This window comes from Mesoplodon bidens (genome assembly GCF_964165515.1).
Source record: "Mesoplodon bidens genome assembly, chromosome: 15".
Taxonomy (NCBI): domain Eukaryota; kingdom Metazoa; phylum Chordata; class Mammalia; order Artiodactyla; family Ziphiidae; genus Mesoplodon; species Mesoplodon bidens.
The window spans coordinates 86005984-86148767 of NC_138171.1; the positions used below are offsets into that span (position 1 = coordinate 86005984).

Below are 142784 nucleotides of genomic sequence, written 5' to 3' on the forward strand. Positions count from 1 at the left end.
CATACCTGCATGTAATCCCATGGCTAAATCTGAAAAACATCATATTGAACGAAAGAAGCTAGATGCAGAAGGGAATCTATGGATGGCTCCATTTACATAAAGTTTCTGACCTTTAGAGACAAGACACCTGGCGAAACTGACCTATGCTGCTGGAGGTCAGAAAGTGGTTTATCCTTGGTGGGGGGGAGGGGCTGACAAGTAGGGGTGCGTCAGGGGGAGTTCTGGGGTGCAAAATTCTCTGTTTTGGTAACTTGGGTGTGTTCACTTCATGAACATTCATCGAGCTTTTTTGCAGAATTTCTATCAGTTTTTGTTGTTGATTTAAGGCCTGCCTGCACTTTGTACCCTGCATGAGGAAAACCAGAGTTCCCCTTCAAAACTGCATGGGCTGATTTAAAGATTCACCAAGTGCAAGAGAGATTCCACCCAGGTCCCCAGCGAGTCACTGAGGATGGAGGACCTGGTTGCTGTGGGCCTTGGCATTTATTTTAGGAACTTTCTCTCTCTCTGGTTCCTGATTGAGTTTTTGAACATGCTGTGCAGACAGCAAACTCATGTCTCCTTTAGTTCCTGGCCCATGTGCATCCATCAACTGCACTCCTCAAAACCGCCAAGATTTTAGTCTCCTGTGCTTGGACCACAGCACCATCATTTATTGATCTTCGTGCTTAGTTGCTTAATTTATTGAATGCCTTTCCCTCCAGGAGCTCAAGGAACTTTTCTCAAAGAACTTACAACACGAAACAGGAGGGAATGTTCTCTAGCTGTAATGGGGGAACCAAGAGGTGCGGGATAGACAGAAGTCAGGGGTCACTGAGGCAGAGGAGAAGGAGAGGTGCAGGGGCTGGGGAAACCGGCACATGAGCAGAACCCAGAGTTCTCTGGATGAGCCTGGTTGGCCCAGATTTTTAAGTTCATAATTCAGAAAAACCCTTGGGACCTTCCCCCCCCTTACAGCCCTGTGAGAGAGTAACACACCCAGGGGCCTGGGCCGCAGCTTTGGGGCCAAATTATTAAACCGATGACATCCAGAAGTCACAATTTCCCCTACAGGTGCTGAGTCTGAGAGCACTGGGCGGGGGAGGGTGGGTGCGGAGGGTCAGAGGCAGTGGGGTGACAGACTCTGTCGCCATCACGGGTCCAGGAGGGGTGTGTGCGGCCCTCGGAGGTGTGCTGACCGCCAGGCAAGCCCCAGGAAGCTTCCAGAACAGAGGCTGAGGGAGAGAAGAGCCCTGGGGGTGCCCAAGGCTGCAGGATCCCTTGCTTCCCACTTCTTTGTGGGAAAAGCCTCCCCCGCAGATCGCAGTGACGCCTCTGGGAGTTCTTCAAAACGGGGCCAATTCCTCCGAGAGGGCAGCTGCTCCAACCCCCCTCCCACGCAGAGCCTGGAGAGCCTTCAAGGGGGTGTCCCTTCCCACGGCCGCTCTGGGCTCTGAGCCGGGCTCGGTGGCCTTGGTATCGGAGCCGGCTGGGGCCTGCGGCCCAGGCAGGGGTCCAGCCTCACGCGACGCGGGGCGGGGCCGGGCCTGCCGGGGTCTCGCGGCCCCGGGCCCGGCTCTCCCGCCCCATCTCCTCGCCGCCCTCCCCGCGGCCGGGACCCAGGCTCCGCCCCTCCCCCTCCCCCTCTTCCTTATCTCTTTTTCTAACCTTTTGCATTTTTTTTAAGTCTCATTTCCTGTCGGGTTTTGCATTCCCCTCCCCCTTCCAGCCTGTGACACACTTTCTCTCCTTTTTTCTCTCTTTTGCCTCCTTTGGCCTCCGGACTGCTGCCCGGGTGGCGCGCGGCCCCCTACCGGCCCTGCAGCCCCTGGGTCGGCTGCGCCCCTCGGACAGTCCGGGCGGCGGGGACCGAGGGCCGGGGCCCCGGGGGGAAGACGGCGGCCTGCGCGGAGCATGAGCGGCCCAGGTAGGCGCGGCGGACGCGGGGGTGGCGACACGGGGGACGGCGGGGGCGCGCTGGGGCGGCGCGGTCGTGGGCAGGGGGCACGCGGGGGGCCCGGGGTCCTCGGCGCGCGGCGCGGAGTCGCGGCGCCGTGCGGGGGTCTGGAGGGGCTCGCTTTTCTGGTCCCCCGCTGCCGGACCGCCATCCCTGTCTCACCATCTCTTTCCCCCTTTTCCCTCTGGCTCCATCTCTATCTCCCTCTCCCCGCCTGCCTTTGGAAAACTTTATCTCCACTTTCCACCTCCCTGTATCCCGCCTCCGAGTTCCTCTCGGACCGTCTGTCTCTGGGTGGCCCCGCCTGGCAAAGTCCCCAGCCCCTCAGAGAAGAAAGGGATGAAAGGGGGGGCGGGCCCGGCAGAGCGCCCCTCGGTGCCCCTGCCCCAGAAGGAGGAAAAGAACTTTTCTAAGACCTGAAAGGACAGGAAGTTTCCAGACCACAGCCGGGCCTGACTCGGAGGCTCCCGAGAAGGTGGAGCCCCTGGGAGGGGAGGGGAGGGCAGGGCAGGGGAGGGCAGAGGGAAGGACAGCCCCTCCCACGGGGAGAGTGTGGAACCAGGAGGGGCCCAGGTTCCCCGCAAAGCCAGGATGAGGTCCTAGTGGCCTCGTGCCTGAAGTCCCCACCTCCGTGACACTGACCCCCACCCCAGGACACTGCCCAGGCTGGAAGGGCCCCCCGTGGTCTCCTGAACTCTGGGCACAGGCAAGGGAGAGGGCTTCTCTGTCCCTTCAGAGTTCAGAGCACAGTTGGAGGGGCCCCAGGGAGACAGTTAGGGTGCAGGGAGCAGGGCCTGCTTGACGGGGCGCGTGTCGGAGCTCCCAGCTTCCTGGCACCTGGTCTGCAGAGTGTCAGCAGAGGACCATCCCCACAAACCTGGTCCTGTGGACCAAACCCATCTGTGCCCAGCCTGCCCCCAAACCTTTGATTTGTGGTAGGAAAGAATTTCTCTTGACATTTACCACCTCTCCTGAAAGTGTAAGGCTACCAGCCTTCCAAGGAAGGAAAGAAATGTTGGTCCATCCCTGGGCGATTATTGGGTGCCTCCTCTGTGGTTATTGGGTGCCGGAAGTCCCGAGCCCGAGCCGTAGGTTAATGCGAGGACAGGAATTTAGCCACAGCGTTCCACTTGTGTCCTTGCCCTGAGCCTCCACTTCTCAGGCCGCTGTAAAGAAATGATGGTCCCCGCTGTGGGCCGGGGCTGATCAGAGGGCAAAGGGAGCCTGGGACTGACTCAGCCTCATCACATCCCAGCAAAATGGTTTGGATGTCTGTGCATTTTGTTAGCACCCATATCAAAAAGGAAGTCTCTTAGCCCCACCAGCCCATACAGAACTGACTCTGTGTACAAATGCTCCTTTGTGTGATTTTTTTTTAATTGTGGTAAAATACACATGACATAAAATTTACCATCTTAACCACTTTTAAGTGTATAGTTCAGGGGTATTAAGTACATTCACATTGTTGTACAACCATCACCACCATCATCTCCAGAACTTTCCATCCTCCCAAACTGAAACTCTGTCATCATTAAACAGCAACTCCCCATCCCCTTCTCCAGCCCCTGGAAACCACCCTTCTACTTTCTGTCTCTATGAATTTGACTCCTCTAGGGACCCCATAGAAGTGGAATCCTGCAGTATTTGTTCTTGTATGACTGGCCTATTTCACTGAGCATCATGTCTTCAAGGTTCATCTATGTTGTAGCAGGTGTCAGAGTTTCCTTCCTTTTTAAGGCTGAATAATATTCCATTGTGTGGATGGACCACAGTTTGTTTATCCATTATTCCTTTATGTGATCTTTTATTTTATTTTTTATTTTTTTAAAGATTTAATTTTATTTATTTTTGGCTGTGTTGGGTTTTCATTGCAGCGTGCAGGCTTCTCCTTGCGGTGGCTTCTCTTGTTGCGGAGCCTGGACTCTAAGCGCGCTGGCTTCAGTAGTTGTGGCTCATGGGCTCTAGAGCGCAGGCTCAGTAGTTGTGGCTCGCGGTTCTAGAGTGCAGGCTCAGTAGTTGTGGCGCACGGGCTTAGTTGCTCCGTGGCATGTGGGATCCTCCTGGACCAGGGATCGAACCTGTGTCCCCTGCACTGGCAGGCAGATTCTTATCCACTGCGCCACCAGGGAAGTCCCTATGTGATCTTTTAAAATGACTTGTAAACCTAACTCTTCTTCTTAAGGTGGTGGCCCTTGTTTGAATCACTCAGTGGGCACTGTCTGGGTGACACTGTACCAGGTACCGTCGGGGACACACAGAAGGAACTAGAGACCCAGACATCCTCCCCTAAATAGTTCAGGCCCTACAGTCGTGTTGCCATGACCAGAGGGTGGCAGAGACTCAAACTAGAGAAAAGGATTGAGGGAAGGAAGGATGGCAGGAGGCGAGTGTGGGCGATGGTGGGACTCAGGGAGCCCAGCAGTCGGTGGAAGGTTCCAGGCTGAGACTGTGCTGGTGGGGCAACATCCCAACTGACTTCTCCACTTTCCGACATGCGTTTCTCCACCTTTCCAATGGAAACCTTGCGGTGCCTGGTTTGCTGATTATAGCACTTCATGCGTGAAGGGCCAGATGGAGTCCCAGTGCTCAGGTGATTATGGTGAAAAGGGACACCAGATGCTGATAAACGGAGCTCCTCCCATGAGTTTAAAATTGCCTTCCGTTCTCTCTTGCTTTGTCCCCACCCTTGGCCTTGAAGGCAGGGAGTGCCTCCTGGTAATCGGGCCGATGGTGAAGTCCCTCGAGGGCCAAAAAGCTCAGATGACCACCCCGACGCAGAGCGTGACCAGATCTGTGAAGCTTGGGTTAAAAGAGGTCAGATTGAGGGGGAAAGGCCTCAGGAGGTCCACGGTCCGCCTTCTGGATCGGAGGCTGAGGCGGGGGGGTGGGAAGGAGCCTCGGGCTATGTTCCAGACGCGGCTTCCAGTCGTGACTGCCCACCTGGGCCGGCCTGTCATCCCTTCAGCTCTCTGGGAGACATCTCTCCCCAGTGAAATCAGGATGTTAATACTGATTCTTTTCAGTCTTGTCAGTTACACCAAGCATAAAATGAGAAAACTCGAGCTGTGCCATATTCTTCCCGTTGCTGTTATTCCTGAGATCCGGGGAGGGTGGATGCTTAGGTCCGGACCTGGGGCCGGAGTGCGGCTTTCCCCACCCCGCGCCGGGTGGACTTCCTTTCTTAGTCTCCTGCTCTGCAGTCCTAATCTTCCAGAGCAGCCGAGAGGATTGAAGGAAATCTACCCTGTAGATGTACTGCGTTATCCAGGAGGTCTAGAGCATTTTGAATTGATTTAAATACGGGAACAGAAAGAAAAGGAAAAGAAGACTATCAAGGAAGCCCCTTAAAACGGCTTTTCTGCTAAAGAAAAATTAGATTGGCAGATTCCCAGGTGCCACCCTCCTCACCCGTGCCACGCGCACGGGAAGAACACGGCTTGTGCACTTCACACGCAAGGAACACGCCCCCGTACACCTTCCCCCAGAGTCTCCTTGAGCAGCTCCTGCTTGTGGGTCAGTGGTTTTAATGGGGTGACTATTTCCAGGGGGGGCTCACCTTTTTGGCTGTGATTTGTTCAGGGCTCTGAGAATATAACGGTCGCTGTCAGATTGGTGTAATGGGCCAGTACCGCGGGGTAATGAAGGGTCCCTGCTCCTGCCTCTGGCAAAAGCACTCTGTCTTTGCTGGTCCAGTCCCGCAGTCAGGCTCCCCAGGCTCATGTCTTAGGTCCTGGTCCTCTGGTCCTCCCAGCTCCTCACAAGTGGGTGAGCCAGAGCAAGGGCTCCATTCTCCCCGGGTGGTTTCTGTGTCAGGGGTGTAACCTTCCTTCTCACCCCAAATCCAACTCTGGAATGTACGTCCTCATACTCGAGTGTGGCGCTGACAAAGCGGGGCCCCAGGCTCTGTCCACATACCTGACAAATCCTGCAGGTACCACAGCAACACCTGTCACACTCTGCTTTGTACAGTCAGCGCCATCCCCCGTGCTGGACCCGTCCACTGAGATGCAGGCTCCTCCAAGTGGAAACATCTGCGGACTTGGAGCCAGGCAGAAAGGGTGTGACCTCGGGAAAGTCACCGGTGGCTCTGAGCCTCAGTGGCCACGTGTGTAAAATGAAAGTACCACCCCTAAATTAACATAGACCAAAGTGTTTCCAAATGAGAGCTTGCTCTGCTTTTAAAGGCACTTCTGACTTGGTTCTTTTTGACAGAGTTGGGGGTAGGAGGTAGAATAGAGTGATGAATTTGATGCAAAAGTGAATTTATCTGAGAGAGCTATTTCCTTAATTTACAGAGAACTCTGAAAAGAAATCAGTGAGATGCAGGAATCGGCACACTTCTTCTGTAAAGGTCCAGATAGTAAATACCTGAGGCTCGGAGAGCCAGAAGGTCCCTGTGGAAACGGCTCTGCTCTGTTCTTGCCATGTGGCCAGATTTGGCCAGTGGGGCAGGATGGGCAGTGCAGGGGTGGGCACTCCACTGCAGTTTGCTGACTCCAGAATTAGAGAGAACTCGACCGAAGAGAAAAATGCTTAAAGGATGTGAACAAACAGTATATGAACAGACCAATCAATTTACAATGAATAAATGCAACAGAGAGATGCCTTTTTTCACTGTCAGACTGGCAAAGATCAAAACATTTGATAAAACGTTATATTGGTGAGAGAAACGGGAAGCAGGTAGCCTAATACGCTATGGATTTGACAGGAGGTACCATCATGATAAGTGAATCAACCCAAGAATTCCACTTGTAAGAATTATCTCACAGATAGACTTGTCCATCTTTTTGTGCACGCTGATGTTAATTGTAGCATTGTTTTTAATGGGAAAAAACTTGAAACCACACAAATGCTCCTCAAAAGCAAGATCCATCCATCCACTGGAATTCTGTGAGGCCATTAATGAGACAGGGGCATAGAGGGAGTTTCTGGAAGAAAGCACTAGCACGTATAAGAAACTGCTCTAGTAGGACGTCTGGGGAATGGTGGCTGGGTGGACGAAGGGGAAAATTCTAGTATTCATTTTTTTTTAACATCTTTATTGGAGTATAATTGCTTTACAATGGTGTGTTAGTTTCTGCTTTATAACAAAGTGAATCAGTTATACATATACATATATCTCCATATCTCCTCCCTCTTGGGTCTCCCTCCCTCCCACCCTCCCTATCCCACCCCTCTAGGTGGTCACAAAGCACCGAGCTGATCTCCCTGTGCTATGCGGCTGCTTCCCACTGGCTCTCAGTTTTACATTTGGTAGTGTATATATGTCCATGCCACTCTTTCACTTTGTCCCAGCTTACCCTTCCCCCTCCCTGTGTCCTCAAGTCCATTCTCTCTAGGAGGTCTGCGTCTTTATTCCCGTCTTGTCCCTAGGTTCTTCATGACCATTTTTTGTTTGTTTGTTTAGATATATATATATGTGTTAGCATACAGTATTTGTTTTTCTCTTTCTGACTTACTTCACTCTGTAAGACAGTCTCTAGGTCTATCCACCTCACTGCAAATAACTCAGTTTCATTTCTTTTTATGGCTGAGTAATATTCCATTGTATATATGTGCCACATCTTCTTTATCCATTCATCTGTTGATGGACACTTCGGTTGCTTCCCTGTCCTGGCTATTGTAAATAGAGCTGCAATGAACATTTTGGTACATGAATCTTTTTGAATTATGGTTTTCTCAGGGTATATGCCCAGTAGTGGGATTGCTGGGTCATATGGTAGTTCTATTTTTAGTTTTTTAAGGAACGTCCATACTGTTCTGCATAGTGGCTGTATCAATTTACATTCCCACCAACAGTGCAAGAGGGTTCCCTTTTCTCCACACCCTCTCCAGCATTTATTGTTTGTAGATTTTTTGATGATGGCCACTCTGACCGGTGTGAGATGATATCTCATTGTAGTTTTGATTTGCATTTCTCTAATGATTAATGATGTTGAGCATTCTTTCATGTGTCTGTTGGCCATCTGTATATCTTCTTTGAAGAAATGTCTATTTAGGTCTTCTGCCCATTTTTGGATTGGGTTGTTTGTTTTTTTTAATATTGAGCTGCACCAGCTGCTAGTAAATTTTGGAGATTAATCCTTTGTCAGTTGCTTCATTTGCAAATATTTTCTCCCATTCTGAGGGTTGTCTTTTGGTCTTGTTTATGGTTTCCTTTGCTGTGCAAAAACTTTTAAGTTTCATTAGGTCCCATTTGTTTATTTTTGTTTTTATTTCCATTTCTCTAGGAGGTGGGTCAGAAAGGATCTCGCTGTGATTTATGTCATAGAGTGTTCTGCCTATGTTTTCCTCTAAGAGTTTGATAGTGTCTGGCCTTACATTTAGGTCTTTAATCCATTTTGAGTTTATTTTTGTGTATGGTGTTAGGGAGTGTTCTAATTTCATTCTTTTACATGTAGCTGTCCAGTTTTCCCATCACCACTTATTGAAGAGGCTATCTTTTCTCCACTGTATATTCTTGCCTCCTTTATCAAAGATAAGGTGACCATATGTGTGTGGGTTTATCTCTGGGCTTTCTATCCTGTCCCATTGACCTATATTTCTGTTTCTGTGCCAGTACTGAACTGTATTAATTACTGTAGCTTTGTAGTATAGTGTGAAGTCAGGGAGCCTGATTCCTCCAGCTCCGTTTTTCTTTCTCAAGATTGCTTTGGCTATTCGGGGTCTTTTGTGTTTCCATACAAATTGTGAAATTTTTTGTTCTAGTTCTGTGAAAAATGCCATTCGTAGTTTGATAGGGATTGCATTGAATCTGTAGATTGCTTTGGGTAGTAGAGTCATTTTCACAATGTTGATTCTTCCAATCCAAGAACATGGTATATCTCTCCATCTATTTGTATCATCTTTAATTTCTTTCACCAGTGTCTTGTAATTTTCTACATACAGGTCTTTTGTCTCCGTAGGTAAGTTTATTCCTAGATATTTTATTCTTTTTGTTGCAATGGTAAATGGGAGTGTTTTCTTAATTTCACTTTCAGGTTTTTCATCATTAGTGTACAGGAATGCCAGAGATTTCTGTGCATTAATTTTGTATCCTGCTACTTTACCAAATTCATTGATTAGCTCTAGTAGTTTTCTGGTAGCATCTTTAGGATTCTCTATGTATAGTATCCTGTCATCTGCAGACAGTGATAGCTTTACTTCTTCTTTCCCAATTTGGATTCCTTTTATTTCTTTTTCTTCTCTGTTTGCTGCGGCTAAAACTTCCAAAACTATGTTGAATAATAGTGGTGAGAGTGGGCAACCTTGTCTTGTTCCTGATCTTAGTGGAAATGGTTTCAGTTTTTCACTGTTGAGGACAGTGTTGGCTGTGGGTTTGTCATGTATGGCCTTTATTATGTTGAGGAAAGTTCCCTCTATGCCTACTTTCTGGAAGGTTTTTATCATAAATGGCTGTTGAATTTTGTTGAAAGCTTTCTCTGCATCTATTGAGATGATCATATGGTTTTTCTCCTTCAATTTGTTAATATGGTGTATCACGTTGATTGATTTGCATATATTGAAGAATCCTTGCATTCCTGGAATAAACCCCACTTGATCATGGTGTATGATCCTTTTAATGTGCTGTTGGATTCTGTTTGCTAGTATTTTGTTGAGGATTTTTGCATCTATATTCATCAGTGATATTGGCCTGTAGTGTTCTTTCTTTGTGACATCTTTGTCTGGTTTTGGTATCAGGGTGATGTTGGCCTCGTAGAATGAGTTTAGGAGTGTTCCTCCCTCTGCTCTATTTTAGAAGAGTTTGAGAAGGATAGGTGTTAGCTCTTCTCTAAATGTTTGATAGAATTCGCCTGTAAAGCCATCTGGTCCTGGGCTTTTATTCGTTGGAAGATTTTTAATCACAGTTTCAATTTCAGTGCTTGTGATTGGTCTGTTCATATTTTCTATTTCTTCCTGGTTCAGTCTCGGAAGGTTGTGCATTTCTAAGAATTTGTCCATTTCTTCCAGGTTGTCCATTTTATTGGCATGTAGTTGCTTGTAGTAATCACTCATGATCCTTTGTAGTTCTGCAGTGTCAGTTGTTGCTTCGCCTTTTTCATTTCTAATTCTATTGATTTGAGTCTTCTCCTCTAGTGTTCATTTTGTGTCCTTTTCTTTTGTTTTCTAACCCTGAGCAACTGTTATCATTCTGATTAAGAAAGCAAGAAGGAAAAGCCAGGTTCAGAAGAGAACAGCAAGGGTGGTCCCCATGAACTGCTTTCCCGCTTAGTCTTAGCTGTCCTCATTCCCAACCTGCTGGGTTGCAGGAAGAGAGTTCCTCTTGCAGTGACTTCTGATTTCAGCTGTGTCCCAGTAAGAGAAATCACAGGGCCTCTGCGCTCCTGTGGAAAGGCAAAACTGATTGGTTAAAAAAAAAAAAAAAAAAAAGGATTTATTTTAAATTAAGGCATAGCACACACACAGTACACGTCCCAAATCTGAAGTGCACTATGGGGGAGGTTTCACACCCACCCACGTAGCCGATCATCCAGATCGAGACACGGGTCCTTTCCAGGCCTCCAGGGGGTAGGGGTCTCATGCTCCTTCCCGGTTGCTAAGCCCCCCACCCCTTTTGCCTGTCCTTGAATGTCACATAAATGGCATCACACAGAGGGCGCTCTTGTGTCTCCAGCTTGATTCATCCATGGGTGTCGCAGTCATTGGGGTTTGTTCCTTGCTGTATAGTGTTGCGCTGTGAGCGTTGACCACAATTTATGTATCCATCCTACCGCTGATGAACGTGCGCGTTATGTGCCGTTTGGGGCTATTGTGAGAGCTGCTGCGAACACTCTTGGAGAAGTCTTGGTGGTGATGATCCACTTTTTTTTAAATCTGAGGGCAAACAGAAACCTTGTGCCGGCATTACTGGAGGTTTAGCCAATTGTTATTTCAGTGGTTGAATGGGGATACGAAGTAAAACTGCGTTTTATTGACATTACTGCTTCGTTCCCCGCCTCTGAGTAAGGATTCGCTCATTCACTGAACTTTTCTAAGAAGAACTGGCCTTTTTAAAAAGGGATTCGAGTGTAGCTGGTTCGGGGGGGTGTGGGGGAGTGTACGGTTGAATAATAATGATACCTTGCACTTCTCTCCGAGTCTCCTGGCTTCAGTTCTCAGATGCTTTTCAAAATCAACTTGTGAAGCTCCGTGGCGCCTGGGGAGCTGAGGCCACAGCCATAAGCCGGTTTGCGGGTGGGAGGCAGAGACACATGGCGATTTCCAGTTCCTTTGGGAGTTCTCCATCCTCAAAAATCGTGTCTTCTGTACTCTTAGAGGAGGTTCTTTCACGGGGCCCTGGAGACGCAGGCGTTCTGAGTTTGGGGAGGTTTAGGCTGTAAAGGAAAGTGGCCCTAGGAAGGAGAGGGTGGTTTCCTGTAACTGCACCGAGCAGGGGAGACTACCCAACGACAGCAGAGCAGAGGGCTGTCCCCAAGGAATGGGTCAATCTCCTTCCCCCTCAGTTTTTTTTTCTTATTTTTATTTTATTTATTTTATTTTTTTTACATCTTTATTGGAGTATAATTGCCTTACAATGGTGTGTTAGTTTCTGCTTTATAACAAAGTGAATCTGTTATATATATACATATGTTCCCATATCTACATGTAAAGTAGGAGATTAGATCACTCCTTAACACCATACACAAAAATAAGCTCAAAATGGATTAAAGACCAAAATGTAAGGCCAGACACTATCAAACGCTTAGAGGAAAACATAGGCAGAACACTCTATGACATAAATCACAGCAAGATCCTTTTTGACCCACCTCCTGGAGAAATGGAAATAAAAACAAAAATAAACAAATGGGACCTAATGAAACTGAAAAGCTTTTGCACAGCAAAGGAAACCATAAACAAGACCCCCTCAGTTTTGTACAGAAATTCTGTGTAATGTTGTATCTTTCTTAACTGATTTAAAAATATGCTTTTGAAACCCAACCATTTATGTTGGACTACCTGGGCCCAAGAGGCTCCCCTGCCCTAAGCTGATGACCATCCTTCGTCCTTCGACCCACCAGCCGCCCCCGGCCTCTCCGGGCCCCCGGCCTCCTCCTCCACCTGCCTGGTCCTGCCTCCACGCAGGCACCAGAACCACCTTGTCCATGCAGAGATGCTTCTGTAGCGGTTGTCTCCTTTTTCTCCAGTATCATCAACTTTTTTCCTTCTCTCCAAGGATCATTCCGACCAGAGTACAAATATGCTGCAGTTCCCCCCATCTTTAAAGGAAAAACCCAGACCTGCCTTGATTTCATATTCCCTTGTAGTTGTCACTGCCTTGCTCTGTACCCCTCTTCTGTTAGTCTTTCGGGGCTGCTGTAACAGAGTACTGCAGACCAGGGAGCGGCGGGGGTGAAGGGGGGTTAAACAATTGAAGTTTATTCTCCCAGTTCTGGAGGCTGGAAGTCCGAGATCAAGGTGTGGGCAGGGCTGGTGTCTCCTGAGGCTTCTCTCCTTGACTTGTAGGTGGCCGCCTTCTAGCTGTGTCCTCACGTGGTCAGCCCTCTGCGTGCATGCACCCCTGGTGTCTCTCTGTGTGTCCAACCTCCTCTTCTGACAAGGACACCAGCCCCCCTGGATTAGGGCTCACCCTAACGGTCTCACATGAACTCAGTCACTCCTTAAAGGCTTTATCTCCAACTACAGGTAGTGGGGCTAGGGCTTCAGCATATGAATTTGGGGGGATGCAACTCAGCCATCACACCTTTACAGACAGTCTCTTTGAAAGTGTTGTCTACACTGTCTATCCCCATTTCCTGTCCCTGCATTCTGTCCTGGACCCACTTCAGTGAGACTTCCATCCCCAGAGTCCCCAAGTCCAGGTCCACTCTTAGTCCTCGGGGGAATTAGCTCAGTCTGTCTACCTCTCCTCCTCGGAGTGTGGCGTGGGTTCCCTCTCTTGGTGTCTCCCGCCTTCCTGGCCACTCCTTCCTAGTCTCTCTTTTCTGATTCTTCTGTGTCCCTTGACCTCTGAGGTCAAAGGGCCTCGGCCTCTTCTCCCTCTGCACTCCTTTCTGGATGGTCTCATCTAGTCTCACGGCTTCAAAGCCATCTCTGTGCTCATGACTCCCAAGTTTATGAACTGTGCACTTCAGTAGCCAATGGTCTTGACTACCTGGACATGGAGTTGATGTGATTTTCCCATCCCTAAGTCCTCTCTTCCATCCTGCCAAACGCTCAGGCTTTGAAACCTTGGGGTGGTCTTTGATTCCTCTCTTAGAAATAGGAATGTGTCCACTTGCTCAGCACAGAAAACGCAAGTGTTCTGGCTTGGTCACAAAGAATGTCATTCCCATGCCTTGTTGGTGCATCTTTCAGGGGACTTGTACCCCTAACAGATGGGGCACAGCATGATGTGCTGGAGAGAACCTGGGGCTTGGAAGGCAGGGGTGAGATTCGGGTTCTGGGCCACTAACCCATTGGGCCGTCTTGGCCAAGTCCCTTCTCTGCTCTGGGCTCAGTTTCCTCATATGTGAAGTGAGACAGGAGACGGGGCCGGGGATGACAAATGGGTTTCACCTTGAGGGCCAGCTCCGCGGAAGAGAGTTCTGTGATCGATTGCCCATGTCTGCTGTGGGTGTGAAACTGACAATTGGAGCCCGAGTGCTGCCGATTAGTCACCCCTGCTCTGGTTCCTTACAGCCACGAACCCTTCCAGCTTTAAAAATCTGTGAGCGCGCCCTGACCTTGAGCAAATCACTTCACTGTCCCAAGATTTTGTTTCTTCGCAAGCGAGGTGGAGATAAATAATCCCTGCCTTCCTACCACACAAAATTGCTCTGAGGAGCGTATGAGATAGTGGGTGAAAAATTGCTTGGAAAATAGCAGCCCGTTATATAAATGCAAGGTTTCCTTGTTATTAGCTGACCTCCCTGGTCATGATTTGTGTTAGTCATGCCTTCCTCTGAACCGTCTTCTAGGGCTGGGCAAGAAGCCTTTGCTTTCATTTTTGCCCCTGCCCCCCACCTCGGGCAAAGTGCCATTTGGATTTCCCTTGTGATGATGAGAAAGGGGATTAGTATGGATGCTGGGTGTGCGGTGATCTTTCTGTGCTTGGAAGATCTCAGCATCTTTCACAGCCCCCGGGGCAGGTGAAACCAGGAAGCCTTCTCCAGAGCCTTTCAGCTACTCGGCACCATCTTACCCTCGCACCGTCACCCCACCACTTTGTGACACTTCTGCACAACAGGTGGGGAAAAATCTTCCCAAAGTAAATTTTTGTCTCCCTCAAGGGTTCATCTGTATTATCCAAATGTCTGGAATTAAATTAATTCTCTGGTTGGGCAGTTGGGAGTGGTGGGTCTCCTCTGAGCCCTGCTGAGCACAGCTCTGGTTAATTTCTGGAGCACCTGCCCTGCAGCCTGTGGGAATCCAGGGGAGATATCCAGATAGAGCTATTTTTGTTACCTGATGAAAAAAGCATCCCTTCCCTCAATCTACAGTTCTCCCCTCTTTCACCTTGAATGTTGTTAATGCCCCGTCTTTTCTGCCAAAATCCCAAAGAGAGTCTGTTTGCAGCTTCCTGTGTGCATTAACTTTTCCCAGAGACCCAGGGGAGCTATCTGTTCCTACATTATTTGGTGTAAGCAAAGCTTTGGGGCATTTCTTCTTGCCAGCGGTGTATTCTGAGTTGGTTTCTTTGCTCAGGCTCGTATTTATTGGCGAGTGCGTCTCATTTCCTTCTTCCCTCCTGCAGCCTTTGTTGTGAACAGTGTTCGGTGCGGTGTGAAATGAGCAGCATTCAGAGCTCTTCTAAGACATAAAGGTTTGATTTTTTTTTCTTTTCTCTCTCTCTTTTTTTTTAAGTGCTAGAAGAATAAAGGACTTGAGTTTCCTGTAGGCCTGGAAACAGTGAATCAGATTTTTGTTTTGCTTAAAACCTGAAAATCTCAGGCAGCAGTTGAGAGTCTCTGGACAGAGTGCTGTGTTTGGGGGTTTAGGGTTATGTCCCTTCCCCGTGGGCCATTCTACGGGAGAGGGGGTGGCCACCCACGGAGACTGATTTGAGAGGGACCAGAAAGGCTACCTGAGTCACAGAGCTGCCCAAGGCAGAGTGGGCACTGACACTTCCTGCCTTGCCTTTCCTGCTCCGTGAGGCGTTTCAGGGATTCAGTGCATGGTGTTACCCACAGACTAATGGGTGCAGTGAGCGTGAGCTCTCCCTCTCCAAGCAGGCGACCTTGGACAAGTCGCTGAAGTCATTGGTGAAATGGGGATAAGACGGCATCCTTCCCACAGGAAGTTAGATGAGATACCACCTCCCAAGTGCCATGAGGCAGGCAAGACATCCAGGGAGGCACGGTTGGGACAGGTGTGCACTCGTGATACAGGTGTGCCATGCTCGTTAGCAGGATGCCCTGGAGAAGGTTCAGAAGGGCCCCTGACAAACCTATAATCTAGCATGAGCCATTTGCTTACATCCCTTGCCTGATCCCCATTCGTTAACATCCATTACTACCATTATCCTTTTATTCATCCCTTAACGAGTACCCAGTGCCTGTGACTCCCGGGCACTTCGCTAGGTGCCAGGGATAAAAAGATGTAAGGGCGGGGTCCTCACCCCAATAAGCCGGTACTCAGGTGAGGGGACAGTCAGCTGCAAGATAAAGGAGGCACGCATTGAAGACGGGTGTGAGAGAGAGGGGCACCCGGGTCTGCCCAGGGAGACAGAGACCCCCAGGGCCAATAGAAGCTGAAATGAGAAGTGGAAAATAACGAGGCTTTTGCCAGGCAGAGACGTGGGAAGGGCCCTCTAGGTAGAGAAACCGCACGTGCCCAGCCCTGGGGGTGGGCCCAGCCCCCGGGAAGATGTGGGGACGGGGGAGGAGGAGCCACCGAGAACCCCCGGATGCCTTGCCGAGGGGGCAGATGCTGTCCTGTGGGCGAGCACCAGATACTGGGGTGACTGAGCCGTGACTGGGAGCCAGGATGGACGTGCAGGTTCGAAAGATCACACACAGCGGTGCGGAGAACGGATGGGAGACTGGGGGCAAGAGGCACGGAGGGCCCCCTCTGATGGGACGTAGGCCAGGATGAGCTGTGTCTTTATTTTAAGTAAACTTTGTATGGATGCATAACATTCCTGCAGGAGGCGTGCACACATCCTAAGTGTGCAGCACGACGGATTTTCGCAAAGTGAACACACGGTGTCCCCAGCACCCAGATCAAGAAACAGAACGTGACCAGCTGAAAAATAATATTTTAATGAAAAACAATGATGGCTTTTCATAGCATAGTAATTTTTAGTATAAGTCTGTCCCGAATACTGCACGGGACATTCACGTTCTTCAAAATGATCGGTTATTCAAGATACGAGTCGAACTGAGCGCCCTGTGTTTTACCTGATCACCCTGGATGCATCCACATTGCTGCAGGTGGCAGCAATTCTTTCATGTTTTTATTGCCAGCAAGAGTCTGCTTTCTGACTGTTGCACAGTTTATCGAGACTACCCCTGATGGATAACTGAGTTGTTTCCAATTTGAGGACATGATGAAGGAGGCTGCTCTGAGCACCCTTACACTTACCTTCTGGAGACACGGGCTCGTATTTCCACCCAAGAGTGGATTTGCTGGATCTTAGAGTACGTTTCTCTTCAGCTCTAATAAATACCACCAAATAGTTTTCCAAGAATGTTGCTGCAAACTACACCCCGTCAGTAGTGGAAGAGCGTTCCAGTTGCTCCACATCTTTTCTCACACAGCATCGTCTGTCTCTTCATTTAGCTATTCCAGTGGGTGTGCAGTCAAAACAAAGCATTGTGTAGTTTTAGTTTGCGTTTCACTTGTGGCTGAGCCGAGTGCCTTTTCGTGTATTGATCGGCCATTTGGGCTGTCCTCCTCTGTGAAGTGTCTGTTAGAGTTTTGCCCACTTTTCTGTTGTCATGTCTTTTGCTTACTGAATTGGAGTAGTTCTTCATATATGAGGAGTCCTTTGTCAGATAAATGTATTGCAGATATCTTCCTTCAGTTTATAGCTTGCCCTTTCGCTCTCTTATTAGAGTCTGCTGATGAACAGAAGTTTTTAATTTTAATGTAGTCCAGCTCGTGTAGGTTTTTCCATCATGGTTCACTCTTTTTTGAGTCCTGTTTAAGAAAGATATGCCTTATTAGTTTATCCAGTTTCATTACATTTTTTAATGTGGCTACTTAAAAATTAAAATTATATGTGTGGTTCAAAAAAACAAAAAAGAAGGAAAGATATGTCTACCCCAAAGTGTGTGTTTCCTCCTAAAAGCTTTATTGTTTCATCTTTCACATTTAGATCTATAATCCATCTAGAATGGATTTTTCCTTTAATAAAGGATAACGTACGTACAATAAAACACACCCATTTTAAGTACACAGTCCAGTGAATTTTGATAAAAGTATATACACATGTAACCACAACCACAGGCAAGATGTAAAAGATTTCCATCACCCCATAAAGTTGCTTTATGTCCTTTTGCTTCTCAGAGTGTGGTCCATGGACGAGCAGCATCGGCCTCACCTAAGAGCCGGTTAGAAATTGCAGACTCTCGGGCCCCACCCCAGGCCGGCTGAATTAGAATCTGCATTTTAACAAAATTCCTAGGTACTTTGTATGCACTTTAAAGTTTGGAGACAATCTGAGTTCCTTTGAAGAAAGGTGACAAGCAAAAAATGCTTTTTCTATTGTTATTAATGATATTGCCTGAAGCAAGACAAGGTAAATGATAGATTATTGAGTTTGCGGAAAAAATGAAAGAGAAGAGAAAGACAAAGTTGGAAAGAAATTTTGAAGTCATTATATTACAGGAGCACCCTCTATTCCCTGGACCACTTCCTCTCCTGGAGACCTGGCCCCAATGATGTCCTGCAAAGCAGAGACACAATATTTGCCGTTGGGGAGGCTTGGGCTCCTGGGGCAGTGCTTCCTGGTCTGTGCCCTGGACCAGCATGGAGAAAGCCATCCTAAGGACCAAGTCCAGAAAGACCATAATTTTTGGTTTGTTGTGTTTTTTTTTTTACTTTTCTTTTTTTTTTTTAAAGTTTAATTTTTATCTTTATGTAATATATGTACTGCTTTAAAATATCGAATACTTCCACATGGCTTATAATAAAAAATAGCAGTTCAGGGCCTCCCTGGTGGCGCAGTGGTTGAGAGTCCGCCTGCCGATGCAGGGGATACGGGTTCGTGCCCCGGTCCGGGAGGATCCCATGTGCCGCGGAGCGGCTGGGCCCGTGAGCCATGGCCGCTGGGCCTGGCGTCCGGAGCCTGTGCTCCGCAACGGGAGAGGCCACAGCAGTGAGAGGCCCGCGTACCGCAAAAAAAAAAAAAAAAAAATAGCAGTTCTCCAGCCCACCCCTCCCCACTCCTCTGACATTTTAATCGCCTACTTTTTGGATGACCCCTTATCCCTCACACCGGAGTCCGGTTTTCCAGTGAGTAAATGTTCCTTCTGCCAGAGCTGGGGAGAGGGTCTGGGGGTTTAACTGCCCCTTTTACATACCTTCAGCCGATCCTCCTGGTGTTAATCCTACCCTGGTTGTCCCCTTCTGTGGTCCAAGGTACCTCTATTTTCGGGGCTTTTCTGGGATTCTGCAGAGCAGTTGGCTTTTGTTCCTTCCAGCTCTTCTGCCGTTAAGCACTTAGGTTTTCTTCTCTACTCACATAAGACGTTTTTACATTATAAATTAAATTTCTTTTTTAAAAAATCAAACAAAAGAATATATACATATATTATAAAGAATACTAACAAAAGGCTTCATATTTCAGTCTGTGGAATTTATTTTGTGAGTGGTTTGAAATCCAATTAAATGTGTTAAGTTAAATTAAATTTATTTCCATAAGGGCTATCCCAGCCCCATCCCTTCCCCTCTGACCTGCGGTGGCGAGTTTCTCATGCATTATATCCCTGGCTCTAAATCTGAGCTCACAGTTCTGTTCCTTAGATCTTTTGCCAAAAAAAAAAAAAAAAAAAAAAAAACCCAGGCTATCTTTTTCCCCCTTTGTTTTCTGCCTTCTCAGGTTTTAAATGAGCATTTCATGTTCCCATTTTACCTCTCCCAGCATCTCAATTGTACTTCTTGTTAAGTTGTTGTTAGTGGTTGCCCTGTGGTTAAGAAAGTACATTTTAAACGAATCCACGTCCCCTTTGAAATGACACTGGATGGTTTCACATGTAGAGCAGGCGCCTTATAACCCAGTGTTCCCAGTTCCTCTCTCCCCACCTCTGAGATTGTTGTCCATCATTTCACTCATCATCCACTGTCAGTTATGTGATATGTTGTTACTATGATTACTTTAAAAAACAGTAATCTTGGGCTTCCCTGGTGGCGCAGTGGTTGAGGGTCCCCCTGCCAATGCAGGGGACACGGGTTCGTGCCCCAGTCCGGGAAGATCCCACATGCCACGGAGCGGCTGGGCCTGTGAGCCATGGCCGCTGAGCCTGCGCGTCCGGAGCCTGTGCTCCGCAACGGGAGAGGCCACAACAGTGAGAGGCCCGTGTACCACACACACAAAAAAAAAACAGTAATCTTGTAGATCAATTAAGAATAAGAAAAATAAGGAAATCCCTGGCGGTCCAGTGGTTAGGACTCGATGCTTTCACTGCCGTGGCCAGGGTTCCATCCCTGGTCAGGGAACTAAGATCCCGCAAGCCAATGGGCGGGGCCAAAAAAAAAAAGAAAAGAAAAGATCTCATTTGACTTTTATTTATTCCTGCGCCAATGCCCTTCCTTTCTTTGTTTTTTTTTTTTATGTTTTTCTTCTGCCCGAAGATCCTCTTTTAACATGTCTTGCAGGGCAAGGCTGTTGGCCATAAATTTCTTCCATTTTTGTTTATCTGAGAAAGTCTTCATTTCTCCTTCACGTTTGAGGACGATTTCGCTGGAAATTGACTTCTGAGCTGGTAGTCTTTTCTCTCTTAATACTTGCAGTATTTCACTCCACTCCCTTCTTGCTTGCTGGTTTCTGATAAGGAGTCCACTGTGATTCTTATCATTATCTCTTCATAGGAAAGGTGTTTTCCCCCACTCTGGCTTCTTTCAGGATTTTCTGTTCATCTTTGGATTTCTGCAATGTGGATCTCATGTGCCCAGGTGTGTTTTTCTTGTTATTTACCCTGCTTGGTGTTCTCTGAACTTCCTGGATCTGGGTGGTTTGGTTACAGATCCATTATTAGTTCAACTATTAGTAACGTTCTTGGCCGTTATTACTTCAGCTGTTTGTTTTGCCTTCTTCTCTTTTGCTTCTTCCTCTGCTCATCACATTACACTACACGTCCGATGTCATCCAGTAACTCTTGCTTATTCTGCCCTGTTTTCTTTTCGTTCTTTTTTCTCTTTACACCTCAGTTTGGAAGTTGTATTGACCTATACGCAAGCTCGCTGATTTTTTTCCTTGGCCACATCCAGTCTACCAATGAGCCTGTCAAAGACACTTTATTTCTGACACTGTGTTTTTGATTCTTCCTAAGAGCTTCCTTCTCTCTGCTTACGTTACCCTTCTGCATGGTGTCCAGCTTTTCCATTAGCGCCCTCAACCTATTACTCATAGTTATTTTAAATTCTGTCTAGAGTAATTCCAGTATTTGTGTCATATCTGAGTCTGGTTCTGATCATTGCTTTGTTACTTCAAAATGTATTTTTTCTTGGCTGTCACTTGAAAATGTATTTTCTCTTGCCTTTTGGCATACCTTGTGCTTTCTTATTCAGAGACATACATGCTGTGTTGGGTAATAGGAACTGAGGCAGAGAGGGCGTTAGGGCTTTAAGTGTGAGGGTATCTGTTAATCTGGCCAGGCTTTGGGCTCCGTTCAGTATTTTTTGCAGCTGTAGGTGCCAGAGGCTTCAGCTCCTCGAGCACCCTTGCTTGTGTCTCCCTTCTTGACCCTGGGCTTCCCTCTGTTCTCGTCCTTAAAGAGAGTCTGTTTTTTTCAGCTCTTGTGGCTTTAACCACCGTGGTACTGGAGCCCCGTTGCTGTGGGGGGAGGGAAATGGTCTATAATCTACTACGAAATTTCAGTCTTTTCGTGGGCTGTGTTTCAGGGCTGAGGCGTTCACGAGGGATTCTCCGGTGATGTCGTTTTCCCCTCTGTTGTTGCCCCCCCACTCCCTCCCCAGGTGCAGCATTCCCAGTCTGTCTCCTTGAAGCCCGATCCTGTTGACTATGGTCTCCCCTCCCGCTTTGGTGAGACAGGAAGGCTGGAGGGGTCCAGAGAAGGGAGGAACTTCTTCACCTGGGTGGGATAAGGCTTCTGAATTGCATCTGGCCAAGTCCTCTCCCCTGGAGAAAAGGCCTTTGTCATGACTAAGGCTCTGGGTCTACTTCACAGTGGTTCATCTTCCCCTCCCTCTGCCAGAGACACCAGGGGGTCTTTCTGAGATCCTCACCATGAAAACCTGGAGGGGTTCCTGGGGGTAAACCCAAAAGGGTGTGGTGGCCCCCTAAGCCTGTGTCCCCTCCAGTTTTTCACTTTCACGCTAGTCCTCACTCAGCCTCCAGCAGTTCATCAAAATCACCATTTAAGTGTTCCTTCCTGTTTATGGCTCCAGCAAATTCTTCTCCCTATAAGTAGATCTCATTTGCTGTATCCCTCTAGATGTCCCCATCTCTCGGGCTTTCAGGATGCCATTTGTCCTGTGACCTTAGTTCTCTGATGGGCCCAAGAAAATTGTTGATTTTCAGTTTGTCCAGCTTTTTCTTGGAAGGATGGAAATGATAACTTTCAAGCTCTTTACATGTTGTAGCTGAAACCAGAGGTCAATACCAAGCTGTCTTCATTACTGTAACATATTAGTTAGGGTCGGCTACACTGCGTAACAAATAGACCCCCCCCAAGTATCAAGGTCTTAAAGAGCAAGAGGTATATATATTTTTTCTTATGTAAAATCAGGGTGGCTTTCAGGTCAGCAGGATAGCTCTCCTCCATGCAGTGCTTCAGGCACCCAGGCTCTTCCCATCATGTGCCCCACCATGCCCAGGCTACAGTGTTGTTTGCATCCAGGCAGCAGAAAGAATAGGGCAGAAAGGTGCACGTATGGGAGGTTTAGTATGGACCTGGCCCAGAAGCAAAGCACAGTACTTTTGTTCACATTGCATTGAGAAGAACTCAGTCCATGCACCCAGAGAAAAGGAGAATGGAATTTCAGGAACATCTACCATCCTCGCCACGTACTGCTTTACATTAGCTCTACCAGTCTACTTGACCATGTTCTTTGTCAGATGTGTCTTGACTCTTTTGGTCCTTTGCTTCTCCTTATGTACTTGAGATCCAGCTTCTCGTGTTCTGTTAAACACTCTGTTGGGATTTCAATTGTATTAAATTTGTAGATCAATTTAGGGGGGACTGGCATCTTTATGATAATAAGTTTTTTCATCTGCGAACTTGGTTTGTCTTCCCATTTTTAAAGATCCTCTATAATGTCTTCCAATAAAGCTTTACATTTTTCTCTGTAAAGATTTTGCTTAGTTTTTGTTCAACTTATTCTTAATATCTTTTGGTTTTTACTGCTATTATAAAGAATATCTTTTAAAACTTTGCATTTATGTTGTTACTAATGTAGAGAAACACAGTTGATCTTTTTTATATTTAACCTTGGATTCATAACTATACTAAACTCTTTTTAACATTCTGATAACTAATCTCTAGATTTTTTTCATTTTTCTAGGTAGATAATATCATTTGTGAATTATGACAGTTTTTTCTTTTTTTCCATTTCTTAGATCCTTTGTTTCTTTTTCTTTTCTTCATTTATTTTTTTACTGTGCTGGTTGGCATCCCCAGTAAATCATTGAATAGTAGCGGTAATGGTGAGCATCTATGCTTTGGCCTCAATCTTGAAGGAAAAGCTTTCAAAGCTTCACCTTTAACTATTGTGTTTGCTAGAGGATTTTTGTGGATATATTTAATTAGGTAATAATGTTTATTTCCTTTCCATTCGTAGTTCACCAATATATTTTATCAGGAATGCATGTCAAATTTTATCAAGTGCTTTTTCTACACTTTTGGGTTTTTTTTTTACTGCAACAACTGCACAGGCACACCTTGGAGATACTGCAGGTTCGCTTCCAGACCACCTCTGTAAAGCAAGTCATGTGAGTTTTTTCGTTTCCCAGTGCATATAAAAGTAAATCCTGTTGCTTATCTATTTTTGGATAGTAGTTTGTATCTGTTAATCCCATACTCCTAATTTGTCCCTCCCCTCCTCCCTCTCCCCTTCAGTAACTGTAAGTTTGTTTTCTATGTCTGTGAGTTTGTTTCTGTTTTGTGTATAGATTCATTTATGTTATTTTTTAGATTTCACATATAAGTGATATCATATAGTATTTGTCTTTCTCTAGTCTGTCTTACTTCACTAAGTATAATATTCTCTATGTTCATCCATGTTGCTGCAAATGGCAATATTTCATTTTTTTAGTGGCCGAGTAATATTTCCATATCTATTTTTTTGTTGACTAATTCTCACTTCAGGTGTATCTGTTCTACTGTTTAACCATCCTTTGAGGGCTTTAAAAACCACATGACTAAGGACAATTTCAAACATACAAAATAGAGAGATTCAAATAAGGAACCCCCTCCTTTTTCCCATTGTCCAAGTTCAGTAATTATCCACACATGGCCCTTCTTCCTGTATATCTTTTTTTTTGTAATATTTATTTTTTTGGGCACACCAGGTCTTAGTTGTGGCAGGCGGACTCCTTAGTTGCAGCTCCAGGGCTCCTTGGTTGTGGCATGCGAACTCTTGCAGCATGCCTGAGGGATCTAGTTCCCCAACCAGGGACCGAACCCAGACCTGCTACATTGGGAGCGCGGAGTCTTATCCACTGCGCCACCCGGGAAGTCCCTTCCTGTATATCTTTACACCCCACCACTTCTCCCTTCGCAAGCTTGCTTTAAAGCAAATCCCAAATTCCATGTCATTTCATCTCTAACCATTTTAGTCATAAAGTTTTTAATTTCAATGATTATAGTTTTTCATTTCTAATTCTATTTGGTTCTTTTAGAAGTCTGTCTGTTTGAGTGGTTATTTACTTTTTATATTTTGGTTCTCTTTTTTATTTATTTAAACATACTAAATATCATAATTCTATATTCTGTATTTGATCAACTTCTAATATCTGAATTCCTTGTGTATCTGATGCTGCATTTGCTGTCCTGCTAACTATTGGTTATTGGGCTTTGTTTCATTTTATGATTTCTTTAAAATCGTGAGCTCATGTTCTTTGAAACTTTATCTACAGGAAAATTTTGAAGTCTGATTGAGGGTTTGCTTCCCCCAAAGATGGCATGGGTTTGTTCTGCCAATGACTAGGTGTAGTATGAACGGATCACTGTTTGTTTAATGTGACAGCTTTATTGAACTATAACATACATACAAAAAAATACAGATCATTAGTGAACAGCTTTTGTGACCAAGAAACAGAAAATGATCAGAACGACAGAATTCCCTCCTACTCCTTCTAGTTACTTCTTCCCCTCAAAGGTCACCACTGTCCTGAGCATACCAGTTTTCGTGTAAATAGAATCATCCAGTCTGTGCTCTTTTTTCGTACCTGGCCTCTTTCACTTAGCATATGTCTGTGAGTTTCATCCAGGTAGACGCGTGAGCGGCAGGGTTCATTTTGCTTTGTTGTATAGTATTCCATTTTGGTTATCTCTTCTATGGCTGGTGAGCACGTGAGTGGTTCCCACTTGTGGGATGATGACGGTGCTTCTGCAGACTTCTTGTGCACGTGTTGTGGGACATACCATGACTTCCTTTCAGATTCATAAGTAGGCATGGATCTAAGGGTGGTGGGCATCCACAGGATACTGCTGCTTTAATACTCACAGTTTTCCAAAATGGTCGTACTGACTTATATTTCCACCAGCAGCACAAGAGTATGGGGTGATTTAAATTAAATCGTCAGCTTGGTGCTTTTTGGTCCATGAAGTCGAGTGAATTAAGGTCCTCAAGCCACATGAAAGTGGTGGCTGCAAATCCAGAGAGAAGACTTTCCCCTCCACTCAGCTAAGGCCGAGACTGTTGGGTTTCCTCGCAGTCTCCGTCTGTGGGTTGTGTAATTCATCACTTCTCTAGGAAGGCAGCCCTTGAGGGGTCCCATGCTGTAGGCCTGGGTCTCTGGTCTGACTCCCCATTGCAGTCTGGCCCTAATCGGTTCACCTGGACTTAGGAGAGGCCTTCCGGGCAGCCTGATCACCTGTTCCCTCCCTAACTTCTCTGGACTTCTGCAGCCGATTCACTTTCGGCCCCTGAGGACTTCTCTTAGTGTCTTGCCAGGTCAGTTATGCACTTTAATAAATATTTTAAAGTATTTTATCTGGCATTTTAGATATATTATGGTGGAAGTGCTTTTAGACCACATAATCTTCCCCAAAATAGTGGTCCCTTTCTGCTTTCCATTTTCCAAAATTTTGCTGACATCTCTCATCTGCTGCGGTCTTCTCCATTCTGTATGACCATGTGAACATACACACACACACCCACACACACATTCCTTTACTGTTGAACTGGTGCATTTTCAGGAGAGAGCAGAGAGAAATGTGTATGCATTTAACTGGAAATTCAGCTAAAAACATTTTTCTTTTTTTTTTTGGCCGTGCCACGTAACGTGCAAGATCTTAGTTCCCCAACCAGGGATGGAACCCGCTCCCCCTGCAGTGGAAGCATGGAGTCTTACCCACTGGACACCAGGGAGGTCATAAAAGCATTTTAAGTAATGTTTTTCTCTGCATTTACTGATAACTCTTCTCTGGTGCTCCTTTCTCTTCTCAAAAGTCTGGTCATTAGACCAGCAGCTCTGATGTCTCTTGGATTCTCGTTAGAAATCCAGGCCCCTAGACCCCACTCCAGACTTTCTGAATCATTTCAAGAGCCCCAGGTGAGGGACTTCCCTGACGGTCCAGTGGTTAAGACCCCATGCTTCCAATGCAGGGGGCGCATGTTCGATCCCTGTTCGGGGAACTAAGGTCCTGCATGCTGCATGGTGCGGTCAAAAAGAAAAAAATGAAAGAAAGAAAACAATAACTGGGAAAACAAATTTTAAAAAAACTATTATATATAGAATGGATAAACAACAAGGTCCTACTGTATAGTAGAGGGAACTATATTCAGTTTCCTGGGATAAACCCTAATGGAAAAGAATATGAAAAAGAATGTACATATGTATAACCGAAGCACTTTGCTGTACAGTACAAATTAACACAACATTGCACGTCAACTATACTTCAATAAAATAAATTAAAAAAAAAAGAGCCCCAGGTGATTCCTCCATGCAGTGAACTTTGAGAGGCACTGGTTGGCACCGAGGGTCTCACCTGGGCCCCTCCCCTTTCCTGTGCCTCCTCCCATCCTGGCTCCCTGCCCCTCTCCACCTTGGGTCCCTGAGAAAGCCGGGAGCTTAGGTGCAGACGTTCTCCACCTGGAAGTTAGAAGCAGCTTCCCGAGCTGACCCTGCCTGGGCAACACCAGGGCTAATCACATCCTTATTTGGGGCTGGGCTCTGAACTTAGTACTGTAAAGCCTTCACAGGAGATACTAAGGTATACCCAGGAGAGGCAGAGATGGTGAGAAACAGCCCTTGACCTTAAGACATTCTCAGCCTGGATCTGGGAGAACATCCTAGAGAATCAGAAACAGCCCCGGAGGGCAAACAGTAGATTCCTGTGCATTTAATGTAAATTACAAGTTGTTACACTAGCACTTTATTGTCTTGGAGTCAGATGCCTGGACTTGTCATAAAAGCCCCAGAACTTTGTTTTCCTGGGATCTTGGATTCAGTCGAAGCTCCCAGTGTTTTGCTGGCCAAGCTCAGGCCTCAGGTGATAATGTCATCCCACTGAACTCCATCCCTTGATCCAGGAGCCGCAGGGGGACCCAGGATGGATGGGAAGAAACATGAGACAAGGTGCCGTCGAACTCCATTCCCTCACGATCTTTCTCCCCAGACGCTCTGGCCTTGCCCTCGGTGGCCTTGTTTGATCTCAAAGGTGGAGGGGCCCACCCTTCCAGAAGTCTCAGGTGATATGAGTTGGGTCACCCCAGCCCCTCAGGTAAAACAAGACTCTGGCCGCCTGACATTCCATATCCTTCTAACGCCGCATCCTAGTTTTACCTGTTTCTAAGAACCAGGCCTTAGTGCCCTAACATTACTAAGTGGAAGACGGGCACTCTCAGAGTTCCGTTCTCCAGGACCGTTGCTTTCTTATTTGCCAGGTGGATGAGTCACCTCAAGTTCCACCGTGATTCTGTGAGTTTTAACTAACAGTGCTATGAAAGTGGTTTGAGATTCCTTGATGCAACCTGCGGTGAGTCAGTGCCTCATGTTGGTATTTTAAGTAACAGAGGCTCAATGCCCTTAATTACTTCCCTGGACGGGCTCTGGAATCAGAGTGTGGAACCTGCTGCCCACGCAGAGTCACCTGACTCAGCCAGGGGAGGAGGGGGCTGGCCTGGGAGCCACTCCATGCCGAAGGCCCCTGAGCAGGGGGAGTGCTATGGGCTGAATTGTGTCCCCTCCCCAAATTCATGTTAAAGTTCTAACGGTGAGTACCTCTGACTGTAGGTGGAGATGGGTCTTTACAGAGGTGATTCATGTAAAATGAGGTCACTAGGGTGGGTCCTAATCCAATAGGACTGGTGTCCTTATAAAAAGAGGAGGTCAGGACACAGACACCCTCCCTGGGCGCCAGAAGTCGTGGTGTGACGTTAAGTACCGCAGCTGGCCGCAGTGCAGCTCCTGGGCTCAGTGGAGATCTTTCTCACGTATCTACAGCCCTCGGGTCCCCAGAGCAGGGCGGGAGGGTTGGCTGCAGGAGAAGCATTTAAGGTTCATGCTGTCCCCCTCATCCCCCGCTGCCATTCCCGGTATTGTGGAGCACCTCGGTGGGCATCGTGCTGAGCTAATTTGTTTTAAATTGGCTCCCCCGACCCTCTGTGGGAGCTTCTGGGAGTTCATTTTTAAGTCAGAGAAGAAGCAGGAGCTGCCTAATTCCCTGGTCCAGTCGCACGCGAAATCTCGTTTGGTATCGTCCCCGAGTGACACGTCTCTTTCATGACATTTGGAAGCAGATGACAGCTCTGGGTGCCCTACCTCTGCACGGAGGGGTCAGGACAAAAGAACGACCTTGTTACGAGGCCCCCGCCCTCCCTCCAGGCCTGTCTGCCTCTTATCGCAGACTTCCCATTATCCACTCAGACGCAAAGGGGCACTGGTGACACATTCCCGAGGCCACCTCTGCTAGAGGGCCCTCAAACCACCAGTCAGGTAAGCTTTCTAGACTCAATGTATGCACTCAGCCTAGCTAGTCACCCAGACGCAGGCCCCACCTGCAGCTCCGCCCCAGGGTGCTCCCTGCCCATGCCACCTGCTCTGCCATCAGCCGGTGCAGAGCCCACCTGTCGTGTGTCTCACTGAAGCCCCATGAAACCTGTTCTGGCTTTTCCTCAGCACTGCTGCCTACCTTCTCTGAATTTCCATTGCATTTTGTGATTAAAAAAGAAAGCATGGGGCTTCCCTGGTGGCACAGTGGTTGAGAGTCCGCCTGCCGGTGCAGGGACATGGGTTTGTGCCCCGGTCCGGGAGGATCCCACATGCCGCAGACTGGCTGGGCCCATGAGCCATGGCCGCTGAGCCTGCGCGTCCGGAGCCTGTGCTCCGCAACGGGAGAGGCCACAGCAGTGAGAGGCCCGCGTACCACACACAAAAAAAAGCATGGTGGGAACGTAAAATGGTGCAGGTGCTGTGAAAAAGTCTGGCAGTTCCTCAAAAGGTTAAACACAGAATTACGATGTGACCCAGCAATTCCACTCCTAGGTAGGTACCCAAAAGAAACGAAAACAGGTTTTCAAACAAATCCTGCACACAGATGTTCATAGCAACACTATTCACAAAATAGTGGAGAAGCCAAAAGGGGGAAATAACCTAAATATACATTAGCAAATCAATGGATAAACCAAGTGTGGTAAAGCTGTTATTCAGCCATAAAAAGGAATGTTGCAGTGACACAAGCTACAATGAGGAGAAACCGTTACGCTCAGTGAAAGAACCCAGACACAAAAGGCCACTTATTGTAGGATCCCACTTTATGAAATGTCCAGAATTGACAACTCCAAAGAGACAGACAGCAGATTAGTGGCTGGCAAGGGCTGCGGGGAGGACCTGATTGCTGAATGTATTTGGGGTCTCCTTTAGGGGTGATGAAATGTTTGGAATTATGTAAAGATAATGGTTGCACAGCATTGTGAACTTATGAAATGCCACTAAATGGAACACTGAAAGTGATTAATTTTATGTTGTGTGAATTTCACCTCCATAAGAAGGGAGAAACCGTGGATTCTTAGAGCTGGAAGGAACTTTGATCCAGTCCAACCTTGTAGGGGATGCAGGAAGACACTGTAGGGTGTCCCCGACAGTCTCCCTACCTAGTCACCCATGATGTATGAGAGGTGACACCTGATGAGGAGAAGGGGCCCAGGCAGGTGACAAGCATTCAGGTGTGGGAAGGTGGCCCTCTCCTCCTTTCTCTCCTTCCCTCCCCTGTTCAACAGTCGTGTGGAACATTACCAGTTCTTATTTTAGCCTTTGGTTTCCCAGCAACGGCAGGTGGAGAAGCAGCATAGCTCAGTGGCTGTTTTTTCAACTTTGGGGCTGGACAGGTTCGGTTTAAATCTGGCCTCTGCCAATAGGAGCTCTGTGACAGTGGGCAAATTCCCAACTTCTCTTAGCTCTGGTTCCTCTTCTGTGAAATGGGGGTGTCATTGGGATCTATCAGATATATTTAAGTGAGACATCAGCTCTGTGAGGCTCAGGGCCACACCTGGCACAAAGCACCCGAGAACAAGGTCAGTCGTTGTTGGTATTTGTGATCCCAAGTCCCTCCACTGTCCTTGTTTGGGTTTTCATATTAATCACCAACTCCATCTTCTCCTGGGTAGTTAGGGTGACCTTATAACTTACTGTCCAAACCAGGACACTTTTCGTCTTAATGAACAGATAGAGGATTGACTCCCTTTGGTGTGTAGTTCTATGAATTTTGGCCCATATATGGATTCAAGTGACCACACCACCACAATTCAGATTCAGAACAGCTCCATCACCCCAAATAACTCCCTGAAGCTGCTCCTTTGTAGTCCACCCTTCCCTAGTCGCAACCCTGGCAACCACTGATGGGTTCTGACACTATAGTTTTTTCTTTTTTAAGAATATTGTATGAATGGAATCATTTGGTATGTAGCCTTTTGAGACTAGCTTCGTTCATTCAGCGCAATGCCTTTGAGATTCATCCATGTTATCGTGTGTATCAATAATTTGTTCCTTTTTATTGCTGAGTAGTATCCATGGTATGGATGTACCATGTTTGTTCACTCTTTGGTGGATACTGGGGTAGCTTCCATTTTGGTAATTAAAGAGCGCTATTATAAACATCCGTGTACAGGATTTTGTGGGAACATAAGTCTTCATTTTTCTAGGGTGAATATCTAAGAGTGGGATTGCTGGGTAAGTTTATATTGAACTTTATAAGAAACTGCCTAAACAGTTTTCCAAAGTGGCTTGTATGTGCCAGTTTTCAGTCCCATTAGCAGCGTGTGAGAGTTCGATTTGCTTCACGTCTTCACAGGTACTTGGTACTGTCAGTGATTTTTATTTTAAGGATGCAAAGAGGGGTGTCGTGGTATCCATATCTCATCATGGTTTTAACTTGCATTTCCCTAATGGCTAACAATATTGATGTCTTATCATGTGCGTATGTGTCATTCATATATCCTTTCCGATAACATGTCTAAGTCTTTTGACCATTTTAAAACTGGGTTGTTTTCTCAGTGGTAACTTCTGAGAGTTCCTTCTGTGTTCTGGATCAAGTCCTTTGTCTGAAAGGTGATATGCAAAAATTTTCTCCCAATCTGTAGCTTGTATTTTCATTCTTTTAATAGTGTCTTTTGCAGAGCAAACTTTTTAATTTTCAAGAAGTCCAATTTGTCAATTTTTCCTTTCATGTACTTTGCTTTTGGTGTCTTGTCTAAGAATTCCTTGTCTAACCCATTGTCACAAGTATTTTTTTGTTTTCTAAAAGTTTTATAGTTGGATGTTTTATATTTAAACATGTGATGAGTTTTTTTGTTTTTTTTTTTTCTCTCCCGTTGCGGAGCATAGGCTCCGGACGCGCAGGCTCAGCGGCCATGGCTCACGGGCCCAGCCGCTCCACGGCATGTGGGATCTTCCCAGATCGGGGCACGAACCCGTGTCCCCTGCATCAGCAGGCGGACTCTCAACCACTGCGCCACCAGGGAAGCCCTGAGTTAATTTTTATATAAGGGGTAAGGTATCTGTTGAAGTTAATTGTTTTGCATAGGGCTGTCAGTTATTCCATCACCATTTATTGAAAAGACTGTTTTTCCCCTATTGAGTAGCTTTTGAACTTTTGTCAAAAATCATTTGGCCATATTTCTGTGGGTTTAATTTCTGAGCTCTCTTCTGTTTCTTTGATCTATGTGTCTATACTTTCACCAATACTCTGTTGATGACTATAACTTTATAGTAGTTTCAAAATCAGGTTTTCAAAATCTTTTTGATTATTCTGGTTTCTTTGCCTTTCCATGTAAGTTTTTAAAATCAGCTTGTCTTTATCTACAAAAAGTCCTGCTGTGATTTTTATTGAAATTGGGTTAAATCTGTAGATCAGTTTGGCAAGAATTTACATCTTGACCATGTCAAGTTTTTAAATCCATGAACATGGTATATCCCCCCCTTTATTAAGGCCTTCTTTGATTTCTTTCATCAGTGTTTGTTCAGTAAATAGATCCTGTTCCTGTTTTGGGAGATTTTTACCTAAGTTTTTTATTTTGGGTTTTGGTTGTTTTTTGTTGTTGTTTTGGGTTTTTTTGTTTTTTGTGGGGTTTTTTTGGAGCTCCTTTAAATCAAACTTACTCTTAAGACTAAGAAGAGGCACTATTAATAATTACACCAGGGCAATAGGCATAAACCAGTGTCGTCCTGGGCAAATCGGGAATTATTCTGATAGAGCATGATGCTCAGCCTGGACACAGAACTCCAGATGTTTTCTGACCTCCCAACACACCGTGAGGCTGTAATCTCCCACTATTATGAAGTAGCCAAGATTGCATTGTTGTTTGGGTTTCTTTTATATTTTATTTTTATTTCTAAAAACTCATACATGAAAACATTCTTTAAAATTTTTCAAGTAATGTAGACAGAGCTCTTAGGTTTTCCTTTACAAGCATATCATCAGTGCTGGTACACAGCCTGAGGAGGGCTGTCAGTCTGGCATGGCACCTTCCAGACCTCTCTCTAGGCATGTGTATGTAGCTACAGAAATACATGTTTTAGTTTTGTGGGGTTTGTTTTCCGAAGTAGCGTCATACAATACTTATTGTTCTGCAGCTTGTTTTCTTCACTTAAAAATTCGTCTTATAGATCTTTCCATGCTAGTGTAAGTGGAACCTCATTCTTATTGACACCTGCAAGGTCTTCTGCAGCATAAAAGCATTATGTTTAGTGTAATAGCCCTCTATTGATGGGCATTTAGGAATTTTTCCAGTCTTTGCTCTTCCTTGTCTGCACATGCCTCCTGTGCAGAGAGGTGAATGTTTCTCTAGCTTAGGTGCCAACACGGAATTGCCAGGTATAGGGTACATGTATTGTGTGTCTTAATGGATGTTGCCAAATTGCCCACAAAAATTGGCTGGACCAACTTATATTCTCACCAAGACAGTGTGAGAGTATTTTTTCCTCACACTCTTGCCAAAACTTTATTTTACCAAAATTGAAACTTTTTGCTGCCCAGATTGCTGCAGTGTGCTAAAGGTAATCATAGCTAATGCCTATAGATTGTTGATTATGTTCCAGGCACTGCCCCAAGAGCTTTACTTGTATATATTGACTCATTTAATCCTATAACAATCTTTTGAGGTGGGGTCCTTTATTGTTCCTGTTTTATAGCTGACAAAACTCAGGTGCAGAATGAAATCTTATTGTTTCAAATTTTTCCTCGATTATTACTGAGCCAAAGTATTGCTTCATGTTTACTGATCACATAAAACTCTGTAACTTGCTGGTTCATTTTCCTAATTTCCTTTTCTACCATATTCCTTGTCTTTTTCTTATTGTCATTTTGCATACTAATCTTTATTTCACATATTACAGATGTTTTCCTAGAACACAGCTTACATTTTAACTTTGTTGCACTATTTTCCATCACACAGAAATTTTAAATTATGATGTACTCACATTCATCAATCTTTCCCAGATGACATTAGCATATTATGCCTTGTTTAGGAAGGCCTTTCTTATCCCAAGGTTATAAGCATATTTTAAATTTTGTTTCCTATGAAACTTTTGGAATTCATTATTTAATTTTAAGTCATTAATCTATCTGCAAATTATTCCTGCAAAGGGTCAAAGTAGGAATTTAATTTTCTCCAAATTGTTAGCAGATTATCCCAACAGTTATTGAATACTCCTTTTACCTCTGTGTTGATTTGAAACGTTACCCTAATCATGCACTAAATTTCTACACCTAGGTGAGTTGTGTACCAGGCTTTTGTTCATTGGTCTAATTATCTGTTTCTGTACCACTATAGCCTATTGTTTCTCAATATGTTTTAATACCTGGAGAGATACAAGTTAACTTGTATTTAGCTACCTTACTGAACTCTTATATTCTAGCAGTTTATGATCTCCTTATTGTTCCTTTAAAAATAACTTTTAATTTATGTTTTTATATTTCTTTGGTGTATAGATTGGAGATGGTATTCTTCTGCAATTTTTAAAAAATTTTATGTTTTCATCAGCAAATATACCACATGTTATTTCTGCTTTTCATTATTGCTTGAATTTTTTGTGGCTAATACATGGTGAATTTTTGTAAAATTTCCACATGTATTTGAGAAGAATTTGTATTCCCTGTTTGTTGGGTACAGAGTTCTGTAGATCCATTAGGAGCAAACATGTTAATTATTTTGAATCCTCTATAACCATGCTTATTGGTCCCCTTCTTAGGGGCTTTATGAAGTCTCTTACTGTAACAGTGTCTTTGCCAATTTCTTCTTGTATTTCTCTCCGTTGTGCTTTATGTGCTTCAAAGCCATGTTGTGAGGCACATAAACATTAATGATAGTTGATAGCTCCTCTTAGTAACATAAAATCTCCTTTGTCCTTTTTAATGTTTTCCCTCTCAATTTTCTTGTTAACCCTTTTATATTTGTTGTAATTTATGATGCATTGGACTTATTCTTAATACCTTAACTTGTGATTTTTTTTTCTCAAAGGTTTTTTTTAAGCTTCTTCCCTTTTGCAGCATAAATCAAGTTCTCTTTGTTCTACTTTTTCCTGTAACTGTTTGCTCATCATTGTTTCTTATTGATCATCTGTCTAGTTGTTCTGTTCATTATTAAAAGTGGGTTATTGAAGTCTCCAACTATTACAATTTCTCCCCTTAATTCTGTCAATTTTTGCTTCATGTATTTTGGGGGCTCTGTTGTTAGATGCATATGTGTTTATAACATATTTAATCGATTGATTGACCCATTTATCAATATATAAAATCCTTCTTTGTCTCTTGTAACATTTTTAACTTAGAATCTATTTTGTTTGATATTAGTATAGTCACCCCAGCTCTCTTTGGTTACTATTTGGATGGAATATCTTTTGCCATCCTTATTAGGACCCCATCCTAATGGCCTCATTTTAACTTAATCACCTCTTTAAAGACCTTATCTTCAAATACACTTACATCCTGAGGTACAGGGGGTTTGGTTGTCAGCATGTAAACTTGGGGGACACAATTCACATCATATCAGACAGCTACCATTGTTTCCTATATCCTATTTTTTCCCCTTGGAATTTCTTTCCTCCTTACTAATGTGCATCATTTGGTGATTGTTTAATTAAAGGTATGTGGATGATAAATATTTTGAGTCCTTGCATATGTGAAAAATATGTTTTTTCCCTATCTTATACTTGAGTCATTGTTTAGCTGAATATAGATTCTAGTTTAAAGATCATTTTCCCTTGGAACTTTAAGGATAATGCCCCCATTATCTTCTTGAATCTGGTATTGCCAATTAGTCGATCTTATTCTATTTCTTTGTAGGCAGTATATCTCTTCCAGCTTTTAGGACTTTTCCTTGTGAGCCTTGTGTTCTGAAACTTCATCACAACGTGAATAGACGTGGTCTTCTCTCTTGGCATCTTCCCTGCACTTTTGTGTGTCCTTTTAAGCTTTTTTCAATTCTGTCTTTTTTCAATTCTGGCAATTTTTTTTCTTAGAATGTCTTTGAGTTTATCTTGTCCATTCTTTTCATTTTCCCCTTCTGAACCACCTATAGGAGAAATGTTGGAACGTCTGGGATTCCATTCTCTTGACTTTTCTTTCCTTCTGTCCAGCCTTTTTTTTTTTTCTTTTTTCTGGATCCTGGGAGAATTCCTCAGTTCAGTCTTCCAGCTCAGCAAGTTGGTTATGGGCTGTATCCATTCTGCAAATTCAGTCCACCTGCTGGTTTTTGTTGCAGTGTTCTTTTAAATCTCCATTGGCTGAGCCCATATTGCTTGCATCTTTCTGGGGACGTTAAGTGTGCATGGTCTAGTGCTTTGTTGTGCTGGCTCTGTGAACCGCTCCCCTGGTGCAGGCTGTTTGTTGCACGTGGTTGTTCCTCTGTCGTGGTGTTGCCTTGAAAGTCTGGTGTTTCTTGGTGAGGGGACTATATTTACATTGGACATTTGTTCTCTATAAGCTGTCTGTCATGGCTGCATCTGTTCACTGCAGCCTTTGTGTGAGACATGATCCCAGGTGTGTTGCGGGGAAAGATGCTTCAAGAACCCCTTTTCTTGGCTCTGAGACCGCCTGTTCCTCCAGGGTTTTACCTGCACACCCTATCCCTTACCCCAGATACTGCCTTGCCTTTCTGACCCCCAAGCCCATAGTCACAGCTCTCACCTGCAGGAAGATGGCCTCAAGGTTTGCTGCCTGGCCACGGGAGGTGGAGGGGTTTGCAGGGGGTCAGCCAGCCTGGCTGCTCCTGCCCTGGGCTGGGTTCTAACTCGTCACCCTAGGGCCACTGCTGTATCTGGCACTTTCAAGCTTGGAAGTGACCTTTTCTGCTGCCATTTGGACTCATGTTTTCTCGTTCAGTCTTCTAGTTATCAAGAGATTCTTCATAATTTCTCATCCACTGGGTTAGGGATGGGAGGAAAGGGAGAAATTCCATCATGTACAGAATTTTCCTTCGTCATACAATCTTACATTATTTTTTAAGTACCCATTTTACATTATTGTGTCACTTTGAACATTAAGTTAATCAAAGGAGCCCAGGATGTTTTTTGTTTCTTTTTTTCTTTTCTTCTCACAAGTCTCTGCCATGCCAAATCTCCCTTATCCTGTCCTTGTACACTTTTTCAGGGCAAAATTCAGCACTGTACATCTCTTTCTGTTGAATTCCACCTTGTGGTTTGGGCCTTATAGTCTTGCCTGTCAAATCTCTTTGAATATTGATGAGAGCATTTATCATATTAACTATCTCTTCCAACTCTGTGTGACCTGCAGAACTGATAAGATTCTCCTTTATGTCTCCACTCCCATCATTGCCAAAAATGTTGGACACAGTGGGGCTAGAAATGAGCTCCTTGGTGTCACCGCTTGCGACCTTGCCCAAGGTTTATTTATTTATTCAACAAACATTTATAAAGACAGAGCTGTTGTCAGTACCCTTTAGGTAATGCTGTTCAACAACTTGTGAGTTCACCTATCAGGAAAAACAGTCGATCCAAATTCTATTATCTTACCCTCAAGGTTATCATGAAAAATTAGTCAGAAGCTACCATCGGACTGTACTGGTTGTTAATCCTAGCAGATTAGCATGTAACTGTCTTGCTTTTTCCCGGTTGCTCTGGTGTATTGGTTTGCCTTCCCAGATGGAGAATGGGTTTCGTGGGGAAGGGTATTGATGTCATTTCCTGCGGTGGGGGGATGTATAGTTATGCACACACACTCATTCTGACATGGAAACCATGGCAGCCAATGCTTTCTGAGTATTCGTATTAATATTAGTATTAGTATTAATTAATTATCTAATTCACCACACCGTGGTCCTGGAGATGTTATGATTTCGATTTTATAGATGGAGAAATACCTTGTATAAGTTACCCAGCTGGTTATAGTGGAGTTGGTTTGACTGTCTGTCTCCAAGCCCAGGCCTCTGCATTGCACATGCTTCCTCACGATTTGGGAAGAGGTTCAGAAAATGCCATCCTCGGAAATTCCAACTGACAAGAATTGAGGTTAAAATGAATGAGGTGATCCCCTTTTAGGGGGTCACCCACCTAAAAGGTCAATTGAGCTGGCTTGCTGGAGGGACTGGCTCCTTCCCCCACCTCACCAACAAGCACCAAGCCAAGTTGTAACTGAATGCAAGGTGATGTCATTCACTGAGCCTGTCCCTTATGGCGCCATAACAGAAGGGGGGCACTCTTACCTAAGAGTAAGAATCGGCCACGTGCTTTGTACCTGAGCTGCCCTGGGGAGGCCATGGCCTGAGGCTACTGACAAGTTCCCACTTCCCAAACAGACGCAGAAAGGCCTGGGGAGGACCTGAGTTCATCAGGCTTCTCCAGGTGGATCGATGCGTGCCCCGAGATGGTGTTTCTCAAAGTGGGTGCCGCAGAACACTAGCCCTGTGAGTTGTCTCATGAAACAAAGATTCCATGGTCAGACAGCTTGGGGAAGGCTGAATGCTGCGCCTCCCTCAGGGAGATTCACACGCAAAGGCTTTGAAAAGTCCTGCAGTAACCCAGGTTTCCAATCAGTTTGACCGTATCACATACTGGACTGCTCGCCTTTTTTTTTTTTTTTTTTTTTGGCTAAACACACTTTGAGGGACGTCCTGACCCTGAAACCTTCCTTTCTTTACTCTCATTTGAACTTGTCCATTGGGCAGGTATCCCTCTCCTTTATCCTCTCTCTGGCATAACATTCAGTTTACTTCCTTCTGATCTCTTATCACAGTTTCTTAAGATGGGCTTATTTCTTTCATGCTAGGGCGCCACCACTGGACCGTAAGCTCCATGAAGGCACGAATCACACTATTTTACTCACCACTGTAAACTTAGTGCCAAGCAAGCGCCGGCACATAGTAGGTCCTCAGAAGGATGTGTTGACAGAATAAATGTGTTGCTGAGTTTCCACGTGGCAGGGCCTGAGCTAAGCTCTTCCTACACATGATCCGTTTCCTCCTTGCAGCCATCCTGTGAAGCTTATACACTGTCCTCACTCCCATTTTACAGGCAGCACCTTCGAGGCTTGGGGAGTTGAAGCCCTTTTCCCCACTCACTCAGCTAACAAGCAGCAGAGCCAGGTTCAGACCCAGGCCGGCCTCACTCCAAAGTCCACTGTGCCGTGCTCCCCTAGGGGAAAATGACCACGTATAACGATAATAAAAATAAAGTCGTGTTCTGGTTTATGAGTCGGCCCCGTAAGAGTCCAGATGACCCAGAACGAAGAGGAAAGTATTACATTTCTCAAAACTGAGCCCTACACCCCAAGGGGAAGGTAACCCCACGAAAGCATCACCAGCTTCCTGGTCTCTTTCTGGAGATTTCACTTTCCTCTCTGTGGTCAAATTTTCCTGCCAAAAGAGACCTAGCATGGCACTTGGCATGTTAAAGCACACCGTAGACAGCTGCAGAAGCAACAGTTGAGATTAGCTGGCATGAGTCCTTATGTGGGAAGGCCTGTGGGGTCTTCATGGAGGGCTGGGACTCCGAGGGAGCTGCTCACCTCTCTCCCAGCCCATAGTTGTGCTTTACAGCCAGTGTCTGATTTCTTTAGCTTGCTGGAGGTTGGCCGTCAGTTATCCTCAAAATGCCCCAGGATGCTGCCCTCGGCTGGGCGCGCTCCCAGCAGGTAATCTCAGCTGTTTCTCCTCTTTTGGCCTCTCTTGCAGTTTCTTTCCCAGACCATTTGGAGCTTTGAAATCTCCACTCTAGCCGGTCCCGGGTTTCACAGCCCCTTAACCCATAACACTCGTTCCCCCGGCAACTCTGTGAATGTCCTGTCCCCGTGGGGACCAGACATCCCGTCTCCATAGTAGCCTGCAGAAAGCTCGTGATGGCCGGGGACCTGGAGTCCTTGGGTGTGGCCTCTCCCCACAGGGACCCCAGGTGGAGAAGAAGTGATTTGGGGGGAGGGGACGAGGAGGTCGCAGTGCCTTCTGGGGCAGATTGGAGGCATCCTGTCCTGTGCCCTTCCTGACTTGGCGTTCTTACCAAAAACGTATCGTGGAGCTGATGTGATGCTGGATTACGGCTCGTGAGAGGCCCTTCAGGCAAAGATTCATTATTAATAGGCCAGGTTGTGATGATTAGTTAGGCAGGAGAACAGCAGACCACCTGGGGAAGCTCGTGCAATCTGCTTCAGTGCCTACGGCCTCCAAATGACTGGGGGCTCAGAACCAGGTAGGACTCAGCCAGCACTCGGTGACTGTTTAATGAGGTCTGGGCCAGGCACCAGGGAGACAGGGGTGAGTGAAAGGGACGTGGTCTCCAGTGTCAGGAAACCTTCGGGGTGGCAACAGCAGTAGCGTCTTGTGTGCGCACACCATCCGGTACCTTAATAAGGTCCTTCTCCTCCGTGGAAACGGTCAGCCCTTCCACGTCCACTGCCAACATCCGACGTCCAAGGTAACTGCCATCCTCTGCCTCCCAGGCTGCCCCCGCTCCTCCATTCTTATCTCCCTAGAGTCTGTTCCCCATCTGAGCCTCTTCAGTCTGTTTCAAATGCAAAAGCCACATCCTGTCAGTCTCAGACCCGAAGCCCTCCAATAGCTTCTCCAGGGTCCTTCCCAGGACCCTCAGGGCCCCCCTGACCTGGCCCTGCCTCCCATTTTGATGACACATCACGCCTCCTCTCCGTGTGGTCCCAGCGCTCCAGCCCCACCCACAGTCCGACAGACCCTCCCTCTGCGCCATCCAGCGCGGGGGCTGCTCCCCAGCGAGGCTTTGGGCACTTGAATATGTTCTGTCCAAACCGAGATGTGCTGTACGTGCGAATACACTCCGGGTTTCAACGTCTTAGGATAAAAAAGAAAAAGGATGCAGAAGATCTCATTGATGTTTTTTATACTGATCACATGTCCAAATGATCATATTTTGGTTATATGAGGTAAAATACAATATGGTATTTAAAATTAACTTTACCTATTTTTTTTTACTTTCTTTAACGTGGCTGATAAGGAAATTTAAGATGACACCTGTGGCTTGCATTCCTGGCCAACGTCTTCCTGTTGGACATCGCTGTCCTGGACCACTGCAGGCCCTTTTATTCTGTATCTTTGTGCCAGGATCTCTGGCCCCCTGATGTTTCATTTAGTTGGTTCCTCCTCACCATTTGGGTCTTGAATTAAGACTGACATAGGCCTCCCTGACCTCATCTAAGTGCCTGCACCTCGGTCAGCACCTGTTGGTTTCTTTCCTGGCATTAATCACACTAACTGTTGCAATTTATTGTGTCTGTTCCCCAGACACACGATGTGCCAAGCACTGTTCTAAGTCTTTCGCATGTATTCACTTTCTAAAGCCTCACCACCACCCATTTTACAGATGAGGAAACTGAGGGATCCCCACCTAGGGGTCTGGTCTCAGAGCCTGCTGTTCTGACCCAGCAAGGGCAGGGACCCCAACTGCCTTGAGTTCCCATTTGGTACATGTTGTGCAAACTAAGTGTTTGTTAACAATCCAAATGTCCATCAACGGATGGACAAGCACACTGTGGTCCATTCACACAACGGAATACTATTCAGCCATAACTAGGATGCGGTGCTGATGTGTGCTACAGTATGGATGGACTTGGAAAACATTACACTAAGTCAAAGAAGCCAGACACCAAAGGCCACGTGTTGTAGGATTGCACTGATGTGAAATGTCCACAGAGGGAATCCATAGAGACAGAAAGCAGGTTAGTAGTTGCCAGGGGCTGGAGGAGAGAAGGAATGGGGATTGACTACTCATGGGTACGGGGTTTCCCTTGGGGGTGGAGGACAGTGTTCTGGAATTAGATGGTAGTGATGGTCGCACAGCCTTGTGAATAGATTAAAATGCACTGAATTATACACTTGAAACGGTGAATTATGACATGTGAATTAGAGCTCAATTAAAACAAACATATATATAAATCGGGTGTTGATTGGATGAATCCTCACAGAGGCAAATGGGAAAGCCCAGGGTTCATCACCTTTCTCATGGAGCCACCAGGAAGCTGCACAGATGCAAAGAAAAGTTGTACCCGAGTCATTACTCATCGGTATTTCTCCTGCATCTGCAGAGATGCCGGGCACTTTGCCAGGCATCACGTGCCCGCTTCGAATAAGACAGGTGGAGTTCCTGACCTTTGGGCTCCTGCAGGGAAGACAGGTGGTTCTATGAGTGCTTACAAGGGAATGGGAGGAGGGGGACCCCTGGGGCAGGGTTTCTTAACCTGGAGCTCAAAGGCCCCCCTAGGGATCCACGGAGAGAATTCAGGAGGCGCATGAACTTGGATGGAAGAAATTACATCTTTATTTTCGAACGAAAATACGCCATTTCCTTGAATTATGAATTCAGGTGACAAGCCATAGTAGTATCAGAGGCACTTTTAACTTTGTCGCCCACAGAAATCACAGATATTTTCTTTCATATCCCATTATGGTTTTTGCAGATACCCCAGGATATGGTTTGTCTATTCCTATTTCAAAATCGGGGCAGTTGTTAGGCCTCAGTGCTAGATATTAGTTCATGCATTAATAAGGAGGCACACATATTAAAAATTCACAATTCTTAAAGTATTTGATAACTCTGTTTCAATATACTAATTTGTAATCCTCTGTATGTTATTTCATGTATTTAAAAACATAATTCTGGAAGTGGTTCCAGATCCCAAATGGATTTCAGAAAGTTAAGAAGCGCCGCCCCTCAGGGACAGGGACGCCCCTCCTTGTTCTGTAATGAAGGGAGTAGGCAGGCCTGAAAAGTCCTCTGACAAATAAGGGCCCAGGTGGCCACACCAGGGCCCAGAGGCGTGATGCTCGCATTCTAAAAGTGGCCGCAGGGCAGAGTGGAGCTTGTCATGTCTGGTCCTCAGTGGGCCCCAAAGAATGTGAGTTGTCGTGTGTTGACAAAGGACAAGATGGCCAGAGAGTTCTGGGGTCCTCGGACAAAGGACAGCTTCTTCAGAAGGAAATTATCCTTCTAACCAGCCTTGGGTTGTAGGGTTTGGCCTCTGTTGCTTGAAAAACACTTTGAGGAAGTGTAGATGGAGAAAGCTCCAAGGAAGTTCCAGAAATACACAGTCAGGGTTGGCAAGCCCTTGTCCACTTATTCCAGTATAAGAGGGGAGCCTCCACTTCAGGATGGTGATGAAGTGGTCCCCCGTTTCTGTTGCAGGAACGGCAAAGGCAAGGAAGGCGCATTACGAATGGCGCGTCAGCCATAACTCTGAGTTTCTTGGTTTTATTGGTCTGTGTCATAACCTTAACATTACTTAAACGTAATTTGGTGGTGTTTTTTAGTACGGTTTCCCCTTCTTTTCCTCACGGCCACTAACATCTCCTGTCTCGGGAGACCTTGTCACCATTATCCATTACTGCCACCGCCCTACCAGGATGTCCTTGGAGGGGATTCTTAATGGTGCAGTCCTGGTTAAAGAAATTCAATGTGATTGAACTGCAGCGAAGAATCAAAATCCAAATATCTGAAAGGGATGAATAATAACTAGGTATTGAAGCATATTGGTTATTTATTACTAGCAGAAGGCAGGAAAACATTAGCATGGAAAAAGCTGTAAATTAATCACAGCTGGGGATAGGAAACCTGAAACAGTCACCTCTATCTTCGTGAACTCTGTTTTGTTATTCTTGGTGTGTCTCCACTTCTGTCCTTTCGTGATAGATTTCATCCCAGCTGGCTAGCTGCAGGCACGGAGAGGGGAAATTAAACCCCCCAAAATGGCAAATCTCGTGTCACCTGGTGTTTAAAAGAGGGCAGCCGGGGGAATGTGCGTCTGTGAGCTGACCTAGATTCAGACCGTGGCCACACTACTCACTACCTGTGACCTCGGACAAGTCACCTGACCGCTCCAGACGTTGGGTCTCCAGTCTGTCAAGTGCAAATGATACTAAAACCTTCCTCATAGAACTGTCACAGGGATTACATGAGATCCTGCCTTTGTGTGTTTAGTCCCGTGTCTAATGACTGCTGTTGGTGACAAAGGGACAGAGGCCTTGCCAACTCAAAATGCTGTCAGTGGTCCAGCGTTGCATTAACATGCAGATTCCCAGGCCCCACCTCTGGCCTCCTGTACTAGAGTCTGCATCCAACAAGATCCCTGGGTGAGACAATTAGACCTTAATGTTTGAGAAGCCCTGACACAAGTGTTCTTGTACATATAAGGGATTTTTTAGTGAACTGGAGAAAGGGTGTTCTGTTTTATGATAAAACCAGGAAAAAGCTTATTCACGTTCAAAGAATGCATTGACTATTTGAGCTGAAAGGTACGCTGGAAGGCTTTGAATCCTGCCCTCTTTCCGTTGAGGACTCTGAGGTCTGGAGAAGTGAAGCCTCTGTCCGAGGCCACAGAGTTGGTGTTCTGGTTAAGTGCTGTTGCATAAAAACCACTCCAAAACGGAATGACTTTAAACCACAGTGATAATTTATTTCGCTCACGAATCGGCATCGTGGGTTGAGCTTGGCTGGAAAAGCGTGTCTGCTCCATGTGTGAAAAGTATGGGGAACCAAGACAGCGCACTCCATGGCCATGGGCTGGGAGCTGGGACTGAGGGCTGGGAACCTCCCTTCCGCTCCACAGGGGCCTCTCCCTCTCACCATGCTTCAGCCCCCTTATAGCATGGTGGCTGGGTGTTTAGAGTGAGTGTCCCAAGACACAGGCTGTGGGAGCTGCCAGTTTCTTGCTGCCTGGGTCCGGGCCCTGGCTGTGCATCACTCCACATTTTTGTATGGATCAAGGAGTTGCAGAACCCAGATCCAAGGGAGGAGACATAGGCCCCACCTGTGGATGGGAAGAATGGCAGAGAATTGGGGGTCATATTCTAAAACTGCCACAAGTAGCCGTTAATAGAACTGGGGTCCAGCACGGAACTCTTTCTACAGTTCCAGGTTCAAACTTCCCTCCTGCTCTTTCCTTGGGGAAAAGTAGACCCTGTCAGCTTGATTTTGCATGGAAATAAAAATAACTCCATCTTTTCACTTTACAGTGTGAGCTCAGAGCCCAGGGCCTAGACTGTCATCCTGTTCCTAGACAGAGCCCCCAGGAGCGGCCATGGGGCATGTCTCCGCGGCAGCTGCCTTCCCTGCCAGGGGCCTGCTGGGCTCAGGACTGACTGAGTTAACACAAGCCCCCAGTAAGGCGTGGCCTCAAGCTTCGGCTAGCTCTGCCCACCTGCACCAGCCCAGGGCCTTGCTCCTCCGTCCCACGCGGGTTGGGCTGCAGGCAGCTTCTGGGCTTCCCGACTTTGTTCTCCCTGAGAAATGGTGCATGTCCATCTGCCTGGTTTAACGTTTGGGGGTGGGGCTTTGTGTGTGTTGTTTGGTTTGAATCCAGTGAGCCTTTGTTGGAGCTGGGATTTGAGCTCAGCTTCACCTGCCCACAGCTCTGTCTACCGTTCCAGACCATGACGTCATCTGGGTTCCTTCAGAGTGGTCTATGAGACAAGGATTTGAACTGGGATCACAGAGCAGGGTAGTGGGACAGGGAAGGGAAGGCAGCTGATCGATGAAGGCCTTGGTTCCACTGGTGAAATGAAGGGTCTCCTGCCTCAAGGGCAGATCCTTGAACGGAGAAGGCACGTGGGCAGAGTACAACCCGATGTGACAAACGCTGTTCTGAAAGTCAGGTTTTGGGAGACACGAGGGAGGGAGCCACACTGCTGCTGGGGGGCGGTTCAGGCAGTGGTGGCTCTGGGCCCTGACGGGTGTGTAGGAGTCTGCCAAGTGGACACAGCAGAGGCATGGCTAAAATGCTTTGGCACAGCTGCTGTGTGGGCTCTATACCTTTTCCAGGGATGATGTCACATACACAAAATGATTGGAGTCCTCTCCTTTTGCAATTGTTTTTCAAGCTTTGGGACTGTAGCTTGTAGCGCTCTGTAGCTCCCTCACTGAGGGCATTTCAAAGGAGTTTCCATCAAATTTGTTGAGCAGTTGCAGCGTTGTTGGAAAGACTGTCTTAAAGGACTGTGTTCATTTGGGTGTCATCAGTGAAGTCTCCTTTGTTTAAAAAAGTCTATTTCGGTTCATACATCCCGTCACGTTGGGGGAAGAGGAGGGATGTTTCGTTACTGCTTAGGGACTGAATTGTGGCCCTCCCTAAATTCATACGTTCATGCCCTAAGCTCCAACGTGACTGTATGTGGAGACGGGGCCTTTGAGGAGGCAGTTAGGGTTAAATGAGTTCATAATGGCGGGACCCTGATCCAGTAGGGCTGGCATCCTTATGAGAAGAGGAAAAGACACCAGGGGTAAATGCACCCAGAGAAAAGGCCATGTGAGGACACAGTGGGAACAGCCGTCTGCAAGCTAAGAGAGGCCTCCCCAGAAAACAACCCTGCTGGCACCTTGACCTTGGACTTCCAGCCTCCAGAACTGGAAGAAAATCAGTATCTGTTGTCTAAGCTGCCCAGTCCAGGGCGAGCTGACTAATACAGTTACCAACAGAGAACTCAGCATTTTTAAGGGGGGCATCTTTAAATATTCTTGCAGACTTCTGAGCTCTGTCTGGCATTCATGTGTGGACACCATTGCAGCTCAACCCTTTACACATACGTTTTCTCGTGTGTAAACAGTGTTATGTTTTTGCCGCCCCTCCTTTTCTGGAAAAGTTCTGCCCCTCCCCCACCAACACATACACTCAGGTCGCTGATGTTTGAAAACCCTCAGTCAGGCATAGCTATTTTCATGGTTCCGGAACAGGTGTTCATAGAAGAGATGACCAGCTGCTGAGCCAGACGTACCTGAGCGGGGATGGGGCCTGGCCAGTGCTCACTATGTTACTTGGGCAAGGAATTCACGTGAATTAATGTGCACAGGAATATCTGCATCCCAGGGGTGTGTGAGCCCGCTCCACCTGGAGAAGGCAACTGGTGGCTCTGAGTCTCCCCTCTCCATTACTTTCCTGAGAGAGGGTCTTGATGGGACAAGATTAAAGAGACATAAGGACTCTTGAGTCCTTGGTGGATAGAACGGGGGCCCTCCTGCCTGGAGAAGGAAGAGGGGTGGGGTGTTGGGGTGTGTCAGGGCAGGTTTACTGAGAACCAGCTCTGCAGCCAAACCTGCAGGAGGTTCCCCAGCTGAGGATCAGTTATTCACCCTGCAAAGGTTAATTCCTCTATGGCGAAAGCAAATGGCCTTAACTCCTTCAAAGAGAAAGGTAAAGGCAACTCTGACCAGAGCAAAAGGCCCACGCTTTGGCTCTCTCTGTGGATGGGAGCTTCTCCCCAGCACAGCCCACTCCTCTTTCCTTCAGACGTAACAGATGTATGTTTGATTTTATGAGAACTGCCAAATTATGTTCTAAAGTGGCTGTACTATTTTACAGCCCCACCAGCTGTGTCTGAGAGTTCCGGTTGCTCCACATCCTCACCACATTTGATGTCATCAGTTTAAAACTTCTAGCCATTCCGCTGGTTGTTTGGGGGTATCTCATTATAACTTGCACGTCCCTGATGACTAACGATCTTGAGCTCTTCTTCATGTGCTTATTAGCCATTTGTATTTCTTCCCTTCTGAAATGCTCATTCAAGTCTTTTGTCCTCTTTTTATTAACTTGTTGCTTTTAGTTTTTATTTATGTTCTTTATATGTTGTGGGTACAAGTCCTTTATCAAACATTTATATTGTGAATATTTCTTCTATGACTGACCTGTTCATTTTCTTACTAGTGTTTTTGATGAGCAGTTTTTCATTTTTAAGTTTTTTTGTTTTGATGAAGTCCAATTTATTCATTTTTTTTTCAGTTTTGTATTTAGTACTTTCTGGCTCTTGTCTAGGAGATCTTTGCCTACCTCAAGCTTGTAAAGGTAGTCTTTTTTCTTCTAGAAACATTGTAATTTTGGATTTTATGTGTAAATCTGTGATCTACTTTGAATTAATGTTAGTGTCCCGTGTGACATAGGAGTTGAGGTTTATTATTTCCCATGAAATGGATATCCAGTTGTTACAGCACCAACTATTGAAAAGACTTTCCTGGCACCTTTGAATTGTTTTCGTGACTTTGTCAAAAATTGACTGTATAGCTATAGATCTATTTCTGGACTCACTCTTCTTTTTCATTGATTTATTACTTATCTTTACACAAAAACCACAGTGTCTTGATGATTGTAGTTTTACAGTAAACCTTGAAATTGGGTACTTATATTTATCTATAAAATATTTATAATATATAAATGATAATACAATATATAATATGTAAGTATATATAATTAATACATATATTAATATGTATTCCTCCAGTTTTTTTTCAAAATTGTTCTAGCTATCAAAGTCCCTTTCCTTTCTATATAAATATTGGAATTAGTTTGTTTATACCATACCAAAAAAGCTTGTTGATATTTGATTGGAATTTATTGAAGTTCTAGGTCAATTTGGACCTAACTGGCAATAATATTTAGGAGCCTTCCAATCCATGAACATGATATATCCCTCCATTTGATTTAGGGCTTCTTTAACTTTTTTAAGCAATTCTTTGTAGTTTTCAAGGTAGATATTTTACACCTCTTTCATTATATTTAAATCCTATTTTTTTATATTAGGTTTTTTAAATTTTTTTGTATATTGACCTTGTATCCTGTGTCCTTACTAAATTATTGTATGATAATTTAGTAGTTATTGATTATTACTGATTCTGATAGTAGGTTTCTTTTTTTATAGATTCCTTTGGATTACTTTTCTGTACACAATCATGTTGTCTACAAATAATGACAGTTTTACGTCTTGCTTTCCAATCTTTGTTCCCTTTAATTCTTTTTCTTGCCTTATTGCACTATCTAGAAACCCTAGTACAGTGTTGAGCATAAGTGCTTAGCATAAATATCCTTGCTTCATTCCAATTCTTAGAGGAAAAGCATTTAGCCTTTCATCACAAAGTATGAGGATAGTTGTTATCAGGTTGAAGGCAATCTATTCCAGTTTGCTGAGAGTTTTTAAATATGAATAGGTGATGAATTTTGCCAAATGATTTCTGCATCTATTGAAATAATCATATGCTGTTTTCTTCTTTATTCTCTTAATATGATGAATTATATTGGTTGATTTTCGAATGTTGAACCAGTCTTGCATTCCTGGAATCAGTCCCACTTGGTCATGATGTATAATCTTTTCTCTATACTTCTGAAATTTTGTGCTGAAATTATGTTAAGGATTTTTTTGCAACTATCTTTATGAGGGGTACTGGTCATACTTCTCTTTTCCTGTAATGCCTTTGTTTGGTTTTGGACTCAGCATAATGTTGGCCACATAAAATGAGATGGGAAGTATTTCTTCTCCCTCTATTTTATGTAAGAGTTCATGTAAAATTGGTGTTATTTCTTCCTTAAATGTTTGATAGAATTCACCAGTGAAGCCATATGAGTCTAGAGCTTTCTTTGTGGAAGGGTTTCTGATAATAACTTCAAATTCTTTGACAGAAAAAGGGCTAACTCAGATTTTTCTGTTTCTTCTTGGGTCAATTTTGAGAATTTGTATCTTTTGAGTAATTTTTGTGCTTATCATCAGTGTTGTAGAATTTATGGTCATAAGGTTTTTCATGATATTTCCATAATATCCTCTCAATCCCTGCTGGATCTGTAGTTATAGCTCATCTCTCATTTCTGATATTGGTGATTTTGTTTTCTCTGTTTTTTAATCAGTCTAGCTAGAGGTTTATCAGTTCTGTTGATCTTTTCAAAACTTTTGATTTCACTGGTTTTTCCACATTGCTCTTATATTTTCTATTTTATTGTTTTCCACTCTTACCTTTATTATCTCTTTTCTCTACTTACTTTGGCTTTTCAGGCCTCTTAATGTAGAAACTTAGATGATTCATTTTAAATCATTCTTCTTTTCTAATATTAGCATTTAAAATTATAAATTTCCCTAAAAACATTGCTTTAGCTGCATGCTAGAAAGTTTGATATTTTGTTTTTATTTGTATTCAGTTCAAAACATATTCAAATTTTCCTTTTGGTTTCTTTGATCAATGGGTTATTTAGGACTATATCATTTGATCTCCAAATATCTAGGGATTTTCCAGATACTGACATTTAATTATCAATTTCTGATTTAACTCCCTTTTGTCAGAGAACATATTTTATACAATTTTTATCCTTTTAAAGTTATTGAAACTCATTTTATGGCCCAACCAAAAGTCGTGACTTATATATGGTGACATATTCACTTGAAAAGCATATGTATTCTGCCGGTATCCTGCAGTTGTTAGCTGGAGTGTTTCATAACTGTCAGTTAGTTCAAGTTGGTTGCTAGTGTTGTTCATATCTTCTGTATTCTTAATTTTTAATCTACCTGTCCTAACAATTACTAAGAATGTTGAAATCTACAACTGTAATTATGGAATTATCTAATTCTTTCTGTTTTATCCATTTTTGCCTTATGTGTTTTGAAGCTCTGTAATTAGGTGCATTCAGAATTGTTATATTTTCTTGATGAATTGACTCCATTATCATTGTAAAATGTCCCTCTTTATCCCTGATAATACTCTTTTTCCTGAAGTCTGCTTTTCTGGTATTATGTATCCGTTCCAGTTTTTATGAATAGTGCTTCCTTATTTTACTTTATCTGTGTCTTTACATTTAAAGTGAGTCTCTTATAAACAGCATATAGTTGAATAATGTTTTAATCTACTCTGATAATCTCTGCCTTTTAATTGAAGTGTTTAATCCATTTCCATTTACCATCTAAGTGTTTTCTTTTTGATGCGTCCATTCTTTGTTTTATTTGTTCCTCCTTTTCTGACTTCCTTTGGATGAATCAAGGTCTTTTTTGATATTTCATTTTATCTCCTCTGTTGACTTGTTAGCCTATTTCTTTGTTTTATTTGTGTACATGTGCAGTTGTGCTATGGTTTATACAATGCACCTTTAACTTACCACCGCCTACCTTGTATTAATATTACATCACTTCGCATATAGTGTCAAGACTTATGGCAGTATATGTTCACTTAACCCTCTCTCATCCCTTGTGTGATTATTGATTGTCATGTATTTTATTTCTACATATGTTATAAACTGCACAATAGATTGTTGTTAGTTTTGCTTTAAGCCATCAATTATGTTTTTAAGAAATTGCAAATGGAAGAAATTTTATCTTTACTCACGTATTTACCATTTTGGCACTCTTCAGTCCTTTGTGCAGGTCCAAGTTTCCATCTGGCTTCATATTTCTTCAGTCTGAAAAATATCATTTAACATTCCTTATACTGCAGGTCTGCTGATGATGGATTTTTTTCAGCTTCTGATTTATCAAACAAAGAGCCTTTATGTCATCTTATTTTTGCAAGTTATTTCGCTGGATAAAGAATTCCATGTTGGCCTTTTGTTTCAGCAGTTTAAAGATGTGGTTCCATTGTCTTCTTTCTGACATTGTTCATTATGAGGAGTGATCAGTATTTTTATCCCTATTTCACTGTATGTAATGTATCTTTTTTTCTCTGTCTGCTTTTAAGATTTTCTTTTTATATTTAATTTTCACCAGTTTATGATATGCTTATGTATGATTTCATGTTTATTTTGCTTAGAGTTCATTGAATTTCTCGGATCTGTGGGTTGATATTTTTCATTAAATTTGGGGGGAAAATTAAAGTGATTTTTCTTCCACGATTTCTCTTTTTCCTCTCCTTCTAGGACTCTAATAACTACATGAATGTTAGACCACTTGATAGTATTCCTCAATTCACTGATTTTCTGTTCATTCTTTTTAGTCTTTTTTCCCCCTCCATGCCTTAGGTGTGTAGTTTCTATTGCCCTTTTTTCAATTTCACTGATTTTTTTCTTCTGCAATGTCCAAATGGTTGTTAAGCCCATCTATTGAATTTGTAATTCATATATTCTAACTTTTAGATTTAGAATTTCCGTTTGGTTATTTCTTGTTTCACATCTTTTTCCTTATTCCGTTCATATTTCCTTTAAATCTTTGACATACTTATAATAGCTGTTTTAAGGTTTTTGTATGCAAAGTTCAACATTTCTGTAATTTCTGGGTCCATTTCTATTGACTGGTTTTTCTCCTTGTAATTTGTTGGCTTATGCACATGTATAGCAAAACTTTTTAATTGAATTCTGGTCATTGTGGATGCCAAGTTTCTGGATTTTGTTGCCCATAAGTTGTGATAAATTTTGATCTGGCAAATAGTTATGTGTGGATAGGCTTGATTCTTTTGGAACTTACTTTTTTTTTTTTTTTAATCTGTGGTACACGGGCCTCTCACTGCTGTGGCCTCTCCCGTTGTGGAGCACAGGCTCTGGACACGCAGGCTCAGCAGCCATGGCTCACGGGCCCAGCTGCTCCGTGGCATGTGGGATCCTCCCGGACCGGGGCACGAACCCGTGTCCCCTGCATCGGCAGGCAGACTCTCAACCACTGCGCCAGCAGGGAAGCCCTATAAACTTTTTTCTAGAGTGTAATCTCATGTGCCTTGAGTACAGAGGAGGTCTAAAGTTTGATGCTGCAGACTCCATCAGGAGAGGGTGTGGCCCTTTCTCACATCTAAGAGGTACTCGTGTTCGGGAGTCCATGCACCTGCTCCCGTGTCCTGTAAAGGACACATGTCACACCATCCACACATTCTTGGGTTTTAGACACTGTAATGCAGAACACACTTTTGTTGGTGTTAGCATCATTTCACCACCAACCATACGGACTGGGTGTTTTCCCCATCATGTTTAGGAAATTAACAATCACGTTTTAACCTCAGCTTCTTGGATAACGCTTGCAATAGTCCATTTCTTCTTAATAGGACGTCAGATGTTAGTAAGTTCTCGACTTTGGGTTTAACTAATGAACTCATACACGGATGATAATGATGAAAGCTCCCATTAATTGAGCATCTACTATATTCCAGGCAGGTGCTTTAGAAACGTGTTTAATCATCACTAAAATTCTGCCAGCTGTGGGCATTATTATTCCCGTTTTATAGATAAACTGTTTATACGTTATTTATGGGTTCCTATTTACAGAGGAACCGAGGAGAGGTAGTTGGAGGAACGGGGTGGGTGTCTGGTCTGGCATGTTTTGTGAAGTGTGGGCACCATGAAGTCACTCACCCACCAGTGTTCAGCGTCAAGGAGAGTCACTGAGCTCTCTTGAAGCTCTAGTGGCTTTTCCTTCAGCTTCTTGGCAAAGACTCCACTTTCTTCCCAGCCCCTTCGTTCTGCCGGGCAGACAGAGCCAGGCCTCTGACCAGGCCAGCGTGCCCAGGAACTTCTCACCAACCCAAGGAGGGGCTATCTGAGCCCACGGACACATGCAGTTCTCTGCTTGAGTGAGCTCCTGGCCCCCGTCCTTTCTGGCCTCTCTGCTCTCCAGGCCTTGCAGGGGGTGAGGGGCAGAGGGAGAGGCGAGAGTTAACGGGAGGCCGGCTCTGTTTTACACGGGATATGCTCTCTTCCCCACTCTGTTTCCATGGCAACTGCTAATTAGCAAGCTACTAATTAAAGTTCATATTTATGATCAGAAAATAAAATCATTGGACCTTTCCGAAATAGGATTTTATGAGTTTTGGCTCCAGCAACTGAGTCAGCAGTGAAGAGCCTGTGGTGTTCAGGACCGCGGTTTCAAGGCGGAGATAAATAAGCAAACAGCACGGGGAGGAGGCTGAACCCAAGTCCTTGGGCAGAGCTCGCCTCGGCGGGACTGCCGGCGGGAAAGACGGGGCTCTGGGACGAGGTTCCTACCCCGAAGCCGCCAGTCCACGTCGGCTGTGTTTCGTCTCCGGGGTCACCAAGCTCCCGTGGGGCGAGTTTCTGTCGCAGAGCCAGCTGTTTCTGTTCTTTTCTGTTCTCGCCATACGAGAAAAATCATCACCCACAAGCTCAGGCTCGAACCTCCCCAGGTGTGTGTGCAGGAAACTCTCAATGCCACTTCCTTTCACGTGTGACTTGGTTACTCCTGCTTCTCCGAGGGATGTCCGGGCACCCTGTCCACCGTGGCCTCGAGTCACCCCTCTTCCTGGAAGAATTCAGCTCCTTGGGCTCTTGGAGGTTGGCTGCATCCCTTTTGTGGGCCCTTGACGAGCCCAGTGGGAATCTCCTCACCCAGTCGTGGAAGAATTGTGCCATCTACGTTTGGTCTCTCCGACGGGGCGTGTTTCAGAATCCCAGAGTTGGAAGGGACTTCGAGGGCATCTGGTCCCCCCCGGGCACATGGCTGCACGTCCTTCCCCTGAAATCTCCCCCAGGGCCGGGCAGCTGCCTTCCGCTTGCCTTGGGCGATGCCATCCTTGCTGCCTGCCCTGCCCGAGCTTGGAAGGATCAGCTTTCTCTGAGGGGCGAAGGTGGGGGCGGAGGGGTGATGGAAGGTCAGTGTGCCGAGCTGGGAAGACCACCGTCAGTCCCCGCTCCTCCCCTCACCCCTTTGGGGTCCCCGGCCCGGCGTTCAACGCCTCCACCTGTGGACCGTCTTCTGCAACACGGAGGGCAGAGGGCCCTGTCCCACTGGGGTGGGTGGCAGGAGGGGACACGGACGGACGGCCCAGCAGGCACGGAGCCGTTCTCGCAGGGCTGTAACTCAGCCAGTCCTTCAGCTCACCTTGGCTCCTTCCGGCCCCTGGAGTGTGCGAGGCCGTGCTGGTGCCTGAAACGGCCCCCGAGAACCCTGCCAGCTCTGAAACTCCATCAGTGTGGGCTCTGACCGTGTAACACTGAATCTTCACGCTGTGCTTAGCTCCCATTGATTGGCTCAGGGAGTCGTCACTGTTGACGAAGTCCCAGTGATGCTCACAGCACAGCAGGTAACGAGGGGGCCCTGAGCCCACGGGAGGTCCAGCGGGTCCCCCCTCGTCCCGTGCAGAGCCAAAACGGCAGCACTTCCCGCCGCTTCTCACGGGCTGTGGGCTGAACGCTGGGCCCCCGAGTTCACATGTTGAAGCCCAAACCCACAACGGGATTGGGGGCGGGGCCTTCGGGAGGGATGAGGGTTAGATGAGGTCTGGGGGGGACCCTCGTGATGGGATTAGTGATCTTAGAGAAGAGACAGCAGAGCTCCCCCGCCCTCCACGAGCTCAGGAAACGTGAGGACAGCGAGAAGGCGGCCGCCTGTGACCCAGGATGGGGTCTCTCACCAGACACCCACCTGCCAGCGACCGCTGGTGGGAAGGCAGGGTGACAGGGCCACTCTTCCGGGAAACAGAGTGGGGACTTCTTACAGAGTTCAGCGTGCACCTCCCAGACGACCCATCAGAAGACATGACAACATGTGCCCCCACGAAGATGCATACAGGAATGTCCCGATAGACAAATCGGGCCAACAACCTAAATGTCCGTCAGCAGACATATGGATAAACCATGATCCACACATCAGTGGACAGAAAGGGACAAGCCAGACCCTAGAGAGAGCTGGCCGTGCTGATCCATTTTCCTGAGTTCCAGAAAAAGTTAAAACTGAGAAAGCACAGTCGTGGTTGCCTCTGGGGTGGGCGTGGGGAATAGGATGAAAAGGGCCGTGAAGGCACTTGCTCGGGTGGTGGCCGTGCCCTGTTTCTTGATCGGGGTCTTGGTCACGGGGTGTCTTCTTTGCAAAACTCATTAGATTTAAGATGCATGCAGCTTACTGGTCATACTGCAATTTTTAAGAAAAGGAAAGGGAACAGAAAGGCTACAGACTGGGAAATAGAGGAATTAGGCAGAACTGGTAGGTCTGGGCTCTGTTGTGTAGGGCCGCGGAGAACAGGGTGAGAAGCTCCTGTCTAGCTGAGTGGGACCAGAGGGGCCTCGCAGGCTTCTAGGAAAGGGGGAGGGCCAACCTTTAGGGATCTCCTACTTGTGCAGGATGCTCGGACGGGACAGGCAGGCAGGCGACTGTCACCCGTCACCTCAATCTAACTTGCGCTCTCGCCGAGAGTTTGCCAACCCATGCTCCTCCAGGCATCTATACTGTAGGGCCTGCCTGGGGTGGGGTGGTGGGGGTGGTCCCAGCCCTGCTGCAGCCCACGGTGGAGGTCCAGCTGGATTGGGCAGAGAGAAGACACGGTTGTCAGAGGACCTGGGTCAGTGGCCAAGGCGGATACGGGTAGGGGAGTATGAGATGTTGGAGGAGAAAAGAGGGTGATGGTGTATTTGGCTCTGGGAAGCCCCGCGTGAGGCCCACAGGAGCATCCTCCCTGGAATGTTCTAGGCCCCGCACCTCCCATTAGCTGGCCTTCCTCCTCGGTGCAGTTCGAAGTCAGGACCATAGTCTCCGGGGTGAGGGCTGGCACAGCCGCCAGGGGCAGCAGGAAGGGCGGGGCTGAGCTCCTGCCCTCCCATCCTCACCTTCCCCCATGGCAGACACAGCTCCCGCTCTCTGCAGCACACCCCCTGCCGGAGAGAACACAGTCTCCTCCTCTTCTCCCAGCCTCCCCCTCTGCAGAAAGTCACCCACAGCCTCTGCTCAGAACAAAAATAAAAAGGGAAGTATGGCAGCCCACCCCAGCCCACACCTCTGCCCCTGCTAAAAACAGAGGCAGCCTGTGAGTGGGGTGTTGCACCAGCTTCCGGGGGGGGCCACTGCTCCCTGCAGCATCAGCGCTTTCTGGGGGCCTGGCAGCCACTGTGCTGGAGGAGAGGGAATTTGAGAGGACCGCGGAGAGACCCCCTAGCCAGACCTGGGGCCGAGCTAGTTTGCAAACACGTGAGTATACTTTCCAACCGGCCGGTCCTCTTTACTCTGACACATGTGTGCCCAGCTGGTGAGTCCACATCCTCAGTCAGGGAGCGTCTTCTGTGGCAGGTCTGGGGGCTGCCGTGGAGCCCGCCACCCCCCTCGCCAATCGGTCATGCTCTCTTCCGAAGCATGAGCTCTCATGGCTCCACGCGTGTTCTTTTTCCATCTTAATTTCCTAAACAACGGGAGACTCGACAGTGGGTGCGGGGGCAGCTATTTTATGCTGTAGCTTTGATTGCACAGAGCGTGGACTTGAGCCCAGAGAAGCCTCTCAATAAATGCCTGATGACCGATTTGGACCAGAACGCTCTCGTTTTTACGTGCTGGTTTTTTTTTAACTTTCTTCTGAGGGAGGACGCTGCAGAGGACCAAGGAGTGGGGGCGGGTGCCTGGCGTGTGTTTCTGTTGAAGGAGTGAGATGCCCGCAGCCCAGCTGGGTGGAGGGGAAGTGTGTGTGCATCTGTTCCCAGAAGCTGGGGCGGCCCTTGCCTTTATCGGCAGCTCGCAGCCCCACAGCCTTGCCCTCTCTGGGGTTCCCGCCCTCCCCGGGGAGCACCTTTCAATCAGTTCCTCCGAGGTTTATTGAGGTTCCGTATGCAGAGAAACGAGCCTGTTGCTAAACGTTGTCCAACAGCTAACGCAGGCCCAGGCCCTGCCCGCAAGCAAAATGGCATGAGGGAGAGAGAGATGGCAGAGCCAGGCCAGGCAGGAGACGTTTATCCAGAATCCGGGGAGGAAGGGCGCAGTGCCGGGCGAGCGGCTTACCAAGCAGGCAGAAGGACCAGGCCCCCAGGGACGTCGCCCCTGCAGTACCTCTTGGAGGCATCTGAGAAGGTTCCTTATTTCCTAACGACATGCTGCAGGAATCCAGTGAGTCCTGGGAGGCTGAAGAAACTTTTGCAGCAGCCCCTGCGGGTCTTTTGCTTATCAGAGACCCGAGTCTAGTTTTCGGGGGTGGGGGTGGGGGGAATCAAACTGACGTCACTGGTTTGAAGAAGTCAGCTGGGTCGTGGAGGCGTCCTGTGCAGACATGTCACCGCCTGCCGGGTGAAGCCTGGGCCGGCTCACAAGCCTGGCTTCCTGCGTGGACTCGTTCAACGATCACAAAAGCAGCGGGGTCCCCCAACGCCCTTGCTACGCAACATCTCTAACGGCCTCAAGTCAGTAACCGTCTACAGTGTCTGGGTTTCGTTTTGATGGGCGCCTTAATTACTGGTGATTGTGTCACTTGGCACATGCCAAAAAAAAAAAAGCCTTTCCAGTTTGCACCTTGACTCATAAGCTTTCGCTTACATGGCAAGAAGCTAGAGGTGATGTCTGAGCATAAAGATTCCCGCATTCCCATCACTGTTACTTTCAGAGACTGGGTCAAGTTATTTCCATCCCAACTGTGTGGGAAGGATACAACATCAGAAAAACACGGGCTCGTATTTGCTGGTGCCTGGTGGCAGAGACAGTGACAAAGAAACGCCCACCAGCCTCCAACCCCGACAAGTTCAATCAAAGACACTTTGTCACAGCAGACCATTCAAAGAGAGGCGGGCGACACCAGCCCTCCTCAGAAGGAAAGTCCGCGTGTTTGGAGACGTTTTGCGACGTTGCCTTCTCTTCCTGACTTCCCTGATCTCGCACAGCTTCGTGGAAAATGTGAGTCTCGGTATTTGTATGTTTCGAGCTCGCGTGTGGCTTCAAAACAGGTGAGCCGGATTACAGGAAATTGCTCAGGTTCACGTGTGCGGCGCTGGGGAGCTTCCAGAGGCAGGATGGGACTGACACGGATGCAGAGACAGCGGCAGTCCTTCCTGGCTTCCCTTTTTCGCAGCCCTCCCGGCGCCCGGCCCCCAAGACTCCTCCCTTCGCTGCGGCGTCTTGCTTCATTTCTCTGCCCTTTTCTCGGCCCCGCACCTGCGGGTACTAAATAAAGGTCTGAGTTCCGGTTCCCTTTTCTCTGTCCCCAGCCTCTAAGCCTCGCCCCACCTCCCTCTGCCGCCCCCTCTTCTCTCTCGCCGTTTCCTGGACACCGAGGCTCTCAGGACCCCCTCGCAGGATTCCCAGTCTTCCGGAACCGGAGGTTTAAAAGCCGACTGAGAAAGACGCGACGAGCACGTGACTCCCCGACTCCCCTCCCCCCTGGGGTGTCCCCTCCCCCGGCCGCGATTCCCTGACTTCCTCATCAGAACTGATGGTTTGAAGGGTTCGGGTTAGTCTTGGTTGGTGACCCATCGTAGCTGTTTTGATTGACGCGATGTGATTTGATTTGAGGTGCCATTTGCATAACAAAATACACCGTTTTTAAGTGAACAGTTCCTTGGTATTTAGCACATTCACAGTGTCGTGCAGCCGCCACTTCTGTCTAGCTCCAAACCATCCTCGTCACCGCCAGATAAAACCCCGTACCCGTCAGCGGTCACCCCCTCCGTTCCTCCACCGCAGCCCCTGGCCACCGCCAGTCGGTGGATTTGTGTCTGCGTGCATTTCCCTGATCGGCACATTTCATATCAGCGGAATCCTGCAGCACATGGCCTTTGGAGTCGGGCTTGTCTCGCTCAGCATAACGCTTTCGATGTTTGCGTCCGTGTTGCAGCGTGGCTCAGTACTTCGTTCCTTTTTTACGGCCGAATAGTCTTCCACGGTGTGTAGAAGATGTCTTTGTGTTTAGGGTCTCTGGTGCTGAGGGTTCGTGGCTGGCAGGTCTGGAAGCGGGGCTGGGCAGAGGGAGGTGGGAGAGGTGGGAGAAGCGGGAACTTGGCCCGTGGCCCCCGCCCACCCCCAGGGCGGTTCCGTCCCGGGGCCGTGACAGCTCCGAGCCGCCCCTTCGAGGGGCGCGGGGCAGGAAGGTGCAGCTCCGGCCAGCCTTCCCGAGCTGCGGTTCGGCTCTCTCCTGAGGACATTGTAACGGTTAATTACAGCCAGCCCTTGATTATCCGAAGGGGTAGCGCATTGAAATGTGGGGCCGCACGGTGGAAGCAAGGGAGGGGCCCCCGTTCCGTGAGAGAGCCGTGTATTTCAGAGTGAATTTTGAGCAGGGTGACTGTCTGAGTCTCCCCTCCCTCCCCTCCCCCTCCCCTCCCCCTTCCCCTCTCCTAAGCCTTGCCGCACGCACAAGCCTGTTTCGCTCCCAATGTAGCGGATGCTCCACGAATGCGTTTGAACTAGCCTACTCCGTTGCCATCTCTTTGGCAGAGCATCTCAGGATAGAAAATCTGGTTTGGATTTCACTTCCCTCGCAGGGAAACGCTTATTGTTGTAATAGCAGTGGCAAAGAGAACACTGTATTCTTCTAAAAATGCCTCCAGTAAATGAGGATGCTGCCGCAAGACGCAGAGACGAAGGGGAAATAGAAACAATCGGGCGTCTGGAGCCGCTCCAGGCTGGGCCATCGGTCCCAGAAGGGTTGGGAGACGGTCGTTGTCGCTATTCGCAGCTTGCCTGTGAGTCCTTTTCCGAACCAGCGGATGTGCTGGGTAGTGAGGCGCCTCTCTTGTTTTCCTGCCCAGGTAGAAACTAAAACTCGCTGCTGTGTCCTGCAGTTTTCCATCACCGGCGTCCTGATTGTCCCTTTCCCGCTGGGAAGCAGGCCCGCGCCGTGTGGAGTCGTCCTAGATGAGGTCCCAGCGCACCCCGCGATCTCGGGGCGGGCAGGCCCGCTAGCTCTTCGCCCTACAGCAGTCTCATCTCAGATCTGCCTGCTCTGTCCGCCGGGGGTTTTGTTCCTGAGTCACTCTGTGCCCTCCTCAGATCTGGAGCCAGTGCCCACTGGGTGTCAGGCACCCATGGCAGAGCAGGCCTTGTGCCTGAGGTCCAGCAGTGTTTCTTCTGAAGGTCCGCTGGGGACACAGTTTCTGTAAACTTGCTGTCCCCTCCCATGGTGAGGGGTGACGCGTGAGGCCTACTCCCCAAAATGCCGGCTGGTGTTGGGTTATCCATTTTCAAAGAATTAGGATTCCACAAACGGAACCCCAGCGCCCCAGTGGCTAGAACTGGGTCTCCTTGAAAATGCAGCAGGTGCTTCAGACTCCAGGAGTGCCCCACGGAAGGAGCACGTTGCAGAAAACCAGTGGTTGCCATAACGCTGACGCCTGTGTTGGGGAGAGTGAAGGCAGGTGGAGGGTTCTCCCCAGCAGGATGGAGGGCCCGCGCGGGCGTTTCTGCGTTTCACCCGGTGGAGATGGTTCGTGACAAGATGGCTCTGTCCCTGTAGGTCAGAAGCTGGAGGAATGGGTATTCTATTTTATTTACTTATTATTTTACTGGAGTGTAGTTGCTTTACAGTGTTGTGTTAGTTTCAGGCGTACAGCAGAGTGAATCAGTCATACATATACGTGTATCCACTCTTTTTTAAGTTCTTTTCCTGTACAGGCCATTACGGGGTACTGAGTAGAGTTCCCTGTGCTCTACAGTAGGTCCTTATTAGTTATCTGTTTTATATATAGTAGTGTGTATGTGTCAATCCCAGTCTCCCAGTTTATCCCTCCCCTGCCCCCCTGGTAACCATGAGTTTGTTTTCTACATCTGTAACTCTATTTCTGTTTTGTAGATAAGTTCATTTGTACCCTTTTTTTTTAGATTCCCCATGTAAGCGATATCATATGGTATTTGTCTTTCTCTGTCTGAGGGATGGGTATTCTAGACTTCCAGTCCACCACTGACTGAGACTACAAGATAGACTGGCACTTAGATCTGAATTGCAGGCAAAGCAAAACCAGTTGGATATGACTGAAGGGCATACGATCCTGTCAGCCAGCTGTCATGTGAAAACCCTCCCCACAGCCGCCGAGAGAAAGGTCTCATCCACCGAAGAGAGGAAACTATAACAAGAGAGCCAGCACTATCCATTGGAAATCAATCACTTTATAAATATTAAACACCTATTTGTGAAAGATACTTGCTAGACCACGGGGTGTACAAGGAAGCAGGAGGTGGTCCTGCCCAGAGGACCGTAAGCAGCATGGTAGACAGATGCTCACACCACCAGGTGGGAGAGTCGCAAATCAGAAGCCCAGACAGAAGGGTTGAGGACAGACCTTTATAAAGTTTTTCTCTAAAATCTGTTTGGTGTGGAGGTAATTATACAGAATGCCAAGGCAGAGACTTCTCTCCATCTTGACTTTGCCACGGGCTCCCGAAAGGGTGGGCTAAGTGATAATCGATTAAGTGCCTCCCTGTGTGCACTGCAGCAACCCTAAGATGTAGGTGCTCCGTGTCCAACTTCACAGAACAATAAATGGGGGCTCAGAGAGGTTAAGCCACATGCTCGAGGCCACACAGCTGAAAAATGGCAGAATCCAGGACCATGTCCTTTCCTCTAGAACACAGGGAAAGCAGAAGCTGCTGGTTTTCTCTCTTGAGGCAAAGATTTTTTGGTTTGATTCTTTTTGTTTGATTAGAGTAGAATTCCTGCAGTCCTTCTCCCACGGCCCCCACCTTTTTTTTTTCGCGGGGAAGTGGGGAAATCCATGTCACTTCCCACCCACAAACACAATGTATTTTAACCTCTGGAGGGCAGGAGTTACATCTTGTTGGGGGGAGGGCGGGGTGTGCTTCACTTGGAACCTCAGTCCCCCAACTCTCTAAGCCAACAGCGGCAGGAGTCTTCCTAGAATCACTCTCCCCCAGCCTTCACCACCTCTTGCTTTCCTTTCTTCTGCTGCCCGGAAATCTGCCCAGGGGACTGAGGTCTGAGAAAGTACAGTTCTGACCTCAAGCTTTGCACACCTCGGGGTGTTCACGGAAGTCTGAGATCTACATAAAAGCCTGGTCTGCTCCTTCCTGCACCGGCGTTTTGACTGGCCCCAAAGGCTTTTCTAGAAAGAGTCTCGGGCAGCCCCGTGCAGCCAGGGAAAGCCAAAGCCTCAGGCCTCCTCCTTGGCTTCCCTGCTGTGGCCGGGGTGACCTCCCTGATTTCAGCAGTTGGTATTCTCCCCGGATGGTGATGGGAGAATCAGAAACACCCCACCCTCCAACACGACCACCCTGTGCCCATATAAAAAAACCTGGAATGTGCCTTTTTCTAGATACTAGCCTAGTTGATTGAAGTCATTGGCAGCATTGTGTTCAAACACATGGAAATGCGTTTAGGAGTATTACTGCGTTTACCTGTCCCCCTAACATTTCAAAAAATAGACGGCCCCACGACTAGAAATGCATTTTAAATTGATCGCCATATCGATCCTAAGTAGATTTTCAGTGTGTCTTATAAACGCAGAAGGGAGAGAGCTGTGCTTGTTCTGTGTGCAGCCTGCTCGCCCCGAGGCCTCAAAGGATGCAGCTCTGGGCCCTGGAGATAACTCCGTCTGAGCTGCAGGGGGCAACTCGACCGACCTGCATTCCCCAGCCCTCCCCCGACGCGCTGCACTGTGCCTCTGATTTGCATTCTCAGAGCTAATGCTCACCTTTCAAATAAGGGCCGCGCCCGGCTGTGGTCCAGGCTCCTCATCCTGTTTTCCCTTCTTCACCCGTCACTGCTCCCATCTTTCTCTCACCTCTTCTTCCGATGAATCTGCGAGGCTTTCTTACCTTTGTTCCTTCAAGTTTCTTCCTCTGCCTCCTTTGCTCTGCTCTGAACATCCCTAAATGTGTCACTTGTGTCTTATCCTCACTTGTCCTTATTTTTTTTTCTCCTGAACCTTCTCATAGTCTCTTTCTTTTTCTTACACTTCTGTCGTTCTCTGCTAGTAATGCTTGTTGAATCCAGTGGATGGATGGGTGGATGGGTGTGTGGATGGGTGGATGGGTGGATGGGTGTGTGGATGGGTGGGTGGATGGATGGGTGGGTGGGTGGGTGGATGGATGGATGGGTGGGTGGATGGATGGGTGGATGGATGGGTGGGTGGGTGGGTGGATGGATGGATGGGTGGGCGGGTGGATGGATGGATGGGTGGGCGGGTGGATGGATGGATGGATGGGCGGGTGGATGGATGGATGGATGGATGGGTGGGCGGGTGGATGGATGGATGGATGGGTGGGCAGGTAGATGGATGGATGCATGTGTGGATGGATGGATGAGTGTGTGGATGCGTGGATGGGTGGATGGGTGGATGGATGGATGGATGGATGGATGGATGGATGGATGGGTGGGTGGGTGGATGGATGGGTGGGTGGGTGGGTGGATGGATGGATGGGTGGGTGGGTGGATGGATGGGTGGGTGGGTGGATGGATGGATGGATGGATGGATGGATGGATGGATGCGTGGTTGGGTGGATGGGTGGATGGATGGATGGATGGATGGGTGGATGGATGGGTGGATGGATGGATGTGTGGATGGATGGATGGATGTGTGGATGGGTGGATGGATGGCTGAATGAGTGAGGCTTCCACTCTCCTGCTTCAAGTCTACTCTGACGTGTCCTCGTTACCAGACTCTGAAGACATGCCCCCGTAGACGTCCAAGGGCCTTGGACCCCCACCTGGTTTCCTTTTTTAACCTTGTCCCAGGCTCCCATGGGATTCCTCTGCAGCCACACGAGACAAGCAGGAGATAAAGGGGGAGGTTTAAGTCTGCACGTGGCTCCCACAGAAACTTCCAGCTCTCATTTTTGGCTGCTCTAAGAGTGGGCTTCTTGTTTGATGACGCTGGTGACCTTTCCTATGAAATGCAAGGACCCAACCTTTTCACTTAGAAGATTCTTGGGGCCACTGGGCTCAGCCCACACTCACGTGCCAGCCCCCAGCCTCCCAGGAGCAGGATTTGGCTTGTCAGTGCTCACGTTTAGGGCTGTGCCTGCCCCATGTCCAGTTTTGTCCCTTCCAAACTGCCTCACCCAGACCCCAACCTGGAATGGAACTCATGGTTTCCACCCACCTCTCCTGTGCTAGAATTTAGCTTAGATGAAGCCAACGGTCTCTCTTTGAAAGCACAGAGGGCTCCAGAATTGGAACCAACTGGTGGTCTCGGTGACTTGACAGCCCCCGTGGCCAAGGCAGGCTTGCTGACCAGGCCTGGAAGGCACCGCAGGAGAAAACAGTGTTTCATTACCATCAGGGCTGGCCCGGAGCAAAGCTGCCCTTCCGGGGGTGAGAGAGGGTGACCTCACGCTGGGCTTTGGGTTTGGCCAAGGGGTGTCCAACCACGGCTCATGGAGACCATCGGAGCTGTCAGTTTGCTGTGTGTGCAGCTCTGGAATCTAGACGGAGCGAATGCTTGCAAAGAGCCAATGTGATAAATTGATACACATTTCAGAACAATTTAAGTTTGTCATTCCTAATTCTGCTTTTCACAAAAGCTTCTCTGCAGTAGTGGTAGAAAATGAGAGCTGGAGGTGGGGAGAGGGGAGCGATATCCTTTGGTCATGCAAGAGGTGTACGCCCTTCCAAACTTCTCTGCCCCGATGGGCGCACGTCAGAAGCCACTACAGGAGATGTCTGGATATGTGGCAGGGCCTGGGGAGGGGGAGGGCCGGTGTTTGCCATGTCCCCCAACTACCCCCAAATCCTGACTACCCATAGATGCTTCCTCTTTTCCCGAAAGCTATCAAGTTGAGACATTTTCATGCCACAGAAGCCATTGGCCCTCTGCCCGGGTCACCTGGAAGTGGATGGGTGGAGCACCTTGAGGAGTGTCAGGTGGAAATATTACCTGGTGGCCTGGTGTCCAAGGAGATGCCCCGGGGGTGGTGGGCAGTGCCCTAGGCTGAGGGGCAGGACATGCCTCGGCTGATGGCTGAGAAGTTTGGCTGTAACTCGAGTTGGGGGGAGGGTTGCCTGTTGAATAAAGAGGTGTAAAGAGAAGAGATGGATTCCAGTGGATGTGATGGAGGCTGGAGGCGTGACCAGAGACTGGCTGAAAAGTGAGCGGCATGGCTCCGGATTTGAGGCAGGACCCAGCGGGCAGGATAAAGCACCCGGCGTATGCGTTGGACAACGGTGTGCTGTCAGTGATCACCTCCTGGGCAGTGCCCCATCTCCCTCAGAGTCATGCTGTTTGTTTCTGTCCCCTGCAGGCCTTTGTACATGGGCAGTACTTAGTGCTTATTGATTGCTTACTCTGGTTTTGTATCTAGAAAAAAAGGAACAGGAACAAATAGATAAGGAAGTTGCTCAGATTGTAGGGCTTAAGAGCGTGTGGCTGGGACCAATGTGATTTTCTCAAAAGGCTTAGATCTTGTTTGTAATGTGTATCTGCTGGGATGATTTTTGGCTGCAAGTTATAGAAACAAAATCACAGTTTTATACGTACTAGGGATTTTGTTCTTCTCATGAACCAAGAACTCAAAGGTTAGCTTGGACCCGAAGTCCGTGAAGCATCCTATGCAGCCATACTTAGAGTGTGGACTTTGTCTTCATGCTCACAAGATTGCTGCTCTTCTTCCAAGCATTGCATCCACATCCCATGTAGGAAGACAGGGACAAACAAAAGGTGCTTCTCACCTGATTCCTGCTCCTCTACAGACCCTTCCTAGATGTCTCACCCAGAAACTTCCACTTACATCTCATTGGCCAGAATTGTGTCACACACCCACAATTCCAGCTGCAAGGGAGGCTAGAAATACAGTTGTTGTTTTTTTTAAGGTGGGTACAGTAATGGTCCAAACAAAATTGGGGCTCTGTTGATAAGTAAGAGGGAATGGATATTGGGTCGGCAGCTGGCAGTGTCTGACACTACACTGTGAATTTAAAATGATAATTGCTGCTTTCAAAATATGTATCAGCGAAGCTCTACTGATTGCTATACACATGTTAATTCATGGGAAATATTATCATCTCAATATTTCAGTTGAATGAGCTGAGATAGACAGAGATTAAAAAGTTAACTGGTTCGTGCCCCGGTCTGGGAAGATCCCACATGCCGCGGAGCGGCTGGGCCCGTGAGCCATGGCCGCTGAGCCTGCGCGTCCGGAGCCTGTGCTCTGCAACGGGAAAGGCCACATCAGTGAGAGGCCAGCGTACCACAAAAAAAAAAAAAAAAAAAAGAAGTTAACTGGGGTGCCAGAGAAGAATTTTGCAGGAGGAATTTTCTAGCTGTTTCTCTAAGTGCCCTTTTTGTAGGAATGAAACGGATTGTAGGGCAGGAGACACACAGGAAGGGCTGCATCTGGTTCTTTCCCGCTAAGCTTTCATTTCAGAGCTGTAAACACAGTAGACATTGCTGGTGTGTACTGGTGTCTCCAGCCTGTTCTCACAGGCAGTAGATCATCCTTCTCAATAATCTTTCACCCGTTTTTATGTCAGAAGTCCTTTCAATTAAGCAGAGGTTTCATTGGAATAATTAAACCCTCCATCTCAAGCCTCTCACTCCAATCATCCAGGCAGATCAATTAACCAGAGACGCATTTATCTAACTGATGGTTGACCCCCTTCTCATTCCAGAGCTTTTGCGCTGGGGCAGCCCGCGGAGAGGAGAGATGTCTGTCCCACAGAGACAGCTCATTTCCAAAGGGCTTGGCACTCCCTGGATCTGAAGTCATTGCAGCCTCCTTGTTTATTTTATTCAGGTTCTGACTTTTATTTATTCACCCAACAAATATATATTGAGCACCTCCTAAGAGTCAGGCCCTGTGCTGAATTTTACCGGGGAGGCGGGAGTGAGGGGGGGATGCAAAGATGAAGCAGACACCTGACAGGTAGCTGAACCCCTCTGAACCCATTTCCTCTTCCATAAGTTGGGGATAGTAGTGGTATCTACCTCATAGGGTTGTTGTAGTAAACGAGATAATCCACATGGAGCATTTAGCCCAGTGCCTGCTTATATAGCAACTACCATGTCCCTTTTCCTAGACAGCTATTAGAGGATATGCTCCTGCAAAATGAGGGAATAAAGCAAAAAAAGAGAAAGATACGGAGCCCAGGAAGCAAGGAATCTGATTAGTTAGATTAGATGCTGTGCTTCGTCAGTGTTAGCTGTGATGATGGCGAGTTTTAGACCAGGTGATGCTGAGTCGGTGAGGGTTGAGTTGGAATCTCTGCCCAGCCACTTAGTGGCTGTGGGATCTCACCCCGTTACTTAACTCTCTGATCTGACCTCCTCGTCATAAAATGGGAATCCTAAAACCGACCTTATCAGGCTCCTGTGAGTGTTAAGCAAGGCAGCATCTGTGACGTGCCCAGCACACAGTCAGCGCTTCTGGTTCACGAAGGGGTGAGCCGTCTGACAAGTAGAATATAGTACGTGTTCAGAGAACGGAGGTAACTGATTGATTCTTTACACTGAAATGCCTTAAATGGTTCCAGCTATTGACATAGGTCATTTTTTTTACCATGATAATACATACGTCATGCAGAGATAAAAAGTAAAGTAGACTTGTCATGAAAAACATCCATCCCCAGCCCTGATCCCCAGAGGCAGCTACTTCTCTTTTTCTCCATGTCGTTTTCTTCTGTTATTTACCTCCTTATTTCTAAATAATATGCTTACGTTGCTATTTATCGATATGTCGGTTTTAAGACATTATTTATTGACACGCCTTTAGGTGGATGATAATTTAGCTCCCTTTTCCTAGTTCCCCACTCCATGCACTTCACCACCACCCCCCTGCCATCATCTAGGTATATTTAGATCAGTTTTACCTGTTACATTATCGTGACCAGGTAAATATTGTTCGTGTTGAAGCAAGTTGTATGCTGAGATTATGTTTCCTTTCCTATCTTTTTGTTTTTTCCAAAGTTAATATCGCCTCTCTCTTTTTTTCACTTGCTGAGGCTTTTTTAATGTACCTATCCTCAATTTTTTCTTTCTGACTCTCAGACCTGTCATTTGCCTAATAATAATATTTCCTAAATTATGAAATATATCAGATAATGGTTCATTATTTTCCCCCTGGCAGTCTGCATCTCGTGGGCCCTCCAGGATCCTGCCAGAATCTTGGCCAGCTACTTTTTACTGCATCCCTCTCATCCTGCAACTTTCCTTGCTGCTGTTTCCTGGCCTTCATACCTTCTTTATTGTTTTATTCCCTCATTTTACTGGAGCATAGCCTGCAGTAGCTTCCTAAGAAAGGGTGCCTGGGATCTAAATGTTCAGAGTCCTCACCTTTCTGAAAATAGCATCATTCTCTTTTCACACGTAATAGTTTGGGTAGGTATAGGATCCTAGGTTTAGAAGTATCTTCCATTGGAAATGTGAAGGCATCACCCAGCTTCCAGCATTACTGTTGAAAGACCTGATGCCAAACTTACTTCTAGTCCTTTGCACATGACCTGATGCTTTCTCCCAGGAGGATTTTAGGGTCTTCTCTTATTCCCTGGTGGCCTGAAATTTCAGAATGATTTTCTGAGAAGGTTCTTTTCCACTGAGTGTACTGAGCACTCAAAGGACCCTTTAACACTGAAGACTCGGGACTTTTCCTGGTGGCGCAGTGGATAAGACTCCGTGCTCCCAATGCAGGGGGCCCGGTTTCGATCCCTGGTCAGGGAACTAGATCCCACATGCACGCCACAACTAAGAGTGCACATGCCACAACTAAGGAGCCCTGGAGCCTCAACTAAGGAGCCTGCCTGCTGCAACTAAGACCTGGTGCAACTAAATAAATATTTTTAAAATAATAATAAAAAATAAATAAAACTGAAGACTCATGTTTTTACATTTGGAGAATCCTCTAATACTATTTTCTCTGATAATTTCATCCTATAATTGATATTGTATCACCACATGATATACAGGAAAGGAAGCATAATTTCTGCATGATTTCTATTTATTGGATATTAGACCTTCTAAATTGACTTCATTTCCCTCCTTTCTTATTTTCCTTCTCTTAACTTTTTGTTAACTTTCGGGGCGATTTCCTCAACTTTATCTTCCAAACTTTCTATCGATTATAAACTTCGGCTACTTTATTTTAATCATGAAGAACTCTTTCTTGTCCTTTGCTCCCTTGTCAAAGCACCCTACTATTGTTTTATGACTGCAATATCTTATCTAATCTCTTAATGGATTTTAATTATTGGATTGTGTTTTTTCCATTTTCTCTTAACGCATTGTCTGCCGTTTCCCTGTATCAGTTTGTCTATTTCGATCTCTTCCTTTCATGTGGAGACTTTGCTTAAACATTAAGTGCCCCTTGCCTCTCTGTTTATTCTTACGTGGGAGGGAACAAAAACTGCATGCAAGTTCTGCTTGCATAATGGGCCTCCCTGGAGCGTGAATAATCACTGGCTGACTGTGCTTGAATATCACCAATGAGGAGGAGCTCATAACTCACCAAGCAATTGACTCCTCTTTTGAGAAGCAGGAGTTATTCTTTTGAACCCTGAGCCAATATCTGTCATCTTAGAACTTTGGTTTTAGTTCTGTCTTAAGTTTGTGTGTTAAAGTGATATTTCAGGGAGATTTTGTACATACACTTTCTGGTTAGAGTCATTTAAAAGGTAAACTTCTTTTAAAAAGGCAATTCTAGGGTCTGTATGGTAGTGATGAAGTCCAAATCCAGCCTTCCACGCTAATCATATGACTTTGAACCTCTCCCAGGTTTGATTTTCTTGGCTATACTGTGGTGATGACGGTGATGATGATGGTGGTGGTGGTGATAAAACCACCTGTCTCAAAGAGTTCTTGAGCAGTTAGGCTTAGCCACGTGCCTGGCAGACTAAGTCGTCTATAAACACAGGGATGATGTTTCCACCAGTTGAATGTCATACCTCTGAGTCAATCGCTCAGGAGACGTAGCTGATACATTTTCCCTGACCTTAGGACCAAGTTTTCGAGGGTGAACTCAAAACTCAAAGGGCAGAAATAGAAAGTTCAGCCTCATTACTGGGTGTCTTGTACCTCAGTTTTCCCAAACTACATTGCACAGCATCGGATAGTACAAACCTGCTTTCCCTTTCCTGCAATTAAAACCTCTCCTACTATGAATTTTCTTAAAGCTTTTTCTTCTGATTACAAAAGAGGAAAAATGCAAATGCATACTTCTTTGTTTAATGCAACTACAGAGAAGTATCATTTCCCTGGGCCTCACTGGGCCTTGGTTTGTTGGGCTGAGGACGGCCCTGCCGATCTTGGCTAGGGCACCTGGCCTGCCCGTAGATTTCCTGCTCCCCCAGCCCTCGCCGGGGCCCCACAGCCGAGGAGGCCAAGGAGACAGTGTCCTCCAGAGAAGCATGTCGCCGCCACCTCCCCGGGGCTGAGGGTCTGAGAGAGCTGACTCCGATCCAAGCTGACACCCAACAGGAAGAGCTGCTGTCGGCCCTGGGAGATCTGGTGTCATCTATGATTAATCCTCAAAGCCCAAACCCAGCAAGTTTCTGATTAAACGATGGCATCCCAGAGTCCCCGTCACCCCTGAGTGGAGCTGTGGGTTTGGAGCAGCCGTCTGGGGCCCCTGCCAAGGGACCCTGGCAGCTGTCAAGACAGCTGTCGGGGGCTTCCCTGGTGGCGCAGTGGTTAAGAATCCGCCTGTCAATGCAGGGCACACGGGTTCAAGCCCTGGTCCGGGAAGATCCCACATGCCGCGGAGCAACTAAGCACGTGCGCCACAACTACCGAGCCTGCACTCTAGAGCCCGTGAGCCGCAACTACTGAGCCCCCGAGCCACGACCACTGAAGCCCACACACCTAGAGCCCGTGCTCCACAACAAGAGAAGCCACTGCAATGAGAAGCCCGCGCACCGCAACGAAGAGTAGCCCCCGCTCGCCGCAACTAGAGAAAGCCCTGCACAGCAACGAAGACCCAACGCAGCCAAAAATAATCAATCAATCAATAAAATTGCCATCTCTCAAACCACTAAAAAAAAAGATAAAAAAAACCAAGAAGACCGGTGTCGGCCCCTCCTCACCTTCTCAGGGTCTGCGCCTCCCCCTCCCCCTGCCCCCTCCTCCACCGCCCTTTCTCCAGAAGGAGAGCCGGCCCTTTCCCTCAAAACCCACAGCCCCAGCTGGGCTCCTGGGGGGAGTGGCTGGGCATGACAGCCTTGCCCGTCACCATAAGGAACGCCGCCCCGGGGGGGTGACAGCGTGTTCCTGCCCAAAACCGCGGGGATCAGAGCCGAGACGTCATTCCCGGTGACGGGGACGCTTCTGGACTCAGGAGCGTGGTTGGCTGCTTTTTTTTTTTTTTTTTTTTTTTTTTTTTTTTTTTTGCGGTACGCGGGCCTCTCACTGTTGTGGCCTCTCCCGTTGCAGAGCACAGGCTCCGGACGCGCAGGCTCAGCGGCCATGGCTCACGGGCCCAGCCGCTCCGCGGCACGTGGGATCTTCCCGGACCGGGGCACGAACCCGTGTCCCCTGCATCGGCAGGCGGACTCTCGACCACTGCGCCACCAGGGAAGCCTGGTTTGCTGCTTCTGACCTGATGAATTACTAGCTGATTAGAACCTCTCCACTCTGCAAATGCTTCTATCAAAGACTTCTAACGAGCTTCCACGCGGCCATGAGCAGCCCCACAGTTACCATGTGGCCTTCTCTCCATTCCCAGAGTCTTGGGACCTCGAGGCCAGTGGCCTTCCCGGCTGTCCATCGGTGGGAACAAAAGCCCTTCTCCCCCAGCAGCTCCAGGCCGTGGTCCACTGCATCCCCATCACCTGAAGAGATGCCCTGGGATTGTGTGGCCTTTGCTTCCAAAGCAGCGGGCCCCTTTGTCTGCAACCTGTGGCCTTGTTTCAAGTCATATTATCTTTCCTCTTACAGATCCTGCCCATCAGACCTCCACATCCAGAAGGAAACTGGCTCAGGGAAGGACCAGCCCCAGCCAGAAGGAGTAAAAGGAATACAAGTCACCTCCTGTCTATTGGGTGCCGACTCTATGCCAGGTACTTCACGTGTGTCTCCTTTATGTAAAATAAAGGGAAAGCGAGGTTACCTGGGACTTGCCAGGGGAGTGGGGAGGGGTGGGTTCCAGGCCGAGGGAGGAGCAGGAAGCAGGTTCTGAGCAAGCGGGCACCTGGTGGAGAATCAGAGACCGTCAGGCGAGGCGCAACCGTGGGCGCTGGTGGGGGGCCACCCTCAGCTCGGAGGTCAAGACAGAGATGCTGAAGTGTGTCACAGCAGCAGCTGGGGCCACACGGTCCATGTTTCCAGCGAATGGCGGAGGAACGTGAGACCAGCAGCTGCCACGGAGTTTGTCCACCGGCAGGTAGTCTCCTTGGCCTGTAAAAACTTGAGCAAAATAGCCCTTCCTGTAGAATGTGGCCCAGGAGCCTTGAACCTGCTTTTTCTGGCTGTTGTGTGTAGAAAGACAGATGTGGTCTAGGGTTTGACTCAAGACCAAGCCAGACCCTGCTGAGGGTACTGTCCGAGTTGCCATCAACTCTGGCTACAGCTGAGGGGAGGGAGGACTGTCCAGCCTGATAGGTTGTTAAAGCTCAGGGCCTCGGCGTCTAAGAGTGTGTTTCCGAGCAGATGTTTCATCCAGGTTCCTCCAGGTGATGGGGCCAAGTCAGGCTGAGTTACAGGGAAGCGTTTGAGAAGAGAAATACATTTGAAATTGTGGTCAAGGTGGGTTTTTTTTTCTTTTGAGCCTAGCTATACTATCCAGAGTTCCTGCCCGTGAAATATTTCATACATTTTTATACATACACACACACACACAAATAAAAATGTATACGTGTATCTATGAAACAACAGTAAAACGGACACGTGTGTCCCAGCTGAAGCAGTATTTCCCAGGATCACACATGTCATCTATGTGTCCCACAACGTCACAGCCATCCTGCTGCCCTCAACCTTCTGACGTTTATCAGACCCCTGCTCCTCAGTACAGTTTTGCAGTATATCCTCAACCATATAGCTGAGTTGCGTGTGTTTGGGAAATTTCATGGGCGCTCCCCTATCGCACGTAATCTTTCGCGACTTGCTTTTACACTCAGCGTCACCTCCCCGAGGTCCGTCCGTGTTGACGCATGGAGCCGTAGTTCTTTTCCCCTGCCCTGCTGTAGGGTATGCCATCGTTGAATACGCACATTAGTTACCCCCTCTACTTGTGTCGGGACGTCTGTATGGTGTCCAGGTTTTCTGGATACACGATGCCTCTGTTGAATATTCATGCCCGAGTCTCCAGCTCAAATTAATGGGGAGATTCTTGAAGGTCTGTAGCAAGGACCAGGCATCACATGTGGCCAGGCTTACAGGGCTGGGAAGCAGAGTTATGCACCCAGAGAGTGGCCTCTTGCCACTTCTCAGGGGCCCTCGGGGTCTCTCACTGCAGCTCCGCCTGGCAGACCAGCTCCCTCCGCTTCCATAGCCTCGACCTGCCTGGGGCTCTGCTTTACTGTGGCCAAGTTCTGGCCTCCACTGTGGCCACCCTGATGCCACCTTCTAGCTAATTCCCCACAGCACACTCACCCGCTCCACTGTCTCTTTGGCCCATAGGAAATTCCCAGGTCAAGGGATTGGACTAGTGCACCCAGCCTCGGGATTGGTCCTCTTTGGAGCAGGTCAGTTGGCTGTGGCTGGAGGGTTTATTTGGTACAGACAGGATATCAGGGCTGTGGCCATCTGAGGACGTGAGCAGGAAGGCAGATATTACATTTTGGCGTATCTATTTCCCTAGACTTGGCTGTCATCTTTGTTCATTTTTCTTTTTCTCCTTTTTCAAACTATACACATAATACCTTGATACGTGTGTGTGTTGTAAACACTAAAACAGTATAGGTAACGTCCAAGTCCTCCTGGCCTGTAACCTCAGAATTCCTCCCTCTTCTTAGATAGAATCAGTATAATCAGATCCTGTCAAACTTTTCCCCTCCCTCCTTCTTTCCCTCCCCTCCCCTCTCCCTATTTCTCTCTCCCCTTCTCTCTCTTTCACACACAAACACACACACACATACACACACTTACACACACACACCCCTACCTATATAATTATAGGTGTTGCCTTACATGAATGATTTTATACTGTGTTGTGATATTTTTTCTGACACTAAATGTACAGTCTTTTATTGACACCAAATACGTGTCATAGTTTCACACATCCACCAATTCTCTGACACCAACTGGGTGTCCAGCAATCCAGTTCAATTCTGACACTAACTGTCCGGAGGCAGCAAAGATGCCACAGGCTAAGGGCTCAATCCCACAAGCCTGCCCCCGCCTCGGATGTTGGCCCCAAACCCAGGGCCACCTGCCCTCTGCCTGAGCAGCTCTAAATCAGGGTCTCCCACAGCCTCCTCGCCAGGTGCAATAATTTGCTGGAATGGCTCACAGAACTCAGGAAAACACTATACTTATTATAACAGTTGATTTTAAAGGGTACAAATGAAAACACATATGAGGAGGTCCGGAAGGGTCCCGAGCACAGGAGCCTCTGTTCGCATGGAGTTGAGATGAGCCACTCGCCCAGCATGTGCTTGAATTCAGAAACTTGGAAGCTCTTTGCCCCCCATCGTTGAGGGATTTTCATCAAGGTGCTATTATGTGTGTGATTGATTAAATCATTCTCTGTTGGTGACTGAGTTCAATCTCTAGCCCCTCTCACCTCCCCTGAGGCAGGAATGTGGGGCTGAAAGTTACAACCTTCTAATCACTCCCCTGGTTCTTCTGGCATTCAGCTCCCATCCTAAAGCTACTAGGGGCCCCTTACCCAAGAGTTATCTTGTTATACAAAAAGCATTCACACTCTTGTCACTCTGGAGATTACACTCTGTGCTGGGAACCCGGGGCAAAGACCAAATATATTTTTTAATTATACCGCATGTATGTGTGTACATTTTTACTTTTATATTTTTATTTTTTTAACATCTTTATTGGAGTATAATTGCTTTACAATCGTGCGTTTGTTTCTGCTTTATAACAAAGTGAATCAGCTATACATATACATATATCCCCGTATCTCTTCCCTCTTGCGTCTCCCTCCCTCCCTTTACTTTTTTAAATAAACGATGTCTTGGGATCTTTTTATGTCACCACATCCTTTCAAAATGTTATTCTATAGTACAAAAGGATCATGAGGTATCTGCTGAAGAATGTTTGGATTGTCTACATTTTTGTCCTATTATAAATAGTGCTAAATTTTCAAGTAAAAAACCGGGGGGAAATTAAATATCCATTATAGGGAAATGAAGAAATAAACTATGGTATATTCTTGCAATGAAATAATACATCCAACAGTTAAAAATGAATAAACCAATAAAAATTAAGGGATTGCCAGATTAGATTGAAACAACGAGATCACACGTATACTATCTACAGGAGGAAAAACCTTACATCCAAAGGTACAAAGAGGTTGAAAGTAAAAGGATAGAAATATAGACTATGCTAAAAAGAATCATAAAAGAGCTAGAGTGGCTTATATCAGACAAAATAGACGTTAAAAGTGTTACTAGAACTAAAGAAGAGATTTCATAATGATAAAAGTGTCAACCACCAGGAAGTTGTAACAGTTATAAATATAACCTAACCCAAACAACAGAGCCTCAACATACATGAAGCAAAAACTGACAGAATTGGGGCTTCCCTGGTGGCGCAGTGGCTGAGAGTCCGCCTGCCGATGCAGGGGACATGGTTCGTGCCCCGGTCCAGGAGGATCCCACATGCCGTGGAGCGGCTGGGCCCGTGAGCCATGGCCGCTGAGCCTGCGCGTCCGGAGCCTGTGCTCCGCAACCAGAGAGGCCACAACAGTGAGAGGCCCGTGTACCGCAAAAAAAAAAAAAAAAAAAAAAAAAAACAGAATTGAAGGGAGAAATGTAAAATTCAACAATAATAGATGGATGGAGATTTTTAATACTCTACTTTCAATAATGGATAGAACAGTAGACAGAAGATCAACAAGGAAATAGGAGACTTGAACTTGGACTTGTCTATAGTACATGCCACCTAACAGCAGAATACGTACTCTTCTCAAGCACCCACCTGGAATGTTTATGCGGGTCCATAAAACAAACTAAAGTAAGTTTAAAAGGATTGAAGTGTGATCCAAAGTATGTTTTCCAACCACAATGGAATTAAATTAAAAATCAATAACAGAAAGTAATTTGGGAAGTTAACAAATATGGGAAATTAAACATCACACTTCTAAATAACCAGTAGGTCAAAGAAATCACACAAGAAAATAGAATATTTACTTTGAGACAAACGGAAATGAAAATGCAACATACTGAAACTTAAGTGGTGTCACTAAAGCAGCGCTCAGAAGGAAATTTATAGCTATAAATGTTAATACTTTTAAAAGATCTCAAATCGGTAACCTAACCTTCCACTTTATGAAACTAGAAAAAGAAGAGCAAACTAAAACTGAAGCAAGCATAAGAAAGGAAGTAATACTATTAGGACAAAAATAAATGAGTTAGAGAAGAGAAGAGCAATAGAGAAAATCAATGAAACCAAAAGTTGGTTCTTTGAAATTTCAACAAAATTGACAAACCCTTAGCTAGACTGACCAAGAGAAAAAGAGAGATGATCCAAATTACTAGAATCAGAAATAAAAGAAGGGACATTACTACCAACCTTACAGAAATAAAAAGCAAAATAAAAATAAAGGAATAATATGAACAGTTTTTTCTAATAAGGTAACTTACATGAAATGGACAAATTCCTAGAAAGACAAATTACTGAGACTTACTCAAGAAAAACAGGAACCTACAACAAGTAAAGAATTAGTAATCAAAAACCTCCCTACCGGGGCTTCCCTGGTGGGGCAGTGGTTGAGAGTCCGCCTGCTGATGCAGGGGACACGGGTTCATGCCCTGGGCCGGGAAGATCCCACATGGCTGCGGAGCAGCTGGGCCCGTGAACCATGGCCACTGGGCCTGCGCGTCCAGAGCCTGTGCTTAGCAACGGGAGAGGCCACAACAGTGAGAGGCCCGCATACTGCAAAAAAACCAACCAAACAAAAAAAACAACAACCTACCTACCAAGAAAAGCCTTCCTTGGTGACCTCTACCAAACAAAAGACAAAAGTATGCCAATTCTTCATAAACTCTCCAAAAAAGTAGAAGAGGAAGAAACACTTCCCAATTTATTCTATGAGGCAAAATTTACCCTGATGTCAAAACCAGTCAGACATCAAAGAAAACTACTGACTAACATCTCTCATCAGGTATGGATGCCAAAATGCTCAAAAATATACTAGCAAACCAAATCCAACAAGTCCATAACTAACTGGGATTCATAGCAAGAATGCAAGGTTTGTTTAATACCTGAAAATCAATTAATGCAATATATTAATAGAATCAAAACTAAAAACTATATGGTAGTTGGATGCAGAAAAAGCATTTGACAAAATCAAACATCCTTTTGTGACAAAAATACTCAGGGAATTTCCTCAGCCTGATAAAGAATGTCTGAAACACACACACACTTAACCAGGTAACATCATACTTAACAGTGAAAACTGAACGCTTTTCCCCTGTGATCAAGAACAAGAAAAGGACGTCCATTCTTGCCTCTTCTATGTAACATTGTGTTAGAAGTTCTAGCCTGGGAAATTAGAGGGGAAAAAAGAGAGAGAGAAGAAAAGAAAAGAAAAGGCATCCAGATTGAAAACACAGAAGTACAACAATGTAACTGCAGATGACATTATCTTATATATAGGAAAATCATATAGAAAACGTCCTATCCTAAGGAATCCACTAACAAACTATTAGAACTAATAAATGATTTCGGTACATTTGCTGGATGGAAGAGCAATATACAAGTCATTTATTGCATATCCATATGTTAACAATGAATTTTATTCAACAAATAACATTAAGAATACAGTTCACATTTACAATGCCATCAAAAAGAATTAAAATACTTAGGAATAAATTTAGCAAAAGAAGTGTACGCTGAAAACTACAACACATTGCTGAAAGGAATTAAAGACGATCTAAATTAATAGAAACACATCCCATATTCTTGGAGCATGACACTTAATGGTTAGATAGTAATACTGTTCAAACTGATCTACATATTCAACAGATTCACTGTCAAAATCCCAACTCCTTTTTTTTTGCAAGTATTGACTAGTTGATCCCTAAAATTCATATGGAATTGCAAGGGGACCTGAATAGCCAAAACAATCTGAAATGGGAAGCACAATGTTGGAAGCCTCATACTTCCCAATTTCAAAACTTACTGCACATTTACAGTAATGAAGACAGTGTGGTACTGGCATAAGGGTAGACGTGTAGGTCAATGGAAGAGAATTGAGAGTCCGGAAATGAACACTCACATTTATGGTAAATTGATTTTTGACAAAGGTGCCAAGACCAGTCAATAGGGAAAGAAGAATCTTTTCAGCAAATTGTGCTGGAACAACTGAATATCCACATGTAAAAAACAGTTGGACCCTTACCTCACACCATACACAAAAATTAAGTCAAAATGCTTCATAAGCCTAAATGGGAGAGTTAAAAGTATAAAACTCTTAGAAAAATAAATAGAAGTAAATTTTTATAACCTTGAATTAAGTAATGGTTTCTTAGATACACACCAAAAGCACAAGTGAAAAAAGAAATCGGACTACATCAAAATTAAAAACTTTTGTGCTACAAATAATACCTTTAAGAAAGTGAAAAGGTAACAACAGAATAGGAGAAAATATATGCAAATCATATATCTGACTTGTATCCAGAACACATAAAAATTCCATATTAAAGACAAAGATCCAATTTAAACATGGGCAGAGGATTTGAATAGGCATTTCTCATGCACAAATGGCCAATGTGCACATGAAAAGATGCTCAATGTCATTAGTTAGTGGGGAAATACAAATCAAAACCACAGTGAAATACCACTTCCCACCCATTCAGATGGCTGTACTAAAGAAGATGGACAAGAATAATTGTTGACAATTAGAACCTCATACATTGCTAGCAGGAAAAAATTAGAACCTCATACATTGCTAGCAGGAATGTAAAATGGTGCAGCCACTTTGGGAAACAGTTTAGCAGTTCCTCAAAATGTTAAACACAGAGTTACCCTATGGCTCATCAGTTCCATTTCTGCATATCTGCTCAAGGGAAATAAAAACGTGTTGACAAAAAAAGTGTACATGAATCTTCATAGTAGCATAATTCATAATAACCAAACAACCCAAAGTTATCAATGGATGAATAAACAAGATATGATATATCCATACAATGATAAAGTATTCTTTAATAAAAAGAAGTACTGAAACATGCTGCGTACAACATGGATGAACCTTGAAAAGAAGCCAGTCACAAAAGACCACATGTTGTACGATCCCATTTAAGTGAGATGTCCAGAACAGGCAAGTCTATTGAGACAGAAGATAGATTAGTGGTTGTCTAAGGTTGGAGGAGCAGGTATTGGAGGGAAATGGGGAGTGACTACTAAAGGGTATGAAGTTTCTTTGGGGGGCGATGAAAATGTTCTAAAATTAATTGTGCTGATGGTTGTACAACTCCGTGAATATACAAAAAAGCATTGAATTGTACACTTTTAAAAGGTGAATTGTATGGTACATGAATTATATCTCAACAAAGCTGTTTTTAAAAATGAATGAATTAGGTCTGTATGTATCAACCTAGATAAATCTTAGTAAATGCAGAGAGAAGAAAGCAAGTTGAAAAAGGAAACAGGAAAGCATATAGCATGATCCCATTTATGTGAAACTGTAAAACAAAAAGTATAGCATATATTGTTTTTGGAAATATAAATTCTTAGTAAGATATAAAAACTTGGAAGGAAAGGATATACTCCAACTACAAAACTCTCCCTCTCTCCCTATAATTTTTGCTTTAATTTTATGGCTTATCCATCCATCGTTTGTGTTTAGTACATAAAGAAATATATGTCTATTCATATCCCTTCCTTTCTCAAATAAAAGGTAGAATATATATGCTTTTCTCTACTTTTTTTTTCACTTAACAGTGGATACTGGAGATCTCTCCAAAGTTTATAGAGCTATTCCAGTGAGGCTCTTTTATTAACCTTGTTGGGGTTTATGTCTAAAAGGAGGGGCGCTAGAGATGGATGACTATATGCAGACACTGAAGGATGAGGAGGATGCCTTGTGGGAGAATGTGGAGTGCAACCGGCACATGCTGAGTCGCTACATCAACCCAGCCAAGCTCACCCCCTACCTGCGCCAGTGCAAGGTCATTGATGAACAAGATGAAGATGAAGTGCTTAATGCTCCCATGCTGCCGTCCAAGATCAACCGGGCAGGTAACCTCAGGAAATAACTTACAGTTAGCTGTAGCAAAATGAAGTTTCTCTCAGTCAGGGATGTTTAACTAGAGTCCATAGACCTCTACCCACCCCTGGTCCCCCACCAAACTGTCCATGGGTAGAGAGGGTCTATTAACTTGGACAGGGGGAAATTATATCTTTATTTTACCAACCTAAGACTTAGCATTCCCTTCAATTATGGATGCAGGTAGGCAACAAATCACAATGATTAGCAATACTTGTGTCTTTGTCAACAGTAAACATTACAGATATCTTCTTATCACATTACAGCTATTACAGATTTCCAAAATATCATTTACACTCATCTTTCCCTTGACATTATAGTAGTTATTAGACCTGCCAAGAGATTGGGTTATTTAATGCATTAATAAAGAAGCACATTTATTACTGAGTCACAAATTTAATATTTGTTAACTGTATCTTATTATGATAGATTCCCTTTGTAATCCAATGCATTTTATCTGTTTGAAAATGTTATTCTGATAAAGGGTCCATAGGCTTTTCCAGACTGCCTAGGGGTCCATGACCCTTTGTCACATTCATTAAAGGTAGGTAGTAAGTGTGGTTTGTGAACATTGTTTTGGTTTTATATACATCTGTGTGTATATTCACATATATGTTTGTAGCAAAATATGTCTTTGTGTGTAAGCATGCGGTCACAATGTAAAATACATTTCTTTCTGTGGTTCACAGTTTAAGAGGTTTGAAACCCACTTGCCCACAGTATGACTGGTGATAAGTAGCTCATATGCTATGCCTCTCTTTTGCATACATGACAGACATCACTAATCGCAGCATGTTTTCATACCGAGCTTGGATGTAACTTTAGAATCCCTCTCAACACGGTGCTCCAGGCAGCTTTGACAAACAATCAGTTGACACAAGATGAAATTTATTTATTATGTCTACCCTAGGGGAAGGATTGAGTTTTAGGACCTCAAGGGAAGAAACAGCTGAAAATAAAATGCTTAAGGAAGGGGCAAGAAATGTAAACAATAAGTGGAACCAGTAGGATAAAAACTGAAAACTGCCAAGGAAATTACACTTAGATTAAAAATGTTTCCAGACTATGTGATAATCCCATTGAAGAACATGGAGCTATTCCTGCTTCCTGTGACTTCCACCCAAATACTAATCTTCCTAGTCTGAGTCCCAGAGAACCATATATTATTCTGTAACCACTGCTGTACATCCCTCCTCCTTCAATCACAGATGCCTGTATGGTTAATTTTAGCCCTGGTCAAGTGGGAAGCTCTTTCAGACTGTTGGTTTCCTATGGCTGCTTCTGGTTCTACCAGTCTTTTGGAGAAAGGAAACTAACACTCAATATCCCTGCTGAGGGCCTGGCACTTTGATTTACATTATCTGGACTGTAAGATATAACTCAGGAGTGACAGGTTGTGGTGAGACTATCTTCTTAAGAGTGTACTGACTGGATGTGAGCCCAGCATAAGACTGGATTTGGAGACTTGCATCCAATCAGATATGTACGCTTCTGCCCACTGAGTGATTTGGCCTTTCCTCTAGGCCGACTGCTGGACATTCTACATACGAAGGGGCAAAGGGGCTATGTGGCCTTCTTGGAGAGTCTGGAATTTTACTACCCAGAATTGTACAAACTGGTGACTGGAAAGGAACCCACTCGTAGATTCTCCACCATTGTGGGTAAGTGGCTTTACCATCAGCATTCGGACTGCGATGGGAGGGGTGTGTGTGTGTGTGTGTCCAGTGGTGGGACAGTTCTAAGGTTATGGATCTGTGACATCAGGACAGTGCCCCAGTGGCACTTATGAACTGTCAACCACTTACTTCTGCCTGATGATGAAATGTAGGTCACAGAGGAACAAACTGAATCAAGAGGAAAGAGAAGTGGGTGTTTACTGAACACCCCCCATGAATGTTGGTGGGGTGGAGCTCCCCCTACCCTCTGGATCTTGTCCTTGCCTTGCCTACCCTCCTGCCAGTATCCCATGAACCAGAGCCCGTGCTCAACTTGTCATCTTAATTTTCCTTCCTAAATATTCTTAAATCAGTCTTTTCTCCGTATACACCACTATCCTAGTCAAGACCCATACAACCCTCTCAGCTCTTCATATCCATTCCTGCTCTGATCCAGTGAGTTCTCTACTCCTCATGTTCCCCTCCCCTACCTAAAACCTTTCCGTGGCTTTCCACTGTTTCCATCTAAAGACCCCAGGGCAGCCCACAAGGACCCTACATGGTCCAGCCCCTGATGATACTCCCAGCCTCACCTTTCTGCCTCTCCCTCTCTCTAAGCTCCAGCCACTTTGGTCTTCCTTCAGTTTCTGAAATGTGCCAGGTTCCTCTTCCCTTCCCATAGGACCTTGGCAGTGTTGTTCCACCTTCCTAGAATGTGTTTTCTCTCCTCAATACTGGAGCTCATCCATCAGCAGCCTTCTCTAATGCCTCTGTCCACTCAGCTGGATCTGGTCCCCCCCACCCCATTACACACTCTCATAGTCCCCTATACCTTTACTTTGTGCAGTCCTCTCAATCTGTAGTTTTCTTTGTGTGTGATCACTTGCTTTTTTAATGTCTGTCTCCCTTACCAGACCTAAGCTCTACCGGGACCAAGGCTGTCTTGCGCACCCTGAATCCCCGGTGCCTCATGGGTAGTAAGAGCTCAGTAAAACGTTGGTGAGTGAATGAGTGGACGAATGACACCTGCCCCACGTCTGGAACCCACTTCTTCCCCTCCCCAGTCCTCAGGCCTGACTGGGTGCCCCCCTCTCCACAGTGGAGGAGGGCCACGAGGGCCTCACGCACTTCCTGATGAACGAGGTCATCAAGCTGCAGCAGCAGATGAAGGCCAAGGACCTGCAGCGGTGTGAGCTGCTGGCCAAGTCACGGCAGCTGGAGGACGACAAGAAGCAGCTGACGCTGACGCAGGTGGAGCTGCTGACCTTCCAGGATCGGTACTACAAGATGAAGGAGGAGCGGGACAGCTACAACGACGAGCTGGTCAAGGTGAAGGACGACAACTACAACCTGGCCATGCGCTACGCCCAGCTCAGCGAAGAGAAGAACATGGCGGTCATGCGGAGCCGGGACCTCCAACTCGAGGTGAGGGCCGCGTGGCGGGAGCTGCTGGGCCAAAGTGAGGGAGCGGGGAGCGAAGGCCACTGGGGCAAAGACCACCAGGCGGGCAAGGGCAGGGTTTAACACCTGGCCAGGTGAGGGAGCAGGGAAGACACAGGAGTTCTGGGAGCCTGGATCCACGATGCGCATGCGCATGCCAACCCCGTGAGGCTTGGCGCCGCAGTTTAGCGCCCAGATCCACTGCGCATGTGTGCACATGTGTACACAGACCCAGTGAGCTTGGTGTCCCGCTCAGGAGCCCTCTGGGCCACTGTGCGCATGTGCAGACTTGCGCACCTGGACCCGGTGGAGCTTCCCTCTTGCTCTGGAATGAGGACCCACCAGGCACATGAACCAGACATGCGCACGTGGGCCCAGCACGTGGGCCCTGCACCCGTGCTGGGTGAGGGGTAAGATGGAGGATCAGGGGCCTGCCCAGCTCCACGGCCCTCGGGAAAATCAGCGAGGAGGTGGGCACAGCACCTGCCCCGTGGATTCATGAGATCCTGGAGGCCGGGACTCTGCCCTTCACAGCTGTATCCACAAAGCGCAACATGTCACGGTGGAATAGTCACTTATCAATGAACAAGCCAGCAGCCAAATGATAGGTGTCATTCATGAGTTTACCTCCAAAAGGGAGATGGAGAAGGGATTGCTTAACTCATTCATTCCTTTTATTATGCACCGCCTCGCACCGGGCTCTTTTCCAGGGATACATAACTCAAAACCAAAGCCCTGCTGTCGTGGAGCTCACATTCTAATCAGAAAAAAAAATGCATCAATAGCTGGTAGTAATACGTGCTATTAAGAAGAGGAAGAAAAGAGTTTAGGGATGGTGAGTGAGGGGTGCTGTTTTTTTTTGTTTTTGTGGTACACAGGCCTCTCACTGTTGTGGCCTCTCCCGCTGCAGAGCACAGGCTCCGGACGTGCAGGCTCAGCGGCCATGGCTCACGGGCCCAGCCGCTCCGCGGCACGTGGGATCTTCCCGGACCGGGGCGCAAACCCGTGTCCCCTGCATCGGCAGGCGGACTCTCAACCACTGCGCCACCAGGGAAGCCCTAGGGGTGCTGTTTTAAATAGGATGGTCAGGAAGCGTTCCTGAGAAGGATACGCAGGAGCAGAGATCTGAGGAAAGGGAGGAGCCAGCCATGCAAGTCTCAGGGGAAAAGCAAAGAGCAAGTGCAAAGGCCCCAGGTAGGGGCCGTGCTTGGTGTCTTTGAGAAACAGCAGGAGAACCAGTGGGGCTGGAGCCAAATGAGCAGATGCGAGATGGCCAGGGTCCAGATCCTGGGGGCTTGGTAAGAACTTTGGAATTTATTCCAGTAGTGATGGAAGCCACTGAGGGATTGAGAGCTGCGAGGGACAACTGATTTATATCTAGAAAGATCACTCTGGCTGCTGGGTGGAAAATAGACTCTCAGAATATTTATTAAGCACCTGCCATGTGTAAGGCACGGTGCTAAGCACTGTGGGGGACATAGGCATAAATAACCTGATTTGTGCCCAGGTCACTTACAATTTCGTTGAACCAGACAGATCAGTAAACAATCCACTAGAATTCAGGTGAATTGAGTCAGTGGCATAGCAGGCAAAGAGCAGGAGCTTTTAAATCCTTTGGATTTGACTTCAAATCTGACTTCTGGCTTCTGGCTTTACCACTTAGTTGGTTCTTGGCCTCAGTTTCCTCATTTGTAAATGCTAGTTACATGGAAATGAAAATAATACCTACGCCCTAGGATTGCTGAGATACTGAAATATGTCTTTGGCAAGATGGCTGACCTAGTAGGCACCCACTTTGTGTCCACTTGGATGGGACTGGGGATCTAGACCCAGAACAGGTCACTTGGGTTCATCTTCCAAGACTCTAAGGAGGATTGTGTGTGTGTGTGTGTGTGCGCGCGCGCGTGTGTGTGCGTGCGCGCGTGTGTGTGTGCGTGTGCGTGCGCGCGTGCGCGCATGCGTGTGCGTGTGCGTGCGTGCGTGCGCGTGCATGCGTGCGCGCGTGTGTGTGTGCGTGCGTGCGCGTGTGTGTGTGCGTGCGCGCGCGCGTGTGCGTGCGCGCGCGCGTGTGTGCGTGTGCGTGTGTGTGTGTGTGTGTGTGTGCGCGTGTGCGTGTGTGCGTGCGTGTGCGTGTGTCCAGGAAGCAAGGTTTCTGTGCTGTCTCATCTAGGATTTGGAGGTGTTAACCTGTGGCGGAGCTTTAAAACTTTCTCTCCTAGAACTTTCTCCTGTTTTATGTTTTTCTGGCCATATAGTAACAGTGAGAAACCATATCTAGAACTTGAAAGAACATCTGGCCAGCTGAGTCCTAGGCCATTTCTCAGGCCCAGGCTGCTTCCCTGCATTCCTCTTTGTTCCTTCCCTCAGACCACAGGCGTACAGCCGAGGTCCCTTCCTTGCTGAAGCCACCACCCTCTACCTGCCAGATTTCTTGAGATGTTCCCCCCATAAGCCTAGAATTTGGTGCCCTCTTCCTTGCAGACCTTGAAAACAATCTTCTTCTTCTAGGTGTTTTGCCAAGGCTGATTAGTTTGGGGAAGCAGCCAGGCTAAGTCACAGAGGTTTGAGAAGCTTCCTCCTGGTCTCAGTTCCTCACACTCGCCTCCTGGGTGAAGCTCAGCACAGCTGGAGAAGTTGTCCCATTTCCAGGGGTAGTAACTGCCTTCTCCTCCAGGAAGCCACTCTTTCTTACACACTAAGTCTGGGCAGGTCCTTTAGGCCAGAGATCCTGTCAATGGCAGCAATGCCATTTGTTCAACTAAAATCTTGTGTGAAACACAAGAGGCCAAAACATGTGCATATGCAGAACTACTGTGGGGTGTGAAGTCAGGTGGGGCCCGGATCTCCCCACTCCCCATCTCTTTGCTCACTTCTATAACACGAGGGTTCTTGAGGGAATCTTGACTTCTGAGGATCAGAGTTTGAAACCCATCCTAAAAGACCTTTAAAATGGATAACATACCTCAGGGAAACACCAGGTTGGGTACCTTTTATCCTAGTCTGTAATCTGTTCCACCCCACAAAAATTGCCTGAGGGAGTCTTCCAGGGGACATAACTGCTTTAGAACTGTTCTAAATTAATGGATCAGGACCTCTTCCTCAACAAGGAGGGGGTGGTTCGTTTCACTGGAAGAGGTTTCTTTGAGGCCTTCTCTGTCACCAACTGGAGGAAGGGGGGGGGGGGCAGAACGCACAGGTCATGCTGGAAGTCCAGTAGGATCTGCGAGGCACTGCCTTTTCTGAACGTTTCCTGCCAACCGCCTTCTCCCCTCGGCACCCTGTGGGTGTTTCAGATCGACCAGCTCAAGCATCGATTGAATAAGATGGAGGAGGAATGCAAGCTGGAGAGGAATCAGTCACTGAAACTAAAGAACGACATTGAGAACCGGCCCAAGAAGGAGCAAGTTCTGGAGCTGGAGCGGGAGAATGAGATGCTGAAGACCAAAATCCAGGAGCTGCAGTCCATCATCCAGGTGAGGGCCAGTGCGGGCACAGTGGGCAGAAGGGAGGATGAGGGTCGGGGATGGACATGCCTGCCTGGGTGTGAGTCCCAGAGCCACCACTTGCTGACCGCAGGACCACAGAGAATTCATGTCACCCTTGGGCACCTTAGTCCCTCCTCTGTCAGCGGGGGTGACCACACCGCCCACTTCTCAGAGACACGACATTATGTGAGATAAAACTTGTGACGATGTTCCCTTGGCCGAATCACTCCATGAAAATCACCATTCACACAAAATCACTGCCCTGGGTGCTGTGAGAAAAGTACATCCGAGAAATCTTCTTGCCTTAAAGATTCCAAGAAACTCAACTCTCAGCTCTGTGTGATTTGTTAAAACTTCAAGAGCCTCCCCACCTTTGCCATCACAGGATCATCTGTAGGTACAGAGGAATAATATCCCAAAATACATATGCAGGGAAAGAGAAAAGGCACCCGCCCCTTCCTCCAGAATGATTCCCCCCACCCGCCAGGATTGGCTGCCTGGCGTGGAAGGCTCTAGTTCAGAGCAGAGGATGAGTCCCGGTTTAGTCGGAGAGATAAATTGGTATTTCAGGGGAGGCATCTGGAAGGCAGACCAGCCCTCTCTTTGTGGTCACCCGTGAAGTGTGTGGAGCAGCAGCAAGTGCTCCTCTGAGCTCTGATAAGAGCCGGGGCAGAACAGTAGGCATCGAGATGTGTCTGCGCAGAAGCGGGTTTTATGCTTCTTTCCAGGTGATAAAATTCATAAATAAGAAGCTGCTTAAGGGCCCCAAGAGACAGCGACCCTTGCCTCTCTCTGCTCCCCTGGCCCAAAACCTTCTGCTGGCTCAGTGTGTCACCGGCGCTGTCTTCTGCCGCCTTCCGGGCCCCACGCTCCCTGCCCTTCCCGTGCCCCCAGCACCGTTAAATGTTCCCCCCTTCCGCACTCCCTGCCCGCCCAGGCCGGGAAGCGCAGCCTGCCAGACTCGGACAAGGCCATCCTGGACATCCTGGAGCATGACCGCAGGGAGGCCCTGGAGGACCGACAGGAGCTCGTCAACAAGATCTACAACCTGCAGGAGGAGGTCCGCCAGGCAGAGGAGCTGAGGGACAAGGTGGGGCCCCTGGGAGGTCGGGGCAGCACCCACCCAGCTGGCATCCTCGGGCTGGGAGCCCCTGTGCACGGATGTGCGTTAGTGGAACCTCCAGAGCCCACGCTCTCTTCCAGGGGCCAGGTCTGGCCCCTGGTATAAATTTCCTGTGCGTCAGCACCTGCAGTTGCTTGTGAATGACTAAGCGTCAGCACGGCACCTGTCTTCCCCCTGGCTGAAGGCCACAGGAGGGCGCATGTGGCGTCCACCCTGCCTCCCGCTCATTCCCTGGCACGTAGTAGGTCCACAGCAGGTCTCCGTTGATGGACTGGCCTTTTACCTTGGTCCCTTCTGGTCAGAGAGCTGACTCTCACAAGGTCAGGCCCTGTGGGGAGGGGCAGGCCGGCTCGGGGAAGACGCAGCCAGAAAATGGCTCTCCGCCCCGATTGATGACCGCCTGATGCGTGTGTTGATTTCCCCCTGTGCTCACAGTACCTGGAGGAGAAAGAGGACCTGCAGCTGAAGTGCTCGACCCTGGGGAAGGACTGCGAGATGTACAAGCACCGCATGAACACCCTCATGCTGCAGCTGGAGGAGGTAGAGCGGGAGCGGGACCAGGTACGGGCTGCCCAGGGCGGCTGCGCGGCAGGCCTGCGGGCTCCGGGCCGTGGGGTCCAGCAGGAGGTTTTGTCCGGGGCAGTGTCATTAACTCCACCGGAATCGCTCATGAATCCATCTTTCCTGCTTCCGATCCCAAAGTGAATCCTATCCCAGTTCGTTTGAATAGCATGGGGGCCTGAGCTGGACCCCGGCGGCCTGGGCTTTAGAGTAAGATGGCCAGGTCCAGACCCTGTCACTCTTCAGACGCGTGGCTGCAGGCAAGCTGCCACTCCCTGGAAGCCTCGTCTGTGAAATGGGAAGAATGATAATGGTGCCACTCGCTAGGGCGGAGGGTGGGCTCCAAGGGACACAGCCGGGGCTGGACAGACAGGGGCTGTGGCATGTTGTTCAGGATGGTATCGACTGAAACGCCCAAGGGTCGGAGTCCAGAAAAGGGCCAGAGGCCGTGGGACTGACGCGTGGACTGGGGAGCGGGCGTCTGGGTCTGACTTGGGAGCGTCGGGGCGAAGAGCCAAGCGGCCTCGTCCTCCTCCTCCTCCTCCGGGCAGGCCTTCCATTCCCGGGATGAGGCGCAGACCCAGTACTCCCAGTGCTTAATCGAAAAGGACAAGTACAGGAAACAGATCCGCGAGCTGGAGGAGAAGAACGACGAGATGAGGATCGAGATGGTCCGGCGGGAAGCCTGCATCGTGAACCTGGAGAGCAAGCTCCGGCGCCTGTCCAAGGACAGCGGCAGCCTCGAGCAGGTGGGACCGGCCGGGCGCGCGCGCTCCCGCAAGGAAGCACACCCTTCCCTCCCACACCCAGAACGGCCGTGCCCCTGAACCGTCGCGTGTCTGGGTCGTGATGAGTAGAAGGCGCTCATTTGGAAGCTAGAAGAGGCAGGACAAAACCCTGGCCTGGCCGCTTGCTGGCCGGGTGACCTCGGGCGAGTCACTTCCACGTTAGGACTGCACCTCCTCCTCAGGTGACCTCTGTCGGCCGTTAGCCTGCCACTGGGTTTCCTTAAACCCCTCTGGACGGGCATCAGGTGTAAGACGCCCTGCTCCCTTTAAAGTCAGTAGGGCCTGTGAGGAAACCGTCATTTATCTCGATATGAAGTTCAGGCACGTGTCACAGCGGGGCCCCAGGCGCTCCGAAGTGAACGATGCCATGATGAAGGCAGATGATGTTATCGCTCTCGTAGCTGTGGGCTTGGGTGCCTTTGTCTGCAGGTACTGTGCTAAGTGCCTTCCGTGCCACAGGACTGCCCGCCAGGACAGTAAGATTGCTGTCTTCCTTTGCCAAGGGTAGAATCCAGACACGAGCAGCTGAGTAACTTGTCCAAGGGCATTGCTAGTCAGTCACCTGGGGAAACCAGCATAGGACCCACCCTCCCAGCCCCTCGCCCAGAGGACTCAGATCTAGTGCTGGACGCAGATCCAGGAGCATGACATTTCAACGCAAGTGTTGTAAATTACGCGTTGAAGGGGTGCTGTAGGCGCCCAGGGGAGGAGGCCTCCATTCTGTCAGGCTTCCGGGAAAGACTCCCTACAGGAGAAGCCGGCTTCGGGACCTCCATTTGGGATGCTGTCCCCGGACTTCACCTGGCCAAGTTCTGACCCCCTTCTGGGGTTGGCTGGAGTGTCAACTTCCCCGGCTAGGCCTTCACTGGTTCCTGTTGGAAAGCAGGAGCCTCTGTGTCATGCCCTCAACTCTTGCGCGTTTCCCACAGTTTGTAATTGCGCAGAAGCTCCATGTAGGCCCCTCTGTTTGTCCAACGTGTAGCATGGTGCCAGGCACAGGGTGGACCCTCGGGGAACATCTGCTGAATTTATGAACGAAAGCTGTGACGGTGCCTGGCTAGGTGAGGAAAGATGGGGCTGTATTCCAGCCCACGGGGACACCACAAGCAAAGGCCTGGAGGTGTGACAGCCATGGCATGCTGTCGGCAGGCTGCGTTGGCAGGTCTGTCTGTCATCCATGGAGTGGGAGGCGGGGACAGGCAGGAGGTGGGCTGGAGGGGGTCGCAGGAGGGAGCAGAGTGGGCCCGTCGGCTGAGGAGCTTGGTCGCGAGTTATTCTTGGACGTGAAGGATTTTGTGCGGGGAAGTAAGGCCAAAAGCTTTGGGTTTGGAGGCAACGTAGCGTGAGGGTGTTGTGTGGCTCTGAGGGGATCAACCAGAAGTTACTTAATATTCTTGCACCTCCGCTTCAGATAATGGCTGTAAAGTACTTAGGACAGTACCTGGCACTGTTTTTATCATGATCCATTCATTCAGCCACACTTCTTATATTTGTAGCTTAGGCACAGGGCCTGAAATTGTGGATCTGATGGTGGTGTATCAGATAAGGGGCCAAGACCATCTGGGAGGCAGTCCCTCTACTACTGTAAACAGCACAGTGCGAGGGTCTGCGCCAGGGCCCTGGCGGGAGGGAGATGGGGGCGGGGGTCTTGTGAGGAGGAGAGTGGAGCTAGAATGATAGGTCTTGGCATCGGGCCGGACACGGGGGTCAGGAAAGAGGAGGAGGCCATCCTGAGCTTCAAGCTCGGGTGCCCGAGGGAGTAGTGGCGCCATCAGAGCTTGTTCCTGCGCGTGGCGGCTGCTCCTCCACGCCCCATCACGGACACGGCCTCCCCTTGTCTCCAGAGTTTGCCCAGGAACCTACCAGTGACCATCATCTCTCAGAACTTTGGGGACACCAGCCCCAGGACCAACGGTCAGGAGGCTGACGATTCTTCAACCTCAGAGGATTCGCCAGAGGACAGCCGCTACTTCCTGCCCTACCACCCGCCCAAGCGCAGGATGAACCTGAAGGGCATCCAGGTGCTCGCACGCAGCCGGGGAGGCGCCAGGGTCCTTGTCAGGCCATTCCGGGGCAGGGGGTGGGGACCGGGGAGCTGGGGGCCCCCTGCCGGCGGGGGAGCAGGCAGCAGGGCCTCCCGTGGGCCGGGGGCAGGTCTCAGACCCCTGATGCGACTTGACCGCCGTCAGCCCTAGGAACAGAAACCGTGCCCGCTTGTGCTTTTTGCTTGTTTGTTTTGGCTCATTCTTCCATCTCTTACGAATGTAGTACACGTTAAGGAGAGGAGAGAGAATGAAATAAGCACGATCTCCGAGTTCATTCGTTTATTCAGCGCATAGGTGTTGAGTGCCTGTCGCGTGTGTACGGACGTCAGTGGCTTGTGACGGGGCTGGAGCTACAGCCCGCGTCCTGCCTGCTCTGCTCTGCCTCTAGTGCACCCCGTCAGCTGAGGGGTGAAGGACTGTGGCGGAGTGGAGGGGACGGTCTCCCGCGCGGGGCCGGGCAGTGTGACCTCCCCGCCCTCGCACACACGGAGCAGGAAGGCGTAGGCCAGCACCCCGGAGGCCGGCCTGGAACCTCCAGCACCTCATGCCAGGGGTGGCCGGGGCAGCTGCCCAAAAGCCTCGCCCGTTCCTGAAAATTCCCCCGTGCCGTGCAGCCTCACGGTACCACCCCACCTCCACTCTCGGCCCTTGTACCATCCGAGCCACGGGGCACCGCCTCCCGCGGGGCGAGCGTGTCTGTACCAGCAGCTGCCTGCGCTGGGCCGGGGGAGCCACGGCCGTGGAGCATCCGTGGGCATCCTGCGCCCTCCGTGGTTCCTGCAGCCACGTGACGAGGGTGGCGTGGGCTCGCCTCAGTTTCTTTCTTTGCTTAGCGCCGGTGACGTGTGTCTCAGGCCTTGTTTGATGTGTGTCCTCTGTCTCCTTTCTTCCCCTCCCCTCTCTTTCAGCTGCAGAGAGCCAAATCCCCCATCAGCCTGAAGCGAACATCAGATTTTCAAGGTTAGTGAGACGCCCGGATCCCTCTCCTGTCTGTCACTCTGACTCTCGGTCCATCTGTTTCTCCCATCGTAGGCATCGATCCTGCAAGGTTAACCCGGGAGGGGTCTCGGGGGCCCTGGGGCCCCGGGGCGGCAGGGTGTCCAGATGGTGATGACTGTTCACTGTCATCGGAGAGGGCGGGAGCCCTGACCACGGAAATGTCACATCTGAGGTCCTCTCCCCATGGGTCCGTCTGGAGCCCTGATACTTGGCCTCCCTCCCAGACTTCTGGCCAGGCAGTCCCCGGCGTGGGAGGCCACCAGTTCACCCCTAAGCCCCGGAGTCTCCGAGACACACTGTCCTCAGAATTCCTCTCACTCATCCTCAGCGCCACTCTGGAGCGACAGCTGGCTAGCGAGGGTTTGCCTGGGTGAACCGGGCACCTACTGTGTGCCAGGTGCTGGCAGGTCCATGTAGACGCTTCCAGAGCCCAGGTACTCGGGCAGGGCCATCGGTGAGGAGGCGGAATGTGGCTCTGGACACCCAAGAGAGTGGTTGGAAGAAGGCTGGAGAAGGATCTGCCAAGAAGGGCACGTGCGGACGGGGTCTAGAAAAGGGAGAATTGAGGCTGCTGGGCACGGCCTCCGGAAGGGCCCCCGGGATGGAGCAGGAAGCAGAGACACGGACGTGCAGCCTGGAAAGCGTGTGATAACAGAAAGCTGTGCTGCCTCCTGGGGTCAGAGCAGGACGGCGCCAGGAACGAGCCCGCAGAGGTTGACGGCCAGGCCCGAGTTCACGGACTTCATCCCTCCGAGGAGAGCAGGGCAGCCAGGGGTCCAGATCTGGGCTGCGCCTGGTGGGGACACCGGGGGAAGGGGAGCCCTAAGGTGGGGGCCGAGCCACTTCCCTGGTGGCGAGACGAGGTGTTTTAGGGACCTTGTACAGAAGGGAGGTGTAAAGGGCCTGGGGCCAGCAGAAGTGGAGAGGGCGTTTGTGCCGAGGAGAGGGAAAGGGGTGCAGCGGAGACGGAGCCTTGCCGGCTGCCTGACGTGGGGCGCTGGGCCAGGGAGGGAACTGTGGTTCGTCCCCTCGAGGGCGCCACGGACCAGGGTGCACGTGTGCAGCTGGCTGTGCACGTATACGCACACTACACGCATGCACACACACCAGCGCGTGGGGCTGTGGATAGGGGAGCTGACCGCTCCCCTGCAGCAAGACGAGGGCCGAAAGGAGTGTGCATAAGCCCCCAGGCAGCCTCGAAGGAGCACAGGGGCGCCCGGGGCTGCGTGGGAGGCAGCACGCCCAGCCCATCGGCCCCGGTCCCCAGTTGGCCTGTTTAGTGGGGACGTTCCGGCCCCAGTACCCGCTGTTCCACACGGAGTGCAAGCCGGGATGCCCACCTTGGCCCTCAAGACAGAGGGCATCGTCCAGCCTTGACGAGGCCGCCCTGGGCCTGTGGGGCGGGGGGGACGTGGTGGTGAAAAAACCCGGCTCTTCCTCAAGCGGAGGGGAGAGGAGGCCGGCCCCAGGGGCGCAGTGCCTCAGGGGCCCCCACTGACCCTTCCCTCCCCGTCCTCCCCCGCCCCTTCCGTCTGCGCCTCCTGCCCGATTCGCCGAGGACAGGGAGGGGACACGAAGAAGACGTCACGGACGCCAGCCCCAGCTCCTCCAGGTCACTGCCCGTCACCACCTCCTTCTCCAAGATGGTGAGCAGGGCCCTCACCGCCGCTCCCCGTTCTGGCTCAGAGCTCGGGCCAGGCCCCCCACCCCCACCTCGCCGCCTCGCGGGCCCAGCCCGCTTGCTTTCCTCGCCCGGGGCTGCAGCCCAGGCCCTGCTCCACGTCCTCTGGCCTCGCGATGTATTTACACCTTCTTGCTGCCTCCTTTCCCAATTTAACACTCGGTGGGCGGAAGAGCCGGGCCTCCGCAGGGCTGCGGCGAGTTGCACAGGCGGCTGACGATCCTGCGGCCGCTTCTCAGCCCCTGGCGACTCCGGCAGCTGGAGGGGGGCAGCCAGCGGGGGCCGGAGCGGCAGAGCAAGGGCGTTCCTCCCTGCAGCCCACCTGGGCCGAGCCTGGCAGGGCCGTCCTGCTGCCACTGCTGCCGCCACCGCCGTGTCACTCCCCCTAGCCAGGCAGCCGGAGGCGTGGGATTGGAAATTCTAAGCCCGAGGGGAAGCCCTGGGAAGCTGGCCAGCTCCGCTCCCAACATCAGGCCCTGGAGGAGAGAGACGTGATAAGGAATGGCTCCTGTCTGAGCCCAGCTCTGGGACGGGAAACCCCAGGCTCTCATTTCAGGCAGCCCTTGCCGGGAGCCAGTGGGCTTCGTCTCAAAGGGCCACCCTCCAGCAGCCGAGCTGTCTGCGTGGGCATCTGCCAGCGCCAAAGGTCTTCCTCTCGTCCAGAGCAGGTGCCCAACGCTGGGCAGCTCTGGGGACGGAGAACTCTGCCTGTGCTGGGCACAAACAAGGACCGCCCCTCGGGTTCCCTCCCGCCTCCCCGCTTCCTGTTCCCGGGGCGAGCAGATGTGCACCAGGCTTGGTGGCTTCGGCCGCCCCAGGCTGAGCACGAGCCTTCTTCGGCCAAGGTCACGCTGAGAACCAGCTTGCGGGCTCACACTGCCTGTGTAGCAGGCAGGGACGCGTCTGAGTTAAATTTAGTCCGTGTGTATATAATATTTATGCCCGCGGAGGCGCAACGTATAAATATCCAGCTCCCCGTAACATATCTGTGTGTGTGTTTGAAGCAGCCCCATCGAAGCCGTTCCAGCATCATGTCAATCACGGCCGAGCCCCCAGGAAACGACTCCATCGTCAGACGCTACAAGGAAGATGCGCCTCATCGGAGGTGGGTGACAGGTGGAAGGAGGGGGCGGGACATTTTCCTGGTGCCTGTTGTGCCGCTCGGAAGTCCTTAAGGGAAGCTTGAAATATAGGCAGGATGGTGCCCATTTTACAGATGAGGAGGCTGAGGCTCAAAGAAGGGACATGGCTTTCCCAGGGCCCCCCAGCTAGCTAGCAAATGATGAAACCAACATCGCTTTGCTCCCTGCTACTGAGAAATCAGGCTTCTCCATCCCATGGTTCCAGAGCTTGGCTTTTTCTGCCAAAGAGTGAGAGACCCTGTGAGTGTCCCCCTCATTCCTCCTCCCTCTCCCCTTTCCTCACCTCTTGGACACCAACAGTGTCCCCATTGTGGAGACCACAGTAGAGATATGCCTGGGCATCCAGATGTTTCCAATCAGCCAGATATTTAGCATCTTACGTTCAGAGCCAGAGGTTGGTGGTGGTTCCCAGAAGGGCCAGACCAAGGAGTGGCCGGTGGGGCTGGATCTCCATCTTGGGTCCTGCCAGCCACCTGGCTCGGGCCTCATTACTGCATCACAGGAACAGCTTAGAACTCTTGGAACACATGCCTCACTCCCGTCCGGTCCTGTCTGAGGGAGGCTCAGCTGTTTGGGCCCGTCACACAATGCAGCCCGTCCGAGTATAAACGCTATCAAACACTCTTCGTCCAGGGAGAGGAATGAGTGGGAAGTAGCAGGTGGGGCTGCCGGGGACTCTGCTCACCAGCTCTTCGTGTCTGTCCTCACACCAGCTAATGTGGCCTCTGCAGGCTCTGGGGCCGCCCTGCCCTCCCGGCAAAGCACCCAGCCTCGTGCAGCCCTCCCGTGGCCCACAGCCCTCCACCCACCTGCTGACCTTCCTCTGCTGCCCATCCTGCCCTCTCAAAACCAAAACCTCTCGGACAGCCGGAACGTTCCGGAAGCTTCGCCCTCCCTTGCCCACCTGCACACACAGTCAGGAGAGCTCTCATGTCCCCCTTATGTCTTGCAGCACAGTTGAAGAAGACAATGACAGCGGTGGCTTCGATGCCTTAGACCTTGACGGTGGGTACCCAGCAGATCTGAGAGGCGTTACGGGTGTGGCAGCCACGTCGGCCCCATCCTGATCCTCCAGCAGGGCCTGCCTGGGGCGAAGCCTTGCACACAGTAGGTCCTCAGGACACGTGTGCAGAGTGGATTCTGAGAGGGCTGTCTGTGCACAAGGAAGACAGGCCTCCGCCCGCTGAGTGGCTTGGGCCGGGAAGTGCCTGAGGAGCCTGTCCTTTGTTCTGCAGACAGTAGGAACCATCCCGATGCTGAATCAGAGTTAGGTCCGGGTTTTTAAGAAAGCATAGCTCTCGTGATTGTAGCCAAGCACTGTGATTCAGTTCCAGTGACTCTCAGCAGCTGTTTTCAGAGATGCTGTTGTTGTCCTCGTTTTGCAGATGAAGAAACAGAGTCTTAGGGAGACTGAGGAGGAGTGTGGGGGAGGAGGGACTGGCAGCAGGGGGACCTCTTAAGAAGCCAGGTATTAATTAAGCTGTTAACCAGCCTCAGCGAGACGAGTGGCAGGCATGGGGCTGGGGCCCTGGGATGGAGATGGGGCGGCAATTAAGGTTGGTTTTCATCCCCTGAAATTGCAGGTGTGGGGCAGGCAGGCACTGGGGAGACTGGAGGGGGTGTGGTAGCCCTGAACCCGCCCCATGGGCAGAGCTGGTATGATGGAAGGGATATTCCCTTGGCCCAGCATGTTGCCACGCAGAGCCAGAAACGAAGGCTCCGTCTCCAGGGAGTAAGCATGCACGCAGCACCCGCCAGCCACCACCCCTTACAGCCGCGAGGCCCAGCACACATTGAGTTCCTGCACCTCACCAGGCCCTGCTACAGCTGCATGGGACACAGAAACCTGTGTCCCTGAGTTCTTGCTGTGGCAGAGACCATGGTGGCATAGTTGAGAACCAGTGGGGAGACCAATGCAGATTTGCAGACCTGAGCTGCTGCTGTTGGTTTTTTTTTTTTTTAATATTTATTTATTTATTTATGTTATCATTTATTTATTTTGGCTGCGCTGGGTCTTAGTTGCGGCATGTGGGATCTTTTAGTTGCGGCACGCAGACTCTTAGTTGCAGCATGTGGGATGTAGTTCCCAGACCAGGGATCAAACCTGGGCCCCCTGCATTGGGAGAGTAGGGTCTTACCCACTGGTCCACCAGGGAAGTCCCCAGACCTGAGCTTCTGACTGGATGGACAGGAGGGAGAAGAACAGGAAGGGTTCCGGCTTCTCGGGAGATGGCTCGGCGCCTTGGGATGGTGGCAGCGTCCTCGGGCCCCGTGGAGCTGGCAGCGTGGAGGCGGGCTCAGAATCCTCCGGGTGTGGCCTGCCAGCCCCTTCGGTTCCAGGGCTCCCACCAGCCTGCCTCCACCCACCCCTCGCCAGCTCAGGCTGCCAGCAGATAAAATGAAAGATTAGTGGCTCTCCTTAATTGGGGACCATCAGAAGCTTTCAAGTGTTAAAGAGAGGTCGGCACCTAATCGAGGCTGGGTCATGGGAAGAACTCCAGTAGTTTGGAAAGGGGAGAGCTGGGAGGAGAGTTCTGGGCAGCTGTCCAAGGCGTTTTGCAGTGTCTGGACAAATTCTCTCTGCAGAGAAGGCTTTGTTATCAGCCCAGAGCAGGGCCTGCAGATCTCCCGTCCCAGCGGCCTGAGCTGTGCAGGGTGGGTGTCTTTCCCTGGGGGGCTTGGGGTTCCGCTGAGTTGGGAGGAGAGGGGGGGCTTCCTTACTCCGTCCAGACGCTGCTCCTGCAGCCCCGCTCTGGACCCATAGAGGCCGGTAGATGGTGGTTAGACCTGACATCCCCAGATGAAAATTTGGACCCCGATTCCAAAGCAGAGCAAGTGCCTGCTAATGGCGGCCCCTTTCCAGATTCCCCCCTGGAGGCGGGGGAATGGCTCTGATGGAGAGGATGCCGGGACTGGACCCTGTACCCCCCCGGGCCTCCGGGACCCGCTGACTGAGGCTGCTCCCTCATCCGGGGCGGGGGGGATTTGCCAGGAGGCAGAAAGGGAGGAGTGGGGGCTGGAGGGCCCGCCCTGACCCCCCTCGGCCACCCCGGGAAGGCCATGGGCCACCCTCCCTCCTCCGTCGGCCACTCGGGGGCCTGAGGGTCCGTTGCTCCTTCGCAGATGACAGTCACGAGCGGTACTCCTTTGGACCCCCCTCCATCCACTCCTCCTCCTCCTCGCACCAGTCTGAGGGCCTGGACGCCTATGACCTGGAGCAGGTCAACCTCATGTTTAGGAAGTTCTCTCTAGAAAGGTACCGAGGTCACGGGAGAGGGGAGGCTGGGGTGAGGGGCCGGGATGAGGTGAAGGGTGCTCACCCCTCGATCCCCTGCAAAGGGGATCGTCCACAGCACCCATATTCTAGAATCAGAGTCTGGGAATCATAGTGTCCCAAAGTCAGAAATCACTACCCCTGACCCCCAATCAGGCCCATGTAGGAAGGGGCTTGCCCAGGGCCACACAGCCCGGTAGAGGCAAGGAACGGGACTCTGATGTCGGACTGGCCCCGGGCCCCGCCAGTGACTCCCCACAGCCCGGTGGGCTGTGCCCACGCGGCCTTCCTGGTGTGCGAGGAGGGGCCGGCGGCCCTTGCACCCGATGCGAGCAGCCAGGGCGTGTGTGACCTCAGTCTCACGGTGGCAGTGTCTCCTGGGGCCCCTGCTTCTGGTCTGTACTATGACAGCAGGAGCCGGTCGCCAGCTCAAGGTGGCTCTGCTGTGACTCCCGGGGACGCTGCAGCCCAGGCCCCGCTCTCTGGGTGTCCCGGCCGGGAGTCCTAGCTACAGCTGCCTAACCCCCGTCTTATCTCCCGACCCAGACCCTTCCGGCCGTCTGTCACGTCCGTGGGGCACGTGCGGGGCCCCGGGCCCTCGGTACAGCACACCACGCTGAGTGGCGACAGCCTCATCTCCCAGCTCACGCTGCTCGGGGGCAATGCGCGCGGGAGCTTCGTCCACTCCGTCAAGCCGGGCTCCCTGGCAGAGAAGGCCGGCCTCCGCGAGGGCCACCAGCTGCTGCTGGTGAGGGGCTGGGGGCTGGGGGAGGCAGCGGCTCTGATTCCTCTGCTCATCTGCTGCTCGCAGCGCAGGGACCCCCCACCCCCAAGCCTGCATTAAGCTGCGGATTCCCGGCCAGGAGGAGGGGTTGCCAGGGGGCGGGCCTGTCAGCTCTCCCCTCTGGAAGCCCCTCCCAGGGCCCTTCTCTCCACCACTCTTTGCTCGTGTTTCTAGAGCCTGTGCACATGCACACGCGCTCCGGGCGGTGGGCAGGAGGCATGTGAACCCCATTTAAGTGCGATGCTTTCTTCCTCAGCAGCGCTGAGCTGGTCTTTGTTGAGCAGCGGTGCTTTTGTTCCCTGGCGGGGCAGCCTCACCCCCGCAGCTCCGCTCGCCTCGCCGTGGAGCCCAAGCGGGACAATGTGTCTTTGATATCTAGCTAGAAGGCTGCATCAAAGGCGAGAAGCAGAGCGTCCCCTTGGAGACGTGCACGAAGGAGGAGGCGCACTGGACCATCCAGAGGTGCAGTGGTCCCGTCACACTGCACTACAAGGTCAACCAGGAAGGTGAAGACCCCAGACGGGGCGGGAGGTCCCTCCCCTTGCTCACCTGCTCATCAGGAGGATAAGCAGCCCCGGCCCGTCAGGAGGACCGAGGGGGCAGGTGTGGGGCGGGAAGGGCGGACGCGGTGACCCACGTGGGCACACACCTGCCCTGGCACGCCTCGGGCCTCCGCCCCGCTCACGGTGGAGGCGGCTCGTCCAGCCACAAGCAGACTGCCTGGCCAGCTCCCCCCTCTGTCTGCGAGGCTGAGGTTTGTTTTCTCTCTCGGGCTTCCCGGCCCTGACGTAGGCAGTGACTCTGGGGTGACCGCCCCTGCACCCGCAGGCCCACTGAGCCACACCGCGGCCAGGCCATCTGCTGCAGGACAGCCGGGCCTCACCCCCCTCTCATCTGGCCCCCCGGCAGCTTTTTCACGGTGTCTCTTTCTCGGCCCAGACTCCTCGGCAGCGTCTTCCTTGTCCCAAACTCTGAGTTCTCGTTCTCACCTCTGGGTTTTTTCTTGCATGATTATCTCTGCAGCTGGAACTTATTTTTAACCACCAGGGGCTCATGAATGTTTCAACAGAGCATAAATAGCCACGCTCTCTCTAGCCGTTCCCCACTGCCGCCTGCCTGCCCGTGCTCCTTCCCGGCAGTGCCCGGTCAGTGCGGAAGACAATAATGATGCTCTGTCCCCAGACCCAGGGCCCAGCCTTCTCCTCCTGCAGGCGGGCTCCTCCCCTCTGCCAGGCTGGCATCCCAGCCCAGCAGTAAGTCTCCGGGCGCTGCCCTGCCCACCAGCCCCAGTGCCATAGAACCCAGTATGAGCAGCGCCCCCTGGCTTTGTGTCGCAGCAGCCCCGCGTCTGGAATTCAGTGGGAGGAGGGTTCCCTCCGGCAGGATCCTGTTGGTAGGGCCTGTCCTCCCGGGTGGTGGAGTACTCCGATGGTGATCGGTGTTGACTCCGCCCAGGTGGGTGGGAAGGGCCTAACCGGGAATCCCCGTCTCTCCATGAAAGGTGATCCGACGGGCCTGCTGGCGCAAGTCTCCCTGGCCTGTGAGGTGTGGCCTGTGAGAAATAGCATTGGAGGAACTGTTCCTGGGCCTGGCGATTAGGACTGTTTTAGCTTCCACTGTGTTATGGCTGTCTGCATGTGGGGCTGATTTCAGGATTTATATTATGGATTGATGTCTTGGACGTTTGCATTTGTTGTATTCGTAATTTTATACCCTGCTTCCTTCCAAAAGGAGTCAAAATTTCACACTAAAGGGCAATGGTGTTAACTAAGGTTAAAACATGTGCCGTGGTCCTACCACTTTGGAAGACCATGTGGCAGTATCTACTAAAGCTGAATGTATACACAGTCAGTGACCTAGTAATTCCACTTCTGTGAATACATCCAAGAGAAATGAGTACATACGTCCACGAAGGTGTAAGAGTGTTCATAGCAGAGGTATTATCCATAGTAGCCGAAAACTGGAAACGGGATAAATGTGCACACCAGAGAAGGGATAAATCAGCACCACGTGGAATACTCTACAGCAACGAAAAAGAGCACACCGGACTTTGCAGTGGTTGGGACTTCTCCTTCCAATATGGTGGGGTGTGGATTCGATCCCTGGTTAGGGAGCTGGGATCCCACATGCCTTGTGGCCAAGGAGCCAAAACATGAAACAGGCAATATTCAATGGGGACTTTGAAAACGGTCCACATCAAAAAAAAAAAAAAGAACACACGATGCTACGTTGCAGCATCGCGGTTGGATCTCAGAGGAGTGACGTTGTGCAGTGAATGCCAGACACGTTCTGGCAGAAGAGCACGTACCGTCTGCTTTCACTTACATGAAGCGAAGCAGAGCCTACCTGTGCTGCTGGCAGTCAGCACAGAGGGAACCCCTGCAGGGTTCTGACATGGGCATGAGGGAGCGTTCTGAGTGGTGGTCACCCAGGTCTAGACATCTGTGAAAATCCGTCGTGCGGAGTGCTGACGGTTGATGGGGCTTACTGCATGTAAGTTACCTAGCAATTAAAGACAAAAATGATAAAACACAAGCACTGTGTATCGGTAGGGAGGGACATGGAGATCGCAGCAGAGGTCCTAGATTTGCTGCAACTTGGCACAAAATTTTGCTCTGAGCTTCTTGGCAGCCAAGACAAAGAGAGAAAGCCATCAGTAACTCAGCTGCTCACTCACCGGGGAGGACAGATGTTTCCCTAGCCACGCCCCCGTGATGAGAGGACCGTATCACGGGGGTGTCATCTGCGGGGAGCCCAGCAGTGGGAGGCCCTTCACCGATGGCCTTTTTTTTTTTTTTTTTTTTTTGTGGTACGCGGGCCTCTCACTGTTGTGGCCTCTCCCGTTGCGGAGCACAGGCTCTGAACGCACAGGCTCAGCGGCCATGGCTCACGGGCCCAGCCGCTCCGCAGCATGTGGGATCCTCCTGGACCGGGGCACGAACCCGTGTCCCCCGCATCGGCAGGCGGACTCTCAACCACTGCGCCGCCAGGGGAGCCCCACCGATGGCTTTTGCGTCTTCTTCTTCCACAGGGTACCGGAAGCTGCTGAAGGACATGGAGGAGGGCCTGATCACGTCGGGGGACTCCTTCTACATCCGGCTCAACCTGAACATCTCCAGCCAGCTGGACGCCTGCTCCATGTCCCTGAAGTGCGACGACGTCGTGCACATCCGCGACACCATGTACCAGGACAAGCACGAGTGGCTGTGTGCGCGGGTTGACCCCTTCACGGACCACGACCTGGACGTGGGCACCATCCCCAGCTACAGCCGGTGAGGCCGAGGGGGCCGTGGAGCTCAGCAGCGGGGCTCACAGAGGGGAGCATTTGCCTGCCAACCAGTGACTGCCCCCCATTCCCTCCTCCTCTTTGAAGCCCCCCAGGAATATTGCTCTCTTAAATCCCGTTGCTTCACTAAATCCCAGAGCGCCGTCTTTCCATCATTACTGGACAGCTTAGAGCCTGAGTTCATGCTCCCTGTGTTCGACAGTCATCTTTTCCACAGCCCATCTCCCCAGCATCGTTCTGTAATTGTATAGCAGTAGCCGCCAAGGGCTGAGCATCAGTCTACCCCTGGTTAGATGCCCCGGGCATCTGTAAAGCATCCACAGACTCTGACTCTGCTGCCCAGGCCAGCCCTGCAAGGCCAGCCTCAGTAGACCCGATTTACAGATGAGGAAACTGAGGCCCAGAGAAGTTAAGCAACTTTGCCCCAGTACCAAGATGAGTCAGTGCCAGAGGCAGGATTCAAGCCCAGATGCTCAGTGCCCAGTCCTCCCTGGTGTACCTCTGGGGCTCAGAGCTCACACGCTGTGTAGAGCCCCCTGCCCGGGCCAGGCCCCCACCGGCTTCCCCAGGCTCGGCCCTGGGGTCTTTCCAGCCCCTGAGGCTCCGCCCTCCCCTCTCGCCTCCCCAGAGCCCAGCAGCTCCTCCTGGTCAAGCTGCAGCGCCTGATGCACCGGGGCAGCCGGGAGGAGGTGGACACGGCCCACCACACCCTGAGGGCCCTCCGGGTAGGTCACCCAGCACCCCGCCGGCTTCACACCACCTCCCGGGCCCTTTTTGGAGGGGATCCCGAGTGGGAGCCATCCATCTCCGTGGGATGGTGGATTGCAGGGAACCGGGCTCCTTAGGGCCGCCCCCTCCAGAGGGAGCCCCACCTCTGCACCCTCCCCAGCTGTGGTGCACGCTCCCCTCGGCCCGCTCTGGTCATTGTTGGAACAAGTCCCGAGGCCCCTCCCACCCCCTGAGCTTGCTCCCCTGTCAGGAGTGCTTTGATCCACAACGGGTGTTCTCCCCCCGTGAGCATGGAGCGGGGCTGGGAGCCGTCTCCCGTACTCAGCGGCATCAGTATGCCAGCGGGTCTGACTGGTTGATAAACTGATTTCAGAACACCCTGCAGCCCGAAGAACCACTTCCCACTGCGGACCCCCGGGTCAGCCCCCGCCTCTCACGAGCGAGTTTCCTTTTCGGCCAGCTCCTTCAGGTAAAGCTCTCGGAGCGCCTGCTGATCTTCAGCCACATTTTGCCGCAGCCCTGCCCTCTCCCTACCGAGAAGAGGAGGCTGTATCAGAACAGCAGTGCTCTATGTTTGTCCCCCACTTCACAGCACCTTATATCTTCCATCCCATTTTATTCTCACAGTGACGGGTTGGTAGACAGTCTGCACCTGTTGGAAGCAAACCTCGCTTTCATAAAAGATTTGAGCAAACTTAGGGCTAAAAGAAACTTAAACATCTTAGCTGCTCAAATATTAATGGAAAAGTGAGGAGAGGAAAACAAACGTTCAAGATATCCAGGTCCTCAGATTGAGCATTAAATTTATCTCTGAGCATCCTAGCAGCCAGGAAAGAAAGGGAAACCCAGCAGAGTCTTTATATCTTACCTGGTGCCAAAACGTTTTAGCTCTTTGGGACCAGGAAATATTTTTCCCTTGTACTTGATTCTAAGAGGTTTCTTTTCTCTTTTTTTGGCATGGATCATTATACGAGGAACATTGAACAGCCTCATGGGTGATGTGTTCAGAAGTGATTTCACATAAACGCAGAAGCATTCCATGCAGCCTTTTTCTCTATCACCAGTTCACAAAAGCTGAGAGTACTATTAAGATGTAGCCCCGCAAGGATGTTCCTGTGTTGGCTCTGTGCTAATTAGGCCCCAGCAGAGCTAGTGTGTCACTCCACTGCTCCATCCTAATGTTGGAACATAGGAAACCCAAAGAAATGGTTCACGGTGTGACCCTAAAACCCAGGCAGAGGCAAACAGGTAGCAGAAAGACACGGAGGTGGAAGGGAACCCTGGTGAAGTCCGAGGCACCCCTCAAGGCAGGACCACGTGAGACCACACTTTTTTGTGCCCACACGTCATGCATGAGTCCAAAACCCTGAGTTTTGGGGTGACTTGCTCGAAGGCTGGTTAACAACAGAGCAGGGCTGACATCCCAGCTCCCTGGACTTTCCTCCCTGCAGAGGGAGGGCGTGGAGAGTCTCAAAGTAGCCCAGGGAGTATGGTGTCCACGGCTGGGCATCCCTTTCCGCCCTCCAGGACTCAACTCTGAATGGTAGAAGGGTGCAGGCACTCCCCCGGAAGACTCGGGGATGCTGAGGCAGGGGGTGAAGTCACCTGCACCCCCCACCAGGTGGGCCGTTTGGGGGCAGCCAGGGGTCTTCCACAGCCAGAGCGCTCCAGGCCTCACAGAGCTCGTGGATCCCCTAGATGTGGGTGGGATTGCAGGGGGCTCCACTGAGGGCCTGCTTGGGACCAGCCCTCTGGCAGGTTACGCCCAGCCGGGGAAGAGAGTGTGAGCATTTGTTCGCTTACTTGCCTACTGACGGAGTCCCAGACAGCTAAAGAACTTGGCGCCACCTGCTAGGTGTCCCCTGTGTTGAGAGGGGTCGTGACTGACCCAGGCGCCCGGGGCAGAGCCCAGATCTGAACAGAGGTCTCCCGAGCCCGGGTTACGCCTTCCTCCACCCCCTCTCCTCTGTCCGCAGTTCGTCAGCAGGTCCGAGAACAAGTACAAGCGGATGAACAGCCACGAGCGCGTGCGCATCGTCGCGGGGAGCCCGCGCGGGAGCCTGGCCCGGTCCTCACTGGACGCCACGAAGCTCCTGACCGAGAAGCAGGAAGGTGTGGCGCCGACCACCCAGCCCCTTCCCGCCCCATGCGCGCCCGGCGGCCTCAGGGGTCTGGGCGGGCCGCGGGGGCCCCCGAGAGTGGGGCTGGGACGTCTGCTCCCTCCAAAGCAAGGGTACCGTCTGGGAAGGAGCTGCCCAGCCCTGGCCAGGAGGACCGACAGCCGCCCAGGCGCATCCTGCCAAGTTCCCCCGACCGATGCCCGCCGTACTTGGTTTGAGCCCAGACGCCCGTGTTATTTGGAGCTGTTTGCTGTGGAGCGTTTACTTATTGATTCTCTTCCTGCTGAGCACCAACCGCCATTTATCGTGAAGCCAGTGAGGGGCCTCCCGGTGTGCGGTCCCCTATGGAAGGCCCTGCCAGCGGCGAGCAAGCCTTCCCAGGGCCACGCCAGCCCCAACACTGATGGTGACGAGGACCAGGGGCGCCTCTCCACTGCAGCCTCCGCCCAGGCCCTCCCCGGACAGCTTAGCACCTGGGGTGTGTTACGCGCTTCTTGCAGGCGCCTCCTGGCCTGTGAGCAGGGCCGTCTCCCTGGCCCAGCACTGTTGGCCCAGCTCCCAAAACAGAGCCCGGTCCACAGGTCACTCCATAAACTTGCTTGGATAGCGGAAGGGCGTCCTGGGCCGCCGGCTTGCGTCGATTTGCGCAGCGATTTTTGAGAACTAGCCCCCGGTGTCCCACCCCCACTCCCAAATGGTTTTCAAGGCTCCGTGGAGCCAAGAGGGCACCTGGGCTGCCCCTGCCCCAGGCAGTACCAGCCCTTCCCTGTCCCCTCGCAGAGTTGGACCCCGAGAGTGAGCTCGGCAAGAACCTCAGCCTGGTCCCCTACAGCCTGGTGCGCGCCTTCTACTGCGAGCGCCGCCGGCCCGTCCTGTTCACGCCCACCATGCTGGCCAAGGCGCTGGTCCAGAAGCTGCTCAACTCCGGGGGCGCGATGGAGTTCACCATGTGCAAGCCAGGTGAGCCCCCCGCTGCAGGCTGCTCTCCCCCCTCCCCCGCCTGCTGCATCAGGGGCTCAGGAGACGACGGGAGGGCGTGGCTGGCTGGCTGCCGTGGGGACTGTAAGGTGGGACCCTGACCTTGCCCTCCATTGAGAAGCCTCGGGGTCTAGTGGAGGAGACGAGATTTACTTCCACGTGGCCAGAAAGGGATCAGACACGCAGCTCTGTCGAGCCCAGGAAGCAGGGCGGAGCCTGGACGGGACAGTCGGCCCGAGACCACCTGTGCTGCCCTCAGGACCGGCCCCTCTCCCCGCAGATGTTGTCACGAGAGACGAGTTCCTCAGAAAGCAGAAGACGGAGACCATCATCTACTCCCGAGAGAAGAACCCCAACTCCTTTGAATGTGTCGTTCCCGCCCACATCGAGGCTGTGGCGGCCAAGGTGAGGCCGGCTGGAGGCTGACAGGGCTTGTGAGCCACGTGCACCGTGGAGAGGGCGATGCTCTCACCGCCCCGCGGGGGAGCCTTCTTCCTCTCCCTCTACCACGCGCTGACATCTCCAAGCCCTGTCCTGCGGCTCTGATGTGCATTTATATTTGGAACCTCCTCTGTTTCTGATGGCTTCCGGGTGCTGGTCCTCTGGTCCGCGTTGTTCAGGGATGTGTGTGCGCCTGGCTGTGATAACAGGGGCCAGAGATAGCGGGCAAGCAGGCGACAGGCACCGTGTTCGCCAAATGGGGGCAGTGGACCATCAGAAGGGTTCTTGGCAGTGACGCAGAAAAGGCGTCTGCACGCAGTTTGGAGTCTTCTGGAGCCAAGCTTTGAGACCCTGGCTGGCCCTGAGCGTGGAGTTCTTCCTCGCTCCAGGGCTGGATGAAGGCAGGGCTCTCGGCCCACGAGGATGGTCACGGCCCCGGAGTCTGGGACGGTGACCTGGGGGACGGCAGGAGCAGGAGTCCAGCCGGAGATTCCGAACTTGCCGCCCAGCCGATGGTCACTCCCGCACCCTCCCGCGTCGTCACACGGATCGAAGCACGGTCAGAGCTGTCAGCCAGCCTTGAAGAGTTTGTTGGGTTTAAAGCTTAGGGAATTGTGACAGCCGGAGCCGATGGACAGTGAGTGGGCAGGGCTGGAGCTGAGAACATTCTGGCTGCGAAGGGGTTCCCATCCAAGAATGCGTGCTGTTAGAAACCCAGCAGTGGCTCTGCTGGCGAGACAGAGGAGCGGTGACCGGGGGCGCAGGGGCCTGGGGCTGGCCACCTCTGCCTCTGGACCTGGGTGCTGGTTCCACTGGCACGTTCACTTTGTGAAAGTCCACTGAGCTGCAGGCTTAGGAGCACGTGCACTTTTCTATATTCAAGTTCTGTTTCAGTGCAGAGGCTTAAGTGGCACCTTCAGCAAAACAGGGATTGTCCTTCTTCAGAAACGACGCGCTCTCAGGCCCCAGGGAGTCGTGCTGGAGAGCCCTTATGTCCTCCCGGGGCCATCCAGCCGCCTCACCTTCCCTGTGTTTTCCACCCACCCCGTCCTAGTACCAAGAGCGCCTCTGCAGGCAGAATAGAGGAGCAGGTGTTCTCCACACTGACCTGGGTTTTTATTAAGACTCACGCACACTGCCTGATTCACCCCGGGCTGGCTGCCGGGCTCTGCCAGCACCCATCCCTGTGCAGGGGGAGCCAGGCGTCCGGACCGGGGGCCTTGTCTCTCAGAGGTTGGGTTCTGCCTGGCTCGTTCTCTGGTTCAGCGGGGGGCACGCGGGGCTGTCTCACCCCCGGCTCTGTCCCGTGGAGCCAGACCCTGCCCGGTGGACCCGCCCCAGGCCACCCACACAGGCCGAGGAGGCAATGGGCCCCCGCCGACCACCGGCCACTGTGTCTGCAGAACAAGCACTGCCTGCTGGAGGCCGGGATCAGCTGCACCAGGGACCTGATCAAGTCCCGCATCTACCCCATCGTGCTCTTCGTCCGGGTGTCGGAGAAGAACATCAAGAAGTTCAGGTAGGGCTCCGAGACCTCCCCGCAGGGGCCCTAAAGCACCCCTCCTCTCCCCCGACCTCACCAAGCCTCTGGGGTTCCCGCCAAGAACAGCTGGCTGGGTTGGGCCCACCCCCTCCCCCGAGCATCCCTTGAGTGAATCCTTGTCGAAGGTCAGTCCCCAGTCCAGGGGGACATGGCCCTGACCCCTCCAGCAATGGAAACAGTAACACACGCACACACACACACACACGTAAAACACGTCCAGGAGGATGGGTGCCGGGAGGGATGGGGGTGCCCTGGGACCCAGGTGGTCCGGGAAGCCAGCATTGGAGCAGGACCCACCACAGCGAGGCCAGGCCGGGCAGGTGCAGAGGGCACAGCTGGCGCCCAGACCCCCAGGCGGGGATGCCCAGAGGAGGCCAGTGTGCTGGGCAGAGCGGTGAGAGGTGACTGGGCCGAAGGGGGTCCAGGCCACACCGGGCCGTGTCGGCCACGGAAGGATGTGACATCTCCTTCTGAGTGAGATGGGAGCTACTGACGGTTTTGAGGAGTGACTTAATCTACTAAGGGATGTAAAGGCCCCGCTGGCTGCTGCGTTGAGACCAAGCATCGTGACAACCCACACGAGGGGTAGTGATGCTGGGACCACATCCTGTCTGGCGGGCGATGAGGAAAGGTCTGATTCTGGGTCCGTGTTCAAGGTCGGGCCTGTGTGATTGTTGAAGGGTTAGCGGTAAGATTTGATAGGAAGAGGAAATCAGGGTGATGCTGAGGTGGGGAAGGGCGTGGCCTGCCTGTCACGTGGCACCATCTCTGATCCCCACCCTTCCTTGCAACACAACTGCAGCTGACACTGAGAGAGGTCAGGCCACTCCATTCTCTCTGCAAATATTTACCGAGCGCCTATTAAGTGCCAGGCCTGGGACCCCATGAGTGAGCAAGAGTGCAGAGTCCCCACCGCACCACCTCCCACACGTTAGGACGGCCGCTGTCCAAAAAGCAGGAACTCACACCTGTGGGCCCAGATGGGGAGAAATTGTAGCCCTTGCCCACGGCTGGTTGGGAACGTAAAAGGGTGCAGCTGCCGCGGAAAACAGTAAAGAGTTTCCTCAAAACTTAAAGTAGAACTACCACGTGATCCAGAAATCACACTTCTCAGTCTATACTCAAAAGAATTCAAAGCAGGGTCTTCAACAGGTATTTGCACACCCATGTTCACAGTGGCATTATTCACAGTAGCCGAAAGGCAGAAGCAGCCCAAGTGTCCACTGACAGATAAATGGATAAACAAAATGCGGTCCATCCCTACGAGAGAATATGATTCTGCCTTAAAAAGGAAGGAAACTGACACATGGTGAAACATGGCTGGGCCTTGAGGACATGCTGCTCAGTGAAACAAGCCAGACACAGAAGGACAGACACTGCATTTCCACTTCTACGAGGTCCCTGGGGGGGTCAGATGCACAGAGACAGAAAGTAGAGGGGTGGGTGCCAGGGCTTGAGAGGGAGGGGGAAGTGATTGTTTAATGGGTAGAGTTTCAGTTTTGCAAGACGAGAAAGTTACGGAGATGGATGCAGTTCGCTGCGAATAACTAAACACTGCTGAAATGTACACTTACAAGTGGTCAAGGTGGGAAATTTTATTTTACGTGTACTTTACCACAATTAAAAAGACTTTCTTTTTAAAGTCCCCACCTCTTAGGATTCCCTAATGAACAGAATAAAAGGGGACAGTGCGTAAGGTGCTAAGTGGTAGACGCGATGGAGAAACAAAGCGGGGAAGGCAGCGTCCGTAGGGTGGCCAGGGGTGTGGGCGGCAGCACGGGGTGGTCCCACAGCACGGGTCCGCCCAGCCAAGCCACGCCCCTGTGCGTCTCCCTCGCCCTCCGCCTGCCCGCAGGAAGATGCTGGCCCGGCCGGAGACTGAGGAGGAGTTCCTGCGCCTGTGCCGGCTGAAGGAGAAGGAGCTGGAGGCCCTGCCGTGCCTCTACGCCAGCGTGGAGGCGGACATGTGGGGCAGCGTGGAGGAGCTGCTCCGCGTCATAAAAGACAAGATCGGGGACGAGCAGCGCAAGACCGTCTGGGTGGACGAGGACCAGCTGTGAGGCGGGGGCACCGCTGAGTCCCAAGGGGACTCGGGAGGGGGGTCCGGATCCCGCGGGGCCACGCCGAGGGGCGAGGGGCGTCCTGCTGCCTAGACGGCCTGGGAGCTCCGTCCTCCCGTTGAGGGAGACCCTCCAGGGAGCCCCCCCGGGGGCAGATGGTGGTCGGGAGGGAGCAGGGAGCGGTCCGCTCCACCCCGGGGCTGACCTGCTGAGTCGGCCAGCCCTGCAGGCGTGAGTCAGGAGACAGGACCCCACGAAGGACACAGAGCCAGGTCGGAGGCCAGCGGCCCCTGGAAGCCAGAACAGCAGTTGAATGTCACGCGTGGAATAGGTGTGCTGCCCGTAGGGAGGGGACCTGAAAGCCAGGCATCCCCCAGCCCTCGGGACACAGGATATGCACATTTCCAGGCAGAAGGGGAGGTGTGCCCTGCTGTTATTTTTTCCTGCATTAAAATTTCTCCAATTCCTTGTTTTCAACCAATTGTTTAATAGTTTGCAGAGGCTTTCGGCTCTTGCACCGTTCCTCACCTACAAACCACCCCCAGCGAGCTCAGTTCAGGCCCCATGTCATATGCAGGGTGAAGGTAGGGTGGCCGTGCATCCCAGTTTTCCCAGGACAGGCCTGATTTACAGCTGGGTTTGGGACTGATCACCAACAGCACCCCCTCTGACTAAGATGCGTCCTGATTTGGACGATAAATTGTATCGTCACCCTGGGAAGGGCCCCCCCTTTCATAGGCTGCCGGGAAGGTCTCGCTGTCTACACCCCTGCGTCCCCTGGCTGCAGCCGCAGGCTAGGCCCTCCTGACTCAGCTCCCCTGCACGTGTGCTCCAGCTCTCTGTGCGGGGAGCATCCTACGTGATGCAGCCTTGCTCTATCTTTCAGTTCAGGAAGCAGCACGTGGGCTAAGGCCCTCCGGTGGGCTTACTGCCCACGGCCCAGGAGCCACACTCCTTCCACAGCAGACAGCAAAGGCTTTATGGGCTCTAGAACCATTCTTCTTCTTGACCCTCTCAATGCAAACTTCCTGAGTACAAACCCAACAGGCACAGCCAAACCAGGCCAGCTCCAGCCAGGCACCATGGCGAGTGAGTATTCATTCAGCAGCTGGTAGGTAGCAGGCTGGGGTTCAGACCTTGGTCTGTGTGTTCATGGGAGTTGTGGGAGCAACTGTTCGTTGATAATCCACGTCTACACTGCCTTTTTCACCAACCGAATCCTGATTTTATCCTCGGAAACCACACGCACAGCTAAAAAACCATAGTCCCCAGCCTCCCTGGCAGCTAGAGTAATCAAGGAAATGTAAGGCAAGGTTTAGGGTAGAGACAAAGCAGACAAACAGCCCTTCCTCCCGTTTCCTGCCTAAAATACAGACGTGATGGCTGGATCTCCTGCAGTCATTTTGGATCTTGAGGTGCCTTTGAAGAGGGAAACCCTGCACGGAGGATGGTGGAACAGAAAGCCAGAGTCACTGATGACACTTTGGAGCCCAGGACTGCTGCTTGGCTTTCTTTTACATGAGACTGAAACAAATTTTTATCTTGTATTAAATGGCTGTTATTTTGGTTGTCAGTTACTTGCAGCCTTGAGCAATTTTTTTTTTTTTTTTTTTTTTTGCGTTACACGGGCCTCTCACTGTTGTGGCCTCTCCCGTTGCGGAGCACAGGCTCCGAATGCGCAGGCTCAGCGGCCATGGCTCACGGGCCCAGCCACTCCGCGGCATGTGGGATCTTCCCGGACCAGGGCACGAACCCGTGTCCCCTGCATTGGCAGGTGGACTCTCAACCACTGCACCACCAGGGAAGCCCAGCCTCGAGCAGTTCTTAACAGACATAGTTTTGAATTGCTTTATGGTTTCAGGTACCATGGACATGAGTTGATGACCCTCTGGTAGGTTTTATTGAAGATACGAATTATTAATAAAAGAACTCTTAACAAATACCTCATCCTAAAACAATAGCGTGTGTCCTGTAGCAATTTCTAGCATTTCAACTCTTAGAAATAGCATCAGCACCACAGAGCCCTGGGAGGTATGAGTTGGGGGTGGGGGGTCCTAGGAGGGGGCCAGGTTCTCTCCTCCCTGTGATGACCCATCTCTACAGCACAGGGTCTGAGTTTGCCTGGGAGTATGATGCCTTAAAAAAAATAGAAAATTCCTCCAGGGCTTCCCTGGTGGCACAGTGGTTAAGAATCTGCCTGCCAATGCAGGGGACACGGGTTCGAGCTGTGGTCCGGCAAGGTCCCACATGCCGCGGAGCAACTAAGCCTGGGCTCCACAACTACTGAGCCCGCGTGCCACAACTACTGAAGCCCGTGTGCCTAGAGCCCATGCTCCGCAACAAGAGAAGGCACTGCTGTGAGAAGCCCATGCAGCGCAACGTAGAGTAGCAATGAAGACCCAACGCAGCCAAAAATAATAAATTTATTTTAAAAAAAAATTCCTCCAAGAGCCAGTAAGCAATGCTTCTTTCTCCAAAACAGCCCCCAGAAACAAGCTGGATGTGCTGGGTGTGGAGAGGCCATGATTCCAGAGGTCCAGCCATGATTATTTAGGGCCAGATAAACTGCCACACGAGGAGATGCAGGAGCTGAAGGTCTTCTGCTTCCATCTTGTTAGAGTTCTAAGTCAAACAGTAAAATTTCCCCAAGCCCAGGCAATCGTGTTTCCACTTAGAAACCGTGCTTCCTTGTAAGTACTTAGAGCCAAGGGGACAGACGTGACTGGAAAGGAGTCCCGGAGTAAGAGGCTGATTTATTTATATTTAACTTCAGAATTCTCAGGCTTGTGCAGAATAACCAAACCTGCAACTCGCATATAATTGGGGGTGGGTGGGTGGTGGACAAGAAGGGGTGAAGACAGGCCACGCTTGGAGAAAATACCTTAAAAGAATGTGTGGTGGGTTTTTTTTTTCCCAAGTAATTTCAGCCAGGCTCCAGGACACAGGGCTGCAGGGTTGTATCTATGTTAATCAGCTGGTGTGGGAGGAGAGAAGTGAGGGATGAGTTCCGTGCCCTGGGTCACTCCCTGCATGAAAGAAAGTTGGGAGAAGGCGGTGGGAGGCGGGGGTTTAGTACCCCAGGGAGTCAGGCCACGTGAGGATTTCAAAGGAGACCCGTGACAGCATCTGCTCAAGCTCCGGGCTCCCGACTGGCCTGGGAAGGAAAGGGGCCTGCGGGGCTGGGTGGTGAGGGCACGCGTGGAGCTCTCTGCAAAGTCTGGCTGCAGCTGGAATTACCACACCAGGGCCTGCAAGCTCAGTGTTTCCTTTGGAGCCAGCCCAGGACTCCAGGAGGCTGCCCTGAGCCACACAGTGGGGCATGCAGCCTGCTCAGCAAGCCCAGGCCCCAGGGTCTGGAAACGACCCTGTGCCAGGCGGATAACACCGCTGACAAACACTTGGTCCACCTCCAAGGGCCTCAGCCACGCAGCTCAGAGCCCCAGAAAGCACGCTGTACGTGTAGACCTACATTTTTCTCGGGAAGGTCCAGGCTTTCTCAGATTCCTAAGGGGTCCTGTAATCCCCAAAAGATTAAGGACAATTGCTCTTGGGTTGGGCAAATATTAACAAGTTTTTGAGCTCCTACTCTGTGCCAAGCTCTTCCTAAATGTCCTTCTACTTACTGATCCCACAACTCTTCTCCAGGGCTTCCCTGGTGATGCAGTGGTTGAGAGTCCACCTGCCGATGCAGGGGACATGGGTTCGTGCCCCGGTCCGGGAAGATCCCACATGCCGCGGAGTGGCTGGGCCCGTGAGCCATGGCCGCTGAGCCTGCGCGTCCGGAGCCTGTGCTCCACAGCGGGAGAGGCCACAACAGTGAGAGGCCTGCGTACCGCAGAAAAAATAATTAAAAAAATAAATAAATAAATAAAACTCTTCTCCATGTTATATATGGGAGAAAATTGAGACTCAGAGAGGTTCAATAACCTGACCAAAGTCACACAGCTGATAGCTGGAACTCCACCCAGGCCTGGCTGATTGGCTACCTGCAGGCTCTTAACTGGATCTTCTAAGTCAGAGGTGCTATTTGGGGCCCTGGTGACATCTGTGTGCTTCTCCTCTGCTCTTCCAGTGACTGGGGAAGTGGTTGGTGTCCAGGGCAGTGTCTGGTTTGGGGCCAGGTCACTCAGTGATCAGACCAAGAGGGTGTGGATTTCCTCTCTTGGACCGAGGCAGCAATGCCACCTGGGCAGGCCCTGGGTTTCTACCTCCTCAGGCCACAGTCTGGGGGCGAGGTGGGGGGGATGCAGGAAAGGAGTGTCCTTGAGCTCCAGTGCCATATGCTGTCACGCTGCTGTCAAAAGCCATTGCATCCAAGGGCCTTGTTCTCCTGTAAGTGTGTCCATCTGGGTTGGTGTCCCCCTCCCAGCCCTGTTTCGCTCCCTCTCCGAGGTTTGTCTTTGGCAGTCCTGCCAAGGTCAACAAGGATGCTATGGCCACTTGATGGGGAGGCCCGGCTCCCAGTGCCCTGCTCCAGCCCATCTTATTATCCAGAGTGTTCTGCAGGGGTTCCAACAACTTCCAGAGAGCCCCTGGCACCAGAAGGGGAGAAATGCAAACTCCAGAAGGGGAGGGGGCTGCTCTAGCTGAGGCTGAACCTTGGCTTTTAGTTTCAATTTCACACCCCAGGAACCCAAACCGAAAGCAGCAGGAAGTGTTCCCCACGCCCCCTGTTCTGGCTCCCACCCTCCCACCCACTCAGGCCAGCTTACTGCCCCCAGAGGCCCGCATCCTTCTGGGGTCACCGGGCTGTGGGTAGCTGGGGAGAAGAAGAGAGCCCCCGGGGGGCAGCTCCATCCTCAAGGGGCTGTGACCAGCTTGAAAGAAGCAGCAAGTGCAGAGCAGCTGCCGGGCCCATCCCCAGGCAGTCGTGGGACACGGGGACATGAGGGCATCCACCCGTCACCTGCACGGTACCGGGAACCTCAGACAGGGGAGAGGCTTCGAGGAAACGTGGTTTACCGTCGTGTTTAGTCTGGAATTTTTGTATCTGTTTTTAATACAACATCCAGAGTTCAGAAGCCACACGTTCTAAAAGGCCATCCATTTAAAATTCTCACCTCTGCCCACCCTCATCCCCCCCATACACACAGGAAACCACCTTTCTTAGGTCTATGTGCCTTTCACAGTTTTCACGCACAGACGAGCGATACCCACGCCTATTCCCCCTCTGCTGCACGACCGAAAAGACATTATTCACACTGTTCTCTGCTTGCCTTTATTTATTTTATTTTTTTTACTGAAGCATGTTTCTGGGGGCTCTTTCCTTAGTCTTTCTCACAGCTGTCTAGTGTCCCCTGTCTGGATCCTGTCATTTCCTTGGCCGCCCGCAATGATGACCCAGGGAACAGCTGTGCCTCTGCATCTCTTTACCCGGAGGCCCTGCAGGACATGCTCCCCTGAGAGGGGTTTGCAGTGGCGGATTCCCTTGCCTGGTCCACACTGCCCTCTGCCGGGCGCTGCGGGTCCTCACGGCCTGGGGCTTCTGCTGCTGATGGCCTGGCGACCCGCTCTGGGACTCTTCCGTTCGGGCCCATGGGACCCACAGGGGCCGCTGGCTTCTGGAGGGCCGACTCGCCACCACCTTCGTGTCTCGGTTACACTTGGTGGTTCCAAGACTGTGACATCTGGAGCTGATCTTTGCTGCCAAAAGGTGTGTGTGGTTTGTGAACTGTGATCCCTCCCAGGGGCTTGGGGGGTTGGGGGGGAGTTTGGTGCTGGGACCCCAGTCCACCTCCACGAGATACAGGCCGACCCCTCCCCCATCCTCTCAGAGACACTCATCCACACAGGCCTAAAACTGAATTCACGCCTTCACCCCGCCCGTCCCTGACCCGGTCACTCAGCCAGAAACCTGGTTTTCGTTCTCTCTCTCTCCTGCTTCTCTCTGTCTTCCTGTCTCTGTTTCTGTCTCCGTTTCTCTCTCTCTCTCTCTCTCTCACACACACACACACACACACACACACATCACTGCATTCTCCGTCACCTCATCTCACTGATTAAACCCTTTACTCCCTACTGCATTGGCTTACCTCTCCCCTGTCCCCCGGCCACCACCCTGGTCCAGGTGGTCCTTGCCTCTCACAGGACGGCCAGGAGACCCTCCCACACCACACTTACCACACCCAACCACATCAGCCCTCTTGCTTTTCCTCTGGACCCTGGGGCCTCACACACACTGTTCCTCTTCTCTGAAACACTGTTCCCTTCACTCTGCCTGATTAACCGCCACTCAGCCTTCAGGTGTCAGCTGAACCAGCACCTCTGGGAGGTGGAGAGGCTCCCTCCCTGGCCTGAGCTGAGGTCCACACCCGGTCACAACCCTCATCTTCCCGTGTTGGAATGACTGATGATTGTCTGTCTTAACTGTGAGGGTCACAAAGGTGGAGAGCGTGCCTGTTTTGTTCACCCCTCGCCTCCAGTGCCTGGGTGCTGGCGGCCTGCTGGGATGGACACACAATTAAGCAAGTCATTGCATTGCCATTGGAATTTCCCAGGGCCCAGCAAGGATGTTCAAGAGTGATGCGGGCCAGAATAAGGCAATAGGGACAGGTGGGGACCATAGCAAACTGGCAAACACATAATCCATCCAAAAGGGGCAGCTGGAACTCACCCCCACCCAGTTGCTTGGTTGTGTGTAAGCAGCAAGACCCTGTCTTGCCAGATCTTCTGATTATTCATCAGAGGCGTCCCCCAATGTTCCTACAGAGTTTGGACCAGGCCACATCAAGCATCCACCCCTGGTGTGACCAGCTGTGGGCACCAGCAGGCTGGGGTTGGGGGACTTGCCGTTTGCAGAAAAGGAGTCATAAGTGGAGGCTCCCAAGGCACTCCCACAAGCCCCAAAGACGTTCCCCACTCTGTGATTCTGGCTTTCCCTTGTGGCCTTAGCCTTCAGAGGAGAAAAACTCCAAGCAAGACACCAGAGGGATAATTTTCCATGTGGGCGGCTCAGAGATGCAGCTCAGAGAGAAAAAAGACAGAACATGGCCGCACCCACTCCTTGACCTTTCCTGGACTCACAGCTAACTTTTCTCTGGGTCCAGTTGTGTTGTTGAATTTTTAGGCATTTTTTAAAATGTAAACTGAAGGTGGAGTTCACTTTTGTTCACGGGGCTCATGGGTGTCTCCGGGGAGCTGGGCCCGGCTGGGATCCTCCTAAGGGGCCAAGCCCGCCCCTCGCAGGCCGGGTCGGGGATGCAGTTGGCCGGCCCAGAAGCCGCCGCCCTGTGCCAGGCAGCTCCCCGGCCTCTTGTTAGCAGAGCTCTGCTGATGGATGAAGCAGCAGTCCCGGGGCGGGGACGCCGTGGCCCACGCAGGCCGCCTTCCCACACTCACATCAGTTCCCCATCACCTCCCATTAATTATTTGTTCACGCCTGCCTCTGAGCACCGCTTTGGGTGAGCCCTGCGGGATTGCTGCTCCCTTTGGTTTGGGGGCCTTAGACCTCTGACCTCAAAAAAGACCCTCCAAACTAGCCGAAGAGTGCCACCCCCTCCAGCGGACCAGTGCGCCTACTGTGTGCCAGGCACATTCACGAATGTCATTTCCAAGCCTGGCACCCATCTGTGCTGGCGGCACATATCACCCCATTTAATAGATGGGGAAACTGAGGCTCCGAGGGGCCTCGCCGCCAGGAAAGGGCAGAGCTGAGACTTGAAGAGGGAAACCTCAGGACGCTCGTCCCAGCTGCCTGGGGCTTCCCTGGTGAGGGTCACCTGGAGCTCATATCAGGCTCCGGTTTAGGGGCGGGGGTCAAGGTCAGACAAAAGTCAGGGAGGCTGGAGTGCTCAGGAGGGAGCACTGAAGAGAGGGATGCCCCCAGCCCTGTGTTGGGGGGCCTGTGGGAGAGGCCACAGGTACCGAGACGCAGGTGGGTTTGCCTCCTTCCGTCCTGTCCCCTCACCGGCCACTCATCCGTGCTGACCCCGCGCCCTCACTCCCTGCACTGTCCCTGCTGCCAACAAAGCCCTCTACCCCAAGGGCACTCGGGCCTGGGTCCCTGGGCCCCTGGGCTTGCCCTCCGTGGCAGGGCCGCGGCAAGGCGGCAGGAAGTCTGGGGCTCCCGGCCATGGGCAGAGCCGCAGCTGCCTGTGAAGGGGGTGGGCGGGGGGCGGGCGTGGAGGAGAAAGAGGAGCGGAGGCTTGGGGCTTTCTGGTTTGTTTGGATACTAAAATTAGCCATGGGTGAATGAGGGGGCCGAGAGCTCACACTAGTCTCTGAGCCCAGGCTGCTTCGAAACCCCAGGTGCGTGGCTAAAAATTGTATTGAAAGTTTCCGAGCCAGTCGGGGTGACTGGAAATGAATCTCTAATACAGGAATTTCTTTCTTTCCTATCACATGTCATGTTCGGTTCTGATCTTGTTTTGACCGATGCTGCGTGTCTCCTCCAGCATTTGTGTCTCTGACTGAACGTGAATGTGGGTGTGAGGCTGTGAAATTGTGTTTGCCTCAGGGTGGAGGTGGGGAGAGATGGAGAGGAGCAGAGAAACAGAAAGAGACAGACACACAGAGAGACAGAACTCAAGACTGAAAGGCCCTCACATCCTCCAGAGCAAGGCCCGCTCTTCCCCTTCTGTGCCCCCAGCCCAAGACCTGGCACGGGGACAGCAGGCATCTCGGTGACAGGTGTGCTCAGGTGTGGCTGCACAGTGAGCAGTCCTTGGGTATCTGTGGGCCGGAGATGCAGCATCCCAGGGATGGAATGGAGACTTCTGAGTTCTAAGATAACTTTCTATGACCCACCCCAGCGAAGGTCATCTGTAAAGTGAGACTATAAAACCTGGGTGATGTACCACATGGAGTCACTGTGGGGACCAAGCAAGCTCACACAGGGAGCCCTCCACTTGGCATCTCTGGCTCAGCTGTTGCTAACTGCAGGTCTAGTGAGGCCAGGGCCCCTTGGCTTCTCCAGTGGCATTTGCCCAAATTAGATGTTCAAAGCCAAACAAATGTGCCATTTCCCTCCCCAACCTATTCCTCTTCCCCCTCCGTATATGGCATCACCCCCTCACCAGCCACTCAAGCTCGAAGGCTAACACTCAGCCTCAATTCATAGCTTAACCTGCTTCTCTCCAGCCCCCACCCCCGGCCAGCCCTCCTGACTGGATCACCCTCTGACTGGTCGGCCAGCAGCAATTCTAACCCATTTTTGTGCCATGAACCCTTGGGAATCTGAAAACCCAGAGACTCTCTCAACATAACATTTTTAAAAATTGAAGTATAGTTGATTTACAGTATTGTGTTAGTTTCAGGTGTACAGCAAAGTGATTCAGTTATATTTTTTTTCTTTCCATTATAGGTTATTATAAGACATTGAATAATAGAGTGCCCTGTGCTATACAGTATATCCTTATTGTTTGTCTATTTATATATAGCGGTGCGTACCTGTTAATCCCAAACTCCTAATTTATCCCTCCCCCCTTTTCCCCTTTGGTAACCATAAGTTTGTTTTCTGTGTCTGTGAGACTGTTTCTGTTTGTAAATAAGTTCATTTGTATTATTTTTTAGATTCCACATATAAGTGATCTTATATAATATTTGTCTTTGTCTGACTTCACTCAGTATGACAATCTCTAGGTCCATCCATGTTGCTGCAAATAGCAATATTTTATTCTTTTTTATGGCTGAGTAATATTCCATTGTGTGTGTATGTGTGTGTGTGTATATATATACACACACACACATCTTCTTCATACATCTGTTGATGGACACTTAGGTTGCTTCCATGTCTTGGCTATTATAAGTAGTGCTGCTATAAACATTGGGGTGCATGTATCTTTTTGAATGAGAGTTTTTGTGTTTTCCAGATATATGCCCAGGAGTGAGATTGCTGGATCATATGGTAACTCTATTTTTAGTTTTTTAAGGAACCTCCACACTGTTTTCTGTAGTGGCTGCACCAATATACATTCCCACCAACAGTATAGGAGGGTTCCCTTTTCTCCACACCCTCTCCAGCTTCAAAATAACATTTTTTCATGCATAAAATAAAATGCACAGACTTGCAAAGGAAACTGTCTTTGTTGAAATACAGTTATCAAAATATTTAAAGAGCAAGCCCGTAATCTGGTAATTGATGCCTTTGTTGTAAATGCGTTAAATAACAATATTCAACAAGAAGATCCAGTGATGGGGCGGACCACTGTCATTATCCCAAGGTTGTGATGAGCGTGGCGGTATTTCATGTCACCTGTGACAGTCACAGGAGACACAAAGATGCCGGGTTTCTGTCAGTGAGCAAGTCCCAGAGCTGCGCCCACAGCCCTGTGGTCATCACGTCCGTTCACAGTGGAAGGAAACACTAACTTTCAGTTAGGGGTTAAGAGAAAATGAAGATGTAATTTTTCTAGTCAAAACTCACAGACTCCCCCCCTGACCTGGATCCTGTGCATGGACCCAAGCACAGAACCCCTGTCGGAGGGGTCTTCCCAGAACACGACTGGGTCACATCATTCCCCTGCTTTAGACCTTCACCCTGGGAGATGCTGGGGTTGGATGAGAGTGACTGACCCTGGCCCAGCAGCCGGCCCCATCCAGCCCCTTCCGGAACATTCTTCCTCCTGCTTTCCACATTCAGCCACGCTGGTCGTGCTCCCTCTGGGTCCCCCAAACTCTTCCTGTCTGAGGCTTGCAGAGCTGCTGCTCCCTCTGCCAGGGATGCACCCCCTCAGCCCTCTCTAACGCTCCATGTCCTCCCAGATAGGTTGAGGAGCTAACCCCCAATACCCATGGAGATGCCCTTATTTGGAAATAGCACCTTTGCAGATGTAATCAGGTTAAGATGAGGTACACAGTTTCAGTTATACAAGATGCATGAGTTCTGGGAATGTATAGCCCAGTGAGAATGGGTAAAAATACTGCATTGTATACGGGAGTTTGCTAAGAGGATACATCTTAAATTAAGAGTTCTTGCAACACACACAGACTGGCAACCATGCAAGGTGATGGATTAGTTATTTAACTTGATTATGGCAATCTTTTCACAATGAATGCATCTATCAAAACATCAAGTTGTACCACTTTGAGGTGCACAATTTTTTTTTTTTTTTAAGAAGATGTTGGGGGTAGGAGTTTATTAAGTTATTTATTTATTTTTGCTGCGTTGGGTCTTCGTTTCTGTGCGAGGGCTTTCTCTAGTCGTGGCAAGCGGGGGCCACTCTTCATCGCGGTGTGTGGGCCTCTCACTATCGCGGCCTCTCTTGTTGTGGAGCACAGGCTCCAGACGCGCAGGCCCAGTAGTTGTGGCTCACGGGCCTAGTTGCTCCGCGGCATGTGGGATCTTCCCAGACCAGGGCTCGAACCCGAGTCCCTTACGTTAGCAGGCAGATTCTCAACCGCTGCGCCACCAGGGAAGCCCCCCACAATTTTTATATGTCAAAAAACTTCTCTGAATGCAACAAAGGAAAGAGGTCATATTGGATTGAGGGTGGGCCCTAACCCAATGGCTGGTGTCCTCATAAGAGAAACGAGAGGGAGATTTGGATACAGGGACACAGAAGGAAGACGGCCCTGTGAGGACAGAGGCAGGGATTGGGGTGAGGCAGCCACAAGCCAAGGAACGCCCAGGGGCCCCCAGAGCGGGAAGAGGCAGGAAGGATCCTCCCCTGGAGCCTTGGAGAGAGAACAGCCCTGCAGACGCCTTGATTTCAGACTAGTGGCATCCAGAGAACACATTTCTGCTGTTTTAAGCCCATGGTTTGTGGTAATTTGTTGCGGTGGCCACAAGAAACAGACACAGAATGTCAACTCCAGCAGAGCCTGGGCTGCCTTCTCTGTCACTAAGTCACATGCCTGGCACACAGTCGGTGCTCACGAAGCATTCGGAAAGGGTGAATGTGTTTCCAGAGAAGTAAACCTCCGTCCCGGCAGGGGCGGTATTTTTGTCCTCAGCGACACAGGCACCGGGTCTCAGTGCTGACCACCCCCTGGACTCGGGCTGGGTTTGCAGTCGGGGTTGGCTCTGCCGCTCCCCACACCCCTGGGACCCCCTCCTGAGTCACTGTCATCCTTCTGTTCCCCAAACCTAGCAAAGCCTGGAACCATGAAGTGGTGGCAAGATGGGAGCAGGGAGCCAGTCCTGAACCCATGGTACAGGGAAGAGAGACAAGGTCTGGTGTGCAGGGGAGCGCCGAGGACGGACCCAGGGCCCACCGAGCGCACGCTCGGTCCCCAAGCCCTGGCGAGAGAGGGCCCGGGTCCCCTGGCAGAGGCCCCTCCAGCCTCCTTACAAGTGGCCCTGAGGGTGTGTCTGACCTTGAGCATGGCTGGGGGCCCCTAAGCAGGAAGGCAGGCAGACCTTCAGACAGAGCTTGAGCCTGGGAGGCCTGGCCCAGAACTCACCTCGAGAAAAACCATCCCTACCTGTCCCTGGAGCCCTGACAGCTTAAAATAAACAACTACCCAGATACTCACCATTGTCCTGTGCACCAGATGGGAGGGAGGAAAGTTATGCTGCAAGCCCGGGTCAAGTAAGAACAGTCATGCTGGCCCTGGTTCTCCCAGAGAGATGGCAAGCTGGGCGTGGGACCTGGGCTGCATCCACCCAGGCAGGGGAATCCGGACACAGCAACACCTGCTGGACCCATTTCAGGTCGCAAGTGGGAAGCAGGATGGCCAGCTAAGAGCCATCTGAAACGCAACTTCTCACCAACCCCCAAGCTCTTAGTGGTGCAGAAAGAAGTTAGGAGGCGGGTAGGGAAGGAGGTGCCCGGATGCCCCAAACCTGGAGGAGGGGTCAAGGCAGCGGGTGTACATGTCGGGAGAAATCTCAGAGCAGCTGATTGATCTCGGAGGGGAAGCATTAAATATCTCTATGAATATGGCACAGCCCCATTCGTACTTTACTACGATCAGCCTCCAGGATTTATAGCCATCGTCAGCTTGAATTACCATCAACTGCTATATCTTTCTAAGGATTTTCTTTTCTTTTTCTTTCTGTCCTCCCTTCTTTCTTTTTTCTTCTTTTTTTACTCTGTGTGTGTGTGTGTGCACGCCTACGTGTGTGTGCGTCAATTTCAGCAAATGAGTTTCCAGGCCGGGAAGACGTCTAGTACCCTCTAGTGGTGAGAAGGGCTTCACTATGCTGTGTAGGTGTGTACACATGTGTGTGTTTGCGTGTGTGTGCACGTTTATGTACATGTGTTTGGGTATGCACAGACGTGTGTGTGTGTTTGGGGTGTGCATGTGATCTCTGTGTGTGTGCTCATGTACAGGCATGCACGTGTGTTTGGGTGTGTGTGCACACATATCTGCTCATGCTGAGGTGTGGGGTGTCAGGTCTGTGGTGGTGCACACTTGGGTGCTGGGTCCCCGGTCACAGGTCACACATGTGCAGAAGGACCCCAGCCCCCCTGGTGGCCCAGTTCCCTCCAGGCTGTGCCTGCCACCTGCCCCTCCGTGCCCCCCACCCTCTTCAAATTCTCCAAAACAGGCTGCTGCCAGCTTGGCAAACCCAGCCTCCTGCAGACCCTCTCCCTCAGGCCCATGGCCCACCTTTCCATCAGAGCGACAGGGAGGGGTGGCTGGGGTCCTGTACCCCCAACCCAGAGTTCTGCAGTCCTTGGTGACATAAATCTCTCAGGATGACACTTACCCCGGATCTGCGGAGAAGGGGCCTCACCTCGTCACCCCCGGGGCCGCAGACTCCCCGCACTGGCTCCTGGAGCAGGAATCGGTGGCTCACCTTCTGGGAGACAACACAGCAGAAAGGGCAGGCTATCCTGCCCTCCTCTGAGACCCAGCACTGCCCAGGAGGTCCCCAGACCCTAAAAGTCGTCCTGATAAATCCAGTGCCCTCCACCGCTGGCCCAGGGTGGCCTGGCTGGAAGGGAAGCTTCTCTCCGGGCCCGCCCGTGATTACTGAAGGCCCCAGGAACAGGATTTGAGCCTGGCTGGCCCCTCACAACTGTGTGAACTTGAACAGCTGTCTCCGTATTTCCAACTGTAATATGGGTGTGGATCTGTATGAAATTGGAAAGCAACACTGCATATATCATATAGGGTTACATATAATATGCAGTAACAATACACATTCATGCAATGGAGAAGTAAATAACCAGTGGGGAATGTGGCTCTTTCTCAGGGGAGAGAAGGGAAAGGATTGGGGTAAGGGACATGGCGAGAGGGGCTTCAGCCACACCTGTCATTGTCTATTTCTTTCATAAAATCCCGGGAAAGCACCTGCACAGGAAACATTGGAACTCTGGAGCTGGAAGGCGGGGGGCCCACGACAGGCTCATGCTGCTACTTTCTGCGGCCTTCTGTATGTTTGAATTATTCCACGAAAAGATAGTAAAATGAAGTGGGGATATTAAAACCCCTCCGAGAGCTGCTGGGAGGATGGATGCAAGGCACCTAGCCCAGTGCCAAGTGCTCACCCGACACCCAGCCCACTCCATCCCCAGCCCCTGCGGCCAGCACCCCACCTCCCGGCCAGCCCGGACCTGGGCCAGAATGTTCCTCCCCAACCCCAGCAGACCCAGCCCGGCCAGCGCATCCTCGTGAGTGGGTTCGCTCGTGCTCAAATTGTGCACGTTTTAGCAACACCCGGCACAGCAGTAAGACCTTCACCCGAAAGCACTCAGCCACCGGCTCAGAAAAGGGAGTGTTTCCAGCATGCAACACACAAGTGATCTGAGAGGTATGTGGGCTTTTTTAATAAGATAAAATATAGTATAATGATATATATGTGATATATAGAAATAATATATACACATATACATATATATGTGATATACATTATAGTGTAATACTATAAGATGTGTTAAAGACATTTATTTTTATGTTATTGTCTATTTGGGCAAACAATGCTGGTTTCCCATAAATCATGGCAATGTATAGTTTTCTTTTATCATCAGTTTGTGTATATTGAAAAAAAGGTGACTTGACTTAAAGACACAGCTGGGGTCAGGATGGCACGTTGGTGTGGATCAAGGCCTTTTGCACCAGGGTCTGAGTGGGGTTGACTGCCTGTGCCCACTCTCCAGGACACACTGGCTGTGGCCGCCCAGAGGATGGGCCTTTTTTTGTATCTGACGGAACTGTCCAGGCACCAAAAATTGTAGGGGTGGAATTTGAACTCTGGACCAGAAAGGGATGTCAGGACACTCGGCCTCCTTTCTGCCCGATGACACAGGAACAACCTGCCTTTTTGCCATCCCCCTCATTCCATGGGGCCCACAGTCCTGATGACGCCACACCCGGGTCCATGCCAAGGTGGCCCAGGCTGGTCCCAACTCTCCCGCTCACTTGCTGTGTGACCTCAGGCAAGCACCTGTCCCTCTCTGGGCCTGTGTGTCTCCATCTGTAAAATCAAAGGTGGGAGCTGGTTTCTAATGCTTGTTTGTTTTTTTATTGGAATAGAGTTGCTTTACAATGTTGTGTTAGTTTCTGCTGTATGATGAAGTGAGTCAGCTATATGCATACATATATCCCCTCCCTCTTGGACCTCCCTCCCACCCCCTCCATCCCACCCATCTACGTCATCGCAGAGCCCCGAGCTGAGCTCCCTGGGCTATACCGCACGTTCCCACTAGCTATCTAGTTTACACATGGTAGTGTATATATGTCAATCCTAATCTCCCAATTCATCCCACCCTCCCCTTTCCCCATCATGTCCACATGTCCGTTCTCTACATCTGTGTCTCTATTGCTGCCCTGCAGATAGGTTCACCTCTACCATTTTTCTAGATTCCACTTATATGTGTTAGCATACGGTATTTGTTTTTCTCTTTCTGACTTACTTCACTCTGCATGACAGACTCTAGGTCCATCCCCGTTTCTGCAAATGGCACAATTTCGTTCCTCTTTGTGGCTGAGTAATATTCCATTGTATATATGTATCACATCTTCTAAAGGTGCCTCAACACAGACAGTCTGGGGCTCCCCCTTTTCCCCCACTCCTCTGCCATGCACACACCCTGTGTCTAAACTGATGGCTTTACTTGACATGACAGATCCAGCCAGCAGAAAAGAGTTTCCACCTGAAGCCAGTGATTTACATGTGGCTCATCAGCCTAATCAGCTCGTCCCAGCTTAGCGACGGAGGCAGCATTGCCTCCTGGCCCCTCCATTGGCCCCTGGTACCTGCCGGCGGGGCTGGGAGCAGGACCGGCCCAGAGGCCCTGTGGGTGCCTGGATGGACGACAGTCAGGGCACAGGGTAGAGAAGAGTCCACAGACCCTCAGGAGCCAGGCCACCCCCACTGCCTTACTAACAGGAGGCCTGTGGCCTGCAGCTAAGGCAGCTTGCCCGGGGTCACACCAGAAGCCACTGGCACGGCCCAGACGGACATCCAGGTGCCTGGCAGGGCCTCACAGTGGGAGGGGCAGAGGAAGTTCCAGGTGTTGCTCCCGGCCTCCCAGGCCAGTCGGGGGAGGCCTCAGCCCCTCCTCGCCCCTCCACTCTGCCCCTCGGTCCAGCTTCAGGGAAGGCCCTGGCCCTCCGGTCCTGCCCCTGGCAGGGATAACCCCTGCTCCTGGGATGCCCCAGCACCCTCGCCGCTCTGTGAAGCCCCTTCTCCCTGGGCCCAAAAAAAGACCCTCATTCTGCCTTGGCCACAGTGGTGGGTGCTGGTGGCACTCACCCCGCCAGCCCCACCGTGTCGTCTGCTGAGGCCTGAGCAGCATCTGGGGAAGCTCCATTGAGAACGTGGCCTGCACTGTGGGCCAGGCACTTAGGAACACGACCTGCCAAACCCTCGAAACACCTGGGGTGGAGAAGTTCTCCTCGCCTCCCGCCGAGGAAGGGGGAGAGCGGGCAGTGCTTCCCAGGGCAGGAAACGTGCAGCGGGGATTTGCAGGCCGGCCAGTCTCACCCGGCGCTGTGAGCTCTGTCACGTGGCCCTGAGAGCACGTGTGTGGTGGGTGCACTCGGCAGAGAGGTCAACGCCACCCAGGGCACCCCACGCTTGTCAGGCTTTGGAAAATACTGCATTCATGTGGCCACCAGCAGCAGCAGGTTTGAAAGTGTCATCTTTGGACACCTGGGACAGGTGAGTTGGAGACCCCCAAAGAGCCCCCCGAATCATTCACCCTCCCCTCCCCCAACATCTCATCCCCACCTGGTCCTAGCACCTCGTGGGGCTTCCAGTGCCCACGAAAGGGCGGGATAGGGACCCTCCCTTCACTGAGCCCACGGGAGGTTTGTACCTGAGCCAGGCAGCTACGACCAGACGGCGCGATGAAGCTCAGGGAGGTCCCACAACTTGCCCAAAGCCCCCTGCTGGCAGGACTTTGAAACTTTGGGGAGCAGATGCCACCCTGGGCTGCCCATCACTCCCTCCTCCTTGGCTGCTGGGGCCCCCACCCCGTAAAGGAGCCCCCGTCCCGGGGCTGAGCCCACTTCTGCCCAGGCGCTCCCCACCGCCACCGTGGGCTGGGTATAAATTAAAATTCAATTTCATTAAGCTAGTGAGCAATCAATCCCTGGCTCTGGCTAACAATGCCGGGCAGGGGGCCTCGCTTCTGCCGTAATTCACTTGGCCTCCTCCGCTCTTGTTCACAAACTGCTAGAGCTGCACTTTCTGGCTGCCCAAATTTATGGCGCTGGCAGAGTCGGGGGCCTGAGTTACAGCTGCAGGTTTGATGGGGGACTGCATTATTCTGCATCTAATCTTCACGCCCTGACAGCCAGGGAGGGGCCTGCTGCTCTCCTGGAGCCGGGCATTGTTCTCCTGCTGGCCAGGTGCTGGTGGAGGCCCAGATCCTGGGCCCAGGCCCAAGCCACCCACGCCCAGGCAGAGACCTGGAGTCAGAGAGCTCATCCCACGCGGGTGGTAACACCCGCTGAAGAGTCACCCATTTCATCCTGTAAAGGAGGGAGTAGAATCCCATTTCTCAGATCAGCAAACTGAGGCACAGAGTTCAGTGACCTGCCCAGGAGATCTGGGCCTCAACCCCAGGACTGGCTAACAGCAGAGCTCACTGTTGAGCCAAAGCCCAGAGAGCCGACTCAGCCTCGGCGCTGCCAAAACACTAGCCCAAGTGCACACCAATTGTGTCCACGGGTGCCTGAGGCAGCCTTGCTTGTAATTGCCCAAAAAAGAAGAGTTCAGTAGGCCACAGAGCAGCAAATAACGGGACCCACAGAATTCTAGGTTCATGAAGTAAGCGAGGGAGCCCCATGTGTCCTGACGTGCAAAGATGTCCGGCATACACTGGCATGTGGAAGAAGCAAACTCTGAAACTATGTGTTACATGTGCCCAAAGCATGTACATGTCTAAGTGTGCAGGCCTGCATGTGCACAGAAAGGTCTGGGGATGGAGATGCCACACGTCAACGGGGCTCACCTCTGGGTTTAGGGACTGGAGGGAGGAGGGCAGTGCTCCCTTTCCGCCTTATAAGGATCTGAATGTTGCAATGAGCGCATATAATACTTCTGTAAAGGTAAACACCATAGAGCGTCTCTCAAGACCCACATTCCCACTCACAGAGCATCTGGCTGCATCTGGAAGTTTCCACACCCCCATCTGGGCGTCAGGTGTCCAAGAGGGTCCATAGGAGGAGGGCTCAGCAGTTCATGCCCCCCACGCCCACCCCACTGGGACCCCCTGGGCACCTCCCACAAGGACTGGGATGCCCAGCCAGCCTCCCTGTCCTCTGACCTCCTCCTTGGGGGAGGGGAATGTTGACTCAGGGGCTGCAGAGTCTCAGGGGAGACATTGGGATGGCCAGAGCTGGAAGCCCCAGGCAGGGAGGAAACAAGAAGTGTGGCCCTGAGGCAACATCTCTTTTGGAGATGCTGTGGGTTCTGAGTCATCATTTCTGCTCCACTGGGCCCAGCCGGGCCTCCGCTTCTGCTCACAGCCTCTGTGAAACAGGCTGATGATTCCTACAGCACCAGTAAGTTCCCAGAGCATCGCATGCTCCACTTTGGGGGTCAGTAGAAGGTGATTCTCTCCCCACTTCACATTTTTCTGTTTTGAGAACTAGTGTTTATGAAAGCCTCTTCCGCATCCCTGAGTGCTGCAATTCCCAGACAGGATCCCTGCCCTCCAGGGATTCACGGCTCGGAAGAGCAGCAGAACGAAGTGCGTGGAGAGTCAGGCGGGGACCCAGGGTGAGCCCATGCCAGCCTGGGCAGCCGTCCAGCCTCGAGGGCCACGGGGCAGGGGTGCCACGCACAGTCCTTCTCTTCCCCTCGTGGCCTCCACCCCGAGCCCAGGCCACCATCACCTCCCGCTGGACACAGCAAGGGTCTCCCGCCTGCACCAGCTCCCTCTGCCCTCCTCTCCTCTCTGACATCCTCCCGGGTCCTGCGCATCCTTCAGTGGGAGGGGCGGGCCGCAGCCTCTCCACAAAAGGGACAACTCCTGGTGGGACCGAGATGCTCCTTGCTTGCTCACTGGGCTTCTTTGTGACTTGAAATGTATTTTTCCCGTTCCTAATTAACTCGCTGCCACACTGCTTGCAGGAAAGCCTCATTTATTTCTGCCTTTCTTCATGCAGGGCACGGGCTATTTAATCTCCGCCAGCGCGGACTCCAGCACACTGTCTCAATGAAATGCAGATCCCTCATCCCGTTCGCATCCTGCCGGCACTCTTCCATCCTCCCACTGTCCACAGGCCCAGCTGTCCCGGGCCACCACTGCTGGAAATCACACAGTCTCTCTTTCCTAATAACACCCTCTGCCCTTTGGCCACATCTGTCAGCACAATTCTGAAAGCAACAGCTGATTGCTCTCACACCCGTGGGCAAATCAGGCCTCCGAGAGGCCTGGGCTGGCTGATCCCCTGGGAAGCCAAGTGTCCCCCAAGTCTGGTCCCCAAAGCCACGTCCAGATCACCTGGAGGCACATGCCTTCTGGAGCCCTCTGCCGGAGAGCATGCCCAGCCAACTCCAGGGCAGTCCAGAGGGCTAGAGTTAGCTCAGACCCCCAACCAAGGAGGGGCGGGAGCAGTGTGGTGAGTTGGTAATTGAAGGAAAAAATTAAAACCCTGATTGGTAAGGTTCCCCAATTTCTGTGGTGTAAATACTCCTCCCCGTGGCCAAGGTCAAGCTAGCACCATGCTGCTGATGAATGCAAAGTTGAGAAGAGATGCCCACCAAGTCTTCAAGGCTGGTCTAAGCCGGCTCCACAGGGTGGGAGCGGGTGGGGGAACACCTCAGACCCTCACCTCCGGGGGTACAGTTCTGAGGCATGTTCCACCAGCCTCGTGAAGGATCACCGGAAAGACTGAACCCCAGCAGCCCACAGCTATAACCCCCTCTGTTGTGGGTTGAATTATGTCCCCCCCAAAAAGATAGGTTGACGTACTAATCCTTGGAACCTGTGCACATGATCTTATTTGGAAATAAGGTGTTTGCAGGTGTAATTAGTTAAGATGAGTTCACACTGCAGTGGGGAGGGCTCCAATCCAATGACCTGTGTCTTTATAAGAAGAGGGAAACTGGGGCACACAGAAAGGAGAACGCCATGTAAAGACATATTCAGTGGCTCAAGTGGGAAGGAGGAGACATTTGGGCTGGGTATGAAAGGGTGAGTAGGAGCCTGACAGACAGAAGTGGAGGGGATGGCAGGGCATCTTCCTGGGAGAGCAGGAACAAAGCCAGAAGTGCCAGTAACTTTCATGGCAACTTTTAAATTTGTTTCAGAAATTGTCTGCAGGGCAGGACAGTCTTGACCAAAGCATGCCGTTACCATGGCACCCAAAACAGCATCTGGCATTGTATGAACACCCTCCTCTGACTGCAAACAGATGGATGGATTTCTTTTCCAGAAGAGTGAGCCTCTGAGCTCTACTTCATGATGGCAACCACCCAGGTGGTTTTTGACAAGTCGTAAGTTGGGTCCCCCAGCCACATTTTTTTCCTAAAGGCGTTGAACTACATTCTTCAGAGCCCAAAGGCCCAATGTGTTTTCCAGTCCCATTCAGCCACTCTCTAGAAGTGGGACCCAGACCAATCCTCTGGATATAAGTCCCCACACCTGTGAAATGCAGATGCCCTAGACCAGCAGTGTTTCGCAAACTCGAGTGGGCATAAGAATAACCAGCGAAGCTCGAACAACGCAGATCCCTGGACCCTGTCTCCGGAATTCTGATTCTGCTGGTCTGGAGGGGGACCCAAGACTCTGCACTTCTCCTAAGCTCTCCAGTGATGCTGATGCTATTGCACCACAGATGGCATTTTGAGTAGCTCTGGACTCCAACCCTCCCCCCACCCCTGCCTGGATGTTCTCCAAACCCCACACAGAAGAGAAGGTTCTTAGACCTCATCCTAGAGCACCAGGCCAGCCATATGGGGCGGAGGGCTTGGAATGCTGGAGAACACTCAGGTGGCATTCCCAAGGCTGGTTGGGGGGTCTGGGGCCAGGACCCGCACCAGGTCAGCAGGGGAGGCTTGGTCTGAGGCGGACCGGCTGTTGGAATAAAACAAATCAGAGGACAGCACCAAACCCCCAAACGTGGCCCTCAGGCTCTTCAAGACTGGCCCTTGCCACTGTCACAGCCTCGCCTCAAACCATGATTCCAGTCCTCAGTTTGCTCCCGAGATGCTCTTTGGTCCAGTCCCTCAGAGACGTTCTGGTCCCTGCCCCCTGGCACTCCTGATCAGCTCGGTGCTTTGTGACCACCTAGAGGGCTGGGATAGGGAGGGTGGGAGGGAGACGCAAGACAGAGGACATGTGGGGATACATGTGTACGTATGGCTGATTCGCTTTGCGATACAGCAGAAATTAACACACCATTGTAGAGCAATTAGACTCCAATAAAGATGTTAAAAAAAAATATGTTGGCTGTCGGTCATCTCCCTGCCCTCTGCCCTCGGTCAAGAGCCTGATGCGTGAGCCTGTCCCCCTCCTCGTAGCAGTAACGCTGCAGTGCTGTGGTGGCCCTGGGCGCGCACCATTCAGCTCTCCTTTCAGGAGGCAACCGCCAAGAGAGCACAGTGAGGTGACGGCCTGGAGACAGCACCTGGGGCCTGAGGGGGCCATTCCCACCCACCCGGGACCTTGCAGAGCCCCTTGGGGCCAGGCCCAGACACTGCCAGAGCTGACCGCAGCCCAAGGCTCTTTCTACCCAACCTCCCTTCCTCCCCTCTGTCGTTCACAGGCATCAGACCCGCATCAGGGTCCGAAGGTGTTCCCTACCTGTCCTCACACCCTCTCCCCTTTATCTTGCACTGACATCACCTCCAATAAATCTCTTCCTCATCCACCTCTGCCTTGGCCTCTGCTTCCCAAACAACCCAAACTGACATGTGTAACCAGACAACGACATCTGTGATGAGCTCCCTGAAATCTGTCCCCCCTTGATGGACTGCAAGCTCCATGAGGGCGGGACTGCATCTTTCCGGTGCATCACTGAACCCCAAGCATCCAGCGTAGAGTTCCACAGGCCCTATGAGCTCAAGAATTACCCGCTGCGTGAATGAGCAAGTTAATGAAGACGTCTGAGGGCAGTGGGGCGTGGACTTCACAGACTTTGGAGGGGCCTGGGACTCCACTCCTCATAAGGCGGATGGTCTCGGGCAAGTTTTAAACACACGGAGCCTCAGTCTCTTCACCTGTAAAATGAGGATGATCACATATTCACCTTGCAAAGTTGTTGTAAAAATTCAATAAATGTGTGTAAAGTATTTAACACATGGTGAATGTCCAAGACTGGTAAGGTGTTATAAATTTTTTTTTTTTTTTTTTTTTTTTGCGGTACGCGGGCCTCTCACTGCTGTGGCCTCTCCCGTTGCGGAGCACAGGCTCCGGACGCACAGGCTCAGCGGCCCTGGCTCACAGGCCCAGCCGCTCCGCGGCATGTGGGATCTTCCTGGACCGGGGCATGAACCCACATCCCCTGCATCGGCAGGTGGACTCTCAACCACTGCTCCACCAGGGAAGCCCCAAGGTGTTATAAATATTAACTGGGCCGGGCACACAGCTTCTTTGTTATTGTTTGTTTTCTTTTCAGACTGCATTTTTTTTAGAGCAGTTTAGGTTCACAGAAAAACTGCGAGGACGGTACAGAGATTTTCCATACAGGTACACACAGGTACAGCCCCCCCACTATCAGCACCTCACCAGAGGGTGCATCTGCTACAACTGATGAAGCTGCATTGACACGTCACTGTCACCTTAAACCCATAGTTTACATTAGGGTTCACTCGATGTACATTCTATGGGTTTGGACAAATGTATAATGACATGTATGTACCATTATAGTATCATCCAGGGTAGTTTCACTGCTCTAAAAATGCTCTATGCTCCTTCCACCTGTTCACCCCTCCCTCAAATCCCTGACAACCACTGACCTTTTTACCGTCTCCATAGTTTTGCCATTTCCCGAAGGTCATATAGCTGGAGTCATACAGTGTGTAGCCTTTTCAGATTGGCTTCTTTCACTTAGTCATGTGCATTGAAGGTTCTTCCATGTCTTTTCATGCCTTGATAGCTCATTTCCTTTCAGTACTGAATAATATTCCCTTGTCTGGGTGGACCACAATTTATTTATCCATTCACCTACTGAAGGACATCTTGGTTGCTTGCTTCTTTGCTTTTTATTTTTAATTGTGGTCTAATCTACAAACACTAAGATTCACTCTTTGGGGCATACACCTGTATGTATGAATGGATACAGCCGTGTAATGACCACCACCATCAGAATACGGGACAGTCGTATCACCCCCAAAATCTCCCCGCCCTGTGGAGTCCACCCTTCCCCCACCCCCCGCCTTGGCAACCACTAATTGGCTCTCTGTCCCTGTAGTTTTGCCTTTTCCACAATGGCGTTCAGATGGAATCACGCAGCGTGTTGCCTTGTGACTCTGGCCCCGTCCAGGCCGTTATATGCATCTGTTGTGCATTCCTGTCGTGCTGAGTGGTGTTCCACTGTACGGATGCTTATCCATTGACCAGTGGAAAGGTGTTGCAGTGGTCTCCACTGTTTGGTTCTCATGCATTAAGCCTCCATAAACATTCTCGCACAGGTTTTTGTGTGAACCCATGTGTCCATTTCTCTTGGGTAAGTATCTAGGAATGGGATCGCGGGAACAACTTTATAAAAAACTGACAAACCACTTTCCCAAGGGACTGTGCCACTGTGCATCCCCACTAGCGCCATGTGAGTCCGGGGGCTCTGCATTCTTGGCATCACCCGTGTTGTCTCGTGGTTACTGTTCTAACAGATGTGTCTCTCCTACTGGTCTTCATCTGCCTTTCACTGATGGCTAATGATGTTGAATGCCTTTTCACGTCCCAAGGTGCCATCCAAATATTGTTTTCAGCAAAGTGTCTGTTCAGATCTTCTGCCCGCTTTTTATGAGGTGGTTTGTTTTCTTGTTCATGAGTGTTGAGAACTCTTTGTATATTATGGATACAAGTCCTTTGTCAGTTACATGTTTGGCTGCAGCCTCATTTTAAGACCAAGGCCCAGACCCCAAGGGTGTGTCTCCGTGTACCTCTAAGTCACAGTCATTTATTTTAAAACAAATCTGCCCCGGTGACCATTCAGTGGTGTGGTCAGAGCCCTAAGGCCAGGGCTGGGTCATCTGGAGGAGCCAGCGGGAGGCCATCCTGGGCACATGGGCAGAGCCGATGGGTTAGCCTGGTAAAGAAAAAGGAGAAAGTGCAGTGGGAGAAGGAGAGAGCATTCCAGACCAGCTCTGTCCGGGACGGTAGCCACTGGACCCAGGCAGCTCCTGAGCTCTTGACATGTGGCTTGTGAGATAAAGGAACCACATTTTAAATTTTATTCAATTTTAATTTAAAAACTGATATCAAGGGATGGACAACAAGGTCCTACTGCATAGCACAGGGAACTCTAGTCAATGTTCTGGGATAAATCATAATGGAAAAGAATATCAAAAAGAATGTAGATATATGTATAACTGAGTCACTGCTGTACAGCAGAAACCAACACAACATTGTAAATCAACTATACTTCAATTTAAAAAAAAACAAAACTCATATCAGATTCAACTATTGGGAAACTTTTAAGTATGTTTGGTCAACTCGTGTATGCTAACCTAGTTTTCCGACTGTTAGTTTCGTGAAATCTAAATACAGGTCAAATATTGCTGGTTAAAACGTAGCGTCCGAGTTGAGATGTGTTGTAAAACACGCGCCAGATTTCAGAGACTTCATGCAAACAGAATAACTTAAGCTATTCACCAACAACTTTTATACTCATTCCATGTTGAAACGATGGCATTTGGCACCTATCGGGTTAAACAAAATATATTCTTAAAATTCATTCCACCTGTTTCTTAACGGGACTAGGAGACAATTTTCGGTTACCTACACAGCTTGTGTTTGTGACCTGCATTCTGTTTGTAAGGTCAGGTCTGCTCTCAGAGTGGAAGCAGAAGCCCAGCACGCTGGTAGCCCGCATTCACAGCCCGGCACACACCGGCCCCAGCCCACGGCATCCAGTTCCTAGGAACGAGGCCACCTGTCACGTGGAACAGGAGTGGCTCCGAGGGACCAGGTGGAAGGACCTGGAGCGTTAACACACGTGAAGCACATATACACGGGCATGCACGCCCGTGCACTCACTTGTTTCCGACCCTCCCTGTTGGGTGGGCAGCCATTCCCGCAGAGCAGAGAACTTAATGCAAAACCTTGACCGTTATGTGTTTTAAAAAATGTGGTTCTAGGAAGACTTGGGAAGAAAGTAAGATCCTGAGAACATCCGGGTTCTCCCCGCTCCCAAACAAGATGGAGATCCCTCAGTGGAGGGCTGAGGAGAGGCCCAGGGGAAGCAAGCAGGTCGGATGCTACCAGGGGCTCTGAGAAGGGGTCCTGACCCTCAGGCAGTTGGGGCACAAGAATCCCCCAGAGGCCGGACACCTGAGGACAGACGGAACCCGGGGAACTGGTAAGTGGAGGCACACGCAGGGAGGCGGGGAGGACGAGGGCCCAGAGGTTCACACGGGCCAGCGAGGACAGGCTGACACAGAGGAAACACGCTCCGTGGAGGACGGAGCACCTGGAGGACGCCTAGAGCGGGGGGACCAGATATGACAGTGTCCCTTCAGGGGACGCCAGCGCCGGGGGGCGGATGGAAAACCAGGCGTACCCCAGTGCCGTAAGTCCCTATAACACCCTAGAATGTAGCTGCCACTCCAGGCCAAAGGAAGGGCAAAGGGCCACCCCCAAACTGTCTGAGTTCGAATGATCACGTTTACCTGGGGTTGGTTGGCCAAGGTGACTTTATCCGCCGTCAGTCAGAATAGGGGCCCGGTAGCCGCTGGGTTGAGTCACGGAAACACACAGGCCTGGTTTTGCTTCGCCTGAGTCCGTGCAGTGAGAAATGCATCCCCACTGCCCGAGTGACCACTTCCTTCTCACGCAGCCAGGAAGCTTCCAGATCTCGGCTGTGTGGCTAAAGACAGGAATGGCCGGACCCCTGGGGCTTGAAGCACACACCCCGCGCTAAGACCCTGCAAAGGGAACAGGGCCAGCTCCCTTGGAGCTGTGTCAGGAGGCTGACCTCGCTCCTCTGGGCCGGCTGAGCGTCCAGATAGGGCAGCCTGGGCCGGGGAGTGTTGGGCGGCTGATAGACGGCCCTGCACAACCAGCCTTCCCGGAACGGCCAAGGCCAAGGCTGGTGGGCAGGAGTAGTGGTCAGTGACAGGGCTGCTGGATGAATGGAAGTGATGGTCACAGGCCTCCCGGTTCTGGCCCCAGGGACCCCTCCCCAAGGCCATCCTGCTTCCTCACCTACAGCTGCCCATAGCTGGGGAGGGGGGCCCCCCCAGCCCACAGCGCTGGTCACACCTGTCCTGGAGGGGGGACTCCGGGCGCTAGTGAGGACAAACGGCAGCCCGGAGAGCTCATTTGTGGCCCGCAGATGAGATTTCCCGCGCCCTACGCGCCCTCGATTCTGGAGCCCCACGCTGGGTGTCCTGGTGTGGTGTGAGCGACACCTGGTGGTTGAAAGCGGGAACTGCACGTCATGTTCTCCAGGACGCCAGGGACACCCCCAGGCTGGACCCCACCCTCTGCGGGCAAAGGCGGGACCACCGCGGAGCACTGCCTGAGGACTTCGCACAGAGGCAGCAAGGTAAAGCTACAGGGACCGCACCTCCCAGTCAGGCGGCGTTCATTCTTTCCCTTCCCCAACGCTACTGAGTGCCCCCTGCATGCAGGGCATTTGGGAGAGAGAGAGAGGTGCCTGGCTTCACGGAGCTCACGCCACAATGGGGGAGGCAGAGGGCAAGCATATAAGTCATGAGACAATGTCATGCTGGGTTAAGCGCCATGAGAATTTACAATGTTCAAGAATAGAGTCCAGGCTTCCCTGGTGGCACAGGGGTTAAGACTCCACCTGCCAAGGCAGGGGACACGGGTTTGAGCCCTGGTCTGGGAGGATCCCACGTGCCGCGGAGCAACTAAGCCCTTGCACCATAACTACTGAGCCCGTGGTCTAGAGTCCGTGAGCCACAACTACTGAACCTGCACTCTAGAGCCCACGAGCCACAACTACTGAAGCCCGCATACCTACAGCCCGTGCTCCGCAACAAGAGAAGCCACCGCAATGAGAAGCACGCGCACCGCAACGAAGAGTAGCCCCCGCTTGCCAACTAGAGAAAGCCCGCGTGCAGCAACGAAGACCCAACGCAGCCAAAAATAAATAAATAAATTTATTTTAAAAAGAGAAAGAATAGAGTCCAGAATCTTTCTCAGGGCCTCCTGTGAGCCTCATCTCAGCTTCATCTCCCAACACCAGTGCTGACACAGGCCGAGCCCCACACCCATGGAGCGCCCTGTAGGTCCTGATCTACGGTGCCGTCCAGGCCTCAGAGCCTTTGCACATGCTGTTCCCTCCAGCTGCAGAGCCCTTCCCACCTCATCCCCCGACAAATCCCACTTGCCCTTTACAGCTAAACACAAGGGTCACGTCTTCCATGAAGCCTACCCTGGTAGTCCACGGGCAGAATCAGCCCTCTTGCCCCCCACCATATTATTCCTGCACCTTGTGTGGACTCTTCCAGAAGGTAAGAGAGTGGGGTGACCATGAGCACTGGACTTGGAGCTGGGGAGACCTCGTGTCCAGCCCTGAATGTCACTTCCTAATTTTGTCACCTTGGGCACCTTTCTTTTTTTTTTTTTTTTTTGCGGTACACGGGCCTCTCACTGTTTTGGCCTCTCCCGTTGCAGAGCACAGGCTCCGGACGCGCAGGCTCAGGGGCCATGGCTCACGGGCCCAGCCGTTCCGCAGTATGTGGGATCTTCCCGGACCGGGACACGAACCCGTGTCCCCTGCATCGGCAGGCGGACTCTCAACCACTGTGTCACCAGGGAAGCCCCTGGGCACCTTTCTTAGCCTCAGTTTCCTTGCCAGTGAAAAGTGGGACTTTTAATAGCACCCACCTCCTAGTTATGAACATTTAACGCTTTAATGTCAGTGAAGTGCTCAGACGTCTCCTGGCACCCAGAAAACACATTAGGTAAATGTTAGCTGCAGCTGGTATTGGTCTTGCTATTGGTATTGGTATTGGTATTGATATTGTAATTATATCCTGAGGCCACACAAGCAGCTGTTTGTTGTCTGGCTTCCCAGAGAGACACTGAGTGTCTTATCCTCTTGTGTTTTGTCTCATGGAGGGGGCTTTTCCTGTTGCCTCTGAATTGTGGTCTGGGACTCCAAGCTGGCGGCAGAGGGATATCAGGCAACCCCAGCCAGCAGCAAAGGGGGTAAGAAGGCTTCTCAGGGCTGAAAAGGTGGCCAAAATGCTGCCCTGCCCTCCCCCCACCCCCACCCCCGAATCCTTCCACCCCCAGGCACATAAGCAGGAGACTGTGGAAGAGGCAGAGAGACCTTCAGGAGTCCTAGGCCAGGGCCACGGGGCGGGGGTGGGGGCGCGGGGGGGGAGGGCTGGGGAGCGAGTTAAGCAAGACACTTGGGTTTTTCCCTCCCCCAACACCCACGGCCCAGCAGAGAGGGAGGAAGAGGAAGAAAAGCAGGCGATTGCCTCTCTCCCTCCTGGAGAGCAGGGCACGGCCTGGCTGCTCTGCGGGAGGGGACAGGATGAGGGTGAACTTGGATTTGAGAAGGAAGTTTTAGATTCAACCAAACGGGCGATTTTATTGCTCAGAATTCCCCGGGAAAGGACGGAGTCCGCCCGAGCCCCAGCGAAGGGACGGGAAGCAGAGACTGGAGAGAACGAATCGCCATTGGGGAAAAAATCAAATGATTCCCTTTGCCTTTGTCCCGACAGGCCAACCGCTCAGCATGTCTCCCAGCGCCCGGAGCAAGCTGGTGGCCGACCCAGCCTCACCGGAGGACGGGTCACTCCCTCCACCAGGGAGTTCCATGCTCCAGACGTGCTCCCATGAGGGTCTTGGCCCTGGACGCCCCCTGCCCCCCAGAGCCCATGCTCTCAGCAGACTCAGAGCCCGTGCACAGAAATGCCCTGCTTGGTTTGATGCTCTGCTGTCCCCGTCTTGAAACTCTTAAGACCTTTGCGAACAAGGGACCCCACATTTTCCTTTTGCACTGGACCCTGAAAATTATTCAGTTGGTCCTGGGATGGCTACTTTCTTCCAAGGTCACAGCCACCAAATGGAACCCACTCCTAGGTCCCAGGGCTCCTGTGAAAACTGCTCCCCACGGCACCTTCTGGGGGTCTCTGAGCCCAAGCAGGCTCCCTACCTTCCTCCTTCCCCAGAAGGAAAGCTCTGAGCCCACCACCCACTTTGCCTCTCTTCTCTGAGAGCCTTGGCCTGCACAGACCACCAGAAGAGGGGCCCCAGCCAGCAGGAGCGGGTCGCCATAGGACACAGCTCTTGCCCATTTTGGGGGGGAGGCGTGGGGTGGGCAGCGCTATAGGTCCTCTAGGGCACAGAAACCTACAGGAAGTTACACAGAATTTCCAGAAGCTGCAATGGAATGAGAAGGCCAAGGGCAAAAAGGGAGACAGTCCCACAATAGGAATCAAGTAAGTGCAAAGACTTAGTACTTCCCGGGCGCCAGGCTCTGTGCTGAGTTCCCTACATTACTGGGGTCAGTGTGTTAACCCGCTTAATCTTCACAAGCATGCCGGCCTGGCTATTTCATCTCTATTTTACAGAATAGGAAATGAGACACAGAGAGGTAAGTAACTGATCCAAGAGTCATTGTAACTAGTGAGTGGCAGAGCCCCGGTGTCCCCAGGGTATACTTTGTGCCCTGGGTGTTTTCCATTTGTTATCTCTAACCATTGCAATAACTCCACAGTGGTGATTAATGCTAACCGAAGATTTCGGATGTCTTCATGGTACATGGTAAGATGGTACTTTCTGGCCCCTTTGTTGGGGTGAACTCAACTAGATCTGCATTGGTTTGGGGGTTCTCCAGAGAAGTAGAACCAGCAGGAGATTATATTCATATGATGTTACATATAATATATATTATATATACAATGATTATGTAATAATTAGACATAATATAGTTATATGTGTCCAGAGATTTATTTTAAGAGGTTGGCTCACACAGTTGCGGAGCTGGCAAGTCCTAGATTTGTAGGGCAGCCCAGCAGGCTGGAAACTCAGGCAGGCGTTGATGCTGAGGGCTTGAGACAGCGCTTCTTCTCCGGGAAACCTCAGTGTTTGCTGGTGAGGCCTTTCAACTGATTGCATGAGGCCCAGCCACAGTATAGAGGGCGATGTCCTTTACTTAAAGTCAACACACCTCAGAACATTTTCGCAGCAGCATCTAGATTAGTGTTTGATTAAATCACCGGGTACGATGGCCCAGCCAAACTGACACATAAAACTAACCATCACCAGTTCTGACCCGTAAGCCCTGTGCAGAACTTGCTTGTCACATGCAGGGGATGCATTTGTCAGTGCAAAGCCCTCCAAACCTCCTACTTTTGCTCTGCTCAGTGACCAGCAAAGTTCAACATGGGGGCTGCCAGGTCAGCCTGGGTCCTGGACCGAGGTGACGTGAAAGGGGTTTCCCATACAACCTTGATGTGATTGAAGGGGAGCCAGAAAAAAAAACCAACTCTTGGATTTGGGAGAATTTCGTAAAGCTAAACCAGGTCTAAATAAATTGGGTCCCTCTGCTTCACCTTGCATTCGTGCAACCCTCGTGAACTGGCTTGCTGTTTCTTGAGCATCCCCCAGAGGCATCCCCTCATCCTAGCCTCCCCTCATAGGTGGTGTTATGAAAGGCTCCACAGTTGCTACCGAGGATGAAATAACACACACCAACCTGTGATGTTTGAACCTTGGTCAGCGCCAAACTAGAAAGTCACCCAGCTGTCTAGCCTGCTGACCTGCTTCCTAAAATTGCTGACTGTTTGTTGCCATAAATGTTCTCCTTCTGGGGTTTGGAGGACAAAGAAGTAGATCCTAGGTTCAAACAGGGAAGTGCCTCAGCACCTGAGACCTGGGTCCCACAACTAACTCTTCCTTTAAAACATGTTGACTTTGGCTGAGATAATCATCCAGCAAGACAACTAATTCTCTCTTCCAAACCATGGCTGGCAGCGCCCTGGAGAATCCCCTTGTCCACTTCCAAGAGAAGTGACGGGGCCTATCCTAAAGAGTGGGCCCTCTGTGATGCTCTCAAGACCCTTGAAGACTATGCCTGCCTGCCACCCATCCATCTACTCATCCATCTGTCCACTTGTCTATCCATCTATCTACTCATCCCTCCTTCCATCCATCCATCCAACCATCCACTTATCCAACCATCCATCCATCCATCAACTCACCCATCCATCTATCCTCCCATCTTTCCTTCCTCCCTTCCTTCTTTCCTTCCTTCCACTCATCTACCCAACAAACAGTGATTTGAGTTTCTACTATGTGCAAGTGCAGGGCCTCCAGCTCTACACTGAGAGACACAGTCCCTGCCTCATGGACGTAGTTGCGGAGACAGACATTCAACATGTAATCGCAGAAATAATTTTAAATGTGATAAATGCTAGGGAATGAAAAGTATGGGACACTAGGAGAAAAGATAATGGGAACTGGGCCTGGTTGGGTGGGTGTGGTGGGGAAATCTCTGGTCAGAATAGGCCTCCTGAGAAAGTACTGTTTGAGCTCAGCTCTAAAGGAGGAAAGTCTGGGAGAGAACTGAGGGTGGGAAAGAAATACCAGGAGCGAAGGCCCTGAGGCAGGAGCAGTCTTTCCCAGAATGTGAGCCAGGGCTGCCAGACTCTTCAGAGCGGATGGGCCTGTGGGGAGGCAGGAGGAGGAAGCAGCAGAGACCCTCTTCTTAGTCACGTGGCGGGGCTGTGCCTGGGGAGAACCGTGATGCCGTAAAGGGAGCATATGGGGCTCCAGGTGAGGCCAGGAGACTGGCATTCAAATGCTGGTTTTGCCACTTCCTCAGTACATGATTTGGGGCAAGAGACTTTACATTGCTCAGTGTCCGTTTTATTGTATATGATATGGAGATAGTGACAATGATTAACATTTAGTGAGATCTTACTTGGTGCCAGTTATGCTTCTTAGGACTTTACACATGTTATTCAACAATGATTTCAACCTTGCACTCTTGTAGTACCATTATTATTCCCACTTGACAGATTAGGAAAAGTGATGCACAGTGAGACTGAGAAATCTTCTCAAGGTCACGCAACTGGTAGAGCATGGAGATTCAAATGCGGGCCCATGGGCCCTGCTGTCCATGCTCTTAACTATTAGACTACATTGCCACGTGCAAGTTGTATCAGTAAGGATGTGTTAGGTTATGAGGTAGTAACAAACAGCCCCAGAAACTTTTTGTACTGTGATGCAGTAACCAACAAATTGAACACACTGGGCCGAGGTCATTTAGAAGGTATATTCCGTTTCTATAACTTTGGAGTTTTTAGAAGATGTATTTATGTTAGTGATATCAAATTTCATTGCACTATGATCAGAGCATGTGGTCTATATGACACCAAGCTTTTAAAATGTGCTGAAACTTGTTTTATGGCCAATTATGCACTCAAT

The 142784-nt window shown here is 50.4% G+C and overlaps 1 protein-coding gene across 6 annotated transcripts; it reads left to right on the forward strand.

Moving 5' to 3' along the window:
• The first annotated feature begins 1629 nt into the window (after nt 1-1629).
• Nucleotides 1630-110388, forward strand: CARD11 (caspase recruitment domain family member 11). Of its 6 annotated transcripts, XM_081256678.1 has the most exons (26): nt 1631-1906; nt 14610-14678; nt 71335-71456; nt 79543-79755; nt 81307-81444; nt 82538-82863; nt 86172-86351; nt 87301-87453; nt 87922-88047; nt 88599-88796; nt 90680-90856; nt 91789-91840; nt 93443-93525; nt 94565-94665; nt 95655-95707; nt 97826-97958; nt 98523-98724; nt 99140-99266; nt 101792-102032; nt 102675-102771; nt 103149-103244; nt 104752-104887; nt 105676-105855; nt 106154-106278; nt 107718-107833; nt 109713-110388. In XM_081256678.1, the coding sequence occupies exons 3-26, from the start codon at nt 71450-71452 to the stop codon at nt 109915-109917; spliced, it is 3465 nt and encodes a 1154-aa protein (XP_081112804.1). In that variant the 5' UTR covers nt 1631-1906; nt 14610-14678; nt 71335-71449; the 3' UTR covers nt 109918-110388. The 6 variants fall into 6 exon arrangements, with proteins under 6 accessions (XP_081112806.1, XP_081112808.1, XP_081112804.1 ...); XM_081256680.1 differs by lacking the exon at nt 14610-14678 and having other exon boundaries at nt 1630-1906; nt 87301-87423; XM_081256677.1 differs by lacking the exon at nt 14610-14678.
• Nucleotides 110389-142784: the final 32396 nt, after the last annotated feature.

Bases quoted from the DNA above. Each gene is read 5' to 3' on its own strand.
- CARD11 (XM_081256678.1), top strand. The intron at 88,048-88,598 runs GTACGGGCTGCC...TCCTCCGGGCAG, and splicing joins TAGAGCGGGAGCGGGACCAG to GCCTTCCATTCCCGGGATGA. The intron at 91,841-93,442 runs GTTAGTGAGACG...CGCCGAGGACAG, and splicing joins GCGAACATCAGATTTTCAAG to GGAGGGGACACGAAGAAGAC.